Below are 104,061 nucleotides of genomic sequence, written 5' to 3'. Positions count from 1 at the left end.
ATGCACAGATAAACTGTGGCGAGATCCTGAGGCCCATTGTCATGCCATCACCTCATGTTTCGGCATCACAATGCACAACCCCATGTCGCAATTCCTGGAAGCTGAAAATGTCCATGTCTTCCTTGGCCTGCATACTCACCAGACAATGTCACCCATTGAGCATGTTTGGGACGCTCTGGACGACAGATCGTTCCAGTTCCTGCCAATATCCAAACTTCGCACAACCATTGAAGAAGAGTGGAACAACATTCCACAGGCCTCAATCAACAGCCTGATCAACTCTACAAGTCACACAGCATGAGACATGGTGGTCACACCCGATACTGACTGGTTTTCTGATCCACACTCAAACCTTAAAAAAAAGTATCTGTGACCAACAGATGCATATCTTTATTCCCAGTCATGTGAAATCCATAGATTAGGGTGAATGTATTCAATTGACTGATTTCCTTAACTGAACTGTAACTCAGTAAAAACGTTGAAATTGTTGAATGTTGCATTTATATTTTTGTTCAGTGTATATAAAACAGTTCAACATCAAATATAAACAATTCAACTACTGTAAACCATGATAACAGGCTTTGCTATGCGGTCATTTGACTAGTGTTGAATGAATGATGAGTGACCCCATTCCCAAAAATAGTAGGTCTAGCTGGGTAATGTTACCTGTTGGTGAGGATAAATGGATGGTACCGCTTTTTCTGTCAGCCTGTATGTTTCATGCATGTTGCCATCCACCATTCCTGCATTTGCGAAGCTCTCTTTGGTAAAAACTTTTGAAAATGTCCAACTCCTTCACCAGCGTTCTGGACTTGTTGGAATATTTTTTTTGTTTAAAGTTGGCTTGGGTGTCTTGCATCTACAATAGGTGTCATTTTTCAGTTTGTAGGTACTGTGACATTCTTGAAAGCAATGCTACTGGATTACAGATAACGCTAGTCAACGCTGTGTCCAGGTAACCTAACCTACAGGAGGAGTGGGGTTATGGCCAATGACATAATGCCTTCCAGTTGTGGAAGCTGGATCTGTGGGAGGTAATTTGAGAACCCACGGAAAGTAAAAACAAATGACTATTTTTCTCCCAAAAAATTCTCACTAGTGTGTGTACATTAAGCTTACAGTATGTGTCTTTTGTAGAGCAAAACGTTTAAATAATAATAATAATAAATAATAATATGAATGAGAATGTAGTTTGTCTTTCTTTCCCATTTTTCCCATTTCCAATCAAAAAATATGCCTGAGAGATTCACAAGACTATAACATTGGAACGTTGTATGGTGCTGCCCTACCCTGGTGGGGATTAATTAATCCCCCCAAAAATAAACCAACTTTTGTCTCTCTGTGTCTCTCCTTCAATTTGCAAGAGGCTGAACGTATCTCACTGGAGAAAGCATTTGAATGAGCGAAACAGCGCCCCTCTGTCTCTGTATATGTAGTCCATCTATCTGATGCTGTCTGGTCCAAAAGAGTATGACATTGTTCCCGCCTGTAATGTAGCATTGAATGCAAGGGAAGCCAGCGAGTATTTAGCCTCCCTTGATAAAAAAGTATAAAATCATAGCCAATCAGCTTTGGGCTAAACTGAGCGAGCACTCCTATCAAATCACATCGAAAGCATACTTAATTGACAGAAACCACTTAAATAAATCTAGTTGTGTTGTTGACCTCCAGTGGCTAGGTAGCTAGCTAAAATTGCCCATTTCTTAAATTAGCCACGGATGGAGATAGGGATTTGGACTTGTGGTTTCCTTAATTCTCTCTACTGGCCAATTATTATAACGGCGATTCTGATCCTACCATTAATTCATACATTGCCCCTGGCCTGAGAGGATGAAAGTTTAATATGTAGCTAGATGTAGAAGGCTAATGTTAACTAGCTAATATTGCCCATGGAAGGAAGTTAGGCTAACGAGCAAGCAATTTAGCCAGGTAGCCTAAGACAACAAAAAATACAGCGATAGCGATTTATTCAACGTGAACGAGAGGAGAATGGCATTGACGTTTCTCTACAAGTAGGGAGAGTCAACATGTTTTTTCTACTTGCGCGGATGCTCACGCACGCACAGACATACATACATAGACATCAGAAACATGGACAACCACATCATATTTGGCTTATTGGACTAAATTGTTTTTGGTATCTTTTAGTTGTCACTGTATTAAGCATAGGGTATTTGATTATGTTGAAATGTTGAAGTTTAAATGGTGCTGGAATAGTGGAGGCAGCTTCTGTTTTCATTGCAACTTGCGGTAACTCTCTGTGGTTCTAGATCAAAAGTTGTTTAGTGGTCCAAAAAATGTCAGAAACATTAACTTGCTTGATCATGCTGTAGTGCATGTAACTGTTTGTTACATGCAATATGCTTTGTGTACTTCAACGGACATAGGTTGGCCTCCATTTTTGTGACGAAACAAAGGTGTGGTGGAATTTATTCTGCCACTGTGGCTTCTTATTGTCCCAGCCATTAGACCTATACAGTATATTACGGTCGCAAGGCACGTGAACAAACAGGTTATGAATCAAATCCAATTTTATTTGTCACATGCGCTGAATACAACTGGTGTAGCGTGTCGACCTTACTGTGAAATTCTTACTTACAAGCCCTAAACCAACAACGCAGTTTTAAGAAAATAGAGTTCAGAAAATATTTTTAAAACACAAAATAAATAAATAAAAAGTAACACAATAAAATAACAATAGTGAGGCTATATACAGGGGGTACCGTGCCGAGTCAATGTGTGGTGATACAGGTTAGTCGAGGGAATTTGTACATGTTGGTAGGGGTAAAGTGACTACGCATAGATAATAAACGGTGAGTGGCAGCAGTGTAAAAAAGGGGGGTGTGGGGTGTCAATGCAACTAGTCTAGGTGGCCATTTGATTAATTGTTCAGCAGTCTTATGGCTTGTGGGTAGAAACTGTTAAGGAGCATTTTGGACCTAGACTTGGCGCTCCGGTACCACATGCCGTGTAGTAGCAGAGAGAACAATCTATGACTTGGGTGACTGGAGTCTTTGACAATTTTTTGGGGCCTTCTTCTGACACCGCCTCGACTATAGGTCCTGGATGACAGGAAGCTTGGCCCAAGTGATTTACTGGGCTGTTCGCACTACCCTCTGTAGCACCTGCCCCGCCCGCACCTCTCTGATTGAGAGGTGTTGGGTTAAATGCGGAAGACACTTCAATTGAATGCATTCAGGTGTACAACTGACTAGACAACCCCCTTTCCCTTTCCTTACATTCGGAAGCAGAGCAGTTGCCATACCAGGTGGTGATGCAACCGGTCAGGATGCTCTCGAAGGGTGCAGCTGTATAACTTTTTAAGGATCTGGGGACCCATACCGAATCTTTTCAGTCTCCTGAGTGGGAAACGAGGTTGTCATGCCCTCATGTGTTGGGACCATGAAAGTTTGTTTGTCATGTGGACACCAAGCAACTTGAAACTCCCGACTCGCTCTTTTCTTCATGCAGATGGGATTTGGGCCTTGTCTGGGAGAAACATTATATCCTTCGCGTCAGACTCATTAAAGAAAAAATCTTCGTCCAGTTCGAGGTGAGTAATCGCTGTTCTGATATCTAGAAGCTCTTTTCGGTCATAAGAGATGGTAGCATCAACATTATGTAGAAAATAAGTTATAAACAATGCATTAAAACACACAAAACAGCACAATTGGTTAGGAGCCCGTAAAATGGCAGCCATCCCCATTCTTTCAATAATAGAGCAAACAACGTAATTATCACAGTACCCGTCAAAAGTTTGGACACTCTTCCTCATTCAAGGGTTTTTCTTTATTTTTTACTATTTTCTACATTGTAGAATAATAGTGAAGACACAAAACTATGCAATAACACATATGGAATCATGTAGTAACCAAAAAAGTGTTAAACAAATCAAAATATATTTTATATTTCAGATTCTTCAAAGTAGCCACCCTTTGCATTGATGACAGCATCGCACACTCTTGCCATTCTCTCAAACAGCTTCATCTGGAATCCTTTTCCAACAGTTTTGAAGGAGTTCCCACATATGCTGAGCAGTTGTTGGCTGCTTTTCCTTCACTCTGCGGTCCAACTCATCCCAAACCATCTCATTTGGGTTGAGGTCGGGTGATTGTGGAAGCCAGGTCATCTGATGTAGCACTCCATCACTCTCCGTCTTGGTCAAATAGCCAGCCTGGAGGTGTGTTTTGTCTAAAATATATATTTTGATTTATTGAACACTTTTCTGATTACTACAGGATTCCATATGTGTTATTTCATAGTTTTGATGTCTTCACTATTATTATACAATGTAGAAAATAGTTGTTTTTTTTAAGAAAAAAAAGAAGGAAAATCATGGAATGAGTAGGTGTGTCCAAACTTCTGACTGATACAGTGTATATATTCTTTAAATGACCAGATCATTTCTGGAATTTAATGGATCCAATTCGGTTCAGATCTCAATTTTGGGATCCAGTAAGACCTCTACTCCAAATATATAGTATTTGTTATGTTTTTTTCCCCCCGAGCCTCCTTGTTGCAGCCTTATGTCCACACCTGGGATGAAGAGGACAAAGTAAGTACTGCTAGCTGAATTCAGAACAAGCATTAGATGTTTGCTGTATGTCAAGCAAAGTTAGAAAGTGCTTTGCTAAAGTCTATGAGCCTTCAAGGAGTGCCTGCTCAAATTGAACAAACTGCATATGAAGTCAACTACTTAGGATCAACAGTGATACTCTCCAAAAGAACACATATTTGTGACTCACTGACACTGGGTTAAAATGTCACGTTTCTGAGAATCTTGCAAGTTGGCCTTTAATAGGGTGTTTTCTGCTCAATGTACTGTGTGGGAGGTAGAATAATAAAAATATTGAATAACATAACTGTACATTTTTAATTTCTTATACAAGAGAAGTTTAAATCACACATTGATCAGTTTCAGCCATGACTTTTTGGATCCCATGGATGACCTTTGAATCATGGAACTGCTCCTTAAAGGAGAAGTCTACCCAAAAGTGATTCCATACATTGAAAATAGATCAGTGGGGTTTGCCCTCTCTCTCTCGTCTCTCTCCCTTTTATTTTAATTTGATTTCACCTTTAGGCCAGTTGAGAACAAGTTCTCATTTACAACTGTGACCTGGCCAAGATAAAGCAAAGAGGTGCGACAAAAACAACAACACAGAGCTACAAATGGGATAAACAAACATAGTGCTGTACTGAAAAAGCTGCAAAAACGGTCACGTGGCGTTGCTGGATAGAGACCTGCTCTGCTCCGTTGCCAGCCTGATTCTTGAAGTTCAAGGTGTTCTTATTGCGTTATTACCATTGCACGTTATAATGTAGACATACAGTACAGGCCTAGGTGCTCTACAGGATGGCATATGTGCCCTATGTATTTATGACGGGGCGGTGGACAATAGACATTGTGTCACCTTATATTGTAGAATAGAATATACAAAAAACACTGTGATATATAAACATAGGCTTTATAGGGTTTTGAGCTAATGTCAAAACATAAAACCCACTAATATCCCCATTAATAAAGGTTTAAGAGAAGCAATCATTCATTAAAGTAAAGTTTAGCTACTTACTCATTAGACAATTGTCCATTTGTCCCAGCTGGAACAGTGGTGCGTCTCCAATTCGTTTTTGGAATACGGATAAATGTTTCAAGGACAACAGAGTTAATCTGGGCAGCAATATCCCTGTGGTCTCAAAAGCAAACTAACTGCTCTTTATCATAATTATGTTCCTTCATTTCTATAAGAATTGTAGTTACATAATCAAATGATCCGCAGCACAAACATTCCTCCTTCGCAGCATTGGAGCGCAATTGCCACAATTACACCACCAGTCAGTCTGTGATGATCCTGAGGATGGTTGGGGCTGTGGTCCAGCTACTGCTGCGGCTTCGATGGCTATCACGGAATCCAAACCGGCTGCACGCGTGTGCCATCGTGCATAAATGTATTTTGTCCCCCCACACCAAACGCGATCATGACATGCAGGTTAAAATATCAAAACAAACTCTGAACCAATTACATTAATTTTGGGACAGGTCGAAAAGAATTAAACATGTATGGCAATTTAGCTAGCTAGCTTGCACTTGCTAGCTAATTTGTCCTATTTAGCTTGCTTCCTGTTGCTAGCTAATTTGTCCTGGGATATAAACATTGAGTTGTTATTTTACCTGAAATCACAAGGTCCTCTACTCCGACAATTAATCCACACATAAAACAGTCAACCGAATCATTTCTAGTCATCTCTCCTCCTTTCAGGCTTTTTCATCTTTGAACTTACATGGTGATTGGCATCTAAACTTTCATAGTATTACCACGACGACTGGCAAAACAGTTTGTCTTTCAATCACCCATGTGGGTAATACCAATTAGGAGATGGCACGTGGGTACCTGCTTCTATAAACCAATGAGCAGATGGGAGAGGCAGGACTTGCAGCGCAATCTGCGTCAGAAATAGGAATGACTTCTATTTTAGCCCTCGGCAATGCAGACGCTTGTTGGCGCGTGCGAGCAGTGTGGGTGCAATAATTGAATAACATGGATTTCTAAATTTATTTTGCAACGCTCGAGCACGCGACGTGTCCGGTCTGGTCAGCATGTAAAGCAGCAGCGGCCATCTGAAGCTCAATTTGCCTCAATTCTTCATCCGAATACTCAGGCTTGGTTCGAGGGCATCATGGGCACCTGTCAAGAAGGGCATACAGTGCCATTTCTACTTAGCAGGGATTCCCCCAAGAGCGCACATGCGCTGTGGCAGTCGGCTACAGAAAATAATTATGTAAAATAATCGCAATTGTTTTAGGTGGAAAAGTACACATTTCCTGACTCAAAACAAATAGCTGATTTGGCCATATGCCTTCAATAAAACAATGAATTTGTCCACACTTCGCAGATTTCTGAATCATGAATTAACTGGCAACAGAGCATAGCGAGGCCTGCATCCATCAATGTCACAAGTCAGTTGACCTACAGGGAGAGAGAGGGGGAGAGGGCAAACTCCACTGAACTAGTTTCAATGTATGGAATACACTTGGGAGTTTCTGGATTTTGGGTAAACTTCTCCTTTAATGAATATTCTTTCACTATGCATTCAGAATAGATCAAACATTCATAACTACATCACATTCAGGTTATCTAAGTCCATACTGTCATTCAGGCAAACTATGCAGTATTTACATAGTAGTCTACTCAATGCAATCACTACAAAAGTTAAATGATTCAATGGTTTTCTGAGTTTTGCTGAGTATTTGCAAACAGATCTGCTCAGTAAGGATAAATAATTATGTCCCTAAGCAAGTCTGTATATATAAAGATTACCTAGGAAAGCTCTACTCATTGTAACCCATAGTTTTTGGTGAATGAGAGAAAAAAAACATGAGGTATCCAAAGAATCCTAATGATCCAGCATCATATACTAACATATAACCCATAACTTTGGTTTAAACGCAGCCAAAAACAAAACAGAAAATCACCCACTTATCCACAGACAATTTGGTAATAAAGAGAAACATTACATGATTATGTGTAATAATGTCATAAGCTTGTCGTTGTATCCAAAAAATGAACTCCCAGCCCCATCTTGTGGAATGATATAATACTATGAAATCAATAAATGGCCAACAAATGTGTATCTGTGTATAAGATGTGTATAATATATGTACATCTCTGCCCCATTGTTTAGAGGTTGCTACTGTTGTTGTTCCATCCACACCCGGAAGCTGACTACAGCGGTTCTAAACAAAGCCTATGAAGCATAGTGCAACTTAGCACTGACATTCACACTTTCACAAATTAGATTTTGTAACCATTGCACCATGTACATTTTCTAGGAGGGTCCAGTGTGTTTTGAAGAACTTCGAGCCCTCAGAAGTGAGTTCTGTCCAGGTCCTGGCTGGTGGTGGTGGTGGGCTCAACGTCTGGGTAGACCAGGAAGCCTGAGAAGGTGGTGTAGCGTCCCTGGTTGCTGTAGACGGCGTAGCGCTCGTCCTGCTGGCTGTAGAGCCACACGTTGTCCCCCCTATGGAGCGACAGCAGCAAACTCTGGCTCTGCATCTCCCTCCTCCTGGACGTATCCTCGTCAAACACCATGGCCTGCACCTCGCCTTGGCCTGTCATCAGCTTGACTGACACTGCCCTGCGCGGGTGCTTCCCCACAGTGAAGGCAAAGTAGTAGGCACCAGGGTAGCGGCAGGTGAAGCGGCCCGACGTCTTGTTAAAGTGCCCTCCAATGTTGACGTACTCCACATCAAAGGTCAGAGGCTCCTTCTCCTGGTGCCCGCCACCATTCTCCCCCAGGGCCGGGGATGTCCTGGCCATGGAGAAGGCAGAGCGAGGCTCCACAGGGGCCTCAGCACTACCGCTCCAGCCGTACATGTGGTCTCCAGGAGGGGGACAGTTGGAGTTGGGGTAGGGCTGCCCTGACAGGGATAGGTGGTTGTTGAGATAGCCGGTGGTGGAGATGTCGGGGTACACCAGGTAACCGGTGAAGGTGATGTAAGGTCCAGCGTTGCTGTATAGAGCATACTGAGGACTGTCCTGCAGCATCAGCCACACTGTGTCCATGGCCCTCAGGCTGATCATGACACTTTGACTCTGGACCTTCCTCCCTTTCTTTTTGTAATCGTCATAGGCTATAGCCTGCACCTCCTGCCCATTCTTCACCAGTATGACAGACAACATCTTCTTGGGATATTTCCCCAACGTGAAGGACAAGTAATAGGCTCCAGGGATTCTGCAGCGGAAGTGGCCCGTGTCTGGGTTGAAATCACTCCCTGTGTTGACTAGGAGCTTGTTGAAGGTCACAGCGTTCTGAGTGCCTCCCAGGATGCTATTGGTCCGCGTGGCTGAAAAGGCGGAGCGGAGGCCAGTCATCACGGGAGCCACATGGAGGGGTGTGACCGACCCCAGGAAGTTGAAAATGCCCAGTAGACAGGCCATGCGCCAGGGATTGCTACATGGTGCCACCTCAACTAGGAGAGATAAACAACAGTGTAAAAATATCTCACTTTCTTCAAAAACAACCTACAACAGTTATATTTATATCCTGGCTGTTCTAGTCTGTTTGCTTCAGACAACTTTTGTCATTGTAACAATGTATCTTGGTTAATTTGTGTTTTGTTTTTTTATATATATAAAAAATAAACAAAGCTACATTGTTACAATGACAAAAGTTGTCTGAAGCAAACACAAAATAGAACTGCCAGGTTAGAAATATAACTGTTTTAGGTTGTTTTGAAGAAAATTTTGTTCATTTGAAAAGATAGATTTTCTAAAGGTTGTAGGATTTTGGGCAAAAAGTTTCCTTACTGCACAGCATTTCACACCTGTACAACGTAAACATTTTTCGTTTCATTTTTTCAATGTTAAAAAAGTTAAGGTTACCAGGACGAATCGAATATGGGCCAATGCAAGCAACCTGTGTGTTATGGGCTAAGATTGTGCAATGTGTCATTGTGTGATGGGCTGGCTGAAATACTATATGAGTGGGTTAGGATGTCTGGTTGAGCCCTGTCAGGACAGATCCCGCTCCTCAAATCAGATGCCCTGTGGAAGCAACAGCCCCTCTAATTCAGCTGGTATTGTCTGTTCTCTCTGTGCACTGAGAAAAAGTACTAGATTAGACCCTGGTTCATCTGTTCCTGTGTGCCCGGACAATGGAACATTTGGAAGGGGGGCAAGGTGGGGCAGGGAAGGGATTTTTTTTAGTTCTATAAAGCCCTTCGAGATGGTGGACAATTGGTCGACGAAAGATCACAGTGTGACCATGGGAGGGATAGGTTGGGGGTCAATTTTGGGAATGAGATTGTTTTAGGACAACAAGCATCAATACTTTATCATTATGTTAAACATAATTTATATAAGATATATCATGTATATATATATTTATATCCTGATTAGACTGTTATAAAACGCACTGTTGAAATCTTGAAGTGAGTTGTCATTTCAGGTCCTTTCACCAGCTTGCTGTAATTAATTGATGTTCTCTTTCTGTGTTCTTTCTAACTTGTTGATAGAGCTCTGGTAAATTCATAGTGCAAGGTTGAAAAGGTGGGGAGTTCCCATCCCAGCTTGAATAAGTTATGGCTTTACTCATGAATTAAGCCTGTTTTATGGATCCTTTGGCATCCCCTAAAATAGTGGTTCCCAAACGTTTTATAGTCCCGTACCCCTATTCAACCTCCAGCTGCATACCCCCTCTAGCACCAGGGTCAGCGCACTCTCAAATGTTGTTTTTTGCCATCATTATAAGCGTGCCAAACACACACACTATACGATACATTTATTAGACATAAGAATGAGTGTGAGTTTTTGTCTGAACACGGCTCGTGGGAAGTGACAAAGAGCTCTTATAGGACCAGGACACAAATAATAATATACTAATAATCAATCATTTTGCTCTTTATTTAACCATCTTACATATAAAACCTTATTTGTTCATCGAAAATTGTGAATGACTCACCACAGGTTAGAAGGGTGTGCTTGAAAGGATGCACATAACTCTGCAATGTTGGGTTGCATTGGAGAGAGTCTCAGTCTTAAATTATTTTCCACACAGTCTGTGCCTGTATTTAGTTTTCATGCTAGCGAGGGCCGAGAATCCACTCTCACATAGGTACGTGGTTGCAAAGAGCATCAGTGTCTTAACAGCGCGATTTGCCAAGGCAGGATACTCTGAGCGCAGCCCAATGCAGAAATCTGGCAGTGGCTTCTGATTAAATTCAATTTTCACAGAACTGCTTCTTGCAATTTCGATGAGGCTCTCTTGTTCAGATATCGGTAAGTGGACTGGAGGCAGGGCATGAAAGGGATAACAAATCCAGTTGTTTGTGTCATCCGTTTCGGGGAAAGTACCTGCGTAATTGCTTCGCTATATCACATTCGACATTGTCGGTAAGCTTAAGTTCATTTACACACAAAAATATCATACAGTGATGGAATGCCCTGTGTGTTGTCCTTGTTAATGCAGACAGAGAAGAGCTCCAACTTCTTAATCATAGCCTCAATTTTGCCCCGCACATTGAATATAGTCCCTGTAATCCTAAATTCAGATCATTCAGGCGAGAAAAAACATCACCCAGATATGCCAGCCATGTGAGAAATCATCATGCAAGGGGTCAGCCAAGTTAAAATTATGGTCAGTAAAGAAAACTTTAAGCTCGTCTCTCAATTTTAAAAAAACGTGTCAATACTTTGCCCCTTGATAAGCAGCGCACTTCTGTATGTTGTAAAAGCGTTACATGGTCGCTGCCCATATCTTTGCATAGTGTAGAAAATACATGAGAGCCTTGCTTTAACAAAGTTAACCATTTTCACTGTAGTGTCCAAAACATCTTTCAAGCTGTCAGGCATTCCCTTGGCAGCAAGAACCTCTCAGTGGATGCTGCAGTGTACCCAAGTAGCGTCGGGAGCAACTGATTGCACACGCGTTACCACTCCACTATGTCTCCCTGTCATGGCTTTTGTGCCATCAGTACAGATACCAACATGAGCAGCAGCTACGTTTGGCTATATACAGACCGTTAGTGGAATTCCCGTGAGAGCGTAACGGTTGATGTGATTGAATGTTAACTACTTGACTAGGCTATCTGTATTTGACATTGTGTTGTTATTTCGTTATTTCGCTGTTAAATTAGATTTTTGGTAGTGAAACGAGGCTACTCAGGCGAGAAAAAAACCTCACCCGAATATAAATGGATTGTTTGAAAATGTGAATAATTTTTGTACTTTTTGATTTGGCATACCCCCAATGGAATTGTGCATAACCCTGGGGGTACATGTACTCCAGTTTAGGAAGTTTAATTGTATATATTTTTACCTGTATTTAACTAGGCAAGTCAGTTAAGAACTAATGATTATTATCAATGACGACCTACCGGGGAACAGTGGGTTAACTGCCTTGTTCAAAGGCAGAACAACAGATTTGTACCTTATCAGCTCAGGGATTCAATCCAGCAACCTTTCGGTTACTGGACCAATGCTCTAACCACTACGCTACCTGCCGCCCCAGGAATGCCTGCTCTAAAACATGCCATTAGCATTAACTAACTGAGTATAGGAATATAAACAGTAAGCTTATCTCACTCAAGATAGGAACACAGAATAAATATATTTTTAAATGAGTTTCCTTAATTTTTTTGTAAAACATTTTTATCAAATGTTTTACTTTAAATGACAAAATCTCCCAAAATACCAGAGATCCCTATCATATGATGTACAGCTGCTCTTGCACTAAATGAGTAGAAAACCGGCACCTAGTAAATAAAACATACTGTACATTAACATCAGTAATTACAGGCTTATAACCAGAGATTTTTAACATGGTTATTTTCATATGTCTACCATTGTTGCTTGTAATGTTAATTCCTAAGCACTGTTATGAAAGCTGTGAGTTTCAATGTGTTAAACTATTTGAAAGCTATGCTGAGAGAACAGAACAGCGAACAGAACAGGCCATTTTTTATCAACTGCCATAATGTAAAACTCAAAATCCAGAAGTCAAACTTTGTTCTTCTAATTAACGATATGGAAACACTTAGCTCACAAAACCAGGACAGAAAAATACCAATACCAATTCTCACGAAATGTAATCCATAAAATGGTCGTTTGGAGGATTGTTGACAAATATTTGACATTTCTATCTAAAGGTACAATTATTGAAATCAAAAAACAGGTCATACTACAAAGCAAGCGGCAAAGCTTCCTATGACATGTATTTTTGCTTTGTAGCACCTACAGATTAAACTTTATGGAGTCTTACAGGAGGCCTGAGTAAGGCCAAAATGTCATAAATATGGCAACTTTGATAAATATTTTCTCAATTATGCTTTTAGATACAAATGTCAAATATATGTCAACAATCCTTCATCCAAAGGACTATTCTATGGTTTAATTTTCATAACAATCCCCAAAATAATGGTATTTTTTTGTCCTGGTTTCGTGAGGAATCACTAATTTTAAAATATGGCAATCAAAATAATATCATAACAATTCAAATTTGAAATGAGGTCATATTTAGTTGGGATTCTTACAGATTTCAACAGCAACAATCCCATAGCTCTTACCTCTCACAAGCCTTCTCACAAAATCTAATAATTTCTGTATTGGAACACATGTAATTCTCAGCTCTACATCTTCAGCCTGTAATTGACCTGACAGCTTACGGCAGAGAAATACATCTCTATAGAGTGTGGGTCCTACCTGTTCTCATGTGCTGGTACAGAGTGTGCATGCCTGTAGTCAGCTGGTCACCTTCTCTCTAGTCAGCCTTCTCCCTAGTCAGCCTTTTCAATGGGACCCGTGGAGCTCCAAGAGGTGGAGCTCCACGGGTCCCATTATACAATGCTGATCCCTGCATCCTGATCTCGTCTGGTAGTTTTCATTGAGGGGAGGAAATACACAGGTTTGTTTAGTCTCATGAGGGAACAGGACAGCTAGTTCACTGTGTTCTGTTTATAATCCTTAAAAGCAACAAAAGCAAGTCCTTCAACTTCTGCATTGCTTGCTGTTTGGGGTTTTAGGCTGTGTTTCTGTATAGCACTTTGTGACATCGGCTGATGTAAAAAGGGCTTTATAAATATATTTGATTGATTGATTGGTTGTAAATTATAGAGCACCACATGCACAATGCATTGGTCATATCATAGGTCTCTCAGAAATAGATGTACAAAATAATTGTGAAACCCATGTAGGCCAGACATTTTGAAAATTAAAATGAAATAATTTAGCCCTTTCGATTGCCCCCTTACCAAGAAATTATTAACATTTTGAAATTGATCAAGGGACAGTGTGCCTGTGTGATGGATCCAAAGCCTACCTATGTCTATTTCACAGCAACAGTAAGACTAACATGAAACGAAATGAATCACAGATGTTTACACAAACATCACTGACTTTGAGATTGGGATATGTCCAATCAATCACTGTCACGTATCATACCCATTAACCATAATAAAAGTACATTTTCCAAACTAGCTACATTTATTTACGTTACACTTTCAGGATGGTCTCATGACGCAAAATGAGCAGAACACCGGAAGAGGTGTGTGCGCGCCTTTCGCTGTCAATGCAAACGAAAGAGAAGAGTCACAGCTAAACCCCTCATTAAAGACAAGATGTCAGGACTGCCCCGTAGGATCATTAAGGTAACTAACTATTCATTGCTTTACGAATTACACAGACTATTGTTGTTGTCTATGACAGATTCATTATGTCCTAGCTAGCTAGCTAATCCTAAAATGCTCCGCACTGTTCGTAATTTATTTAGCTTGCATTTGCCGCAGCTGCGAAATTACTTCATTTTCGACCCTCTTCCTAATAAACGGAATAAAGGTGGGTTAAAAATACACCCATGCCTGTAAAAGATGGCAAATAAATGTATTTTTTGTGATTGTTTATTCGTTAATACACTAAACACAGTGAATGTAGCATACTGACTAGAGTCTGAGAGAGTTAGCAATCAATATAACGTTAGCTTGCTAGTTAGTTATCTTAAACGTTAGCCAGCCAGTCACCCATTCCGCCCTTTCCAAATAGCTAGCTAACACTATATAGCAAGCAAACTCTATAGCTAGCCGTACATGTGTTGCAATGAATGCACAGTCAGACAGCCTACTCCCGTAACTGTGCCACAATATAAACGGTTGCAATCTTTATTTTGGGCTAAATTGCTCATGAGTATAAAGATACTTAGTGCTTAAGTATTAAAGGGTCAATTTAGCAGGCTATTGAGTTAGCATTTAGAACGTTACCATTGTGTGACAGATATTTCCTGTTAGGCCTCTGTTGCTAAGTTAGTTAGCTACCGTAAGTGATGTTATAGGCAGAGGCCAGGGCATTAGCGGGATCTCAGTTTTATGATCTTAATTGAAATGGATGGTACGATTCCCCTTACCAGTCATCACTTCGAATAGTTTATTGGTCTCGTACACAGACAGATTTGCAGGTGTTATTGCAGGTGCAATTCTTAGCTATGTAGGGTAAGTTCATTTGAATTCAGTCACTTTTTGACAGCAAGCTCTTATTTTCGTCCAAAAAGTCCCTTTCTGAGCTTCTACAATGGGCAAATATGTGTGGGAGGTTTCGTTCAAATCAAAAGGGTTGTTGTCAAAAAGTGTAGATATTCCTTGAAGAAAACCAACTCATCCAACCCCCATGTCTCACTCATAATCTGTTCAAATGTTATTGGAGTTTTTACCCTTGTATGATAGCCAAAATTAGGGTGCTTATTTTGGATGTATTAGGTTATGAAATTCTCCTTTTTGGATATACTGGTAATGAAATGTTAAAGACCGCACTGAACAATACAGAATAAGCATATTTGTCTACATATATAATGTATTTTTATCAATTTCATCACCAAAGCGTGTTTTCACTTACTCTGGGCAGAGTGGGTGGAAACCCTAAAAAGTAATTGAATTCACATAGATTTACCCACTAGCTAGTTCCAACACTGCAGTAGAATGTCTTGCAAATACAATACCATTACACCAGACTGAACTGGTCAAATGAACAATCCAGAGTAGATATATTATAGTGAGCATGTGTCAGAATCCAGAATATTAATATGTGGTGTATATAGACATTAGACAGTATATCATTACGAAATATCTGATAAGAAAGAATGCTAGCTCATCATGTCACACCACAGCTGTCAGGGCTATAGGCCAAGATGCAGCAAATATTTCTGTTTAGCTAGCTTTGCTGACACGAGAAGTGGGACATCAATTGTCAATTTAATTTGACATACACATGAGTAAGTGATTAGGCCTAGATGCACCAGTATACTAGAGGTTCCTTACTTCCAGCATGTTCCCAGTGCACTTGGAGAAATTGTCTCACAGCAATTATCACTCCTAAAGCTGGTGTAGCATAAAGATCAGGTCCGGAGAGAGTTGTAAGATTGGTGCAGAGGTGAACATCATTCTATTAGTAATATACAGTGAACTTACGCTATTGTACTATCACTTTGTGTGTTTAGAATTATTGTTTTGTTCTCACTCACTAGCCTAGTTCTCCGGTCTCTCCTTCCAGTCTAGGCAGTTTGTTTGCATGGGTTGACTGTCTTCACTCATTCACAGATCAATGAAGTCATGACTGTCTCTGCCCAGAATCTGCTCAGCCCGTGGACCACAGTGCCTTGTTTTCATTATCCCCCTGTCAAGTTGATGGCTCTCTGTTTCAGCACAGTCTAGGCTATGGTTGTGGATTCCAGAATATCTTGTAGCTAGTATATTTAAACTATAAAACAGTTGTTACTAGTTGGCTTCTATCCTACAATTTGTTTCAAATTTCTAATTTCGTGCACCTCCAAAAACATTGTGCCCCACAATAGGAATGCTGTGCTTCATATTCCCAAGTTCATGTCCTCTGTCGTTGGTAGTCGTCATTGAATAAATGCAATTGTGCTGATAGAGAAAGGGGAATTCACACAGGTGGTGAGAGGGGTTGAGTAAGAGAGGGAACACGTAACATTGGTTGGAGGTGGTTGGAAAAGACAGGAGGGCTGAGAAGTTCTGGGAACTGTTCTCAGTGGGCTTGAGCCCCTGTGAGTGTGCGACTGGTCCGGGAGCCTCTCTTGTCTGTGTTTGGACTGTGTTTTTGTCTGTGGGTTATCTGAAACATTTCAGGAATCTCGCTCGGAGGTGCATTCAGGAAAAAGAAAAAACAGCAGCATGTACAGTGGTTGATGATAGTCCACTCTCTTTTTGTTCCTCTTAGTTGTCTTTCTCTCAAAGGTATCTGTAGCTTTAGGGCAATAGCACTGTAATAGAATTACACTTTGATACATTTTTTCTTACCTTAAAATCTATGCCAAAACAAAAAACATTGATTTCAAAGTTTAACAAACCATACAACTCCATGCACAATAACTACTTTTACGTTTTAAGTTCATCCAAGATGGCATAGCAGTTCAGACGTCTTTTGTCCTCGTCCTGTCGTGTCCCATATATATATATATATATATATATATATATATATATATATATATATATATATATATTTACAACTTTTTTTCCCACATACATTTTTACATTTTCCATAAACTCATCTTCAAAACACTCTCCTGCAACCCGCCTCACCAATTTATATTTATAAAAAAAGTATTATTTACCTCAGATCTGTAATCCTCCAAGAAGCTAGCCGGAGGCTCCAAGAGGCTAGCCAGAAACTAGCCAGAAGCTAGCCGGGAGCTAGCCAGAAGCTGGTTCAGAAGCTAGTTCAGAAGCTAGTTAGCTTCTTTACTGGCAAATCGTTAGTACTCAGCTAACCACGGTTTGTGGTCATCGCCTGTCCTTTGGCTCGAGAATCTATCACCAGTTTTGTGCGGCGCGGCTCGGAACGGAACATACCGGACCAATTTTTCTCTCCATGTCCCTGGATTTCGGCCACTGGCTCTGGACATTCATACCTGGATCTCACAGCTAGCTAGCTGCTATCCGTGTGACTATCGGCTTTCGTCGATTTGGCATCTGCGGCCTGCTAGCCGTTGGCTGTCTTATCGGCTGCTATCTGAATAGACAATCGGACCATTTTTATTTTATTTTTATTTATTTATTTTTCTTCTTGGGCCTCTATAACTATATCTATTGTTTTTATTTTTGTTGTTGTGTGATTTGGATTAATCCCCTCTACCACACGGAACCCCAACTAATCTACTGACGGAACGCAAGAGGTGGCTAATAACAGACCTCCATCCTATGCTAGCTTGCTACTGATTTAGCTGTCTAAATCGCCGTGACCCCCAACCAACCTCTCCACTCACCGGACCTTTTGATCACTCGACTAAGCATGCCTCTCCTTAATGTCAATATGCCTTGTCCATTGCTGTTCTGGTTAGTGTTTATTGACTTATTTCACTGTAGAGCCTCTAGTCCTGCTCATTATACCTTATCCAACCTATTAGTTCCACCACCCACACATGCAACGACATCTCCTGGTTTCAATGATGTTTCTAGAGACAATATCTCTCTCATCACTCAATACCTAGGTTTACCTCCACTGTATTCACATCCTACCATACCTTTGTCTGTACATTATACCTTGATGCTATTTTATCGCCCCCAGAAACCTCCTTTTACTCTCCGTTCCAGACGTTCTAGACGACCAATTCTTATTGCTTTTAGCCGCACCCTTATTCTACTCCTACTCTGTTCCTCTGGCGATGTAGAGGTGAATCCAGGCCCTGCAGTGCCTAGCTCCACTCCTATTCCCCAGGCGCTCTCTTTTGACGACTTCTGTAACCGTAATAGCCTTGGTTTCATGCATGTTAACATTAGAAGCCTCCTCCCTAAGTTTGTTCTATTCACTGCTTTAGCACACTCTGCCAACCCGGATGTTCTAGCTGTGTCTGAATCCTGGCTTAGGAAGACCACCAAAAATTCAGAAATTTTAATTCCAAACTACAACATTTTCAGACAAGATAGAACTGCCAAAGGGGGCGGTGTTGCAATCTACTGCAAAGATAGCCTGCAGAGTTCGGTCCTACTATCCAGGTCTGTACCCAAACAATTTGAACTTCCACTTTTAAAAATCCACCTCTCTAAAAACAAGTCTCTCACCGTTGCCGCCTGCTATAGACCGCCCCCAGCTGTGCTCTAGACACCATATGTGAACTGATTGCCCCCCATCTATCTTCAGAGCTTGTGCTGCTAGGCGACCTAAACTGGAATATGCTTAACACCCCAGCCATCCTACAATCTAAACGTGATGCCCTCAACCTCACACAAATTATCAATGAACCTACCATTAGTTCCACATGTACATTATACCTTGATGCTATTTTATCGCCCCCAGAAAGGTATGGTAGGTAGTAAGGTAAGGTATGGTAGGATGTGAATACAGTGGAGGTAAACCTAGGTATTGAGTGATGAAGAGAGAGATATTGTCTCTAGAAACATCATTGAAACCAGGAGATGTCGTTGCATGTGTGGGTGGTGGAACTACCAGGTACCTCCCCAAAGCCTTAAACACGGGCACCCTCAGAGATATCATCCTAACCAACTTGCCCTCTAAATACACCTCTGCTGTTTTCGACCAAGATCTCAGCGATCACTGCCTCATTGCCTGCATCCGTAATGGGTCAGCGGTCAAACGACCTCCACTCATCACTGTAAAACGCTCCCTGAAACACTTCAGCGAGCAGGCCTTTCTAATCGACCTGGCCGGGGTATCCTGGAAGGATATTGATCTCATCCCGTCAGTAGAGGATGCCTGGATATTTTTTTTAAATGCCTTCCTAACCATCTTAAATAAACATGCCCCATTCAAGAAATTTAGAACCAGGAACAGATATAGCCCTTGGTTCTCCCCAGACCTGACTGCCCTTAACCAACACAAAAACATCCTATGGCGTTCTGCATTAGCATCGAACAGCCCCCGTGATATGCAGCTGTTCAGGGAAGCTAGAAACCATTATACTCAGGCAGTTAGAAAAGCCAAGGCTAGCTTTTTCAAGCTGAAATTTGCTTCCTGCAACACTAACTCAAAAAAGTTCTGGGACACTGTAAAGTCCATGGAGAATAAGAACACCTCCTCCCAGCTGCCCACTGCACTGAAGATAGGAAACACTGTCACCACTGATAAATCCACCATAATTGAGAATTTCAATAAGCATTTTTCTACGGCTGGCCATGCTTTCCACCTGGCTACTCCTACCCCGGTCAACAGCACTGCACCCCCCACAGCAACTCGCCCAAGCCTTCCCCATTTCTCCTTCTCCCAAATCCGTTCAGCTGATGTTCTGAATGAGCTGCAAAATCTGGACCCCTACAAATCAGCCGGGCTAGACAATCTGGACCCTTTCTTTCTAAAATTATCTGCCCGAAATTGTTGCCACCCCTATTACTAGCCTGTTCAACCTCTCTCCTCTCTGAGATTCCCTAAGATTGGAAAGCAGCTGCGGTCATCCCCCTCTTCAAAGGGGGACACACTCTTGACCCAAACTGCTACAGACCTATATCTATCCTACCATGCCTTTCTAAGGTCTTCGAAAGCCAAGTCAACAAACAGATTACCGACCATTTCGAATCTCACCATACCTTCTCTGCTATGCAATCTGGTTTCAGAGCTGGTCATGGGTGCACCTCAGCCACGCTCAAGGTCCTAAATGATATCTTAACCGCCATCGATAAGAAACATTACTGTGCAGCCGTATTCATTGATCTGGCCAAGGCTTTCGACTCTGTCAATCACCACATCCTCATCGGCAGACTCGACAGCCTTGGTTTCTCAAATGATTGCCTCGCCTGGTTCACCAACCACTTCTCTGATAGAGTTCAGTGTGTCAAATTGGAGGGTCTGCTGTCCGGACCTCTGGCAGTCTCTATGGGGGTGCCACAGGGTTCAATTGTTGGACCGACTCTCTTCTCTGTATACATCAATGAGGTCGCTCTTGCTGCTGGTGAGTCTCTGATCCACCTCTACGCAGACGACACTATTCTGAATACTTCTGGCCCTTCTTTGGACACTGTGTTAACAACCCTCCAGGTAAGCTTCAATGCCATACAACTCTCCTTCCGTGGCCTCCAATTGCTCTTAAATACAAGTAAAACTAAATGCATGCTCTTCAACCGATCGCTACCTGCACCTACCCGCCTGTCCAACATCACTACTCTGGACGGCTCTGACTTAGAATACGTGGACAACTACAAATACTTAGGTGTCTGGTTAGACTGTAAACTCTCCTTCCAGACCCATATCAAACATCTCCAATCCAAAGTTAAATCTAGAATTGGCTTCCTATTTCGCAACAAAGCATCCTTCACTCACGCTGCCAAACATACCCTTGTAAAACTGACCATCCTACCAATCCTCGACTTTGGCGATGTCATTTACAAAATAGCCTCCAATACCCTACTCAACAAATTGGATGCAGTCTATCACAGTGCAATCCGTTTTGTCACCAAAGCCCCATATACTACCCACCATTGCGACCTGTACGCTCTCGTTGGCTGGCCCTCGCTTCATACTCGTCGCCAAACCCACTGGCTCCATGTCATCTACAAGACCCTGCTAGGTAAAGTCCCCCCTTATCTCAGCTCGCTGGTCACCATTGCATCTCCCACCTGTAGCACACGCTCCAGCAGGTATATCTCTCTAGTCACCCCCAAAACCAATTCTTTCTTTGGCCGCCTCTCCTTCCAGTTCTCTGCTGCCAATGAATGGAACGAACTACAAAAATCTTTGGAACTGGAAACACTTATCTCCCTCACTAGCTTTAAGCACTAACTGTCAGAGCAGCTCACAGATTAATGCACCTGTACATAGCCCACCTATAATTTAGCCCAAACAACTACCTCTTTCCCTACTGTATTTAATTTTATTTATTTAGCTCCTTTGCACCCCATTATTTTTATTTCTACTTTGCACATTCTTCCACTGCAAATCTACCATTCCAGTGTTTTACTTGCTATATTGTATTTACTTTGCCACCATGGCCTTTTTTTGCCTTTACCTCCCTTATCTCACCTCATTTGCTCACATCGTATATAGACTTGTTTATACTGTATTATTGACTGTATGTTTGTTTTACTCCATGTGTAACTCTGTGTCGTTGTATGTGTCGAACTGCTTTGCTTTATCTTGGCCAGGTCGCAATTGTAAATGAGAACTTGTTCTCAACTTGCCTACCTGATTAAATAAAGGTGAAATAAAATAAATAAAAAAATGTCCACGGAAAAAATTACAAAAACTAATTTAGTGGTAACGGAATTACATTAAAATCTCCCTCAAGGATTTATGTGATAAGGTTCTACAAAACCTCTTAAATATCTGCTCCAAATTAAGATTCAAAGATGTCTGCAGAAAGAACGGGGTGCCAGCTACAGTGCCTTGCAAAAGTATTCATTCCCTTGGCGTTTTAACCATTTTGTTGCATTACATCCTGTAATTTAAATAGATTTGGATTTCATGTGATGGGCATACATTAAATAGTAAAAATTGGTAAAGTGAAATGAAAACTGAAGAGGTGAATACATATGTATTCACCCTTTTGCTATGAAGCCCCTAAATCAGATCTGTTGCTACCGATTACCTTTAGAAGGTACCTAATTAAAGTCCTCCTGTGTGCAATCTAAGTGTCACATGATCTCAATGTATATATACACCTGTTCCAAAAGGCCCCAGAGTCTGTAACACCAGTAAGCACGGGGCACCACCAAGCAAGCGGCACCATGAAGACAAAGGTCGTCTCCAAACAGGTCAGGGACAAAGTCGTGGAGAAGTACAGATCAGGGTTTGGTTATAAACAAATATCAGAAACTTTGAACATCCCACTGATCACCATTAAATGCATTATTAAAAAATGGAAAGAATATGGCACCACAACAAACCTGCCAAGAGCGGGCCACCCACCAAAACTCATACCAGGCAAGGAGGGCATTAACCAGAGAGGCAACAAAGAGACCAAAGACAACCCTGAAGGAGCTGCAAAGCTCCACAGCGGAGATTGGAGTATCTGTCCATAGGACCACTTTAAGCTGTACAGAGTGGCCAGAAAAAAAAGACATTGCTTAAAGAAAAAAATATGCAAACACGTTTGGTGTTCGCCAAAAGGCATGTGGGAGACTCCCCAAACATGGAAGATACTCTAGTCAGATGAGACTAAAATTGAGCTTTTTGGCCATCAAGGAAAATGCTATGTCTGGTACAAACCCCAACACCTCTCATCACTCCGAGAACACCATCCCCACAGTGAAGCATGGGGGTGACGGCATAAGGCTGTGGAGATGATTTTCATCGGCAGGAACAGGCAAACTGGTCAGAATTGAAGGAATGATGGATGGCACTAAATGCAGGGAAATTATTGAAGGAAACCTGTTTCAGTCTTCTGGAGATTTTAGACTGATGGAGATTCACCTTCCAGCAGAACAATGACCCGTAGCATACTGCTAAAGCAACACTCATGTAGTTTAAGGGGAAACATTTAAATGTATTGGAATGGCCTAGTCAAAGCCCAGACCTCAATCCAATTGAGAATCTGTGGTATGACTTAAAGATTGCTGTACACCAGCGGAACCCATCCGACTTGAAGGAGCTGGAGCAGTTTTGCCTTGAAGAATGGACAAAAATCCCAGTGGCTAGATGTGCCAAGCTTATAGAGACATACCCCAAGAGACTTGCAGCTGTAATTGCTGCAAAAGGTGGCTCTACAAAGTATTGACTTTGGAGGGGTGAATAGTTAAGCACTCTCAAGTTATCAGTTTTTTTTGTCTTATTTCTTGTTTGTTACACAATATATTTTGCATTTTCAAAGTGGTAGGCATGTAGTGTAAATCAAATGATACAAATCCACAAAAAAAATCTATTTTAATTCCAGGTTGTAAGGCAACAAAATAGGAAAAATGCCAAGGGGGGTGAATACTTTCGCAAGCCACTGTATGAGGTCAAAGGAAATGGAAGGACTAACAGTACAGATGGATAGCAATTAAAACGGTACCATAGAGGCTCAGAATAAGTTAGAGGAAACAGAAATGGAGGAACGTATTCAAAAAGATCAAGGGTAATATATTATAAAAATAAAGCGAACGGGATGGAATATGGAGATAAAATGCAATTATTTTTTAATCATGGAAATGCTACGAAAAATAATTAACTGAATCTTGTTACAAATGACGGAGTCACCCATGATTCACCAAACAATATTTTTAAATAGTAAGTAAAGTACTTAAGGCATATGTTTTTGTTTGTCTCCTCCATCTCCACCATCTGATTTCATTATAACTGAAACAGGATCCAAGTGGTAAATATAAAGATCCAGTCCATTTACAAAATTGGAGGCCTCTTACACTGTTGTGATACAAAAATACTAGCAAAATGCTTAGCGCATAGAATTAAAAATGGCATTGTCGGACATTATTAATCCTAATCAGACAGTTTTCTTTTTACATGGACGATACATTGGAGATATAAGGCAAGTACTGGAAACATTAGAACATTATGAAAAACTGGGAAACCAGGCCTGGTATTCATAGCTGGCTTTGAAAAGTCTTTTGATGAAGTACGACTGGAGTTTCTATATAAATGCCTGGAATATTTACATTTTGGAGAATCTCTTATAAAATGGGTTAAAGTTATAAGTATGGTAACTAGGGACGCACCAATATGACGTTTTTGTCCGATATCTGATATTTTCCTTGCCAAAAAAATGATAGATAACCGATATTTAACATTTGTGTCCTTTTTTAAGCATTATAGTACAGTTAAATAGTTAACACACACACACGGACGCAGCGGTCTAAGGCAATGCATCTCAGTGCAAGAGGCGTCACTACAGTCCTTGGTTCGAATCCAGGTTCTGTCACATCCGGCCGTGATTGGGAGTCCCATAGGGCGATGCACAACGGGTTTGGACGTAATTGTAAATAAGAATTTGTTCTTAACTGACTTGCCTAGTGAAGTAAAGGTTACACACACGCACACCACACTGACCAAAAAGTTATTTTGTTGGCATTTACGTATGTCCCCATTACCAATAAAACATCATCAAAACCTATATCTTTCACTTACTTGCTGTGCTGTTTCGTTGTTCATTTGTTCAGTCTCAATCAGGATTTTTTATTATACATGTCAAGTAGTGAAATTTCAGCTCTGTCTGTCCGTGGCGCCTCTTCCTCGGTGCGCACTGTCACGTCCGTGTCCATATTTTCCAGCTGTGTATGTAACGTTTCACATAAACCCTGTTTCTGTGGGAGGGGGAAAAATTAAGGAACTTGTCTGTCGGCCCTGCATTGAAGACCAAAATTGGTTAAAGAAAATTGTGATGAATATAAAAATAAACCACTTTATTTTAAGGACCAAAACATTGACAGCTGTGCCATATAGATTGCAAAATAGTTGGCAAGAGTTTTTCGATGTACCGATTCCATGGCACATGGTTTATGAACTGATAAGCAAAACGATGCCATTCAAAACTTAGAATTTTTCAATTGAAATTATTATACAAAATTCATGCAACCAATTGAATGTTATATATGGGGGGGATACAACCTTCCCAGTTCTGCAGGTTTTGCTGTGAAGAGACTGAATTATTAGATAATTTGTTTTGGTACTGTCCATATGTAGCTTGTTTTTGGTCACAGGTCCAGGAATGGCTGAAGAATTGCAACATTTACCTGGAGCTAACGCTGCAGATAGCAATATTGGGTGATTTGAAAAGTCGTAGTCAATCGATCAATAATATAATACTTTTAGCAAGACTATTTATTTAATTTACAATCTGTAGAAAATGAGAATAGAAAGGTTCAGAACTTTTGTGACGCATCACAGCACAATATATGGCGAATATAAATCCAATATGGATGGTGTTAAGAGATAGATGGGAGGGGTTGAATGAAACTGAAGGGTGGGACTAACAACAAGATAGTATATTTTACATTTGTTGTGTCTGTAAAATGTATGTAAGTAAAGAACTTTTGTGAAACAGCACAGTTAAAAATATATGGCAAATAAAAATCAAACTGGATTGGCATCAGAAATGGATGGGAGAGGTTGAGGGTATTGTATTTTCTACATTGTACAACAATAGTGAAGACATCAAAACTATGAAATAACACATGGAATCATGTTGTAACCAAAAAAGTGTTAAACAAATCAAAATAAATATTATATATAGCCACCCGTTGCCTTGATTCTCTCAACCAGCTTGAAGGAGTTCCCACATGCTGAGCACTTGTTGGCTGCAACCATCTGTTGGGTTGAGGTCGGGTGATTGTGGAGGCCAGGTCATCTGATGCAGCACTCCATCACTCTCATTCTTGGTCAAATAGCCCTTACACAGCCTGGAGGTGTGTTTTGGATCATTGTCCTGTTGAAAACAAATGATAGTCCCACTAAGCGCAAACCACATGGGAAGGTGAATCGCTGTGGTAGCCATGCTGGTTAAGTGTGCCTTGAATTCTAAATAAATGACAGTGTCACCAGCAAAGCACCGTCACATCACTTCCATGCTTCATGGTAGTAACCACACATGCAGAGATCATTCCTTCACCTACTCTGTGTCTCACAAAGACACGATGGATTGAACCAAAAAATCACATTTGGACTCCTCAGATTTCCACTGGTCTATTTGTCCATTTCTCGTGTTTCTTGGTCCAAGCAAGTATCTCTTCTTATTGGTGTCCTTTTAGTACCGTTTGTTTTGCACTCTCTTCTGAACAGTTGATGTTGAGATGCGTCTGTTCCTTTTATTTGGGCTGAAATCTGAGGTACAGTTATTCTAATGAATGTATCCTCTGCAGCATTGGTAACTCTGGGTCTTCCTTTCCTGTGGCGGTCCTCATGAGAGACAGTTTCATCATAGCGCTTGATGGTTGTTGCGACTGTACTTGAAAAAACTTTCCAAGTTCTTGTAATTTTCCAGATTGACTGACCTTCATGTCTTAAAGTAATGATGGACTGTCGTTTCTCTTTGCTTATTTAAGCTGTTCTTGCAATAATATGGACTTCGTCTTTTACCAAATAGGGCTATGTTCTGTATACCACCCCTACCGTGTCACAACACAACTGATTGACTCAAATGCATTAAGAAGGAAAGAAATTCTACAAATGAACTTTTAACAAGGTACACCTGTTAATTGAAATTCATTCCAGGTGACTACCTGGTTGAGAGAATGCCAAGGGTGTGCAAAGCTGTCAAAGGCAAAGGGTGGCTACTGAAGAATCTCAAATATAAAATATTTTTTTATTTAACACTTTTGGTTGCTACATGATTCCATATGTGTTGTTTCATAGTTTTGATGTCTTCATTATTATTCTACAATGTAGAAAATAGTAAAAAATAAAGAAAAAACCTTGAATGAGTAGGTGTGTCCAAACTTTTGACTGGTACTGTAGCTGATATAATGAGAGAGTGTGAAAATTAAATTAAACCAATTGGAGATCTTACAACTAGACATCAAGGAAATGTTCATTTTTGAGAATACAACACATGCACATTAGAGACAGAACCCCTTACCCTCTTTATTGCAGGATTGTGATCATCATTGACACTAGTTCAATTTGAATAGTAGTTTAACAATTAAAGCAGTTTAAACACATCAAAGAATCAACACTTCATCACTTCAAAATGTACAAATAAGTTAACTCGAATGTAGTCTAAACAACAAAAGAACATTGAGTAGTAACAAGTACACTATTATTACTGAAGCATAATTTCAGGTGAACAAAAACTCCATACCAGTGGTGGCCAACCTTGCTCCACTGATCCCTATCTACTGGGTGAGCAGACTTCTATTCCAGCCCAGCAATAGCACACTTGATTATCAACTCATTAGATTTGATAAGTTGAATCAGATGTGTTATTGCTGGGCTGAAACAGAACCCTGCACATTCAGAGGACCTCCAGCAGGGTTGGCATGCTCCAATTCTAGTAGGTTTATACATTGTGTGTGATGTTTAACTGTATTTTTGTATACAATGTTTGCTAACATAGGTAGACCTACACATATAACCCATGGCATATAGGATATACCCAAGCCTTCTTGGGATATTCATTAGGACCTCTCTTCATCTGCAAACAGGCTTTCACAGCTTTTCATATCGGAGGAAAGAAAACATCACAGAGAAACAGGCTTCATTATACAGCACTGTTATATTATGTTGCTAATATCTGTCCTCAAAGTTTTCCCCTCTAGGGACTGGAACTAGAGAATATTTTCATAATGTCCTCCCACAAAGTTACCTGCACTATCCAGTAGCTAACCTTTGGTTTCCCAAACTCGGTCCTGGGACCCCCCTGGGTTCACATTTTGGTTTTTGCCCTAGCACTACACAGCTGATTCAAATAATCAAAGCTTGAGGATGAGTTGGTTATTTGAATCAGCTGTGTAGTGCTGAGGCAAAAACCAAAACGTGCCCCAGGACCGGGTTTGAAAAACCCTTGCCTAGGCTATCCAGTAGCTTATACGCTCCCTTTACTGACAGCTGGAGCTGCAATTTCATCCTCTTCCATGGCTGTTATCTAATGCATTTGGAGACTGTTTTAAATGTACAATGATAGCTTCCTTTTAGCTAGCTGATTATATTTGATTAACTTAGCTATACAGTGTAAAGTTAGCTAGCTACCAACTTGAGTTAGCCTACAAAGTGGCCTACAGTAGCAGGCTAGTTAGCTAATAATAGGTCGAAGGAATTGTCCGTAGAGCTCAGAGACAGGATTGTGTCAGGGCACAGATCTGGGGAAGGGTACAAAAACAATTCTGCAGCATTGAAGGTCCTCAGAAACACAGTGGCCTCAATCTACACACAACACACCATAATGACAAAGCAAAAACAGTTTTGTAGAATTTTCTGTAAATGAAAATATCATATTTATGTAAGTATTCAGACCCTTTACTCAGTACTTTGACGCACCATTGGCAGCGATCGCAGCCTTGAGTCTTCTTGGGTATGACGCTACAAGCTTGGCACACCTGTATTTGGGTAGGTTCTCTGCAGATCCTATCAAGCTCTGTCAGGTTAGATGGGGAGTGTTGCTGCACAGCTATTTTGAGGTCTCTCCGGAGATGTTTGATCGGGTTCAAGTCCGGGCTCTGGCTGGACCACTCAAGGACATTCAGAGACTTGTCCCGAAGCCACTCCTGCGTTGTCTTGGCTGTGTGCTTAGGGTCGTTGTCCTGTTGGAAGGTGAACCTTCGCACTAGTCCTTGGAACCTGCTCCAGAGTGCTCAATGATCTTTCTGTACTTTGCACCGTTCATCTTTCCCTTGGTCTCCCAGTCCCTGCCGCTGAAAAACATCCCCACAGCATGATGCTGCCACCACCATGCTTCCCCGTAGGGATGGTGCCAGGTTTCCTCCAGACATAACACTTGGCATTCAGGCCAAAGAGTTCAATCTTGGTTTCATCAGACCAAAGAATCTTGTTGTTCATGGTCAGAGTCCTTTAGGTGCCTTTTGGCAATCTACAAGCGGGCTGTCATGTGCCTTTTACTGAGAAGTGCTGCAGAGATGGTTGTCCTTCTGGAAGTTTCTCCCATCTCCACAGAAGAATTCTGGAGCCATATCAGAGTGACCATCGGGTTCTTGGTCACCTCCCTGACCATGGCCCTTCTCTCCCGATTGCTCAGTTTGGCCGGGCAGGCAGCTCTAGGGAGAGTCTTTGAAACTACAAACTTCTATTTTTAAGAATGATGGAGGCCACTGTGTTCTTGGGGACCTTCACTGCTGTAGACATTATTTGGTACCCTTCCCCAGGTTTTTGCTCTGACATGCACTGACAACTGTGGGACCTTATATAGACAGGTGTGTGCCTTTCCAAATCATGTAACATGAATTGAGTATACAACAGGTGGTAAATCAAGTTGTAGAAACATCTCAAGGATGATCAATGGAAACAGGATGCACGTGAGCTCAATTTCGAGTCTCATAGAAAATGGTCTGAATACATATGTAAACAAGGTGTTTTATTTTTATACATTTGCAAGACTTTCTAAATGGTTTTTGCTTTGTCATTTTGGGGTATTGTTTGTAGATGGATGAGGGAAAAAACTATTCGGTGCATTTTTTTAAACAAGGCTGTAAAGTAACAAAATGTGGAAAATGTCAAGGGTCTGAATATTTCCCGAATGCACCAGGTATTTTAGGCTACTATGGGAAATTAGTAGGCTAATGAAGAGGCCTAGTCCTGTAAGAGTCCATCTTTGTTGCTGCACCTGTCACAGGTGTCACCCTGCCTCTTGCGTTACCATAAGGCCGTATCAGATTGCTTATGCTCAGTCATGTTGAGCCAGGGCCTAAAATTAACACCCACCACCTGTCGATTTTGTCATTGGCGTGTAAAATGTTTATTTCACCAGCCACGTTGGCGGGGGTAGGGGCACCACAGTGTGAGCATTTCACTCACATTTTTTTTGTAAAAATAGTCAAGTATGATCACGTTTACAGTAAAATAAATGCTGCAGTAGCAGTTTTCAAAGTAGTTCCCCCGTTTTTGTTTCATAGCTGGTAAATTAATCGCACAAACTACGAATCCTATATAGCCTATCCCACCTTGTGCTGCAACACTGCCTGGCTGGTGTGCCTGGCTGGTGTGCCTGGCTGGTGTCTGTGCGCACTTATTAAAGAGCTGTGCACTTGTATACAATTAGCTCTAATTTACTTGAAACGAAAGTCTACTGCTGTGAGACTTTGTTTCTTGGCTATTTACATTTTGTTCATAAACTAGGTTTTTCTGTTTTTGAGTTTCAAATGCTAGGGAAGAGAAGACAACGCTTCTACTAGTAAGACTCAATCTCACAGGTAGAAACATGACTCCAGTCGCGCTACCACGGTAACCTCCCAGCCTTAAAAGGGCAGGTGAACATTTTTGTCTCATCTGTGACATTTTGGTTAAAAGACTCGGGTCACAAAAAATGTATTATTCAATATACCACGTTAGTTACTTCTTACTAGTAATACATATATTGTTTTCAAAACATTACATAGCATGCACATCTTTTGTTATGTTTTGTTGGTGTAATCTTTGCGCCCCAAAATATTTTGGTGGTTAAAAAATCTGAGGTGCTGGTCAATTTTAAATCTACCTGCCACATTGGCTGGTGGACCAAAAGGTACATTTTATGCCCTGGTCACAGCCCTGAGCCTGGGGGCAGTTGCCTCCATGCTGAGCTAGTAAGCCTACAAGATGTACTCTTCAATCAACCACTGAAGATTTATTATATATATATATTTTTTTAAATACATACATAAAGGGGCTCCACCCGGTGACGCCTCCACATTGATGAGGAAAGTCAGCCCTAGTTGTCACCTGGGTTGTATTCACTAGGAAAACATTTTGGAAAGTTTTGCATCGGAAAACAAAAATTTGTTGACTTAGCTGCCTGATATTCTGCTTTAGACTGTATTGCAGCCAACTATAGAGCCACTAAGCGTAGTGACGCACTGCTAGCTGCCTAGTAGGAGGCGTGGGCCAGGATAGGTTAGATGTTTTGGGTTGTCTTTGAAAGATTGATCAGTCCTAACACTGAAATTAGAATTTTCTGGTCGATTTTCTTAGTATTGTAAGGGATGAGTAAGCAGTGGAACAAACGTATGAATGTGCCTGCTGAACAATGGTTATCACCACAAGATTTGCATCTAGGCCTAACTCTGTATGTATGTCGTTTGTCAGGAGACTCAGCGCTTGATGGCGGAGCCTGTCCCAGGCATCAAGGCGGAGCCTGACGAAGGTAACGCCCGCTACTTCCATGTGGTCATCGCCGGGCCCCAGGACTCGCCCTTTGAAGGCGGCACGTTTAAACTCGAACTCTTTCTTCCCGAGGAATACCCCATGGCAGCTCCAAAAGTACGCTTTATGACCAAAATATACCACCCCAACGTAGACAAGCTGGGAAGAATATGTCTAGACATATTGAAAGGTAAGGGCCGCTTGACTTGCGTCATTTTACACCGACATGGTAGCCTGACATTCAAACTGATTTTGCTGTTTCACTGTTGTTTCTGTTCAGGTTAAGTTAATCAACAGTGGGCCGCGTTACTTGCATATGCACCTAAATATTTTGCTGTGCGACCTGGAATTTTTATTTAGGAGCGCCTAGAAAAGAAATCACCAAGATAGTTGTTCCAATGATTACTTCACTGGCCCCTTAGTGCCACTGAGAATACACTGAGCACATTTATGACAGTCATGCTTGCACGATTACTACAAATAAAAATGTTTTTCATTGTGTTCCTAAATGTCTTTGTGCGCTCCTACATTGTTCAACATAGGTGCACACACGCTCCTTGCAAAAAATAAGTGGCAGGTTTTGAAAAAACTGTTAATTTGTCAATGCAACATGGCTTCTTGAACACATAATATTTAGACTGAGGTTGTTAGCAAAAACATGGCAAATTATGTCCTGAAAGCATTTTTTAAAATGTGGTAGCAGGTGCAGCTGATACAAGGACAGAGATTCCTTTCATCCCCCTAACACTGTACCCAAACCGGCCGTGCGCAAATTAATTTTGTCCCCCCACACCAAACGCGATCACGACACACAGGTTGAAATATCAAAACAAACTCTGAACCAATTATATTACTTTGGGGACAGGTCGAAAGCATTAAACATTTATGGTAATTTAGTTAGCAAGTTTGCAGTTGCTAGCTAATTTGACCTATTTAGCTAACTTGCTGTTGCTAGCTATTTTGTCCTGGGATATAAACGTTTTTTACATTTTTATTTCACCTTTATTTAACCAGGTAGGCTAGTTGAGAACAAGTTCTCATTTGCAACTGCGACCTGGCCAAGATAAAGCATAGCAATTCGACACATACAACAGAGTTACACATGGAATAAACAAAACATACAGTCAATAATACAGTAAAACAAAAAGTATATATACAGTGAGTGCAAATGAGGTAAGATAAGGGAGTTAAGGCAATAACTAGGCCATGGTAGCGAAGTAATTACAATATAGCAATTTAACACTGGAATGGTAGATGTGCAAGTAGAGATACTGAGGAGCAAGATAAATAAATACTGTATGGAGATGAGGTAGGTAGGTAGATGGGCTATGTGCAGTGATATGTGAGCTGCTCTGACAGCTGGTGCTTAAAGCTAGTGAGGGAGATGTGAGTCTCCAGCTTCAGAGATTTTTGCAGTTCGTTCCAGTCATTGGCAGCAGAGAACTGGAAGGAAAGACGACCAAAGGAGGAATTGGCTTTGGTGGTGACCAGTGAGATATACCTGCTGGAGCGCGTGCTACAAGTGGGTGCTGCTATGGTGACCAGTGAGCTGAGATAAGGCGGGGCTTTACCTAGCAGAGACTTGTAGATAACCTGTAGCCAGTGGGTTGGGCACTGTGATAGACTGCATCCAGTTTGTTGAGTAGAGTGTTGGAGGCTATTTTATAGATGACATCACTGAAGTCGAGGATCGGTAGGATGGTCAGTTTTACGAGGGTATGTTTGGCAGCATGAGTGAAAGATGCTTTGTTGCAATATAGGAAGCCAATTCTAGATTTAATTTTGGATTGGAGATGCTTAATGTGAGTCTGGAAGGAGAGTTTACAGTCTAACCAGACACCTAGGTATTTGTAGTTGTCCACGTATACTAAGTCAGAGCCGTCCAGAGTAGTGATGCTGGACTGGCGAGCAGGTGCGGGCAGTGATCGGTTGAGTAGCATGCATTTAGTTTTCCCTGCGTTTTAAAGCAGTTGGAGGCCATGGAAGGAGAGTTGTATGGCATTGAAGCTCGTCTGGAGGTTAGTTAAGTGTCCAAAGAGGGGCCAGAAGTGTACTGAATGGTGTCGTCTGCGTAGAGGTGTACCAGAGAATCACCAGCAGCAAGAGCAACATCATTGATGTTTCCAGAGAAGAGAGTCGGCCCGAGGATTGAACCCTGTGGCACCCCCATAGAGACAGCCAGAGGTCCAGACAACAGGCCCTCCGATTTGACACACTGAACTCTGTCAGAGAAGTAGTTGGTAAACCAGGCGAGGCAATCATTTGAGAAACCAAGGCTGTTGAGTCTGCCAAAAAGAATGTGGTGATTGACAGAGTCGAAGTCCCTGGCCAGGTCGATGAATATCAGCTGCACAGTAATGTCTCTTATCGATGGCGGTTATAATGTCGTTTAGGACCTTGGGCGTGGCTGAGATGCACCCATGACCAGCTCTGAAACCAGATTGCATAGCGGAGACGGTACGGTGGGATTCAAAATGGTCGGTAATCTGTTTGTTAACTTGGCTTTCGTAGACCTTAGAAACGTTGAGCTGTTATGTTACCTGAAATGTACTCTGACAATTAATCCACACACAAAACGGTCATCCGAATCGTTTCTTGTCATCTCTCCTCCTTCCAGGCTTTTTCTTCTTTGGACTTTGTGGCGATTGGCGTCTAACTTTCATACCACAACAACCGACCAAACTCAGTTAATCTTTCAATCACTCACATGGGTATCTGCTTCTATAAACCAATGAGGAGATGGGAGGCAGGACTTGCACCGCGTTCAGCGTCACAAATAGAACTGACTTCTATTTTAGCGCTTGGCAACGCAGAAACTCGTTGGCGCAATAATTTAATAACGCATGTTTACATTTTATTTATTCGACGCGATTGGTGTGGTCAGCATGTAATAGGTTAGTGTTAGGAAGGGATTATCTGATTCTAGGTCTGACATTTCGAGACATCTACCTTTTTCTGGAAATATCAAAAATATATTTGACCTGTTTTATCATCAAGTATTAATGTACAATCCAGTTAATCATATCATCATCTGACTGATAACAGATAGCTAGGGCTGGGCAATATACAGTATTTGACCAAATCCGGTATTGATGCATGCATCGGTTTTGGTTTTTACTTTTCCTTCTATAACAGTATTTCCATGTTTGGTTTGTTGAATGTGATATGCTACTCTGCCGTGTGTAGTGTCTGTTTTTATAGTTTTCTCGCTGCTTAAGTCGTCTCTCTCCGCTCTCCCGAAGCGTGGAATAGCAGCCTGCAATTCGGGGCATTCCTGCATGCAGGAACCCATCTTTGTAACATATTTAAGCTAGGACAGGCAGGAGGTAGGGGTGCTCCAGTACAACATGTGATGTTAATGCACAATAACATTGGTGCCAGCAGCCAATAAACCCCACAGTAGAAGTGCGGGGGGCGAAAACGGTATTTAGCTAGCTGTTCACCGGTAGACAGTGTCCTTTGTACCCGCCTGTCGGGTAGTGTTTTCCCCTAATTCTGTTAACAACGCAAGGGCAGGTGTTCGGCAGGCGAGAGCAAAGGACACTGTGCTAGTTTAGCAAGCTAGGCCGGTACACAGCAGGCCTACCGCCAGCATAGCAGGTGGGTGCTACACCGTGTGCTAACTAGCTAGCACACGGTGTCGCTAGTTAGCTAGCATACGGCATCGCCCCAGCTTGCTGTGCTGGCGAATGGTTTATAGTGTCCTTCGCGGTCGCCTGTCGGACACTGTTTTCCCACAGTTCTGTTAACAACGGTGAGAGCAGGTGTTCGGCAAGCGGAAGCAAAGGACGCTGTCTACCGGTGTCAACCCTGCTAGCTAGTAAGGAGGACTCTGGGAGGCGGGGGCGAAACATCTCAGGAATGACCCGGGCTGCAGTTACACATTGTCTTGCTCTCTCCATGCCGCTTTCCACACAGATCAAGCCCCGCCTCCTGCCACTCAAGCAGCGCAGAAGGGTGGCAGTAGTTGCTTACCCACTTGTATTCAGTCTGCATGGTCAATGCAGACCATGCAACATGTTGATGACAACGATGCAGATTTTCTGCTTTGCTTCTTAGTATAAATACACAAGGGTTATATAATTACACTTAGTTTGTGTATCTTACTGTCTGCAAACAGCTAGTTTGTCTTTTCTTAGCAAGTTGTGGCTAACAAATCGTTTTAGCAGCTAATGTTTATAGCTAGCTAACTAATAAATGTACTGAGTCAGAGCCAATGTCGCTCGCTAATACTGCCTGATACATAAATCCACATTTGGGGGGGGTGCAAAAGTATCTTCTAAATAAAAGAGGAATAGGCTAAGCATGAATATGTTAGCTTCATGAAGTAGCTAATAGAAAACAGTTAATGTAGCCGAAGATTATAGGGTCCCCTAGGAAACACTGACCAATGAGTTCCTACCCTATCACAATAACGCCGCCCTGGGTTTTTCAATCTTTATCATGTCAAACAGCACTGTATTCAAAGTGCCCGCTATTATATACTATCTACCTAATTTTCGAATGTTGCTATGGGCACAGTCAAACAACAGGAAGTGAGGGATTCGGGTTCCACTTTACTTCCCTACAGAAGCCTGGCGGTGGAAAACTTGCCAGAGTAAATTATTTGAGTCAATTTTATAGAGTATAAAAGTCAAGTAAATAAGTATGTGTTGTTTTTATATTTCATTTAAGTTTGCTAACTAAAGCTAGACTTACTAGTAGGCTATTTCTGTTGTGATGATAACGTTAGTTGTGTTGTGTCAAGAGTTAAGGCCCGGGCCATCCACCAAGCCAATAACTAAAGGTAACTATAATGAAATACTATATGCTACATAACTATACAAGCATCCACACTAGAGGAAAGTTTGTTTATTGTTCTACAGTCCTACACCTGTCAATCCACTGATCAACACATCCTTCTGCACGCTGCCTATTATTCAAGTGTTAACACAAGACCATTTATGAGGTTACATTAGCAGGACCGTAATATGGTGTATTAGCTAATTTCTTGTGGCGTTGCATATGAATTATGATAATGCGGGAGCACTGAGGAAGTTGTCCATAGTTTCCACTTTTGGCGTGCGTATTTTAAGTGTTAAAAAAATGAGGTGGATAAAATTATAATAACTATTCTATTTCCATCATTTCAACAGTTCACCCAAGTGTTTTGATCAAAGTTAAATTACAATTGCAGTATTTGGTTAAAAATAACACAGATTATAATTTTTTGCCCAAATTGTGCAGCCCTACGTGGCAGTGTGGAAAGGATCTCAAATGAGTGCAGAATGGAGAGACTCATTTCGAAATTGCTTAGAATGTATGTGTTGCCACTCTAGGGTCATGCACTACTCACAAAGCAAAATTTGAACTTGTATTATTCAAAAACATCAAATAGCATCAACATTTAGAAAAATATTGTGATATGATATTTCGGCCTTATCGCTCAGTCCTAACGGATACAGGGGAGATGAGACGTCTTTAACTGTCTGTCACACCGCTGCAGCTTCTCTGTATGTCTGTCATACACATCAGTGAGTTCAGGCTCGTTAGTGGATCAAGCCTGGGAATTGTTTCCTGCCATATACCCACTGCATTAGAATCATGTTTGACCTGCGAGCGCTATGAGGGATTTTCCTTTTTAATCTCGCCCAAAAGATCAAGGGCTTCTCAGATTCAACTTTTGACCTCCCACTCAAGCCGCATATCCCATTGCTGCGACATGCCCCCATCGCTCAAAATGGATACATGGCTCAAACTTCTCTTCCTCCCTCTCTCCCCTTTTTCTCCTCCCTTTATCACTCACTTTCTCCCCCTCATTTGTACTTTTTTGTTTTCTTATAAAATCTCCTTCCACAGATAAATGGTCTCCAGCCTTACAGATCCGCACAGTCCTGCTATCAATCCAGGCATTACTAAGCGCTCCTAACCCTGATGATCCTCTAGCGAATGACGTTGCGGAGCAGTGGAAATCCAATGAAGCTCAAGCCATAGAGACAGGTGAGTCTTGATGAAGCCCGGCTCTGAACTCCTCAAATGCACTCCTACTCACTCACCACACCTACTTGCCTCAGTCATGTTCGTTATGGCACACAACAGAAAGGGAAAATGAACTTTTATTTTTAGACAAGTCCAGGTCGTTTCTCCCTATTTCAGTCCATGTTCTTGTGTGTTTGGTGCCCAGTGAACAAAACCTTGTTCAAATTTTACACAGTAGCTCAGTTTCTCAATGCAGCCTACTGTTCAGCCAATCCAACACTGATTAATATTGGTGCTGATGCTCTATCTTACTGGTAACTTTAGATGCTACACCTTATGAACTCATGACTTCTTTTGATATAAACATTTAATTTGTATATTGTAGCTTTTTTACCCTGTGGCCTATCCTGCAAAGCAAGTACAAATGTGATGAAGTTACAACTTGAAGACTCAAGGATTCTAGCAAAAACAAACTATGAATAACTGACTCACTACACTTGCTTTCTGAGCTCATCTCTCTCCCTTATTTTGTGTTGCAGCCCGGACATGGACCAGGCTTTACGCTCAGAACAACATAGAAGTGTAGAAAAGGTGAAAAAAGCGGAGAGAAACCAAGCGGGAAGTCAGTGTGAACACACATTCCTCATCTTCTGCCAAGACCTCTTCTTCTACCTAATTCATGTGCATTTAAAGGACACCATATTGGAGGGGGGGGGGTGTAATAAATAAAAAAAGTGAAAAAAAGACCAGTGAATTTGATATAAATGCTCATAAGAGAAATTGAAAAGCCTGACTTGTCGTCTTTGTCATAATTCACTACTGTTCAGATGCATCGGCAGATCTGACTCACCACCTGGTTCTTTTTCCATTCATTTTGGAGGAAACCAGCAACATCCGCTTTAATGAGCTTCGTACAAAAAAATATATTAAGAAATAAGTGTCTATCCCATGCCTGTTTCATGGGGGAGGGTAAGATTTATTGTCCAAGATTTGCCTAACTTTTTACTTTTCTTTTAACTTTGTTGTCGCTCGTGATGCTGGTTGTTTATTGAAAGCAGCTGATTAACCCCAGGTAGACACACCCTTTGAGACAGACTATAGATGGACTCATTCCTCTATAGAAGGCCTACTAGCAAAACAACAACCTAGCTCCTGCTAAACCACATCTCTGACTTGAACATTAAATACAAGTAACAATATAATGACTAAACAATTAATCTGAGCCTGCCATCATCACGTTTAACTGTTGCAACCGCTGTCGATGTAGTCTTGGAGAGCGGTAGGGATGGCGGGGACAGGAATTCCATCATTTTCTATAGTTTTAGGGATATATTTTATTCTCATGTCTTATCTTATTTGAATGTTTTCCTGACATCAGCCTACTACAGTGGAGGCTGGTGGGAGGAGCTATAGGAGGACAGTCATTGGAATGGAATCAATGGAACGTATCAAACATATGTAAACCATGTCTCTACTACTACTGACTCTGGCTACATGGCTCTTTTAGCTTCTTTTTCTTCCTGTTTGTCACAATCTAATGTTATAAGACACAACGGTTGACTTCCTCCCCATGGCATTTATTTCAGAAAATAATAGGGGGGGGGGGGGGGGCGCATTGGAGTTGTCAGTTCGGTAGTCTGTGCTGAGGGGAATTGTGTTCGAAGGGGTTGTGGGGAGGGTGAGGGGAGATTGGGGGTAAGGGGAATGGGGAGATAACTGAACAATATTTGTCAATATTTGTTTTTGGTTTGAAAAGTATTTTCAGTTCCATGTATATTAATTATTTCTATTGAGGGGAAAAATGGTTACCTGCTCACTGAATGGTATGAAAACAGTCCACCGGTATTCTTTTTTTCTGTAAATAAAATCTGTTGATTAATAAGAAAATATTGTAAGCCTTTGTTTTTGAAGTAAGGACAGTAGGTTAGGATTTTTTGGCATATTCTCAATTCTGTCATTGAATACATTGTTTAATCTGACCTGTTGAGTTCAGTGAACAATGACTGCCCTCAGATGAGCAGAGAAAAAATAGTAACACTTGCTTATTTCCAGACAGTCTTAATCTTCACTCTGATCCTAGATTTTTAGTCTATCCTTCAATTGATGGCGTGAAAGTCAGGCACCACCTGGTGATACAAAGAGATGAATTCGCTCACATATTCCGTCATCCAAAACACATGATGGCCAGGTGCTTCAGTTTCTTGATTCACCATTATAGGACAGCATAGTAAGGTGAAGATCGATGTAATTTTAGGTACAATGGTTCAGGTTTGACTGAGCTGGCTACAAGGTAAATGTATTGGTGTCGAACACTGCATTGGGTGCAGTAGCCTACTTGCTTGCATTTTTAGCTCAAATAAACGGTGATCTTTTCTTATGGACCTCGAAATGGGGACTTGGCTTTCACTTATGCCAGAATGTAAAGTTTTAAATAGTATACTTGCAGGTAAGAGTAGCACCGTAAACAACTTGAAATTAGATTGAGTAGGCTAGGATTATGACAACCGAGGGCGTTTCATGTATGTTTCAGTTTGGGAAACGGCAAGTTATTGAACGTCTAATCGTGGCATGTAACGTCGCAGGGGCTGGCGCTGATATGTGGTCGCTGCGTTGTAGTGAGGTCAGCAAGATGCGGTGCTCACGGACCACAGATGGTGCTAGTTGGCGTAGGGAACATGCAGTTTGACAGCGGCAACTAGACAGGATGTTATGCAGAATCATCAACACACCGGGGATATGGGGTGCTTAATTGCTGTGAATGAATAGATGAACGACGTTGAAGTTTGATTGCCTGAAGGTTTATTTTGAGATTCAGTGCGTAGTTTCTTGCTCCTCTCTTGACCAAGTAGGCACTTGACTTGATCTGGTTGGATCCTTATGCACTCCACCTTTCGGATATCCTTGGAGCACGAAGGTTGTGAATATATGATGAAGTTTAAACCCAACCAGACGAGGATTTATGATGGCGAAGGTTTCAAGAGAAGAGCGGCATGTTTATGTTTCAAAAATGAAAAAGAGGACGAGGTATGGATGGTCTAGGTGTTTAGTTTTCCGACCATTAACATTGTATAGATATTCACATGACTGACGCATCACAACATATTTGCCTATTTTACCACGTTCTTTATTATCTTTCAGATAACGAAAACCTTCAGTTAACTTTCCATGTAAATATATTTTGTCTACCTCTGACAAATTCGTACGTGGCATTAATCATGGGATGTCATGGGAGGGAACTTTACAGGGTGGGTGGGTGTGTTAGGTCTGTTGATAAACAGTGTGTGTGTGTGCGCGCAAGAGAGAGAAAGTAAGAAATGCAGGGAGGAAGAAAGGCAGTTATTGATTCATGGGAATCAGCTATAAATGCACAAACATCTGACCTATAAAATGATATGCTTATGAGAGCTCATGTACATCCTGGCAGTCTCTCTCTGACTCAGCCAGAAAGTGGCCATAACAACACTGGTCCGTATGTCATCGCAGTCATGTAATTTCCAGTGATACAGAGAGAGGAATAATGCATGTTTTGATGCCGCTTACGTTTTTATAGTTTTTTCAACATCAAAGTTTCATTGACATGGATAAGCCGTGTTTTCTCGGGCCATAGTTTTAATAAACAAATATACAAAAACAACTACCCCAATTGGATGCAGAGTGAGAATTAGGCTACTGTATTTGGACATATAGTTTACCACCTTTTTGGACCTATAATCACGTTTCCATCCATTTCATGCAGATGAATTACCTGGCTCGTGAAAAAAACATCAGATTTGAAAATGCAATTGAAACCCATTTAACCTGTATTATGTCATCGGTAATTGGACATTTAACTGCAAAAGTTATTTTTATGTGCACTATGTTGTCATGCGCAGCCTTGTATCAGCAAAAGGTCAGTTTGATGGAAACATCTCTGGTGGGAAAATGTGTATATTGCTTTATGCAGATTTTAGAATATTCGCATGAAAATCTGTCACAAATTGGATGTAAACCTAGCTATCAAAATCACATAACATTTTATTGGTCACATACGCATATTTAGCAGATGTTATTGCATGTGTAGCGAAATTATTGTGTTCCTAGCTCCAACAGTGCAGTAGTATTTACTTTCACAACAATACACACATCGAAAAGTTAAATAAAGGAATTAAGAAATATATAAATATTAGTACGAGCAATATCCGAGTGGCATTGACTAAAATACAGTAGAATAGAATACAGTATATAATATGACATGAGTAAAACGGTGTTTAACATTATCAACGTGACTAGTGTTCCATTTCTATGTATATAGGGCAGCAGCATCTAAGAGTTGAGTAACCGGGTGGGAGCTGGCTAGTGATGGCTATTTAACAGTCTGATGGCCTTGAGATAGAAGCTGTTGTTCTGTCTCTCGGCCCCTGCTTTGATGCACCTGTACTGACTTCGCCTTCTGGATGATAGCGGAGTGAACAGGCTGTCCTCGATGATCTTTTTGGCCTGTGACATCGGGTGCTGTAGGTGTGCCCCCGGGGATGCGTTGCGCAGACCGCACCACCCTCTGTAAAGCCCTGCGGTTACGGGCAATGGAGTTACCGCACCAGGTGATGATACAGCCCGACAGATGCTCTCAGTGGTGCATCTGTAAAAGTTTGAGGGTCTTCGAGGCCAAGCCAAATTTCTTCAGCCTCCTGAGGTTGAAGAGGCGCTGTTGCTCCGCCTTCACCACACTGTCTGTGTGGGTAGACAATTTCAGATTGTCAGTGATGTGTACGTCGAGGAACTTGACGTTTTTCACCTTCTCCACTGCTGTCCCATCGATGTGGATAGTGGCGAGATCCCTCTGCTGTCTCCTGAAATCCACAATCTGCTCCTTTGTTTTGTTGACGTTGAGGGAGAGTTTATATTCCTGGCACCGCTCCACCAGGGCCCTCACCTCCTTCCTGTAGGCTGTCTCGTCATTGTTGGCATTCAGGCCTACTACTTTTGTGTCGTCTGCAAACTTGATGATTGAGTTGGAGGCGTGCATGGCCACGCAGTCATGGGTGAACAGGGAGTACATGTGGGGGCTGAGCAGGCACCCTTGTGGGGCCCCTGTGTTGAGGATCAGCGTAGAGGATGTGTTGTTTCCTACCTTCACCACCTGGCTGCAGCTATTCAGGAAGTCCAGGACCCAGTTACACAGGGCGGGGTTCAGACCCAGGGCCCTGAGCTTAATGATGAGCTTGGAGGGTACTATGGTGTTGAAGGCTGAGCTATAGTCAATGAACAGCATTCTTACATAGGTATTCCTCTTGTCCAGATGGGATAGGGCAATGTGCAGTGCGATGGCGATTGCATCATCTCTGGATCTATTGGGGCGGTATGCAAATTGAATTGGGTCTAGGGTGTCAGGTAAGTTGGAGGTGATATGATCCTTAACTAGCCTCTTCTAGATGACAGAATTTAGGTCAGTTACCTTTGCTTTCGTGGGTACAGGAACAATGGTGAACATCTTGAAGCAAGTGGGGACAGCAGACTGGGCTGGAGTGTCCGTAAACAGTTGGTCTGCGCATGCTCTGAGGACGCAGCTAGGGCTGCTGTCTGGGCCAGCAGCCTTGCAAGGGTTAACACGCGTAAATGTCTTACTAACGTCGGCAACAGAGAACGAGATACCACAGTTCTTGAGAGCGGGCCGTTGTTATCCTCAAATTCGGCGAAGTAGGTGTTTAACTTGTCCAGGAGAAAGATGTCGATGTTCCCTTTGTAATCCTTGATTGTCTGTAGACCTTGCCACATATGTCTCGTGTGTGAGCTGTTTAATTGCGACTCCACTTTGTCTCTATACTGACGTTTTGCCTGTTTGATTGCATAACGGAGGGAATAACTACACTGTTTGTATTCAACCATATTCCCAGTTACCTTGCCATGGTTTTGCACGAATGCTGCCATCTATCCATGGTTTTTGGTCTGGGTAGGTTTTAATAATCACAGTGCGAACAACACCCCCTATACACTTCCTGATGAACTGAGTCTCCGTCTATATGTCATTGTTATTCTCCCAGGCAACCTGGAACATATTATATAAAAATAATCTTGAAGCATGGATTCCGATTGGTCAGACCAGCATTGAATAGACCTTAGCATGGGTACTTCCTATTTGAGTTTCTGCCTATAGGAAGGGCGGAGCAGAATGGAGTCGTGTTCTGATTGGCCAAAGGGAGGGCAGGGGAGGGCCTTGTAGCCATCCCGGAGGGAGAGTAACAAGAGTTGAGAGTTTTTGAAGTGCGAGTACAACAAGCAATGTTGATAGAACTTCGATAGAGTTTTCCTCAAATTTGCTTTGTTAAAATCCCTAGCTACAATAAATGCAACCTCGGGATATGTGGTTTCCAGTTTGCACAATGTCCAGTGTAGTTCCTTATGGGCCGTCGTTGTATCGGCTTGAGGGGGGATATACACAGCTGTGAGTGTAACCGAAGATAATTGTCTTGGGGGGGTAATACGGTCAGCATTTGATTGTGAGGTGTTCTAGGTCGGGTGAACAAAATGACTTGAGTTCCTGTAAGTTATCACAATCACACCATGAGTAGTTAATCATGAAACATACACCTCTGCCTTTCTTCTTCTTGGAGAGTTCTTTATCCTGGAATGCACAGAGTACCCAGCTGGTTGTGTGGACGGGGACAGAAAATCCGGAGAGAGCCATGATTGTGTGAAACATGGTGTTACAGTCCCTGATGTCTCTGTGGAAGGAGATCCTCGTCATGAGCTACTTTATTGTCCACGGACTGAACATTAGCAGGTAATATACTCGGAAGCAGTGGATGGGGTGCACGCCTCCTGAGTTGGATTAGAAGTTCACTACGAATAGCACTTCTCCACCAGCGGCATCTTGGAGCAACAAAGGATCCAATTCCGGAAAGTTGTATTTCTGGTTGTAATGTTGGTGAGTTACCACTGCTCTGATATCCAAAAGATCTTTCCAACTGTATGTAATAACACAAAAACATTCTGGGCTAATAATGTAAGAAATAGCACACAACAAAACTAAATACTGCAAAGTTGCTTAGGAGCTAGCAGCAGCTATATTCAGTTTGACTTCCTTGTCTATCACTCGCCTGTGTGTTCTCTTGCTCAACAGCATTCAATGTGTCCGGGTGGCTGGTAGCTAGCATGAAAAGAGGCATGAGGGAAGCCCTACAATAAAAAGTAGTGAGAACACTCGGGAAGCAAGCAATGTTGAAAAGTAATCTTTAGACATGTTGTACTTTGCTTCAATGTAGTTTTGCAGACAAAAATAAAATTGCGTTTAAAAAAGCCACGTTTTTGTGGGGTAACCTACACTGTAGGTAACCACATGTTGTTTTCCCAACAGGTGGGTGGGGCCGCGACATTCTATCTAATACCGACTGGGTCCATGCAGTAAAGGAGTCAATGAAACGCAGACATTCCATTGTCTAGATTGGCGCACATTCAACAAATCTGGTCTAACAAAGGCGATATTTGTCAAATCAGTCATGATTTATGTATTGTAACAGGCCCACAATGTGCTCACTTAAGTCGTCCCTTTTCAAGTTTAGAAGAAGTGACTGCTAAATGCTAACTCAAGTTCGTACAAGCTGGTTAACATAGCAGGCATAGAGAAGTCGTTGATGGTAGTCAGTCATTTGTAGCTGTAATGCAGTTGATTGTTAACGATGACATGAACGTGAGTTGGGGTTGACATCCATACAATCATTATACTCTGATTTTTACCTCAAAATAGTATGAAATACACATACAAACAATAGCCTGAATGTAGACTAATTTTGCTGCGGGGCAATGAGGAGACCCGGGATCTTTCCCTCACGGCCCTTTCCCCCCCACGCCTTTTCAAGACAATTCCATTGTTTTGGTCGAGTTCGAAGACCTCTTTACGGCATTACTAGTTATACTTAGTTTCCAGTTATACGCAGTGGCGTAGCACGCAACCCTGCAGCCCCAGCTGGGTATTGAAAATCATACCGTCAATTTTTGAAATAACCCCGTATAAATGGTATATTGCCCAAGCCTACTTTGGTCCATAACACACATTTTTTTATCCTCATCAATGTCATTTGCAATAACTAAATATTCAAACCACTGTGTATATGATCTCGACTTCTCAATACTTTCACCAAACTGTTTGTTTATAACAATTCCAGACATTTTCCGTTTGTCAATAGAGTCCTGATTGTCGCTCACTTTAATATTGTCTTCAACCATGGCAATATTCTCAAGTTGTTTTCCCGCTCCGATGTCTGTCTTGAATCCTTTTCTACCATCCATTATGATGCTAACTCATGTTCTCTTAGCTAGCTCAACTATGCACACTTGCCTCTTTTAGCAATACATTGTGCTAACATTAGCCTACCCAGCAAACAGGGGACATCTTGAGGACATTCGGCAACGTTCCCATTTTCTCCCTTGAGGGTTTTGGTGTGACATTATCCCACTGACATTCTGAAAACGTTCAAAGAATGTTGCATGATGGTCCCAAGGGAACATTCTCTGGGGAACCTTTGTTTAGTTCCCTTTACTTTCCCACTGAACGTTCTTGGGACGTTGTATCATAGTCACCTGGAGGTTTTGAGTAGTTCCCTGTTTATCCCGGGGACGTCCTCAAGGACGTTCTTGAGACGCTGTTTATGGTCCCCTGAATGTTTTTGGGACATTATATCATGGTCCCCTGGAGGTTTTTGTGACGTGATGGTCCCAGGTGTCCCAAACCATTATAAGTAAAGTAATGAAATGGTATGAGGGTTGTATGGTAAGCTGTTTGATGTTCAGCTAAATTAGTGTAACAATCTTTAATCAGTGACAATATGATTACATTTGACATGATCACTTAGTACTGAGTTTTCAATATGTCCCCACCTGGGATTTGAACTCACAACCTCTGGACTTGGTATTCTAATCTTTCTGCTATGCCACTAAGTCTGTAGAACTTCAGAAGTCACCTACACATTCATAACCTACAATACACCTCTGCTCTTAGCAAAAGAGTGCCATCTGCACTGCTATTTTAGCTATCAGTTAATATGACTATTCTCTCACTGATTTCATTTACTTATTTCAGCAATTTGAGTTTGTTTTCTGTATATTTGTCTAATGTTATTGGGGCATTTTCTGTTTTAATGTTACTCCTGAGTCACTGATATAATTCAATTTTAACAGAGCTGAGATTTACTTTGAAGTGCGAAGTGTAGGAACAGGCCATTGATACAGACATGGTGGCGTAGCAGGCAGATCGTAATGCCGTGATCTAAGAAGTTGTGAGTTGAAATCCTAGGTGAGGACATGGTAAATAATAACTACTGTATGAATAAACATACACAATGTAGTCATGTATGTCAAAGTGTGTCAAAAAGCACTGTTTTTGTGTGTGTCCCTAGCATTGCCAAAAGACAAAGTGCTATGACTGGATCAGGGGTTCAAGAATCAGAGCCTTGATGGGGTTGGCAACAGTAACAAGGGATGATGTGTAATGAACCTAGGGTGCTAGTGCCCTAGGTTCTCGGGACCAGCAGGGAACTAGACAAAACCTCCAGGGAACCATGACACAACGCCCTGACGACTTTAGGTGACCATTTTCATAATGACGCATTTTTAAGAACAAAATAGTCACTGTAGATTCAGACTTATTCATCGCCCATCTTTTGTTAGGTCACGTGGACTTCATGACCACGTCTATATAACAATTCACTAATGATGATACATAAGGCGGACAGGAATTAGTCCAACCATTTATCTAGAAGAGTAGTCACCCACTGGTCGATCGCATTCCTTGTCGATTGCCAAACATTTCTGTAAAAAAAACAACGATAAAGCCTTGCGTTCCTATTTTTATTTATTAGTCTCATGCTGTTGGAGGTAGGTACCCTGATTTCAGTTGCCCTGCGTGCCAGGTAGGCGAAGTGTTCCCATTTTGAACCATTTCATGTGTCTGAAGGTACAAACTCTTCCTTTCCGGGGGCCCGGAGAGCAAGTAAAGTGCACTATAGGCCCAGCGCTGGCCAATCGGATGGCTCAGAATACCGTATCTGCAGTAACGTAGCAGGCGTGAAAAAAAGCTAAAGCAAAGTTGAGATTTCAAAAGATTTAAAGCCATGACTAGAAAGACTGTCAACAAATACAGCAAAGAGCTGCTGTTTTCATGAGTGAGTTCATGTTTTTACTCAGCACTGTCAACACCTTTTATAAGCCATAAAATGCTCATTCTTCCTACCACTCCAGATACAACCAGCAATGCAGCTGAATAATATTTTAAAAAATGGTCCGAAAAACAATTCAAGCAAATGCAATATGTGGTGTTAATGTATCGGGCCTATAGCCTACTGCACAAACCTCCATTGCTACAGTACTGTTTTTAATAAGTTAATGTTGAATAAGCTTATGTTTTTTAAGTCATGTTAAAAAAAAAATCAGAGTGGCAGATCTCGGCATTTCTTGCATTTTGACTCAGAAAGTGATCTTGACTCAGAAAAGTTTGGTGACCACTGATCTAGATAGAACGAGTTCTGTCTACAATATACAACACCCATGATGCTATGCGGCGCAACCCCAATACACAACAGTCACCACCAGTGGCGTGTATTCATGGGTGCCAAGGGACATGATATTTAGCAACATTGATTGGACTAAATCGTTTTTGGTATCTTTAAGTTGGTTTTCAGTATATTAAACTAAGCATTTATAGCCTTGTTGATTTGATGATGTTTAAATGTTTAAGTTGAAATGGTGCTGGAATAGCGGCGGCTGTGCTCCTGTTGTCTTTGTGCTGACTTGGGGTAATGCCATCGTTCTAAATCAGTAGTTGTTTAGTAAACTGTCAAAACATTAACTTGCTTGACCATGCTGCAGGTGATATACTGTAACTATTTTTTACATGCAATATTTGCTTTGTGGACTTCACCGGACAGATGTTGCTCCGACTTTGTGATGAAACGAATGTGTAGTTGAATTTATTCAGCTACTGTGTGACTGTTGTCTTTTTGTTGTCACTGCCTTATTGTATATCACAGTGGTTTATGAACAAATGGGATACAGAGCAAATGACGCAACAGGTTGTAATATGGCTATTTTACTGGCTTGGCTTAGCTTCAGTGATTTTGCCCACACAACGTTACTGGTCACCACATGTATTCATGTGATTACTAACTATGCTGAGGCACCACAAAGTCAAAAGTCTCCTGTGTGCAGTACACACACACACTGTTTAGGACTTAACATGGGACTGAAGTGGTAAGAGAGGGGGCATCTTGGATAATGACTGCTCTGCCTGGTGACAAGACTCCATCTCTCAGGCCTGCATGTGATTGTGAGAGCCAGGGGGGCGAGGGGTGAGTGTTACACAATGTGCTAAACACCCTATCAGGTGTAATTTATAGAAACGCTGGGCAGGGGCAATAGCTGTCCCCTATCTCAAAAATCATAAGAATGAGGATTGACCCCCACCATCTCAGATTGTTCTTAAGTCGTTTCTGTTGATAAAACAGTTAAGATTAGCATTCCTGCAAATAGAATTTGATATCTGAGAAATTAAGCTTATTGATCACCCAAATTGCCCATTTTCTATTTAGAGGATTCATATAATATTTAATAAATATTGTACTTAACAGCCCATTTGGACCCAACCAACGAGTTATACATGAAGAATTCTAAGAAATGGTCCCCCCCCCCACACACACACACACACCCCACAACCAACAACAAGTGCATTTGGAAAGTATTCAGACCCCTTGACCTTTTCAACATTTTGTTACGTTACAGCCTTCTAAAATTGATTAAATTGTTTTTTCCCCCTCAATCTTCACACAATACCCCATAATGACAAAGCAGAAACAGGTTATATTTTTTTGCTCATTTATAAAAAATAAAAAAACTGAAATATTACATTTACATAAGTATTCAGACCATTTACTCAGTACTTTGCTGAAGCAACTTTGTCAGCGATTACTGCCTTGAGTCTTCTTGTATGACGCTACAAGCTTGGCAAACCTGTATTTGGGGAGTTTCTACACTTCTTCTCTACAGATCCTCTCAAGCTCTGTCAGGTTGGATGAGGAGCGACGCTGCACAGCTATTTTCAGGTCTCTCCAGAGATGTTTGATCGGGCTCTGGCTGGGCCACTCAAGGACATTCAGAGATTTGTCCCGAAGCCACTCCTGCCATGTCTTGGCTGTGTGCTTAGGGTCGTTGTTCTTTTGGAAGGTTGAACCTTCGCCCCAGTCGGAGGTCCTGAGTGCTCTGGAGTAGGTTTTCATCAAGGATCTCTCTGCACTTTGCTCCATTCATCTTTGCCTCGATCCTGACTAGTCTCCCAGTCCCTGACGCTGAAAAACATCCCAGCAGCATGATGCTGCCAACACCATTCTTCACCGTAGGGATGGTGCCTGGTTTCCTCCAGACGTGACACTTGGCATTCAGGCCAAAGAGTTCAATGTTGATTTCATCAGACCAAAGAATCTTGTTGTTCATGGTTAGAGTCCTTTAGGTGACTTTTGGCAATCTACAAGCGGGCTGTCATGTGCCTTTTACTGAGGAGTGGCTACCATATGGCCACTCTACCATAAAGGCATGATTGGTGGAGTGCTGTAGAGATGGTTGTCCTTCTGGAAGGTTCTCCCATGTCCACAGTGGAACTCTAGAGCTGTTTCAGAGTGACCATCGGGTTCTTGGTCACCTCCCTGATTGCTTCGTTTGGCCGGGCGGCCAGCTCTAGGAAGAGTCTTGGTGGTTCCGAACTGTTCCATTTAAGAATGATGGAGGCCGCTGTGTTCTTGGGGACCTTAAATCCTGCAGAATTTTTTGGTACTCTTTCCCAGATCTGTGCCTCGACACAATCCTGTCTCTGAGCTCTACGGAAAATTCCTTCGACCTCATGGCTTGGTTTTTGCTCTGATATATACTGTCAACCGTGGGACCTTGATATAGACAGGTGTGTGTCTTTCCAAATCATGTCCAATCAATTGAATTTACCACAGGTGGACTCCAATCAAGTTGTAGAAACATCTCGAGGATGATCAATGGAAACAGGATGCACCTGAGTTCAATTTTGAGTCTCATGGCAAAGGGTCCAAATACTTATGTAAATAAGGTATTTCTGTTTTAGTTTCTTATATACATTTGCAAAAAATCAGGGTTATTGTGTGTAGATTGCTGAGTTTTTATTTTATTTAATTTAAGCAACTTTAAAATAAGTCTAACGTAACAAAATGTGAAAAAGTCAAGGGGACTGAATACTTTCCAAAGGCACTGTAGTATCAGTTCTGTATGTTTGACAAGTAGTATGGCGCTGTGGCTCGGAGTATTGTTTCTTCATCCTGTTTAATGTAGGGTTGTCATGAGTATCGCGACACTCTGAAGTACCATGGCTAGGAAGCCGATTTGAATTTCTTGAGGAAAACAGTCCTTATGTTCTAAACAAAAAGCATTATGTTTTCACCTAGAGTCATAATTGTTTATTTTGCAAGCTGTAGCACCCACAATTTTGCATAAAGTTTTGTGGTGCTGTTTCTTTTTTTGAAAATCTGGTATTGTGGTATGGCGACACTAATGTGGAAAAAGTCAAGGGTTGTAAATACTTTCTGAAGGCACTGTATATCAAGAACCCATTATTTAAATAAATAGGCGGTGGGTATAAACAGTGTACCTAAAATACAATGTACAGTGGTAGAAATTATAGAATGAGCGATGTCGGGAATACGGTATTTAAATGCACAGTGTGAAACGGGAGGTGTCCAGTGGTTCAATGTCTCTATAATGTGTGTGTGTATGTGTGTGTTTGTGATTATAAGGATGAGTGTGTATTGTGTGAATAAGTGTGCATCAAATCAAAAGTGTGCATCAAATCAAACAAATGTAGACCCTACTGTGAAATACTTACTTACAAGCCCTTAACCAACAGTGCAGTTCAAGAAAGAGTTAAGAAAATACGGTGAGATGCCGATCAGTTTCCATACCAGGCGGTGATGCAACCTGTCAGGATGCTCTCGATGGTGCAGCTGTAGAACTTTCTGAAGGTCTGGGGACCCATGCCAAATCTTTTCAGTCTCCTGAGGGGGAAAAGGTGTTGTCGTGCCCTCTTAATGACGGTCTTCACCTGCAAATTAAAGCATGGATTGCTGTCATGATTCTTCAAAAACAATCACCTAATAGCAAGAACAGCACCATATAGTGTTCAGAACCTGGTAATACCAGGATGTAGGATGGACATAAACCCAACAACTTCAATGATACATTTCTCTTTACAGGGTAAGGACGAGGATGTATTACCACCCACACCCTATGTCCTGTCTTACTCATTGTTAGAAAAAAGTGTTTTGTCCAAATCGGATGTTAGGTACTATCATTAAAGAATATTATATGAATCCAATAAATTAAATGGCCAATTTGGATGCAATCAATTAGCTGAAATTATCAGAGATCAAATTATATTTTCACAAAATAATGTTTCTGGAATGCTTACCTTATCTGTTTTTAACTTTCAGAACAATCTGAGATGACGGATTTCATGGCTTGCTGAAATGACATGGAATGACCCCCAGATTCACTTTCCCACCTCTCCACTCTATCACCTAGGCTCTCTCTCTCTCTATTACACATAGACTCACTCTCTCACCTATTCTTTCTCTAGTAAGCTATGGTATTCGTCTCTAGTAGGTTATATTGTCTTTGATTTGTGTTTCTCACACTCTGTGGTAGGCTATCCAGCCAGGCTGCATGCCTGCTTTACATTCCCTTCCCCAAGATGTCAGTAAACTCTCCAGAGATGAGGCCAGAGGTCATATTCATTGTCCAATGAGAAATGCTCATTTTTGTCTTCGCTACAAAAGGTTTTGCTACGTTGTGCCCTCATGAATACGCCCCAGCAGACCAGGTGGACAGGAACATTTCTGGGAACAGGCTCTAGACAAGAGGAGGAAGTTAGAGTTGTTGTTGGATCCAGACAACAGGATCCTCAGATTCCTTCCCCGAACTTAACTGAACTTAACCTTAGCTGAGACGTGTTTGCAAGTTGGCAGGGTTACAGAGTGCGTATATTACTCACAGTAATACAATGAAGAGGTGTGAACACAGGAAATCCCCCGTCAGTGGCATAGATCTCCATTCTGTAAGAAATATCGGTCATACATGCATCTGAGGAGTCATTTTCATTCAGAGATGGGTACATTAGATTTGTAGCTTCCCCCATAGAATGGATTTTTCACTTCTTCAAAAAACAGACACAGACACAGTTTGGTGTTAAATAACGGTGCATTGCATTTGATTATCAGGAGAAAAAACAGTCCCAGCCACAATTTTTTGCATTAACAAAGGCTATGATGAAAATCTATGCAATGAATTCAATTGAATCACTCTGCCAAGTTGAGCTGGTGTACCATTAGTAGGTAGCTTGGTTAAGCCAGACCGAACGCTTCACTCACCATTGTTTCTGTTCAAGTGGAACAGCATGAAGCATAGCAAAATCAGTGGATGCCAGGCTCATAAGTAGATGCAGTAATGTGAGCTTGTTTATGTTTTTCTTACCACTGAAACGTCTTGACAAGGCCCTCACACTGGTATGTTGGATCAGGACTGGTCACTGGTCAGAGTTATTCAGTTGCTCTGCTAAACTGTTGTGGTTTTCATGCAGAAAGGCAACTGCTGATCCAGTGCTTTTGCAAAAACCTGTTTGGTTGTGAGTGCAGCAGAGAGAGAGAGTGTGTGTTCTGCGTTGCGTTCATGTGAATTCTTGACAGAGTGTATGCTTTGGAGTTGGGTGTAGGAGTGCTGCTGCCATTGTTTCTCCAAACATATTGGGCTGTGTATTTAAACATAGTTACTGTGGGTGAGACTCCTCTTTCTGCGCCAATTCTCAAAGGTAGTGTTACACACCCTGTTGCATGATAAGTATTTACTTCAATAATCACAGCCTATAAACAGTCACAGTCACTTGTGCTCCTTTGGGTTGTAATCTTAAAGTTAGCCAATTCACAGTTTAATCTTTCCAATGTTCACTGGGTCTATTTTGGTCGCCCGATAACACCTAGAAATTCTGAGACTGCGGGTTATTCTATATAAGGGCAATTCTACAGTAACGGAATTGCGCTGAGACAAAAACCATTGATATTAAAGTTTAACAAATCATCCAACTATGTACAAGGCCTACTTTTAACAATTTAACATTTTTACCAAAACACTTTTATTGGAAGAACTGTGCAGATGCTATGTTCAGTAACAGAATTTTGTTAAAATCTCCTTTGTTTTTTTGTGTTGTTTTGAGGGTGCTCAACTCTAGTGGGCTTTACTGTGTACTGAACTCTATTGCACTGTACTTAACTATACTCTACTTTTCTTTACTGAACTGAAACAAACTAGTTGATAGGCCTACCTTTTACTTGTTACTTCCGTGAACTTTCATTATCCTCTCTCATGAGGCTGAGTGATTAGAAAATATCAAAACAATATGCAGGTTTTTGTGAATGGAATTTCAAGGCAATGTTTCTTAAACTTACAGAAGGCAGAACAATTTCACCAGAACTAAATATAAGGGCTGATGTTAGTTGGCAGGGGTCTTCAACATTATTCTGTTTTCATGTAGACTGAGTATTCCAAGCATTAGGAACACCTTCCTAATATTGAGTTGCCACACTGCCTTTTGCCCTCAGAACAGCCTCAATTCGTCTTAGAATGGACTCGAAAGTGTTCCACAGGGATGCTGGCCCATGTTGACTCCAATGCTTCCCAAAGTTGTGTCAAGTTGGCTGGATGTCCTTTGGGTGGTGGACCATTCTTGATACACATGGGAAATTGTTGAGCTTGAAAAACCCAGCAGCGTTGCAGTTCTTGACACAAACCGGTGCGCCTGGCACCTACTACCATACCCTGTTCAAATCTTTTGTCTCGCCCATTCACCCTCTGAATGGTACTCATACACAATCCCATTTCAATTGTCTCAAGGCTTAAAAATCCTTTAACCTGTCTCCTCCCCTACACTGATTGAAGTGGATTTAACAAGTGACATCCGTAAAGGATCATAGCTTTCACCTGCAGTCACCTGGTCAGTCTGTCATGGAAAGAGCAGATGTCCTTAATGTTTTGTATAGTCAGTGTATTTCTAATTCCTTTTAAGACTTTCTGGTAGATGTTTTCTAAGACCCATTTCCATCTGTTTGACCAGAAATATATTAATGTGGGATCCAGACACTGTGGGTAGATCCCCTTACCTGTACCCTTCTGCCATCTGACTCTCAGCCACCTGTTATTAAATGGCATGTTTATAGACCTGGGCATGGGTGGGCATGTGATTGGCACAGAGCTGAGCTGGGGGGTTCTTCTGCTGGCAGCTTTGCCCATCACGGACCCCCCTCACCCTGGAAGGTACTTCTGCTGGTGTCAGATATACTATACGACATACTGTATTTTTCAATGGTCAGATACCCAGATGAAGGCTGTACTGCTGATCAGTGTGTTGGTTAATATACAGTGCCTTGCAAAAGTATTCATCCTCCTTGGCGTTTTTCCTATTTTGTTGCATTACAACCTGTAATTTAAATCATTTTTTATTCAGATTTCATGTAATGGACATATACAAAATAGTCCAAATTGGTGAAGTGAGATGAAAAAAAATACTTGTTTAAAATGTTTAAAAAAAATACAATAAAAATAAAAACACTGAAAAGTGGTGCATGCATATGTAGTCACCCCCTTTGCTATGAATCCCCTAAATAATATCTGGTGCAATCAATCATCATGTTGTGGGGGTGCTTTGCTGCAGGAGGGACTGGTGCACTTCACACAGTCGATGTGATGAAAATGATGTGGATATATTGAAGCAGCATCTCAAGACATCAGTCAGGAAGTTAAAGCTTGGTCGCAAATGGGTCTTCCAAATGGACAATGACCCCAAGCACACTTCCAAAGTTGTGGCAAAATGGCTTAAGGACAACAAAGTCAAGTTATTGGAATGGCCATCGCAAAGCCCTGACCTCAATCCCATAGAACAATTGTGGGCAGAACTGAAAAAGCGTGTGCGAGCAAGGAGGCCTACAAACCTGACTCAGTTACACCAGCTCTGTCAGGAGGATTGGACCGAAATTCACCCAACTTATTGTGGGAAGCTTGTGGAAGGCTACCCGAAACGTTTGACCCAAGTTAAACAATTTAAAGGCAATGCTACCAAATACTAATTGAGTGTATGTTAACTTCTGACCCACTGGGAATGTGATGAAAGAAATAATAGCTGAAATAAATAATTCTCTCAACTATTATTCTGACATTTCACATTCTTAAAATAAAGTGGTGATCCTAACTGATCTAAGACAGGGAATTCAGGGAAAACTGAGTTTAAATGTATTTTAAACTATTTTAAAGGTGTATGTAAACTTCCGTCTTCAACTATAGATATTCCATTAAAAATCAGACTTTTCCAGCTACAATAGTCATTTCCAACATTAACAATGTCTACACTGAATTTATGATCAATTTGATATTTTAATGGACAAAAATTGTTTCTATCAAAAACAAGGACATTTCTAAGTGACCCCAAACTTTTGAACGGTGGTGTATATATTCTTAATCCATTCCTTACTTAGATTTATGTGTATTTTGGGTATATGTTGTGAAACTGTTAGATATTACTTGTTAGATATTACTGCACTGTCGGAGCTAGAAGCACAGGCATTTCGCTACACCCGCAATAACATCCGATAAACACGTGTATGTGACCAATACATTTGATTTGATTTACAGTCAGTGCATTCATCTTAAGATAGCTAGGTGGGACAACCACACATCAGTTATAGTAAGTACATGTTTTCTCAAAGGAGCTATCAGCAAAGTCATTGCTAGTAAGGGGGAATATGTTTAGACTCCAACACATCCAGTTTATCCCTCAATTCATGCATCTTGTTTGGACTGTGAGATAGTGTAGTTAGGTAACTCCACTGGCCAGAAACTAGAGGCTTGTGGGACAGATGTGGCCTACTATTTGAGTATCATTGGCTTACTTTACCCTTTGGCCTTTGCAGGTGTTGCTGGTGAGCAGCAGTCGGCACCCAGACCAGTGGATTGTCCCAGGAGGAGGGATGGAGCCTGAGGAGGAGCCGTGTGGAGCAGCAGTCAGAGAGGTGTATGAAGAGGTGAGCCCACCCATAGATGATTAGGATAATAACATTTCTATCTGTAATGCACCAAGTTAGAGGAACAGGTTCCTAGATAAATGAATAGCCCTTGTAGGGGAGACCTTGGTTCTAAACGTTCTAGATTGAGCATGTTATACACTGCACAGACAGCCAGTTGAGCTAATGGTTTAGTGGTTAAGTGAAAAGAATGACAGGACTTGTTCACGGAGTCCATGTGTGTTCTGCCATGCTCTGCCCCAGGGTGTCGTGTTGACAGCTGTGAGGAATGGAGCGGTGACATTTAGAGACAGTGTCCAGTTACCCACGTCCTTCTCGTCCTGAGAGAGACATGACCCTGAATAGAGTTAAATGAGTTGCACACCAACACAGGCTGTTGGGAGCTAATAACTCAAATTGCCCATCCACTCTTCTGTCAAGTTCAACACATCCACTCCAAAGAAAGACATAATGGGAGTTTAATGGAGGTTTAATTTGCGCTTGAGTGTCAGATTTTTTTTTAAATCTTATGATTATTGCAACATAATTCAGTTTTATCATGTGTTCCCTCTTGGTGGCTAAACACCTCAAGGCACTACAGAGGGTAGTGCGTACGGCCCAGTACATCACTGGGGCCAAGCTTCCTGCCATCCAGGACCTCTATACCAGGCGGTGTCAGAGGAAGGCCCTAAACATTTTCAAAGACTCCAGCCACCCTAGTTATAGACTGTTCTCTCTGCTACCGCACGGCAAGCTGTACCGGAGCGCCAAGTCTAGGTCCAAAAGGCTTCTTAACATCTTCTACCCCCAAGCCATAAGACTCCCGAACAGCTAATCAAATGGCTACCCAGACTATTTGCATTGTCCACCCTTCCTATTTTACGCTGCTGCTACTCTCTGGTTATTATCTGTGCATAGTCACTTTAACTCAACCTACATGTACATATAACCTCAATTACCTCGACTAACCTGTGCCCCCGCACATTGACTCTATACCGGTACCCCCTGTATATAGCCTCGCTACTGTTATACTGCTCTTTTAATTATTTGTTATTTGTATTTTCTTACTTAACACTTATTTTTCTTAACTGCATTGTTTTCTTGTAAGTAAGCATTTCACTGTAAGGTCTACTACACCTGTTGTATTCGGCGCTTGTGACAAATACATTTTGATTTCATTTTGATTTGAACCCTGTTGAGCCCATGTTTGTCAAAAATGTGGATTTGTTTTTTACCCTCAAGTATTATCTTTGTATTTCAACCATGGGCAGTTTACTTAATTTTATTACATTACAAAATATTTGACAATTCCCCCAAAACATATTGGAATTATCCCATCATAGAGCTGAAGTGTGCTGGTAGAGGCCTGTGTCATATGAGCCGGTGGTCCTGGTAACCTAGCCCCAGCCAGTGGGACCCAGGAGGGGTACAGGAACCTAAACCTGAATTATGGCTCTTCTGCAGGATCATGTGACCAGAGCCATGGGCTCCAGTCCTGGAATGCTGCCAGTTGTTGTCAGGCTCCCAAAACAGTCAGAGGCCAGGTCACAAGAATCTTTTAATATTTTTTCTCATGCATACATCACAATCCGTTATATCTTAGTTGACCGTAGGATATTCTCATGAACGGTATGATGAGTTTTGAACTTGCTCCACGGCTAAATGTCACCCACCTCCATAATGTTTCTTATTCGCCATTTAATTTAATCTGCTTTCTTTCACAAACATTCTGTTTGACCTTAGCCTATATATTAACCTGGTCACCAATCTGTTTGTGTTGTCTTGCCAACTCCATCCCTAATGTGTCATTGTTTGGCATCAGTGATCTAGTGTTTTTAAAGTGGGTAAAAGCTGATCGCCGTTTGCGATGAGTAAAGTAAAGCGCTCTATACTTTCAATGAATCTTTCCGCAAAAGGTGGGTAAATGCTTGTGCAAAATAAAACAATTGTGTAAATGTTGTTTACGTGCGTCTACCCTCTCCACTACATCTCTGTTTGGCGTGATGAATGACAATGACAGCAATTGAGTTGGCAAGATAGCACAAACAGATCTGGATCCAGGGTAACATTATAGCTATGATCATTAGCCTGTGTTCTTGGACGTGTTTTTATTTTCCGGACCAAACTGCTGTGCGCTTCAGTCCTGGGGATCCTCTCTTGAGACGGGCCAAACCACGAACAGAGAGTTAACATGCAATCCTCTTCATGGACAATGCTGAGACTGAGTTCTATGGGAGCAGAGACACGCTGTTCCCTTTGGCTAGTCACGTTGATCTGCTGGAATTCCGTCTCGGCATGAAAATATCCCACAGTCTGTCGATGTTCCCCATCCGGCTTTTGCAGGGGGTGAGGGTAGAGTATTGTCAAACCTGTCGTCATTGGTTGGGAAAAATATCAAATCAAATTGCATTGGTCAAATACACATGGTTAGCAGATGTTTTTGCGAGTGTGGCAAAATGCTTGTGCTTCTAGTTCCGACAGTGCAGTAATATCTAACAAGTAATCGAACAATTCCACAACAACTACCTAATACACACAAATGCAAGTAAAGGGATGGGATAAGAATATATACATATAAATATATTGATGAACAATGACCGAGCGGCATAGGCAAGATGCAAAAGATGGTGTAGAATACAGTATAGACATATGATGAGTAATGCAAGATATGTAAACATTATTAAAGTGACATTATTAAAGTGACTAGTGATCTATTTATTAAAGTGGCCAATGATTTCAAGTCTGAACAGGCAGTGACTCGGGTGGTTGTTGTCCTTTGATCTTTTTGGCCTTCCTGTGACATCGGGTGCTGTAGGTGTCCTGGAGGGCAGGTAGTTTGCCCCAGTGATGCGTTGTGCTCTCCACCCTCTGAAGAGCCTTGCGGTTGTGGCCGGTGCAGTTGCCGTGCCAGGTGGTGATACGGCCCGACAGGATGCTCTAAATTGTAAAAATCTGTATAAGATTGTGAGGGTTTTAGGTGACAAGCCAAATTTCTTAATCTTCCTGAGGTTGAAGAGGCCTTCTTCATCACACTGTCTGTGTGGGTGGACCATTTCAGTTTGTCTATGATGTGTATGCCGAGGAACTTAACTTTCCACCTTCTCCACTACTGTCCTGTCGACGTAGATAGGGGGGTGTTCCCTCTGCTGTTTCCTGAAGTCCACGATCATCTCCTTTTGTTTTGTTGACGTTGAGTGAGAGGTTGTTTTCCTGACACCACAATCCGAGTGCCCTCACCTCCTCCCTGTAGGCTGTCTTGTTGTTGTTGGTAATCAGGCCCACTACTGTTGTGTCATCTACAAACTTCATGATTGAGTTGGAGGTGTGCATGGCCACGCAGTCATGGGTGCACAGGGAGTACAGGAGGGGTCTGAGCACGCACCCTTGTGGGGCCCCAGTGTTGAGAGTCAGCGAAGTGGAGATGTTGTTTCCTACCTTCACTACCTGGGGGCGGCCCGTCAGCAACTCCAGGATCCAATCGCACAGGGCGGGGTTGAGACCCAGGGTCTCAAGCTTAATTATGAGCTTGGAGGGGACTATTGTGTTGAATGCTGAGCTGTAGGCAATGAACAGCATTCTTACATGGGTATTCCTCTTGTCCAGATGGGATATGTGCTTTACCAAAACGAGCACATTTCTTGCTAGTGAATATCATGATATATGGATAATTTTTTAGTTGTTTTAATTTGTGATAAATGACTATCATAAAGAAATGTATTTGTTTTTGCTTAGTGAGTACCACTTTCCCCTGATTCAGCTCTTACCAAGGCTTGAACCCAGGATATCTGCCCGCAAACACATCCTCCTGAAGCGTCTTACCCAGTCGCGCACAGAAAAGCTAGCTATGCTGCAGCGCAAGTGGGGACACTTCAGGCTGTGGAGTGAGTTTCACAGACACCCCCCCGCTACATTCACCCCCGAAACTCACTCCTCAGTTGAGCTGAGCGCAACTGAAAATATGGGTCACGGCACCATTTTAAAGGACGTTACACTGCTTGCTTAGTGAATACCACTTCCCCCCTATTCAGCTCATACCGAGCCTTGACCTCAGTACCTCAGCCTCGTAAGCACATGTGACCATCTCCTAAAAGGTCTTACCCAGTCGTTCCACCGAAAAACTAGCTATTCGGCAGCATAAGTGGGGACACTTCAGGCTGAGGAAGGAATTTCACACATCCCCATATGCTACACTTACATTTAGGAGAATTTGATTCGGTTTTCTGAGATGAATTGTCTTGCTGGAGGTAATTTAACAGTATAGTACAGCTTTCTGTCCACTACATGCTAGTCCTGTAATGTAACTTTTAAAAGTGTTTCTGTCTTGTGGATAATGTAGGATGTGGAAATGTATTGGTATTGGTGTTTATATACTAGCTGACTGTCCTTTGTTGTTATCTGTATGTCTGTGTCACTCTAGGCTGGTGTAAAAGGAAAGCTTGGCAGGCTACTGGGGGTTTTCGAAGTAAGCCTCACAAATCATCATGTCATAGCACTGTACATCATGATGCATGTATCACATATCAAAACATTGCTCTCATTACAACATTATTATTAAATCCAATTCCTTAAACCTTACATAAGTGGTTTTCAAAGTTTTTTTCAAAGAGGAAACTGTAGTGGGGACGCCACATAATAAAAGACAAAAAGAGTACAGAAGTACAGATTATTGAGTAAATGTATTTTCGTTATTTTTGATAAGAGAGAGAGAAATAAATGAATCAGGTTATTTGTTGGTGTAAAAAGTGATTTTAAGGTTGTGTCATTAGATTTGGGCTGGGGTGGGGTTGCCAGAAATTCTGGCAAAACAATGGGTTTCCCGGTGAAAAAGTTTGAACACAACACTTAAAAGCCCTGCATGTTATACAGAAACACTTCCAAGACTGAAAGGGTATTATTATGATTTGAAGCAGTCTGTCTGTTTGTCTGTCTTTTAGCACAACCAGGACAGGAAACACAGGACGTACGTCTATGTCCTGACTGTGACAGAGACCTTGGAGGACTGGGAGGATTCTGTCAACATCGGTAGGCTTCTACTGTATGATGACATCTGGTTAGGGAGCACTATTTTCCCACATTTCTTTACACCTTCATGCATGTCTTTCGTCTAAGCATTTCCTCTCTGACACAATTGGTGGGAAACTGGGAACTTTTCTTGAGAAATTTAGACAAACAATCTTTTCTTCCTACAACACTACGTCTTTCTTTCTCCCCCCCCCCCCCCCCCGTTTCTCTCACTCCCTGGACCCTGGTCTTTCTCTCTCCCAGTCTGTGATGTTGACATCAAAACATTGCAACACACAAACACACTTGTGCATCACGAAACAAAAGGGTTTTGATCTCCTTTTTTTTGAGGACTTTTAGTTTACATCCAGGGTACTTAATGAAAATCATCATCATATAATAGTTTAATAGAGAGTGTATTAAAGTCAATTCCAGTACGTTATTTATATCATGAAAAGACAAACACACGAATACTGCATGGAGTGTGTAAATTGGAGTTGCATACAGTAGTGCTCATGTTGTATCAAAAAACAGATTCTTTAGATTGGTAAAATAGGTTAGAGAAATTGAACACTTTCATGTTAGGGCTTCATATAGAGACTGAACTCAGTTCAGTTAGTAGGAGACCTCTAGTAAACCCTGAGAGGGGAATTAAGACCGACAGACTGACAGGGTCTCTGTTGTCACTTAAGATACTGGCCCAGAGGGACATGTCCATGTCTGTACATGTCTACAGTAATAGTTGTCAAACACCTGTTGAACTTCACTAATGTCAGCGTCTAGCTGGATTTCAAAATAACATTTGAAGAATGGTTTGACAATACAGTCAAGGCCCAAAAAAATCTGAGAATGACACAAATATTAATTAACACAAAGTTTGCTGCTTCAGTGTCTTTAGATATTTTTGTCAGATGTTACTATGGAATACTAAAGTATAATTACAAGCATTTCATAAGTGTCAAAGGCTTTTATTGACAATTACATGAAGTTGATGCAAAGAGTTTGCAGTGTTGACCCTTCTTTTTCAAGACATCTGAAATCTGCCCTGGCATGCCGTCAATTAACTTCTGGGCCACATCCTGACTGATGGCAGCCCATTCTTGCATGATCAATGCTTGGAGTTTGTCAGAATTTCTGGGTTTTTGTTTGTCCACCCACCTCTTGAGGATTGACCACAAATTCTCAATGGGATTAAGGTCTGGGGAGTTTCCTGGCCATGGACCCAAAATATCAATGTTTTGTTCCCCGAGCCACTTAGTTATCACTTTTGCCTTATGGCAAGGTGCTCCATCATGCTGGAAAAGGCCTTGTTCATCACCAAACTGTTCCTGGATGGTTGGGAGAAGTTGCTCTCGGAGGATGTGTCGGTGCCATTCTTCATTCAGGCAAAATTGTGAGTGAGCCCACTCCCTTGGCGTAGAAGCAACCCCACACATGAATGGTCTCAGGATGCTTTACTGTTGGCATGACACAGGACTGATGGTAGCGCTCACCTTGTCTTCTCCGGACAAGCTTTTTTCCGGATGCCCCATACAATCGGAAAGGGGATTCATCAGAGAAAATGACTTTACCCCTTTACCTTTTGCAGAATATCAATCTGTCCCTGATGTTTTTCCTGGAGAGAAGTGGCTTCTTTGCTGCCCTTGACACCAGGCCATCCTCCAAAAGTCTTCGCATCACTGTGCATGCAGATGCACTCACACCTGCCTGCTGCCATTCCTGAGCAAGCTCTGTACTTGTGGTGCCCCGATCCCGCTACTGAATCAACTTTAGGAGACAGTCCTGGCGCTTGCTGAACTTTCTTAGGCGCCCTGAAGCCAACAATTGAACCGCTCTCCTTGAGGTTCTTGATGATCCGATATATGGTTGATTTAGGTGCAATCTTACTGGCATCAATATCCTTGCCTGTGAAGCCCTTTTTGTGCAAAGCATTGATGACGACACGTGTTTGTTTCCTTGCAGGTAACCATGATTGACAGAGGAAGAACAATGATTCCAAGCACCACCCTCCTTTTGAAGCTTCCAGTCTGTTACTCGAACTCAATCAGCATGATAGAGTGATCTCCAGCCTTGTCCTCGTCAACACTCACACCTGTGTTAACGAGAGAATCACTGACATGATGTCAGCTGGTCCTTTTGTGGCAGGGCTGAAATGCAGTGGAAATGTTTTTGGGGGATTCAGTTCATTTGCATTGGAAAATAGGGACTTTGCAATTAATTTCAATTCATCTGATCACTCTTCATAACATTCTGGAGTATATGCAAATTGCCATTATACAAACTGAGGCAGCAGACTTTGTGAAAATGTATATTTGTGTCATTCAAAACTTTTGGCGACGACTGTACAGTATTTAATGTTCACTTATGTTTTGAAACTTAGTTTGTATATCTATATAAGGTAAATCAAATTGTATCAAATTATAATGAGATGAAACTGGCCAAATTGGGTTTTTAAAAAGTTGCTTGTATATTATTTCCATGAAGACAATTTCCATGTTCAGTAACTATGTGGTATCTGTGCAAATGACTGTCAAGTAAATATTGTACAGGAGAAAACACCACACTAACTAGACACATTCTACACAGCACAGTAATTGAAAAATGATCACCATAATTTGTTTAGGAGGCTGTAGCCAGTGGGGCAATTCCACACCAACGGGAGCAGGAAATATTTTTGGTATGTCAGATTGTTCTGCCAATTCTCACATATAAACTTAACTGAGAGGAGTTACATTTGACATGCTTTTTACATTTGTATCACAAACATTTTAGAGAAAATCGTGATGAAAGTGGCAAGTTTGTAAGATCTTATGACCCATATGCTCGAACATATGCACATTTTCCAATTAATTAATTTAACATATTAATATTCGTTATGATAAATAAAAGAATGTGAAAAGTTGTATTTCAGAATATAGACATACTCCATATGTTAGAGCACACTATAAGGAGTGTAATGATACCAAGATGTTCTGTGTCATGTATGGTGCATGGATCATAAGATCTTACAGGAGGCATGTATACAGTAGGTCTATAAAGGGCCTAAAATTGCCACTTTCAGCCTATTTGATGTGCACAGTTGTTTTCAAGTCACTGCGCTGTGGCCCCTCCCTCTGTCCTCTCTTGCCCTATACAAGGCCTGTGACTGTGCCCGATCAGGCTCTACATTTGTGGGCTTGTCTTACAAGTTACACTCACCTGCTCCTCCAGGGCTAGCGCTAGCGCTACCTCAGGGGTCAGTGTATCCCCCCCCCCCACACACACACACACTACTCCCCCTCAGTATCCCATTTTAATGTCAGAGGGCACTTTGGAGGGCCTTTTGCGAAATACTTGAATGATAATATATGTGTAGCAATTGGACGGCAGGAGAACGTGGTTTTTAAGAGATGTATAAATAACGTAAACTGATAGTTAACCGGACAGATGGTTTTTATGGGAACGCATTATACAGAGGCTTTGGTTGGAAGCCGAGGTGATGGCTTCATAAACACCACAGGAGGAATGACAGAAATGTCCAATCCTACTAAAGTTCACAACATTCAGCAGCATTAATTTTTTTCAGAGCTGATTGGTGTTTAGGGGTGGGGATAATGTGTAAAGGACTACAGAGGTTTAGTCACTGTTTTCAAATACATTTTCGTATGGGGAAGTCCAACAAGAAGCACATAGTGCTTTCGTAAATTTTTCAGACCCCTTACCTTTTCCCACATTTTGTTATGTTACAGCCTTACTCTAAAATTGATTAAATTGTTTTTATCCCCCTCATTAATCTACAAACACCCCATAATGAAAAAGCAAAAACAGGTTTTTAGAAATGTTTATATATGTACAGTACCAGTCAAAAGTTTGGGAACACTTACTCATTCAAGGCTTGTTCTTTATTTAAAAAATGTTCTACATTGTAGAATAATCTTGAAGACATCAAAACTATGAAATAACACATATGGAATCATGTAGTTACCAAAAAAAGTGTTAAACAAATCAAAATATATTTGAGATTCTTCAAAGTAGCCACCCTTTGCCTTGCTCAAAATGACAACCAACTATTTGCGGCATTAGCGCAAAAATGGAAGAGGCAAATGGAAGGGGGAGAAAGTGAGGAAAATTCTGATTCATTCAAAAAAGTATACCAGTTCCATTTAAGGACCAAAAAATTGTGCCATATAGATTGCAAAATAGTTGGGAAAAGATTTTCAATGTACCGATTCCATGACATATGGTTCATGAACTGATACACAAAACAATGCTGGATACAAAACTTAGTTCTTCAATTTAAGTTATTATACAGAATTCTTGCAACAAATAAAAGGTTATATACAGTGCATTCATAAAATACTCAAACCCCTTGACCTTTTCCACATTTTGTTACATTACAGCCTTATTCTAAAATTAATTAAATCGTTTTTTTCACCCTCATCAATCTACACACAGTACCCCATAATGTAAAAAAAGGGGGTTTTAGACATTTTTGCAAATGTATATTTTATGACATTTACATAATGATTCATACCCTTTACTCAGTATTTTGTTGAAGCACCTTTTGGCAGTGACTACTGCCTCGAGTCTTCTTGGGTATGACGCTACATGCTTTGGCACACCTGTATTTGGGGAGTTTCTCCACTTCTCTGCAGATCCTCTCAAGTTCTGTCAGGATGGATGGGGAGCGTCGCTGCACAGCTATTTTCAGGCCTCTCCAGAGATGTTCGATGCGGTTCAAGTCCGGGCTTTGGCTGGGCCCCTCAAGGATATTCAGAGCCACTCCAGCGTTGTCTTGGCTGTGTGCTTAGGGTCATTGTACTGTTGGAAGGTGAACCTTCACCCCAGTCTGAGGTCCTGAGCGTTCTGGAGCTGAACAAGCATTCCCACAGCTGAAAAACATCTCCACAGCATGATGCTGCCGCCACCATGCTTCACCGTAGGGGTGGTGCCAGGTTTCTTCCAGATGTGGCTCTTGGCATTCAGGCCAAAGAGTTTAATCTTGGTTTCATCAGACCAGAGAATCTTATTTCTCATGGTCTGAGAGTCCTTTAGGTGCTTTTTGGCAAACTCCAAGCGGGCTGTCATGTGCCTTTTACTGAAGTGTGGCTTCCATCTGGCCACTCCAACATAAAGGCCTGATTGGTGGAGATTTTCGATGTACCGATTCCATGACATATGGTTCATGAACTGATACACAAAACAACACTGGATTCAAAACCAAGTTTTTCAATTTACGTTATTATACACATTTCTTGCAACCAATAGAATGTTATATACAGTGCATTCGGAAAGTATTCAAACCCCTTGAATTTTTGTCTTGTGCCTTTTACTGGGGAGTGGCATCCATCTGGCCACTCTACCAGAAAGGCATGATTGGTGGAGTGGTGCAGGGATCGTTGTACTTCTGGAAGGTTCTCCCATCTCCACAGAGGAACTTTGGAGCTATGACAGAGTGACCATCAGGTTCTTGTTCACCTCTCTGACCAAGGCCCTTCTCCCCCAATTGCTCAGTTTGGCTGGGTGGCCAGCTCTAGGAAGAGTCTTGGTGATTCCAAACTTCTTCCATTTAAGAATGTGTTCTTGGGGACCTTCAATGCTGCAAAACAATGTTGGTACCCTTCCCCAGATCTGTGCCCCGACACAATCCTGTCTCTGAGCTCTACGGACAATTCCTTCGACCTCATGGCTTGGTTTTTCGCTCTGACAACTGTGGGACCTTACATAGACAGGTGTGTGCCTTTCCAAATCATGTCCTATGATTGAATTTACCACAGGTGGACTTCAATCAAGTTGTAGAAATGTCTCAAGGATGATCAATGGAAACAGGATGCACCTGAGTTCAATTTTGAGTTCCAAGGTTCCAAACTTTTGTGAAACATCACAGCACATTTTAAAAATATATGGCAAATAGAAATCAAAACTGTATGGTCTTCAGAGATAGATGGGATGGGTTGAGGTTAGCTGAAGGATGGGACTAAAAACAAGGAAAATGTAACCATTGTAAAATATACTGTGTCTGTAAAATGTGTATAGTATGTATAAGCTGGAAGTAGAAGCCTAAGTGTTGTTGTCTATTAGTTTACTCCATATAGGGGAGGGATGGTAGTGTTATATATCTGCAATATTAAAGCTGATCTACCCCCAAATGAAAAATAAAGCTGTTCGGTTTGTTTTCAATCACAGTAAGGGGCTTGATCATTAACCAGAAATGTTTTGAAATCATGATAAAAAATGGCTGCATTGGGTCTTTAATACAGCCCTCATCTGAGCTCTCTATCTCTCTGCGCTACCTATTTCAGGTAGGAAACGGAAGTGGTTCAAGATCGACGAGGCTATCCAGGTGTTGCAGTGCCACAAGCCTGTCCATGCGGAGTACCTGCGCCGACTCACAGTCACCTGTAACCCCACCTGCAGCTCTACCTGTTGTGACCCCACCAATGGCAACACCTGGGTCTCCCCCCTGACGGACGACAAAGCCCCTCACTACGTCACCTCCACACAGGGGACAGATAGAGGACCACCCTTGGTCAACAGATAGGAAAGACATCGCAATCAAAGGAACCAGCATCATAAGAGGACCTAGCCTAGGTGCCAGTCTGTTTCTGCCATCTTGCCAACTCCTTGTGGTCATGTTTGGCTTTCTATCATCAGAATGACATCAACCTCCGAGTCAGAGGTCTTTTGTTTCAAGTTATTCTTATTCTACATTTTGATTCCATAAAGTCAGTCTACTATGTTCTTTGGTCAATGCAGCCCTTTGGTGAACTGCTTTCTACGGGAAGTAGCTCTGGTAGGCCAATAGAAGGTAGTGTTCGCTCTAGAAAGGCTCATGTCCTTTATGTCAAAACCCCAATTGCTGCTTAGTGAGTCTCATAACTTTAAGTCTTCACTGCCAAAGTACATTTCATAGAGATCTCCGGTTGAACAAGTAAATAACTTATTTGGTAAAGTGATATCTAATTTTTAGTTACCCATTTCCTACTGCTTATAGTTGTATAGTAATAAGTAGCACCATTTCCATGTCCTTACGAGCTGTTTTCTAGTTTACATAGTGAGTTTGAAAGAGCAGCTTTGGCCTAGAAACTGGATCATTTAAAAGACTGTTTGCTTATCTACAACCACACAGTATTGCGCAAGAACAAAAGATTTGTACATATTTATTTTTAGAATATATGGAATACAGCCCAATAATTGTTTTAACAAATATTTTTTGAGTGGGAAAATGTTTTAAGTGGGAACATATTCCAAGTTACATCGATATTTTTCTGTGAGGGCTATAATATAACTTACAGGGATATTTTTCTGTGTCGGCCTGCATGATTGACTAGTGAAAGCATAAAGGCCTGTGACTGACATGTCTTTCAAACGGAACACAGAACAGAGTCCTATCAAGTGTCTTAACAGCCATAGTAACCTGTGTAATGTGTGTCAAATTCATAAGATGTGAATGTGGGCACTGGAAGGGAAAACAGATCATTTTAGCACAGATACTTTTACTAGCCTGGTGAAACCTGCCTGATTGTGTGATAGCTCACATTTTGTTTCACTTGACAATTGAAAAAAAAAACTAAATGTGAGTACATCGGTCAGTCTGCTTGACCAGGCTATTTTTTTGCTGGAGGAGAAATAGATTGTCATAGAACGGTTTGAGAGGGCTTGTGCCCTGAGCTGATTGTCAAGGAGACTATGATGCTTTTGCATTGTATTTAGAATGTATGTGAGGATTTAGCAAGTGTTGCCAAAATGACTCCATTTTGTTAATGGTACATGTTTTGATATGTACATTATTATTGAGAAATATGATTTGTTTTTCAAGGGGACTCCCCCCCCCCCCCCCCCCCCCCCCCCCCCCCCCCTATAATCATTAGAATTTGGAGGAATTAAACAGGACAGAGCATACACAAGAACATCTGCTCTGGCAGCTCTGGCTTTGACATGTAACTGAAAGGATCAAAAACGGATGCTATTATATAAAGTCTAGTAAAGACATTAAAATAGCATGTGTTAGTTATTTTATCTTTCCAATCAAAGTGATTGAGGGTTACGCAACTGCATGTGTACACAAATGTGTACCCATAATGTGTTCTCTGCTCTTCACTCTCGTTCTTAAATAAAGATACTGTGTTTAAATATCTAAACTGGACTATGTTTTTGATTATTGAGTTTCTCAAAGTAGACGATTATAGCTTGTGTGTTTATTAAATGTTTTAGTCAAATGTAACACCCAAGTTTTCAAACGTCAACAATCCTTCAGAGGCATTGCTCTCGTTGTAAGATATTCCATTCTATAGACCTGCATTCTATAGACCACCAAGAGTCTACTATAAGAATGGTGGCAGAAGAAAGGTGAAGTGCTATCAAGGAATGCAGTGGTCTGGCATGTCTACAAGCATTATAGTTTCTGTCTGGGCAGGGGCTGGTCTGACTTGAATGTATTCATTTATTTATTATTAGCACATAATGTGTCTTGTGATCACTTTTTGATTTTGTCTGAGCTTTTCAGTCAGCAAATTCCAAGGATCTTTGCGGTACTAATATTACTGGTATGGAAAAATGTGATTTTAGCCTTGCTTTTTATTTTTTGCACTTCATTTGGACATGACTAATTCTCAAGGTATTTTCCAAAATCCTAGGAAGTCCACTCATTTCCCTTTCTTTTTCCTCCATCTGTCAATCGAACTCATGTACCACCTCCCGCAAATGTTTGAGCCTATCACAACTATTACCTCAGCAGGGTCATGAAAGGGTTGCGTTCAAGAAAGCAAAAGGTTAATAAACAGGGGAGCTGTTGTGTAACAATGGGTGACGGCCACATTGTGATGCTTGCTCACTCCCACCATTTGCTAAATTGGTGTCAGAGTTGGATGGTGTCCAGTGAGTCAATGGTCCGCGTGGTGCATTCTGGGTCAAGGAGTGCACTCTTTGAAGGGGTGAATGGGAGTCAATTGAGCACTAGCTCAAAAACCCAACTTTATCCTTTCTTATAGTATCTTTGACACTCGCCATCATAGTCCATTACAAACTTCCCCAAAGGAGTTAAAGGTAGACTCAGCGATATGACATAGATGGACAAAGTAAACAAAATAGTGGGTACATTTCCGCGACAGCTAAGAGTGGTGAAGCGCGAGGGTAAACTTCTCCGCTGTTTTTAGTCTCGTGGCTCCCACGATTTAACAGCAATGAATCAAATCTGTGCGCTTTCGCATAGACTGTGTGTGACCGTGTGAGAGCCAAGTCTTGCATCTCAATCATCTCAATATCTGTCGTGCTATTTGTGGCAACATCATTTTGCTGAGTCTCCTTTTAAAGGTGTCCGCATACCATAGGCGAAATTGCCATGGGGGATGGTGGGGCATGTCCCCCTCCAATATTTAGAACCGGTCCGGGGCCCCCCAGATAGCAAATGAACACGTCATAAGCAATAGCAAAATGTGTAGAATTGCAGGAAATGTGCTTTAACGGTCCACTTTGCACACGAAAAACAATCCAAGTCCTCTTTCTCAATTTTCAAACATAAATGGGGTGCGCCTTCGAATGCTCATTGATGTGTCATTCGCACCGCGACCGACGTAGCTAGTTTGTTAGCTAAGCAAGCCACTGTAGCTTGCCAGTAACTGTAGAGATCAGTAAGACATGGCACTTTGTAGCCAACTATCTTATTCATCCATTTTCTATTTAAGCATTAAGAGCCTGATATGATGGTGCATTGATCAATTACACAGTTTAAAGCTGTTATTTTTGTGTTTTTGCCCAAAGTCAACCTTTAAAGTAACTGTCCAGTGTTTCCAAATTTCTATGAAATATGAGTGAAATAGTTTTCCCTCTAAAAATGTTTAATTCTTATGGTAGGATAACAGTACATTGTGTAGCATTATGACGGTTTTATATTAAACATTTTCGGAGCCAAGGACAACATACCTTGCTAGCCAAAGGTCAGGCAAAAGAGAACAATAAGGGGGTATGAAAATACAGATAACCCGCGATGGGCCAAACCAAAATATACAAAACTTTTACAATCACATGTATGTCCAATATTGATATGAAAAAGTGTTTGTACACCAAAGAAAAACATTAGCTATGCAGCTGTAATTAAATTTAAAAAATACACTGAATTATTATTATTATTATCAAATTATTAACATCCCATCTTGACCTGGCCTATTTGAATTTCAACTTGGTGCATAATCTAGGGGAACAACATCACACTGCTACATGGGCGTATACCGATCATTAAAAATATTCATATTAGTAGACTGCTGATTGGACAGCTCATCCTCTTCAGGAGGATGACATCATCCTCTAGGAGGAAATAGCAAGCATTTTTAAACAGTTTGAGGTGGGGTTTTTGAGTATAGATAAGTCAACAACATTATTTGGGTATGAGTTAATAGAATATTAACTTTTAAAAGTGATATTTTCACTGGACAATTACTTTAAAACTACAAATATTCTCTCATCCTAATGGCAAAATGTGAAGAATAGCATGGACTATAAAACAGCACGTTTTTCTCTGTCCCATGGCAAAATGTGAAGAATTGCTGGAAATTTGCTTTAAAACTGCAATATTTTCTCTGACTCATGACAAAATGTGTAGAATAGAATTATAAAACTACACGTTTCTCTCTTCCCCATGACAAAATGTGCATAATTGTAAACAACAGCTGGTGCACAAAATCTAAGGAAGACTCTAGATTTTGCTTGCCTGAAGTAGAGTATATTGTGATAAACTGCAGGCCACAATACTTGCCTAGAGAGTTCTCAGCTATACTTTTTGTGGCTGTTTATCTACCACCACAGACAGATGCTGGCACTAAGACCGCACTCAGTCAGCTGTATAAGGAAATAAGCAAACAGGAAACCATTCACACAGAGGCGGCGCTCCTAGTGGCCAGAGACTTTAATGCAGGGAAACTTAAATCAGTTCTACCAAATCTCTATCAACATGTTTAATGCGCAACCAGAGGGGAAAAAAATCTAGATCACCTGTACTCCACACACAGAGACACGTACAAAGCTCACCCTCGCCCTCCATTTGGTAAATCCGACCACAACTCTATCCTCCTGATTCCTGCTTACAAGCAAATATTAAAGCAGGAAGCACCAGTGACTCGATCTATAAAACAAATGGTCTGATGAAGCAGATGCTAAACTACAGGACTGCTTTGCTATCACAGACTGGAACATGTTCTGGGATTCTTCCGATGACATTGAGGAATACACCACATCAGTCACTGGCTTTATCAATAAGTGCATTGAGGACGTCGTCTCCACAGTGACTGTACGTACATACCCCAACCAGAAGCCATGAATTACAGGCAACATTCGCACTGAGCTAAAGGGTAGAACTGCCGCTTTCAAGGTGCGGGACTCTAACCCGGAAGCTTACAAAAAATCCCGCTATGCCCTGCGACGAACCATCAAACAGGCAAAGTGTCAATACAGGGCTAAAATTGAATCATACTACACCGGCTCCGACGCTCGTTGGATGTGGCAGGGCTTGCAAACTATTACAAACTACAAAGGGAAGCACCGCAGCGAGCTGCCCAGTGACATGAGCCTACCAGACGAGCTAAATCACTTCTATGCTCGCTTCGAGGCAAGCAACACTGAGGCATGCATGAGAGCATCAGCTGTTCCGGACGACTGTGTGATCACGCTCTCCTTAGACGACGTGAGTAAGACCTTTAAACAGGTCAACATACACAAGGCTGCGGGGCCAGACGGATTACCAGGACGTGTGCTCTGGGCATGTGCTGACCAACTGGCAGGTGTCTTCACTGACATTTTCAACATGTCCCTGATTGAGTCTGTAATACCTACATTCTTCAAGCAGACCACCATAGTCCCTGTGCCCAAGAACACAAAGGCAATCTGCCTAAATGACTACAGACCCGTAGCACTCACGTCCGTAGCCATGAAGTGCTTTGAAAGGCTGGTAATGGCTCACATCAACACCATTATCCCAGAAACCCTAGACCCACTCCAATTTGCATAGCACCCAAACAGATCCACAGATGATGCAATCTCTATTGCACTCCACACTGCCCTTTCCCACCTGGACAAAAGGAACACCTATGTGAGAATGCTGTTCATTGACTACAGCTCAGCGTTCAACACCATAGTACCCTCAAAGCTCGTCACCAAGCTAAGGATCCTGGGACTAAACACCTCCCTCTGCAACTGGATACTGGACTTCTTGACAGGCCGTCCCCAGGTGGTGAGGGTTGGTAGCAACACATCTGCCACGCTGATCCTCAACACTGGAGCTCCCCAGGTGTGCGTGCTCAGTCCCCTCCTGTACTCCCTGTTCACCCACGACTGCATGGCCAGGTACGATTCCAAAACCATCATTAAGTTTGCAGACGACACGACAGTGGTAGGCCTGATCACCGACAACGACGAGACAGCCTATAGGGGGGAGGTCAGAGACCTGGCCAGGTGGTTTCAGAATAACAACCTATCCCTCAATGTAACCAAGACTAAGGAGATGATTGTGGACTACAGGAAAAGGAGCACCGAGCACGTCCCCATTCTCATAGATGGAGCTGTAGTGGAGCAGGTTGATTGCTTCAAATTCCTTGGTGTCCACATCAACAACAACCTAGAATGGTCCAAACACACCAAGACAGTCGCGAAGAGGGCATGACAAAGCCTATTCCCCCTCAGGAAACTAAATAGATTTGGCATGGGTCTTGAAATCCTCAAAAAGTTCTACAGCTGCAACATCGAGAGCATCCTGACCGGTTGCATCACTGCCTGGTACGGCAATTGCTCGGCCTCCGACTGCAAGGCACTTCAGAGGGTAGTGCGTACGGCCCAGTACATCACTGGGGCAAAGTTGCCTTGCCATCCAGGACCTCTACACCAGGCGGTGTCAGAGGAAGGCCCTAAAAATTGTCAAAGACCCCAGCCACCCCAGTCATAGACTGTTCTCTCTACTACTGCATGGCAAGCGGTACCGGAGTGCCAAGTCTAAGACAAAAAGGGTTCTCAACAGTTTTTACCCCCAGTCCATAAGACTCCTGAACAGGTAACCAAATGGTTACCCGGACTATTTGCATTGTGTGGCTCTCCCCCCTCAACCCCTCTTTTACTCTGCTGCTACTCTCTGTTTATCTTATATGCATAGTCACTTTAACTATTCATTCATGTACATACTACCTAAATTGGCCCGACCAACCAGTGCTCCCGCACATTGGCTAACCGGGCTATCTGCATTGTGTCCCACCACACGCCAACCCCTCTTTTTACACTTCTGCTACTCTCTGTTCATCATATATGCATAGTCACTTTAACAATACCTACATGTACATACTACCTCAATAAGCATGACTAACCGGTGTCTGTATATAGCCTTGCTGCTCTTTTTTCAAATGTCTTTTTACTGTTGTTTTATTTCTTTACTTACCTACACACACACATACTTTTTTTCCCACACCATTGGTTAGAGCCTGTAAGTAAGCATTTCGCTGTAAGGTACCTGTTGTATTCGGCTCACGTGACAAATAAACTTTGATTTGATGTTGATTTGAAATGCAATCCTTCCACCAGGGCCGGCGCCAGATCAAATCAGTTGGAAGGGCATTTGATTTTTATAGGTGGGACAGTTTTTTTCACAGAACCTCCTGTGTGCGAGTGCTTGCAATATCATGTAAATGTGATATGTAAGTTTTATTTTATATACATTTGCAAAAATGCCTAAAAACCTGTTTTTGCTTTTTCCTTTTAGTGTATGAAGGTACAGTGCCTTGCGAAAGTATTCGGCCCCCTTGAACTTTGCGACCTTTTGCCACATTTCAGGCTTCAAACATAAAGATATAAAACTGTATTTTTTTGTGAAGAATCAACAACAAGTGGGGCACAATCATGAAGTGGAACGACATTTATTGGATATTTCAAACTTTTTTAACAAATCAAAAACTGAAAAATTGGGCGTGCAAAATTATTCAGCCCCTTTACTTTCAGTGCAGCAAACTCTCTCCAGAAGTTCAGTGAGGATCTCTGAATGATCCAATGTTGACCTAAATGACTAATGATGATAAATACAATCCACCTGTGTGTAATCAAGTCTCCGTATAAATGCACCTGCACTGTGATAGTCTCAGAGGTCCGTTAAAAGCGCAGAGAGCATCATGAAGAACAAGGAACACACCAGGCAGGTCCGATATACTGTTGTGAAGAAGTTTAAAGCCGGATTTGGATACAAAAAGATTTCCCAAGCTTTAAACATCCCAAGGAGCACTGTGCAAGCGATAAAATTTAAATGGAAGGAGTATCAGACCACTGCAAATCTACCAAGACCTGGCCGTCCCTCTAAACTTTCAGCTCATACAAGGAGAAGACTGATCAGAGATGCAGCCAAGAGGCCCATGATCACTCTGGATGAACTGCAGAGATCTACAGCTGAGGTGGGAGACTCTGTCCATAGGACAACAATCAGTTCGTATATTGCACAAATCTGGCCTTTATGGAAGAGTGGCAAGAAGAAAGCCATTTCCATAAAAAGTGTCATTTAAAGTTTGCCACAAGCCACCTTCCACCAAACATGTGGAAGAAGGTGCTCTGGTCAGATGAAACCAAAATTGAACTTTTTGGCAACAATGCAAAACGTTATGTTTGGCGTAAAAGCAACACAGCTCATCACCCTGAACACACCATCCCCACTGTCAAACATGGTGGTGGCAGCATCATGGTTTGGGCCTGCTTTTCTTCAGCAGGGACAGGGAAGATGGTTAAAATTGATGGGAAGATGGATGGAGCCAAATACAGGACCATTCTGGAAGAAAACCTGATGGAGTCTGCAAAAGACCTGAGACTGGGACGGAGATTTGTCTTCCAACAAGACAATGATCCAAAACATTAAGCAAAATCTACAATGGAATGGTTCAAAAATAAACATATCCAGGTGTTAGAATGGCCAAGTCAAAGTCCAGACCTGAATCCAATCGAGAATCTGTGGAAAGAACTGAAAACTGCTGTTCACAAATGCTCTCCATCCAACCTCACTGAGCTCGAGCTGTTTTGCAAGGAGGAATGGGAAAAAAAAAGTCTCTCGATGTGCAAAACTGATAGAGACATACCCCAAGCGACTTACAGCTGTAATCGCAGCAAAAGGTGGCGCTACAAAGTATTAACTTAAGGGGGCTGAATAATTTTGCACGCCCAATTTTTCAGTTTTTGATTTGTTAAAAAAGTTTGAAATATCCAATAAATGTCGTTCCACTTCATGATTGTGTCCCACTTGTTGTTGATTCTTCACAAAAAAATACAGTTTTATATCTTTATGTTTGAAGCCTGAAATGTGGCAAAAGGTCGCAAAGTTCAAGGGGGCCGAATACTTTCGCAAGGCACTGTACATACATTATCAGGAAAGAGAAACCACACACATGCTCATTGCTCACATGGAGCACTCCAAACAAAGGACAATGAAACAAAACTCCTAAATGATGGTTATGAAATAAACCAAAACTTGTTTCTCACAGGTTGTGAACTCTGCGAACAACGTTTCCACTCAGAGAATGAGAACAGTAAATGACGAATACATGCAATAACAGAAATTAATGGAATCGAACCAAATGACGGGGATTAACAGTACATTTACTGGGTTTACTGGTTACATATGTAATGGGGAATCTATACAAATAAACAATCAAAGGGAAAACAATTCACACAATTAAACAATGAATGTGCAAAAAGTGGCAGGAGACAACTGAGCACATTCTGGAGAGCTGAGTGAGACCCCCATATATTCACCACACGCCCCTCCCCTTCTTCTTGTCTCAACAATAAATTATACACAAGACACACTATCTTCACACATTTTAGATGCTTTTCACTGACAGCGAAACTCAATAATCAGCTAGGCCTTTTTCCAATCCACGCTGCCCAAATTGCAAGCTTCCCAAATAGGCATTCGCCTATGCACTTGTGATTTGAAACAATCCACAGCTATTTTTTGAAAATAAACTAACGATCCTCTGTGGCTCTCTGGTAAAGTCAAGCTCTCTGGTAAAGTCAAGCTCTCTGGTAAAGTCAAGCTCTCTGGTAAAGTCAAGCTCTCTGGTAAAGTCAAGCTCTCTGGTAAAGTCAAGCTCTCTGGTAAAGTCAAGCTCTCTGGTAAAGTATTTTGAATGACTTTATTTAGACAGGAGTAATAATATAATTTTGGCCAAACATACATTTAGTTTAGGGGAAGCCAGCATCCGAACACTGTGCACCCGCCAACTTTCCGTTCTAATTCACAAGTTGCTGAAACCAGAAATCTGTATATAATGACGAGATGCTCATGTCTCTGCCCTAGCAATGCGAGTAGTTGTCCCAAAGGCGGGGATACAGGCGACAATCATATTATGCCCATAGAATCTCATTGGGCTCATTCAAGACAGATTTTGTGAGAGTGAGCCCTCTCTCTTTGCCTCTTCCTTTCTGCTAAAACACTGCACCTCTGTCTTACAAAATGTAGCCCATGTATCTGATGCTGTCTGGCCAGAAAAAGTTTGTGCAGACAGCATCAGATACCTGATCTACACTTACGGAGACAGAGGGGCGCTGTTTCGTTTGCTCCCATACTTTATCTGAGATTGATGCTTCTTTCTGTCGGGGCGCGTGTCGGTAAAATAATTGATCAACAATTCAATATTTTATATGGACAGGCAAGGATGTACAGTAGGACGGGCCAGGGCCCCTAGGGCCCACCCATAGCACCGGCCCTGCCCACTTATTATGTGTTTTCAAAATACCCCTCCATAAACCCCTCAAGATAGGGATAATAAGTAATGTCATTATGCAGAATTGCAGGAAATGCATAAAATTGAAAAAATAAAGAATTTGGGGGACGACCCCCGGGATCTCTTGTCTGCTGTTGCCACTTCATCGAGGAATCCCTACTGTTGACCAATCACCGCAACCTAGTCTCAGAACATTTCATATTATTCTGTATGAAAATCTGAAACACTTAATTTAGTATGATATTTTACATCTCATAGGTATTAATTTGTGGATGTCCATCACCCTTTTCATATATGTTACGAATAACAATTCAAGTAGTTGAAAAGTTGCTAATTAGCTAAAATGCTAAAGTTGTCCGTGTCGTTGTCAAAATCACCACTTGTGGGTTGCTAGACGTTCACTTTAAGTAACCATCGGTCCTATGTACCTATACCAAACGTAACATATTATACTAAATGGATTGTCTCAGATATACGTACAGAATAATAGAAAATGCTCTGAGATCAGGTTGATCACCAACGAAGGGGCGTAGACTTCGACTACCGAACTTTGTCAAGCCTCAAGACAAAAATGTGTGCGTTTGAACAGCCATAAAACACCCTGCTGAACGCTGACTAATAGCAAAATACAGAAGAGTATTAGGGCCAAGTGAAGAGAAAAAATAAATAAACGGCGATAGGTGGTGCATAATGGTACTTTAAAAAGTGGCAATATTTAGAGAATAAAGAGGAAATGTTTCGGGTTGTATCGACTTCAAGACCGTCTGAATGGCATCAATGAAGCCTACGGATTGAGTAGAATATAATAGAACTTTATTGTGCCAAGGACACAAGTCATATATACATACAGTGGCGATTTTAGCATGTAAATCTTGGTGGAGCAAAACAAAAACAAAAAATGTTGGGATGCATGCCAGCAAAGCCACAACACAACACTAAACAATACATTAATTGCACTATAACGGTGACAAACAGTGCCCACAACCTGTTAGGGCTTTCACAAAGCTATCCCAACAGCAGAGCTTTCTTTTCAGCACCATGAAGTGAATCCTTACCACTGCTACACAGCGATACCCATCATTCAACCTCAATTATTGCCTTCAAAAAAACATAGCTGATAAGGTTGACTTGCTTAAACGAATGTGGTTTCTACTGACAATCGAGATCGTACAAACTGTGGCATAAGGGGACGACAAGCGGATAAGAGGCAATCGGTAATTTCTATTAAGACATAAATGAACGAGCGACGACGGACGTAGTCAATATAACTATTTGGTCAGCACTTTTTAAATGTACAGCGACAGAATTCAGAACATGGGCCGTTCTAACAGTGTTCTCCTTGTACATCAAGTCAGAAATGTAGGATAAATAAAGGGGTCATATAAGCAGACAATGAAAGCCCTTACAATATTCGATAATAAAGTTTCTCTAAAACAGACTACAGGCTACAAATTATGAGGGGGAAAGGGACCAAATGATTAGGGTGAGGCACATGGGCTACTAACAGCTTACTACACAACAAACACTTAGTATTACTTTCTTAGCTACAGTATACATATCTCCCTGGCATTTTACATAATTTATGCAGCAGCATACAATACATTTTTGGACTCACCTTGTTGTGCTGTGCTCACTTGAACAGGAAGGTGGAGCGACGGTCCTTCGTGAGGAAAGTTTGTCATCAAACTTTGTCATCAAAGTCAGGCATTCTCTGGATTTATGGTGCTTTCAAGACAACTGGGAACGCTGAAAAAAACACGGTTGAATCATGACGTCAGTGATCTTCATGTCGGAGCTCTAGAAAGAGGCCCGAGTTCCCGACTTGGAATTCCATGTTGTCTTGAACTCAATGAAGTCTGAGATTTCCCAGTTCAGAATTTCCAGTTGTTTTGAACACAGCAGAAGTCATGCTGGATTGACAGCATGGCCAATGTTGAATGTTCATTCTTTTAAGTTTGTAAAAGAGACCCTTAAACCAATACTTGGACCACACACCCACTCCACTGAATTGCAGACTAGTGATTGCTTTGCAAGGCTTGCAGTTACCCACTGATTCCTTCCAAACCACTCATTGTTGAATTTGCGATTTCCAACTTGTTTAATGTTAATGTCCAATGGCCGATAAGCACCATTACGTTTTATCTATAATTTCTCGTCATAATTTATCTTCATATGACAAGGATTTGCCAGTAGATTGTCAACTTGATTCATGATGATGACTGTTAGCTTGCTAGCTAAGATTTTGAAAGTATGATGTTGACATGATCAGTCCAATCAAAGCTAAGGTACATATAATATGAATTGACGTAATTTTATCTGTGGGCAATGACCTTGAGCCTTCTAATATAACTCTATAGCAGCACCCAAGGGGCTTTATTTTTCCAGCTCTACCTGTAGATTTTGCAGTGACGTAGTGTCCCCATGAGTGACAGAACAGAGCCAATCACGGCGCAACTAGAAAACATTACCAACTCCTACACTCCATATTCTCCGCTGGCTGCCCCACCACCACAGAAAGCACTGAGCTAGGCTGAAACACCTGCATTTTGGAGCTGCCTTACTCAAGAAAGCAAAAGAGAGACCATATTTGTATGCGGCTTTATTAACTCAATGATTATTTTGTTTTACATTGTTTGCAAACTGATATGTGACACGTATTAATGCCAAAAGGGCGTGCAAAACAGGCACACACAAAAAAAAAAAGAATATTATTAGTTTTTCTTAGCTAAACAGGAGGGACGGCCAGGTCTTGGTAGATTTGCAGTGGTCTGATACTCCTTCCATTTCAATATTATCGCTTGCACAGTGCTCCTTGGGATGTTTAAAGCTTGGGAAATCTTTTTGTATCCAAATCCGGCTTTAAACTTCTTCACAACAGTATCTCGGACCTGCCTGGTGTGTTTCTTGTTCTTCATGATGCTCTCTGCGCTTTTAACGGACCTCTGAGACTATCACAGTGCAGGTGCATTTATACGGAGACTTGATTACACACAGGTGGATTGTATTTATCATCATTAGTCATTTGGGTCAACATTGGATCATTCAGAGATCCTCACTGAACTTCTGGAGAGAGTTTGCTGCACTGAAAGTAAGGGGGCTGAATAATTTTGCACGCCCAATTTTTCAGTTTTTGATTTGTTAAAAAAGTTTGAAATATCCAATAAATGTCGTTCCACTTCATGATTGTGTCCCACTTGTTGTTGATTCTTCACAAAAAAAATACAGTTTTATATCTTTATGTTTGAAGCCTGAAATGTGGCAAAAGGTCGCAAAGTTCAAGGGGGCCGAATACTTTCGCAAGGCACTGTACCTGTGAATACATTAATGAAATGGAGAACGGATTAAACTATTTACCCATTTAATAACCAGACCTTATTGATGCACAACAGAACTGCTGTTATATGCTGCCACATGCTGCCAGCACGCCCACAAGCAAGCCACTCTGGGCGGACTAAGCGGCACGCAGCATTTACCGCATGTAAGTGTACACAGGAATCATGGGGAAAAGTCCACAATGAAACTGATATTAAATATGAAGAATGATACATTTGCATCTGTTGGCCATCAAGTAGCCTATTAATTCTATGGCATTGTAGACTACTGTAGCCTCCTACCATTCGATACAATATGTTACAATGGCGATAATGTTGCTGCTAACGTCTCTTATGACCGAAAAGCGCTTCTGGACATCAGAACTGCGATTGCTCACCTCAAACTGGACGAAGAGTTCTTCTTCTTCTTCAGACAGGAGGGATATACTACAATAAACACCCGACCAGACCGAGGTCCCTCGGGATTCGCTGGAGAAGGAAATGGAAATTTAGTGGAAAAAGATCCGGGTGCCTTGTGAGGATCAGGCGACGAGTGGCTAATCTGCCCTTACCTTCCATCCTGCTAGCTAATGTTCAATTGCTGGAAAATAAATGGGACGAACTGAAATCACGTATATCCTACCAACAGGACATTAAAAACTGTAAAATCTTATGTTTCACCGAGCCATGGCTGAACGACGACATTAAGAACATACAGCTGGCAGGTTATACACTCCATCAGCAGGACAGAACAGCAGCCTCTGGTAAGACACAGGGCTGGGCCTATGCATATATGTGAACAACAGCTGGTGGACAATGTCTAAGGAAGTCTCTAGGTTTTGCCTGAGGTAGAGTATCTCATGACCACACTATCTACCTTTAGAGTTTTCATCTTTATTTGCCATAGCTGTCTACATACCAAAACACAGACCGATGCTGGCACTAAAACCACGCTCAATAAGCAAACAGGAAAGCGCTCATCCAGAAGTGGCACTCCTAGTGGCTGGGGACTTTAATGCAGGGACACTTAAATCAGTTTTACCTAATTTCTATCAGCATGTTAAATGTGCAACCAGAGGGAAAAAAATCTAGACCACCTTTGCTCCACAAACAAAGACGCGTACAACGCTCTCCCTCGCCCTCCATTTGGCAAATCTAATTCTATCCTCCTGGTTCCTGCTTACAAGCAAAAATTAAAGCAGGGAGCACCAGTGACTCGGTCTATAAAAAAGTGGTCAGATGAAGCAGATGCTAAACTACAGGACTGCTTTGCTAGCACAGACTGGATTATGTTCCGGGATTCTTCCGATGGCATTGAGGAGTTTACCACATCAGTCACAGACTTTATCAATAAGTGCATCAAGGACGTCATCCCCACAGTGACTGTACGTACATTCCCCAACCAGAAGCCATGGATTACAGGCAACATTCGCACTATTCTAAAGGGTAGAGCTGCCCCTTTCAAGGAGCGGGACTCTAACCCAGAAGCTTAGAAGAAATCCCGCTATGCTCTTCGACTAACCATCAAACAGGCAAAGCATCAATACAGGAGTAAGATCGAATCGTACTACACTGGAGCCGACGCTCGTCAGATGTGGCGGGGCTTGCAAACTATTACAGACTACAAAGGGAAGCACAGCCGAGAGCTTCCCAGTGACACGAGCCTACCAGATGAGCTAAATAACTTCTCTGCTGGCTTCGAGGAAAGTAATACTGACACATGCATGAGAGCATCAGCTGTTCCGGACGACTGTGTGATCATGCTCTCCGCAGCCGATGTGAGAAAAACTTTTTTTCCTTGATGCACTTTCTACGGCTGGCCATGCTTTCCACCTGGCTACCCCTACCCCGGTCAAAAGCTCTTCACCCCCTACAGCAACTTGCCCAAGCCTCCCCATATCTCCTTCACCCAAATCCAGATAGCTGATGTTCTGAAAGAACTGCAAAATCTAGACCCCAACAAATCAGCTGGACTAGACAATCTGGACCCTCTCTTTCTAAAATGATCCACCGCAATTGTTGCAACCCCTATTACTAGCCTGCTCAACCTCTCTTTCGTATCGTCTGAGATCCCCAAAGATTGGAAAGCTGCCTCGGTCATCCCCCTCTTCAAAGGGGAGACACCCTAGACCCAAACTGTTACAGACCTAAGGCCATCCTCCCCTGCCTTTCTAAAGTATTCAAAAGCCAAGTTAACAAACAGATCACCGACCATTTCAAATCCTACCGCACCTTCTCCACTATGCAATCTGGTTTCAGAGCTGGTCATGGGTGCACCTCAGCCACGCTCAAGGTCCTAAACGACATCATAACTGCCATCGATAAAAGACAATACTGTACAGCGTATTCATCGACCTGGCCAAGGCTTTCGACTCTGTCAATCACCGCATTCTTATAGACAGACTCAACAGCCTCGGTTTCTCAAATGACTGCCTTGCCTGGTTCACCAACTACTTCTCAGACAGAGTTCCGTGTGTCAAATCGGAGGGACTGTTTCCGGATATCTGGCAGTCTCTATGGGGGTGCCACAGGGTACAATCTCGGGCCGACTCTTTTTTTCTGTATACATCAATGATGTCGCTCTTGCTGCTGGTGATTCTCTGATCCACCTCTACGCAGATGACACCATTCTGTATACTTCTGGCCCTTCTTTGGACACTGTGTTAACTAACCTCCAGACGAGCTTCAATGCCATACAACACTCCTTCCATGGTCTCCAACTGCTCTTAAATGCAAATAAAACTAAATGTATGCTCTTCAACCGATCGCTGCCTGCACCTGCCCGCCCGTCTAGCATCACTACTCTGGACAATTCTGACTTAGAATATGTGGACAACTACAAATACCTAGGTGTCTGGTTAGACTGTAAACTCTCCTTCTAGACTCACACTAAGCATCTCCAATCCAAAATTAAATCTAGAATTGGCTTCCTATTTCGCAAAACAAAGCATCCTTCACTCATGCTGCCAAACATATCCTAATAAAACTGACTATCCTGCCGATCCTTGACTTCGGCGATGTAATTTACAAAATAGCCTCCAACACTCTACTCAACAAATTGGATGCAGTCTATCACAGTGCCATCCCTTCTGTCACCAAAACCCCATATACTACCCACCACTGCAACCTGTATGCTCTCGTTGGCTGGCCCTCACTTCATATTCGTCGCCAAACCCACTGGCTCCAGGTCATCTATAAGTCTTTGCTAGGTAAATCCCTGCCTTATCTCAGCTCACTGGTCACCATAGCAGCATCCACCCGTAGCATGTGATCCAGCAGGTATATTTCACTGGTCACCCCCAAAGCCAATTCCTCCTTTGGCCACCTTTCCTTCCAGTTATCTGCTGCCAATGACTGGAAAGAATTGCAAAAATCAATGAAGCTGGAGACCCATATCTCCCTCACTAACTTTAAGCACCAGCTGTCAGAGCAGCTCACAGATCACTGCACCTGTACATCGCCCATCTGTAAATAGCCCATCCAACTACCTCATCCCATACTGTTTTTTGTTGTTGCTCCTTTGTACCCCAGTATCTCTACTTGCACATCTATCACTCCAGTGTTTAATTGCTAAATTGTAATTATTTCGCCACTATGGCCTATTTGTTGCCTTGCCTCCCTTATCTTACCTCATTTGCACTCACTGTATATAGACTTTTTCCTCCCTCCATTGTGTTATTGACTGTATGTTTGCTTATTCCATGTGTATTATTTGCATTATATTATATGTATATTATATGTGTATTATATGTTTGCTTATTCCATGTGTTGTTGTTTGTGTCGCAAAGCTTTGCTTTATCTTGGCCAGGTCGCAGTTGTAAATGAGAACTTTTCAACTATCCTACCTGGTTAAATAAAATGATAATAATAACCAAATTGTTTCCTTTTATACTCAGCTGTGCCTTGCAAGTGCTACAACCAACTGATTTTGTTATCAAACCTCGAGTTTTGAAACAGCCTATAATAGGGCCTGAGAAGAACAATATTGGAATTACATTTGTAATTCATACAGAACTCTTTTTATTAGGTTAAAGTTAGGCCTACATTTTTAAAGACTTTTTTTTATTTTTTATCTGAGCGCTAGATCTCGGCTTGCTTTTTGACTGCGAATGTGATCTTTACTCAGAAAGGGTTGGTGACCATTGTTTTTAAACAATTAAAGGTCTTGAACATACTTCTTACTTAAAGACAGAGCCCATCCCACTCACAGCTGCTGTACCAAGCAGTGGGCTTGTCATGTGTACCGAGTAACCAACAACGGCGTAAACTTTTCATTTGGAAGATCGATCGCATTTCATTTGACAGCCAAACACAAATCGATACCATGCTTAGACGGATACTTCAAATGGTAAGATTCCAGAATCAAATCGGCAGGCGTGCAGTTTGTATGAAACCAAGTCCGTTTTATTGTGTTGCACAGGCCTTCCCTTCTGTGTCTCTGTTGTCAGCCAGCCAGGCCGACACAAAACCAGCCGAGATTGATACATGGCTCTGATGCGAACTCGTTATTTAACGTTTAGCTAGCTGGCTCAAATGTCCACGTATAAAAACAGTCAGCAGACAGTTAACTTAGCGTGTTGTTACAATTCGCTTACTACTAACTTAGCTAGTAAAATATAAGTTTGGCTCTTGCCATGGCTGATGGTTAAAATGTAGTTAGTTAGCGTCGCTAGCTAACGTTACGCAACATGCCCAGCCAGCTAGCTACCGCTACAGGTTAGCCGTTGCAATTGTTACTACTGTTAGATAGCCAGCTAACCTAGTTCTCTAGAGGATGCTAAGTTAACCTATAACCGCTACGTAGATAACGAAGGTTAGCCTTCTCGTTTAGCTATGTAGGTCGATTGTTAGCTTTGTTGCTGTAACGTCAAGCAATTAATGTCAATATTAGACATTACCTCCAGAGATTTTTATAACTAACCCAAGATAGACCACAGCTTGTCGTTGTCTAATGTAACGGGCAAGGAGGGAACGCCTACACTGTGAAGTGCACGTGTGTAATAACTATTTGCCCATGCACTCCTCCTAAACAACACCAGTTTTTAAAACTTTAGCAAATGGTAAAGTCTACAACACTTTGTCCATTCTAGTTTTGGAAACAGAACTGTATTGAGATCAAATGTTTAATCGATGATAAAATTAGCGTAATGACGACAAATTCATCTCCCTCCATCTTTCTCCCACTGCCCAGCATATTTGGTCGAATGGAAACGCCCACTGGATGCTTCACATTTATACATCCGGTGAAATATCTGTTTCATTGTTCTATCTGTGCGCCTACTAGCCAGCTAGCTATCATTATCATGAGTTATTGTGTATCGCGGATTCAGGTCGAGGTGTCATTAGTTCTTGACAGTTTGCATGTTCCAGTCTTTCTTTGACCAATCTGTGATGACCAATCCAACATGTTCAAAACAAAACGTAGTTGGAGACAAAGCTACTGAATGTTGTAAAAGTTCCAACACATTCCAACACTTCATGTCGCATGACCTCTGTTGTAGTGGTCAGACAGCAGAACAGTCAGTTCATGCTTAACCACAGATGGACATTAATTTCAGTAATATCATAGAGGATCTTTGATGATATTCAGATATTTATCTCTAGCCTACTTGATAATCACAGCAAAAGTTTTGGTCAGTTACACTAATTCTGTCACATACTGCATTTCAATTTGATTTCACATTACGTCCATTTTTTCCCCCTTTCCTCTATGTTATTTGGAATTGTCAAGGAAAGATACATACTCAGTAAAGTTGGACGCTGGCTAGGAAACCAAGAGGTTATGGGTTAAAAACTATTGGGTAAAGATAAAGACATCAGTTCTAGGAGATGTGATCCACATTGTCGATGAGTCTCATCCAAAACAGTTCTGAACAGTGTGTGCGTATATTATGTCAACATTTGTGCTGTTGTTAGTTTGTCTTTGGCAAAAGCATTGGAAAGCACAGGGATGGGATCATCATTTTTGTCTTATTATGGAGCCAAACGTACATTCCACGACCCCTAATGTATTCAATACATTAAGATGCATGTGTACTACAAATACAATGGGAGAAACGCAGCAGCACATTTTAGCTATTCAATCAGACCAAAAAGAGAAGAGAACATTTACAAACAATAGAACAAATATTAGTGGAACATCACACTGATTTTGATAAATGATTTGTTGTCACAGGCGGCCAATATATTGCTGCTATATTGTATAGTTTTGACAATATCATAATATTATTTTTTCCCTGAACGTAACACTATCGTGTTTGCCTGTTGGCTGTGAAAATGTTTAATCAATAATGAAAATGTTTGTTAAACTAACTTCTGATCATTGATTATCTTCACCACATGCATTTCATTGTTATTTTGTTTAACTCCACCCCTCACAGTCAGCATTGCTGTCATTTGTGAGCAGGTCCTTCTGCATATACCACTACACACAAACATATTACATTTTGTAATATCTGCCCACCTGGGCAAGAATTGGATGCACCCAATCTTTTCCCCCTAGACAAGTGCAGTACATCACCTGTACAGATTGGAATCTATATGGTGGAAGAATAGCACAGTGTATAAGTGTACTACTGTCTTTGAGGACCAAGATTTGGATGGAGTAGAGTATATGCCTCTGCATCATAGGATCAAGCCTCCCTTCAGCTGATCCCACTCTCTCAATACATTGGCTGGAGCAATGCGAGGCTTATGGTAAAAGGCTGTATTAAGACTCATACGCCGCGCTACAGTATTCCACCTCTATAAAAGTGTTGTCACGCACAGGCCTCACATGTGAACATCAGAGCAGGGGTCTGCAGTGTAGAGGCAACCAGAAAAGCCCGGTCCTCTGAGGCAGTAGTACTCTCACATGCACTGTGCTACAGTAGCTCCATCTTGTCCATCATCTATCCAACACTCTCAGGTCTAGCAAGTGTTTAGGGGCTAGGGTTTGATTGGGATTCAGAAGTGTCAATTTGTCTTACCTAGATTCCTCACGTTCTCTTCCCTCACCCCCTTTTCAAAATGGATTAGAGGGTTAGATTGGAGGTTTCTCCCTTCAACCTTTCTCCTCCAATGCATTTGAAGAGGCGAGGAGAGAGGATGCGAAAAATTAATGAAGGGCCACACAGTGGTAGCATTCCTGCCTGACTACATTGCAGATGCATGCCAGATTTCACGCCTGGTTAAGTGTTAAACATATAAACTAACCACATCATATGATATAGCAATCTGATGGCTGACTGTGCATCTCATCTGTACTTACCGTTTCATCTTGGTGTATGCCAATTGTCAAATCTGACAAGTAGGCCTAAACAAAGTAATTTTCAAAATATATAAATAAGTACAGTATAATAGCGCCATCTACACTGAATGGTTCTTTTAGAATACATGTACATATTTAGCACTTCACATTTAGCAGTCTACGGTCTATCCTGATTGAGAAGGACAAGGAGGCGTAGCCACTTAGACTATTAGGATGCTACCCTTATTTGTTTGTCATTTACTGTTTACCGACTGACTGGAGTAGCACTTACTGCAGTGATTTTAGGAATTCCAGTGGAATTGATCTTTAGTGTTATGATTGAGACATCTGCTAATCAAAAATAAGAATAAATGGCACAATGTAAACATGAAACTGTCTGTCTTACCTCTTAATGTTAATTTTCCAAGCTTGACTCCCATTTCCGGTGTTGCTGGAAGTTGATAGACACCCATAGGCCCACACCACAGCAGTCTGGTATTCACATGGAAGAAAAACAGAGAATAAACAACATATTTTTATTTATTTATTTTTATTTTACCTTTATTTAACCAGGCAAGTCAGTTAAGAACAAATTCTTATTTTCAATGACGGCCTGGGAACAGTGGGTTAACTGCCTGTTCAGGGGCAGAACGACAACACCTTGTCAGCTCGGGGGGTTTGAACTCGCAACCTTCCGGTTACTAGTCCAACACTCTAACCACTAGGCTACGCTGCCGCCCCATGTTATAAAGTAATTTCCCTTTAAAATATACATTATTTGTTCCATTATACATTATACATTATTTGTTCCACAATCTCCACTCATCTTCGAGTAGGCGGAACACACAGAACAATCTTGGCCCTTCTTACTCTTGTCTGTGCTTGCCAGAATAATGTTTGTACTTTATCCAACAATAATGTGCCAAATTTAAAGCTAAAACATCTTGTAAATAACTTGGGACTTCTATGGCATTTCACTTGTCTTTAGACAGCACTCGCCTGTATGAGGCTTATCCTCATCCAGGAAGCACCCGCGCTCAGGTCTGTTCAAAGCTGGTCCGACCAATCGGATTCCACTCTTCAAGATTGCTTCGATCACGTGGACTGGGATATGTTCCGCATAACGTCGAACAACAACTTTGATGAATACGCTGATTGAGCAAGTTTATTAGCAAGTGCATCGGTGATGTTGTACCCACAGCGTCTATTAACCTCTCTAGGGTACGTGGGACGGTAGTGTCCCACCTCGTCAACAGCAGGGCGCCAAATTCAAAACAACAGAAATCCCATAATTAAAATTCCTCAAACATGCATGTATTTTACACCATTTTAAAGATACACTTGTTGTAAATCCAGCCACAGTGTCCAATTTCAAAAAGGCTTTACGACGAAAGCAAACCAAACGATTATGTTAGGTTAGAGCCAAGTCACAGAAAAACACAGCCATTTTTCCAGCCAAAGAGAGGAGTCACAAAAAGCAGAAATATAGATAAAATGTATCACTAACCTTTGATGATCTTCATCAGATGACACTCATATGACTTCATGTTACACAATACATGTATGTTTTGTTCGGTAAAGTTCATATTTATATCCAAAAATCTGAGTTTACATTGGCGCGTTATGTTCAGTAGTTCCAAAACATTTGGTGATTTTGCAGAGAGCCACATCAATTTACAGAAATACTCATAATAAACATTGCTAAAAGATACAACTGTTATGCATGGCATTTTAGATCCACTTCTCCGTAATGCAACTGCTGTGTCAGATTTTAAACATTTTTTTACTAAAAAAGCACACCATGCAATAATCTGAGTATGGTGCTCAGAGACCAAAACAACCCGAACAGATATCCGCCATGTTGTGTAGTCAACAGAAGTCAGAAATAGCATTATAAATATTCACTTACCTTTGATCTTCATCAGAATGCACTCCCAGGAATCCCAGTTCCACAATAAATGTTGGTTTTGTTCAATAATGTCCATCATTTGTGTCCAAATACCTCTTTTTGTTAGCGCGTTCAGTACACAATCCAAATTCACGACGTGCGGTCGCTAGCAGCAGACGAAAAGTTAAAAAGTTGCGTTACAGTCGGTAAGAACATGTCAAACGATGTATAGAATCAATATTTTTAGGATGTTTCAACATAAATCTTCAATAATGTTCCAACCGGAGAATTCCTTTGTCTGTAGAAATGCAATGGAACAGAGCTCGCTCTCACGTGAACGTGCAAGACTGAGCTCGTGGCTCTCTGACAGACCTCTGACTCATTCCCCTCTCATTCGCCCCCACTTCACAGTAGAAGCATCAAACAAGGTTCTAAAGACTGTTGGCATTTAGTGGAAGCCTTATGAAGTGCAATATGACCCCATAGACACTGTGTATTCGATAGGCCAAGAGTTAAAAATTACAAACCTCATATTTCCCACTTCCTGGTTGGATTTTTTCTCAGGTTTTTGCCTACCATATGAGTTCTGTTATACTCACAGACACAATTCAAACAGTTTTAGAAACATCAGTGTTTTCTATCCAAATCTACTAATTATATGCATATTCTAGCTTTTATGTCTGAGTAGCAAGCAGTTTAATTTGGGCACGCTTTTCATCCAAAATTCCCAATGCTGCCCCCTACCCTAGAGAAGTTAAAACATTCCCCAACCAGAAACCGTGGATTGATGGCAGCATTCACGCAAAACTGAAGGCGCTAACCACTGCTTTTAATCAGGGCAAGGTGACCAGAAACATGACCGAATACAAACAGTGTAGCTATTCCCTCCGCAAGGCAATCAAACAAGCTTAGCGTCAGTATAGAGACAAAGTGGTGTCGCAAGTCAACGGCTCAGACACGAGAGGTATGTGGCAGGGTCTACAGTCAATCACGGACAAAAGGAAAACCGCCCCCGTCGCGGACCACGATGTCTTGCTCCCAGACAGACTAAACAACTTCTTTGCTCGCTTTGAGGACAATACAGTGCCACTGACACGGCCCGCTACCAAATCCTGCGGGTTCTCCTTCACTGCAGCCAACGTGAGTAAAACATTTAAACGTGTTAACCCTCGCAAGGCTGCAGGCCCAGACGGTATCTCCGGCCGCGTCCTCAGAGCATGTGCAGACCAGCTGGCTGGTGTGTTTACGGACATATTCAATCAATCCGTATCCCAGTCTGCTGTTCCCACATGCTTCAAGAGGACCACAGTTGTTCCTGTTCCCAAGAAAGCTAAGGTAACTGAGCTAAATGACTACTGCCCTGTAGCACTCACTTCCGCCATCATGAAGTGCTTTGACAGACTAGTCAAGGACCATATCACCTCCACCCTACCTGACACCCTAGACCCACTCCAATTTGCTTACTGCCCCAATAGGTCCACAGACGACGCAATTACACTGCACACTGCCCTAACCCATCTGGACAAGAGGAATACCTATGTAAGAATGCTGTTCCTCGATTACAGCTCAGCATTTAACACCATAGTACCCTTCAAACTCATCATTAAGCTCGAGACCCTGGGTCTCGACCCCACCCTGTGCAACTGGGTCCTGAACTTCCTGACGGGCCGACCCCAGGTGGTGAGGGTAGGTAACAACATCTCCACCCCGCTGATCCTCAACACTGGGGCCCCTCAAGGGTGCGTTCTCAGCCCTCTCCTGTACTCCCTGTTCACCCATGACTGCGTGGCCATGCACGCCTCCAACTCAATCATCAGGTTTGCAGACGACACTACAGTGGTAGGCTTGATTACCAACAACGACGAAAATAACGAGGAAAATAACCTCACACTCAATGTCAACAAAACAAAGGAGATAATCGTGGACTTCAGGAAACAGCAGAGGGAGCAGCCCCCTATCCACATTGACGAGACAGTAGTGGAGAGGGTAGAAAGTTAAGTTCCTCGGCGTACACATCATGGACAAACTGAAATGGTCCACCCACACATACAGCGTGGTGAATAAGGCGCAGCAGCGCCTCTTCAACCTCAGGAGGCTGAAGAAATTTAGCTTGTCACGAAAAACACTCGCAAACTTTTACAGATGCACAATCGAGAGCATCCTGTCTTATTGCTCTCATTTTGTGCACAAATGTGTTTACATCCCTGTTGGTGAGCATTTCTTCTTTGCCAATATAATCCTGACAAATGTGGCATATCAATAAGAAGATTAAACATAATCCCTTTGATGGTTAAGCATTGCACCTTTACTACCATTACTGTCCCTCAATTCCACATTGCAAAGTTTGCATTTCACCATATCGCCTATCGGCAATCAATAGCTGTATTTCTTGACGTGCAATGTCTCAACATCATTAAAGCAGGGCCTATCCTCAATGAATAGGCTAGGGTATTCTAAACGCAACAGTCCGAAGACTGAGCACACACTCACAACATTAGCAAAGAGAAAGAGCCAGTGTGAGGGAAAGAGAGGAGGGGACAGGCAGAAAGAACTGTATGTGCGCATATGTTTTGGTAATCTGTATCTCGCAATGTCTTGTCTTGCATGCCTCGCAAATTCACAGAAGTAGCCTCAAGGTCACTTCTTCCTCTCTGGTTTTATTGAAATTCCACAAATTTCCCCAAGCCTTTATAGCCTACTGCTAGTTAGTATAGTATTGTAACTCTGCCGTTCGAGCATGCTTTTGTGGCACAGTCGATAGCGCGCCGGACCTCGGGCTGGAAGGTCGAGGGTTCGAGACCTGCTCTCTGCTGTTTCATTACATTGGTGTTAGAAGTGGGATCGGACCTTGCATCCACGACAGTGCGTGTGCTTGGCCGGTGAGCGCGTTCCTGTAAGACGAAGAGTCGCAAGTTAGCGCGAAGTTGCGCTCTTTGAAAGGAGGGAGTAGTGTCCCAACAGTTTGGGCTAAAAACTATTATGAGTGTCTCACGAACACGTACATGTCAGTTGTTTTGCTCTTGGACGCCCACAAGCCTTTTCTGAATTTCCCCGGTAACAGTTTTAAAACAGGAATGAAAGTATATATGGAGATAGTTTAGTGCCTAAAATAAGAGGTTAAATGCATGTTAAAAGTAAATAAATAATGTTCCCTGATCTTTCTTATCTCTCAAATATTGAACAGACACTAGAGAACAATCTAAATGTTTAGATTTTTTGGGGGGTGTCATGACGCTGGCCTGGGGGTAGGTTTATGACAGTCATAAATACCCCCCCCCCTTTTTTTCCCTCTCTCTACCCTACTGATGGGACTATTGAAAATCCCTTGGTTAACATAGAGATTCTGGGAACATCAGTAGGTGGGGGAGAAATTAACCATATTTTGGTAAACCGACTAGTTGAACATATGCGTTGGTACTTAATGAATATGATGTCAGTTCGGTTGTCATCTGAGACTTTCTCATCAATGATAGGATGACATAAACTCTACAGTGGAAAGTCTACACATTATAGTTATCAGATTCACATGGAATTGTTGTGCAATTTAAATGTTTGAATATGAAATGTGATTTTAGCTTTTAAAATGTGAGAATTGGGTTTTCATGAGTGAATTAGGCCTGACTCAGTGGCCCGCCCACGTGAAGAGACTTTGGTTATAACCAATGAAACACGCACTCCTCTCCCTACCTATATAAAGCCTTGACGACAATATAACCTCCTGTTCTGAGGACGTGAGGACGACGGTCCATACGTTAAAAAGGACTAACATGTCATCTACAGAACTAAGCCAACCTCAGCGGGAGCATTGGTTGTGAATGGTATGAACTTTGAACTCTTATTCACTAAAGAAGTGAGACATCCTAGCCGTTGAGTTAGCAACAGCAGTTAAAAACATGGGTTAGGAAAGGACAGACAGAGTATCCCGTCTACCACCCAACGACGACACTACAACGTTTCCCGTTCACCACCAGAGACACTCTTCAAAGGACAAAGGACTCTGTTGGGCAACACGGCCATCCATCTATCCATCTGCCACCAACCTATTGAAGCGCAGCTCAGAGTAAATATTTATTGCATTTTCCTTTTCCAAATGGGCAGTAATTTAGAATGCATAGGATATTGTATTTACGATAGCACAGCTTCTCCCTTTTGTTCTTCAGTCTTCCCGCTCTTTCACTCAAACCCAACCCACTTTCCTTTGTGTAACCAGCTGTCATATCTGCTAAATAAATAATTAAACCCAATTTTGTATTGCTGATTCAACTTGTTAGCAAGGGTTCGTGAAGATAACCAACAACTTTCAGATGAGACTGAAATAAGGTGACGATTAATATTGACTGCTATTGATGTAAAATATTACTAGGTCTTTAAGAGCTTATTCAGAAGATAACAGCTCTATAAATATTATTTTGTGGTGCCCTGACTTTCTAGTTAATTACATTTACATCATTAGCTCAATCAGGTAATATTAATTACAGAGAAAGGATTTTATAGAATAGCATGTCATATCACTTAATATGGCATAGCCAAAGACACGACAGGGGTTTGTTGTTCCATGTAGTGAATCTGTTATTCAATGCATTTCTATGGCCTAATAGCAGTAATGCCAAATTTATGTTTTCTTGATACCTTAAGGGGTCATACAATTCCAAATCAAATAGCTAAATGATCCTTGGTATGACATCTTAAAACAAATCCAGATTTTAGCTTAATAGAGTTTAAGCACTATTGCACACAGTCCATGCAACTTAGGTGACTTGTTAAGCACATTTTTACTCCTCAACTTACTTAGGCTTGCCATAATGAAGGGGTTGAATACTTATTGACTGAAGACATTTCAACTTTTCATTTTTAATTATTTTGTAAAAAATGTGAAAGCATAATTCCACATTATGGGGTATTGTGTAAACCAGTAAAAAAAATAATATTTGAATCCATTTGAAATTCAGGCTGTAACACAACAAAAAATGGAAAAAGTTAACGGGTGTGAATACTTTCTGAAGGCACTGTATTTAAATGGTTATTATGGTTATTTTATTTTTATGACGGTCTTCATCAATAACCTTCGGTTACATGGTTTTATGGTAATTGTGCCAGCCCTAGTCTCAGCTATTCAGTTTAAGCTAGTGCAACTGTGGAAGAAAATAACATACCAGAGCTGTTCTTCAATACCCATAACATGCCAACCCTACTTGTTTTGGTAGATTTCAGGAAATTGATGGCCTAACAAGATGCCCCCGGCTGTGACTCACTGTCATTTGACAATGTTTTGTCTCCCTCTTACAGACTCCTGGGAAAGGAGGCTCTCAGAACTCTGAGTCAGACCAGCCCAGTGCAGACTTCAACAATGACCAGACCTCTGAGGTAACACTTGTCTCGTGTAACTCACCTGACTGACTGTATTGCCTACCAAAGGGGGAACCCCTGGGCTACTGTACCACTGAACATTAAGTTGTAGGGCCATGATCCCTCTCCTGTAGTCTGATAACATCTATGTCTGTTCGTAGGGGTTCATCTGTCCCCAGTGCATGAAGTCCCACAACTCAGCAGAGGAGCTATTCAAGCACTATGAGCTGTACCACGATTCAGGAGACCAGCCCTCACACATGGGCCCTGGCCGGTAAGAACCCCTTTTTCTACTGTTTAACATAAGGGTTATACTTCGTTGCCCTCGATCTCGGTGTGTAGAATACTAGGCTTATCCTGTACCTTTTTCCTCCTTTGGCCCCTAGTCATAACATTTACCAGCACACCCACACATTTTCTTCTTCCTCAGTCTGTCTTATCCTTATATACTTAGAGTAATTACAAAGTGTTCTATAGAAGTACAGATTAATAAAGAACATTTTTAAAGTACATTTCAGGTAATGTCCTCTCTTTTTTTTCAGTGAAGACCTTGTGCTTCTCCGGCAAGAGTTGCAAGAACTGCAGACTTCGCTCAAGGTACGAATATACATTTTTGGGAAGAGATTATATAGATAATGTATTATGTTTATTGATCGTGTGTGTGTGTGTGTGTGTGTGTGTGATTCAGGAGGAGAAATGGTTCTCTGCGGAGTTGAAGAAGGAACTAGACAAAGTGCAAGGACACCTGAAGCAAGTAATTCCTCTAAGATGACTCATATCAAATAATATCTTAAGACGGCCACTTGCTCAGAAATGAACGCCCTCCTCAGTTCAAATACATTTGAATTTTTCATGTCGAATTGTACCAGAATGCCTTGGGGGAATTGACATGAAATAAGGATGCAGTAGCAGTCATGCGATAATAAAATAGCAAACTACAGTCAAATGCATTTTACAGTTGAGCAATGCTGATGCTTGATACAGTGCTTAGCTGGTATGTTGTGACATCAGTATTCCTCTCTTTTCAGGGTCCACAGAATGATGGCCAGACAGGATTAGAGGATTCTGGTGAGTCAATTAAGATCATGTTCATTAGGCCCCAAACAGAAGAAAACGTTGAGAAACAAAAAAGTACTTTATGTAATCGTCCAATAAGACATTTTGTTTTCATTTTCCCTTGCACAATGTTTTGCTATTGTGTGCTCAAATGAACATGACCCAGTTCTTGAATTCCTATTGTCTCGTTACTTTGATATCGGACTTCAATCACTGAGATATTGATGCTCATTCCTTTCCATTTCCCCCGTGCAGCCTTGGTGATTAAGCTGAACGAGGCGGAGACAGAGACGTTCAACATCAAGCAGATGAAAGACCTGTTTGAGCAGAAGGCTGCCCAGCTGGCCACAGATATTGTGGGTTAGTGTGTGGCGGCCATCTTTATATCCAGCTTCAGTGTGGTCGGTGTGACTGGGAGCACTGTGTGTTGCTGGCTGACTCTGTTGGAAACCACAGTGGATGTTGTTCTCCCGACTTCATATCTGGGCCATAATGTGAATCTATTGTGTTGTGTTCAGTAGGGAGTCTGAGGTATAGTTCATTTAGCTTCTCTAAACCTGCTTTGGTTGAACCACATTTAATTTCACTATTCATTGTGTAAATGTATATTTTGGGGGGAAATGGATGTTCCATAGACAGGTAGCTCAGAGGTAAGGGTTAGGATAGAATATAAATATACAGATTGATACTTTGTTGTTCTCTGAAGGGCAATTCAATTTAATGTGTGTTGGTGACCCTGATAGATGTCAAGTCTCGTTATGATGAGGAGAAGAGCTTGAGGGAGGATGCAGACCAGAGGCTGGCGAACCTGAGCCAGGAGCTGCAGAGAGAGAGGCAGGACAAGGACCGGCTCCACACTGAACTGGTAACTAACAGAGACTGTGTATACACTGTCAGACAAGCATACATAAAAGTATAGACACACTGTCACGTGTGTGTGTGTATATATTACAGTTGTCGGACGTTTACATACACCTTTGCCAAATACATTAACTCAGTTTTTCACAATTCCTGACATTTAATCCTAGTAAAAATTCCCTCTCTTAGGTCAGTTAGGATCACTACTTTATTTTAAGAATGTGAAATGTCAGAATAATAGTAGAGAGAATTATTTATTTCAGCTTTTATTTATTTCATCACATTCCCAGTGGGTCAGAAGTTTACATACACTCTATTAGTATTTGGTAGCATTGCCTTTAAATTGTTTAACTTGGGTCAAACGTTTTGGGTAGCCTTTCACAAGTTTCCCACAATAAGTTGGGTGAATTTTGGCCCATTCCTCCTGACAGAACTGGTGTAACTGAGTCAGGTTTGTAGGCCTCCTTGCTCACACACGCTTTTTCAGTTCTGCCCACAATTTTTCTATGGGATTGAGGTCAGGGCTTTATGACGGCCACTCCAATACCTTGACTTTGTTGTCCTTAGGCCATTTTGCCACAACTTGGGAAGTGCTTGAAGTCATTGTTCATTTGGAAGACGCATTTGCGACCAAGCTTCAACTTCCTGACTGATGTCTTGAGATGTTGCTTCAATATATCCACGTCATTTTCCTCCCTCATGACGCCATCTATTTTGTGAAGTACACCAGTCCCTCCTGCAGCACAGTACGCCCACAACATGATGCTGCCAACCCCTGTGCTTCACGGTTGGGATGGTGTTCTTCGGCTTGCAAGCCTCCCCCTTTTTTCTCCGAACATAACAATGGTCATTATGGCCAAACAGTTATATTTTTGTGTCATCAGACCAGAGGGCATTTCTCCAAAAAGTACGATCTTTGTCCCCATGTGCAGTTGCAAACTGTAGTCTGGCTTTTTTATGGCGGTTTTGGAGCAGTGACTTCTTCCTTGTTGAGCGGCCTTTCAGGTTATGTCCATATAGGACTGGTTTTACTGTGAATATAGATACTTTTGTACCTGCTTCCTCCAGCATCTTCACAAGGTCCTTTACTGTTGTTCTGGGATTGATTTGCACTTTTCGCACCAAAGTACATTCATCTCTAGGAGACAGAACGTGTCTCCTTCCTGAGCGGTATGACGGCTGCGTGGTTCCATGGTGTTTATACTTGCGTACTATTGTTTGTACAGATGAACGTGGTACCTTCAGGCGTTTGGAAAATTCTCCCAAGGAAGAACCAGACTTGTGGAGGTCTACAATTTTTTGGGCAGATTTCTTTTGTTTTTCCCATGATGTCAAGCAAAGAGGCAGTGAGTTGGAAGGTAGGCCTTGAAATACATCCACAGGTATACCTCCAGTTGACTGATGTGAATTAGCCTATCAGAAGCTTCTAAAGCCATGACATAATTTTCTGGAATTTTCCAAGCTGTTTAAAGGCACAGTCAACTTAGTGTATGTAAACTTCTGACCCACTGGAATTGTGATACATTTGAATTTTAAGTAAAATAATATGTTAATTACTTGTCATGCACAAAGTAGATGTCCTAACCGACTTGCCAAAACTATAGTTTGAAAAGAAGAAATTTATGGAGTGGTTGAAAAACGACTTTTAATGACACCAACCTAAGTGTATGTAAACTTCTGAATTCAACTGTTTGTGTGTGTTTGTGTGTGTATATATGTATGTGTAGAATAGACTGACGGGTTTCAGAAGAAAGGTCTTTGTTTCTGCCCATTTTGAGCCGTAATCGAAGCCACAAATGCTGATGCTCCATATATATACACACACTACCGTTCTAAAGTTTGGGGTCACTTAGAAATGTCCTTGTTTTTGAAAGAAAAGCACATTTTTTTGTCCTTTAAAATAACATCAAATTGATCAGAAATACAGTGTAGACATTGTTAATGTTGTAAATGACTATTGTAGCTGGAAACGGCAGATAACAAAAAAAAAATGGAATATCTACATAGGCGTACAGAGGCCCATTGTCAGCAACCATCACTCCTGTGTTCCAATGGCACGTTGTGTTAGTGAATCCAAGTTTATAATTTTAAAAGGCTAATTGATAATATGAAAACCCTTTTGCAATTATGTTAGCACAGCTGAAAACTGTTCTGATTAAAGAAGCAATAAAACTGGCCTTCTTTAGACTAGTTGAGTATCTGGAGCATCAGCATTTGTGGCTTTGATTACAGGCTCAAAATGGGCAGAAACAAAGACCTTTCTTCTGAAACTCGTCAGTCTATTCTTCTTCAGAGAAATTAAGGGTATTCCGTGCGAGATATTGCCAAGAAACTGAAGATCTCGTACAGCACTGTGTACTACTCCCTTCACAGAACAGCTCAAACTGGCTCTAACCAGAATAGAAAGAGGAGTGGGAGGCCCCGGTGCACAACTGAGCAAGAGGGCAAGTACATTAGAGTGTCAAGTTTGAGAAACAGACGCCTCACACGTCCTCAACTGGCAGCTTTGTTAAATAGTACCCGCAAAACACCAGTCTCAACGTGAAGAGGCGACTCCGGGTTGCTGGCCTTCTAGGCAGAGTTGCAAAGAAAAACCCATATCTCAGACTGGCCAATAAAAAGAAAAGATTAAGATGGACAAAATAGCAGACACTGGACAGAGGAGCTCTGCCTAGAAGGTCAGCATCCCGGAGTCGCCTCTTCACTGTTGACTCTCTATTTGCAGGAGTGGCCGTCCTGCAAATATATATATATATATATATATATATATATATATATATATATGACACACACACACACACACACACACACACACACACACACACACACACACACACACACACACACACAGTGGGGAGAACAAGTATTTGATACACTGCCGGTTTTTCAGGGTTTCCTACTTAAAGCATGTAGAGGTCTGTAATTATCATAGGTACACTTCAACTGTGAGAGACTGAATCTAGAACAACAATCCAGAAAACCACATTGTATGATTTTTAAGTAATTAATTTGCATTTTATTGCATGCAATAAGTATTTGATACATCAGAAAAGCAGAAATTAATATTTGGTACAGAAACCTTTGTTTGCAATTACAGAGATCATACGTTTCCTGTAGTTCTTGACCAGGTTTGTACACACTGCAGCAGGGATTTTGGCCCACTCCTCCATACAGACCTTCTCCAGATCCCTCAGGTTTTGGGGCTGTCACTGGGCAATACGGACTTTCAGCTCCCTCCAAAGATTTTCTATTGGGTTCGGGTCTGGAGACTGGCTAGGCCACTCCAGGACCTTGAGATGCTTCTTACGGAGCCACTCCGTAAGAGAGCCAGAATTCTTACTGGTTGGTAGGTGATCAAATACTTATTGCATGCAAAAAAATGCAAATTAATTACTTCAAAATCATACAATGGGAATTTCTGGATTTTTGTTTTAGATTCCGTCTCTCACAGTTGAAGTGTACCTATGATAGAAATTACAGACCTCTACATGCTTTGTAAGTAGGAAAACCTGCAAAATCGGCAGTATATCAAATACTTGTTCTCCCCACTATCATATATATATATATATAGTGGGGAGAACAAGTATTTGATATACTGCCGATTTTGCAGGTTTTCTTCTTCTTATATATATATATATATATATATATATATATATATATATATATATATATATATATATATATATATATATATATATATATATATATATATATATATATATATATATATATATACTACCAGTTAAAAGTTTGGACACACCTACTCATTCGCAGGTTTTTGTTTGTTTACTATTTTCTACATTGTAGAATAATAGTGAAAATATCAAAACTTTGAAATAACACAGATGGAATCATGTAGTAAGCAAAAAAAGGTTAAACAAATAAATGTATCTTATATTTGAGATTCTTCAAAGTAGCCACTCTTTGCCTTGATGACAGGTTTGCAAACTCTTGGCATTCTCTCAGCCAGCTTCACCTGTAATGCTTTTCCAAAGGTCTTGAAGGAGTTACCACATATGCTGAGCACTTGTTGGCTGCTTTTCCTTCACTCTGCGGAGAGTAGTAACAGTGCTGAAATGTAGCCATTTATTGACAATTTGTCTTACCGTGGACTGACTTTTAGAGATACTTTTGTAACCCTTTCCAGCTTTATTTATAGCAACAATTCTTAATCTTAGTTCTTCTGAGATCTCTTTTGTTCGAGGCATGGTTCTTCTTACTCAGGCAATGCTTCTTGTGAATAGCAAAGCCCAAACCTCTTCCCCCTTTGCCATCACCTCGGATCCTTCTGCTACCCCATAGCTGCAGCGGCCAGGAGTGGAGGACGTGGAGCTACTGCAGAAGGAGCTGATTCAGGTGCAGACGTTGATGGACAGGATGACACGTGAGAGGGAGGAGGAGTCCGAACACCTCAAGAGCAAATATGAACAGCTGCAGGCTGACCACACCAGCTCAGAGGTAAGGCTGCAGGGGGAATGGCACATCTTGCTCTTGGATTAGTTTTGTGTTACTGGTCCAGTTTTTACTGCTAGTATCTTCACTATTCCTTAGTGCAAGGCAGGCCCAAGGGGTTAGGGCAGCTAGTCAGTTAGCGCTTTGGCTTCTCTGTTTGCACAAGGGAGACTTCAGGAAATATGCTTGTAATCATCTTTACACACACACTACTCCCGAGTGGCGCAGCAGTCTAAGGCATTGCATTTCAGTGCAAGAGGCGTCACTACAGACAACCTGGTTAGAATCCAGGCTGTATCATAACCGGACGTAATTGGGAGTCCCATAAGTCGACTCAGACAGATCCAGCTCACTATCAGATAGATGTTAGTTTAAAATGGAAAATGAATATGTTCATGCAACAGTTTTTAGTGCATTGATTCGTATTCTTCCCGCATGATTCCCGCATGATTCTTTCCATGAATCAAATTGAATCGCACCGAATCGTTTCAAACTTAAAGTATCGTTGCTGTATCGTATCTGAGCCGATGTATCTACACTGAAAAAATATTTAAATGCAACATGTGAAGTGTTGGTCCCATGTTTCATGAGCTGAAATAAAAGATCCCAGAAATGTCCAATACGCACAAAAAAAACTTTCTCTCAAAGGTTGTGGACAAATGTGTTTACATCGCTGTTAGTGAGCATTTCTCCTTTGCCAAGATAATCCATCCACCTAACAGGTGTGGCATATCAAGAAGCTGATTAAACAGCATGATCATTACAGAGGTGCACCTTGTGCTGGGACAATAAAAGGTCACTCTAAAATGTGCCGTTTTGTTACACAACACAATGCTACAGATGCAATTGGCACGCTGACTGCCGGAATGTCCACCAGAGCTGTTGCCAGAGAATTGAATGTTTATTTCTCTATCATAAACCGCCTCCAATATAATTTTAAAGAATTGGCTGTGCATCTAACCGGCCTCACAACCGCAGACTATGTGTATGGCGTTGTGTTTGCTGATGTCAAGGTTGTGAACAGAGTGCCCCATGGTGGGGTTATGGTATGGGCAGGCATAAGCTATGGACAACGAACACAATTGCATTTTATTGTTGGCAATTTGAATGCACAGAAATACCGTGACGCGATCCGAGGCATATTGTGAGGCCCATTTGATTTATTTTCATTTGATTTATTTTTATTTTGATTGATTTATTTTCCCAGTCATGTGAAATTCAGTTAAATCTTTGAAATTATTGCATGTTGCGTTTTTATGTTTTTGTTCAGTATAGATTCGTATCGAATTGTGCTTATGAAGAGAGAAGCACGTCCCTATCACATACACAGTCAGAAAACTATGTAAATATTGAATAAAAAAACGAAAGGTTTTATATTCCCTTTTAACAATTGTTGAATTGTCACATACTCCATTCACATGGCATTGACATCATACAAGTGTTCTCCAAGTGGATACAACGTTTTTGTTTAACAATTTCTCAATAAACAGAAAACCTTTACTCTCATTCTACAACCTTTGCCTAGTCGTAAACACTGATTAGACACTGATTCTCCCTCACCTAGCACCTACACTTAAAAACACGCTCCAGATTGGCCAAAATAACCTTCATATTCAATGTTTTTGAATAAAGGGAGGCTTGAACTCGTAATCCTGCATACTTCAGTGATATTTCATGCATTATTGAACCCATAAGACTTTGGGAGGAGAAGGAGAAGTCTAGCTATGAGTGTTTCTGACCGTGTTCATCCCAAATGGCACCCTATTCCCTAAATAGTATACTGCTTTTAGGCAGGGCCCTGGTGCACTAAATAGGGAATAGGGTGCTATTTTGGACACAACCTGTGTCCGCTCAAGGTCCCCCTCAATCTCTCTCGCTCTGCCAGTCCCCACAGACCTCTGGTTGATATTTTCAACTGCACAATAAGGGATTGAATGAATACATTTGAATATTAAAAGACCTTGGCTCAGGCTCTTTTTATTTATAATTTTTATTGCGTAATAGCCTTCAGC

General features: G+C 41.6%; 4 protein-coding genes across 5 annotated transcripts in view; 3 read left to right on the top strand and 1 right to left on the bottom strand.

Annotated features, from left to right (window-relative positions):
* Positions 1–2,516: 2,516 nt before the first annotated feature.
* On the bottom strand, positions 2,517–13,367 carry LOC110522771 (complement C1q tumor necrosis factor-related protein 4). The gene is made up of 2 exons (XM_021601238.3): positions 13,200–13,367; positions 2,517–8,971 (listed from the first exon to the last, which is right to left on the bottom strand). Exons 1-2 carry the CDS (start codon positions 13,228–13,230, stop codon positions 7,866–7,868), a joined length of 1,137 nt encoding a protein of 378 aa, XP_021456913.3. The 5' UTR covers positions 13,231–13,367; the 3' UTR covers positions 2,517–7,865.
* A 635-nt stretch (positions 13,368–14,002) lies between these two features.
* Positions 14,003–39,008, top strand: ube2na (ubiquitin-conjugating enzyme E2Na). Its single transcript, XM_021601231.3, has 4 exons — positions 14,003–14,143; positions 31,107–31,353; positions 37,002–37,142; positions 37,661–39,008. Exons 1-4 carry the CDS (start codon positions 14,114–14,116, stop codon positions 37,705–37,707), a joined length of 465 nt encoding a protein of 154 aa, XP_021456906.1. The 5' UTR covers positions 14,003–14,113; the 3' UTR covers positions 37,708–39,008.
* A 467-nt stretch (positions 39,009–39,475) lies between these two features.
* Positions 39,476–69,321, top strand: nudt4a (nudix (nucleoside diphosphate linked moiety X)-type motif 4a). Its single transcript, XM_021601223.3, has 5 exons — positions 39,476–40,145; positions 56,111–56,221; positions 60,618–60,662; positions 61,135–61,222; positions 67,483–69,321. The coding sequence occupies exons 1-5, from the start codon at positions 39,999–40,001 to the stop codon at positions 67,719–67,721; spliced, it is 630 nt and encodes a 209-aa protein (XP_021456898.2). The 5' UTR covers positions 39,476–39,998; the 3' UTR covers positions 67,722–69,321.
* Positions 69,322–85,411: 16,090 nt separating this feature from the next.
* Positions 85,412–104,061, top strand: part of eea1 (early endosome antigen 1) — a 43,855-nt gene continuing 25,205 nt past the window's right edge. Inside the window, exons 1-9 of one of the 2 annotated variants that reach the window (XM_021601186.3) lie at positions 85,412–85,569; positions 95,624–95,701; positions 95,845–95,957; positions 96,226–96,280; positions 96,372–96,437; positions 96,712–96,751; positions 96,995–97,099; positions 97,483–97,604; positions 101,900–102,055. In XM_021601186.3, the coding sequence (XP_021456861.3) occupies positions 85,546–85,569; positions 95,624–95,701; positions 95,845–95,957; positions 96,226–96,280; positions 96,372–96,437; positions 96,712–96,751; positions 96,995–97,099; positions 97,483–97,604; positions 101,900–102,055 (759 nt within the window). In that variant the 5' untranslated portion in view covers positions 85,412–85,545. Of the gene's footprint in view, positions 85,570–95,623; positions 95,702–95,844; positions 95,958–96,225; positions 96,281–96,371; positions 96,438–96,711; positions 96,752–96,994; positions 97,100–97,482; positions 97,605–101,899; positions 102,056–104,061 lie in introns of those variants that run through there. The other variant, XM_036977412.2, reaches the window with a different exon arrangement.

The sequence above is a fragment of the Oncorhynchus mykiss genome, chromosome 1, assembly GCF_057628025.1.
Source record: "Oncorhynchus mykiss isolate SJ-2025 chromosome 1, ASM5762802v1, whole genome shotgun sequence".
NCBI lineage: Eukaryota > Metazoa > Chordata > Actinopteri > Salmoniformes > Salmonidae > Oncorhynchus > Oncorhynchus mykiss.
The sequence above is the reverse complement of the archived record's forward strand: the minus strand, read 5'-3'. Positions and strand labels throughout refer to the sequence as shown.

What these genes read in the sequence shown, in the direction of transcription:
- LOC110522771 (XM_021601238.3), bottom strand. Translation starts at nt 13,230, where the DNA reads ATGCACACTCTGTACCAGCACATGAGAACAG. An exon ending in GTACCAGCACATGAGAACAG is followed by an intron (nt 8,972 to 13,199) that starts GTAGGACCCACA and finishes TATCTCTCCTAG; the next exon opens with TTGAGGTGGCACCATGTAGC.
- ube2na (XM_021601231.3), top strand. Translation starts at nt 14,114, where the DNA reads ATGTCAGGACTGCCCCGTAGGATCATTAAG. An exon ending in TGCCCCGTAGGATCATTAAG is followed by an intron (nt 14,144 to 31,106) that starts GTAACTAACTAT and finishes GTCGTTTGTCAG; the next exon opens with GAGACTCAGCGCTTGATGGC. An exon ending in AGCTCAAGCCATAGAGACAG is followed by an intron (nt 37,143 to 37,660) that starts GTGAGTCTTGAT and finishes TTTGTGTTGCAG; the next exon opens with CCCGGACATGGACCAGGCTT.
- nudt4a (XM_021601223.3), top strand. Translation starts at nt 39,999, where the DNA reads ATGCACTCCACCTTTCGGATATCCTTGGAGCACGAAGGTTGTGAATAT. An exon ending in TCAGAGAGGTGTATGAAGAG is followed by an intron (nt 56,222 to 60,617) that starts GTGAGCCCACCC and finishes GTGTCACTCTAG; the next exon opens with GCTGGTGTAAAAGGAAAGCT. An exon ending in GGAGGATTCTGTCAACATCG is followed by an intron (nt 61,223 to 67,482) that starts GTAGGCTTCTAC and finishes TACCTATTTCAG; the next exon opens with GTAGGAAACGGAAGTGGTTC.